Raw genomic sequence first — 144,179 nt, 5'->3', positions numbered from 1 at the left:
TTGAGTATAGCATTTTATTTTTTCTAAGTAATTTAAATACCAATATCTTTCAATAAGCATGGGAAAGAAAATCACTAAAGTCCTTGTGAATAATTGTAATACTACCTATAGAGAAGAGATGTCAACTATAAGTCCGCCAACCCTGAGAAATGGTTGCTGCCACTGAAGAGATCAAGTTGACTGATACTGCCATCTAGAGTTCAAAATCAAAACTACCACTTCTTATCTGTATATGCAGATGAAATTACTCCTAATTTATAGATAAAGCTGCACTAGTTCACATAGGTTAACAAGTTAACATGCGGTTTAGATAGGTCAGCTTTTTTGGTTTGTTTTAGGGTTTTGTTTTTAAATTTTTATTTAAATTCCAGTTAGTTAGCATACAGTGTAGTATTAGTTTCAGGAGTACTATATACTGATTCAGCACTTCCATTCAGCACCCAGGGCTCATCACAGCAAGTGCTCGCCTTAATTCCCATCACCTATTTAACCCAGACTCTCCTCCCCTCTGGTGACCATCATTTTTTTTTTTAAGATTTTATTTATTTATTTGACATAGATCACAAGTAGGTGGAGAGGCAGGCAAAGAGAGAGGAGGAAACAGGCTCCCTGCTGAGCAGAGAGCCCCATGTGGGGCTCGATCCCAGGACTCTGGGATCATGACCTGAGCTGAAGGTAGAGGCTTTAACCCACTGAACCACCAGGCGCTCCTAGTGACCATCATTTTATTCTCTAAGAGGCTGGAATCTGTTTCTTGGTTTGACTCTCTCGTTCTCTCTCTCCTTCCCTTTGCTTGTTTTGTTTCTTAAATTCCATATATAAGTGAAGTCATATGGTATTTGTCTTTTTCTTGACAATTTCACTTAGCATAATTCTTCATTCTCTGCTTAATTTCACTCAGCATAATACTCTCTAGTTCCATCCAGGTTGTGCAGATGTCAAAATTTCATTCTTATGGCTGAGTAATACTGCTCTGTGTGTGTGTGTGTGTGTGTGTGTGTATGCACACCTTCCTTATCCATTTGTCCATCAGTGAACACTTGGGCTCTTCCATAATTTGGCTATTGGTGATAATGCTGCTATAAACGGTGAGGTGATGTATCCCTTTGCATTAGTATCCTTTGGATAAATACCTAGTAGTACAATTGGTGCTCCATTTTTTAACTTTTTAAGGAACCTCCATACTGTTTTGCAGAGTGGTTGTACTAGTTTACTTTCCCACCAAGGGTGGGAATCCTCACCACAACACCTTGTGTGTTGTCTTATTAATTTAATTTAATTTTTTAAAAGATTTTATTTATTTATTTGACAGACAGAGATCACAAGTAGGCAGAGAGGCAGGCAGGGAGAGAGAAAGGGAAGAAAACTTCCCGCTGAGCAGAGAGCCTGATGCGGGGCTCAATGCCAGGACGCTGGGATCATGACCTAAGCTAAAGGCAGAGGCTTTAACCCACTGAGCCACCCAGGTGCCCTGTCTTGTTAATTTTAGCCGTTCTGACACTAGGTCAGTTTTTTTTCCTACTGACTTACACCGGCTATCCTAATTGTCTTGGCCATTTGTGAAGAACCAGAGAGCTAGACATGTGGTGGACATGTGAGAGCATCATGACTAAACACTAGATTCTGCAAGCCTGTGAGGCTGAGAGCTGGGTATAAAGCTTAGAGTTCTCTTAACTCTCTTGCTACCTCTAAGGAGATTCTAGAACTCTGGAGTACACACTGGAGCTGGATGATGAAGCACTCAGAGCAAGAGACAAGGTGAAGAGATACAGAGACATGGAATCATTAGGACAAGTTGAGTCCTTGTTTTCTTTTTAAGGTTTTATTTTTAAGTAATCTCTACACCCAGTATGGGGCTCAAACTCACTACCATGCCAGCCAGGTGCCCTGACATTAAGTCCTCGTTGACAGCAATTCCTGAAATCAGCCATACTGGTGGACGTTTTAGATCTGTGACTGTCAGAAGAGGCTCAGTTACACTATGGGTGTAATAACACCTCCCCAAAGCTTAGGAACTTAAAACAACAAAGACTGGTCTCTCACTTACACTACATAAATTAGCTACACCTCCACTATGCTGTTGGTTCTAATCTGGGTCCCAGGATGATGGAACAATCGCTTATCTGGAAAATCACCAATTGTTGTAACAGAAGAAAAAGAAAGGAGGAAAAATAAGTATTGGCCCTTAAACCATCTGCCCAGAAGACACTCCCTGCTTGCATGTCATTGGCCAAAACAAAATCACATGCTCAAGCTTGATGCCATAGGGCACGGAGGCAAATCAAATATTTTTAATGATAATAATAATGCAATCTACAGTAAATTTCCCTTCTGCTTAAATGAACTTCGGTCATGTTTTATGTCACTTGTAATCAAAACACTCTTAAGTGAGGAAAGAACAAAATTGGACATTTTTTAAAAAGATTTATTTATTTATTTGAGAGAGAGAGCATTTGCAAAAGAGTTGGGGCGATAGGGGTGCCTGGGTGGCTCAGTGGGTTAACACTTCTGCCTTCAGCTCAGGTCATGATCCCAGAGTTTTTAGCAGGGAACCTGCTTCCTCCTCCCTCTCGCTCTGCCTGCCTTTTTGCCTACTTGTGATCTCTGTCTGTCAAATAAATAAATACAATCTTAAAAAAAAAAAAAAAAAAAGCTGGGGGGAGGGACAGAGGCAGAGAATCTGCAAGCAACTCCCCACTGAGTAGGGAGCCCGATATGAGGCTCAATCCCACAACTCATAAGATCATGACCCTGGCAGAAACCAAGAGTCTGTCACTTAACTGACTGAGCTACCCAGGAACCCCTAAATTAGATATTTTATATAAAATAGCCAACACATGATAAACAGTCAATAAATGGAGCTACCCTTTCCAAATGCATGAACACAGATGAATTGAGAATTATATTTTTCTCAAACAATAAAAGTATGATCGACTTCTTTAATTTGCATTTTATTCACTCATCTCACATTCATTGAGTTTTTTTTTTTAATTTTTAAAATATTTATTCTAGAGAGAGAGCATGTGCAAGCAGGGAGAGGGACAGAGGGAGAGAGAAAATCCTGAAGCAGACCCCCACTGAGTACAGAGCTCAACAGATGGCTCAATTCCAGGACCCGGAGACCATGAGCCTAGCCAAAATCAAGAGTCAGCTGCCCAACCAGCTGAGCCAGCCAGTTCTTTTATGAGTTCTTTTTATGGATCAGACACTATACTAGGTGGTGGGGACACCATACATTTATATGTTAGCTCTCCAGTTGCTTTGTTTTAAAGAAATATTTAATATGGGGCTCTTGGGTGGCTCACTGGGTTAAGCATCTGACTTGTGATTTGGGCTCAGGTAATGATTTCATCAGTCATGGGATAGAGCTCCATTTCAGGCTCTGTGCTCAGCAGGGAGTCTTGGGATTCTCTCTCTCCCTCCCTCTTCCTCGGCCCTACCCCCCATCCACATGTGTGTGTGCTCTCTCTCTCAAATAAATAAATGAATAAATCTTTCAAAAAGGAGAAAAAAAGATTCTTTCTGTCTCTGTTGCCCCTCCTCCCCCTCTCTTAAAAAAAAAAAAAGGAAGAAAGAAAGATAGACTTAATATGAGGGCTTAGTGTCTTATGCTGATGGTCCCAAACTCTTATCATTTGTGCATGAGGGAAATAAATATTGAGGAAATTACTATTCAGAAAAAGGTTATATAGAGTACATACTGAAATAGAACCTGAAGTCTGAATGCTATTCGTTTACTTGCCACTCATAAACCCTTTTGTCCAATACATATTTGTTAGCATCTGTCATGTGCCAGGCACTCTTGCAACAACAATCACAAAAGAACATTTATCCCTGTCTATAGAGAACTTAAAATGTAGTAGTAAGAAGAGTGGAGCGGAGAGTACATGAATGGATGTGCTAAATAATAAAAATAAAACAGTAGTGCCAATGATGGCTAACATTGTCATAGTCCCCAGTGACCTATTTTTGCCAAACCTAAAGACTAACACTCAATCTAGATCTTGCCCAACAAGCAGTTGACAGAGGTGATCATTTCCTTTTCCTTCACCTGCTTAGTACACACCACCCTTCCTGGTTTTCCTCCCCGGATTAAGTCCTCTGTTTTGTGCTAGTCACATTCACCCCGCACGGAGTGATCTCATTGAGCCATCTGATGACTGATTTCTCATTTCTACACTGAGGACTCCCAATTTTAGGACTCTCCCTTGACTTCCCTGCACAGCTCCAAAGTGGTTGGTCTTATTGCCTCCTTATATAAACAAGCATTTTACAGTTATTACCAGACTGGACTCCTGATCCACCAGCCCCAACCTGGAGGCTCCCTCAGGGTTCCCCATCCCAGGAAAGGGAACCACCATTCACCCAGTTGCTCAGGCCAACCTTGGAATAATCCTAATCCCTTTCTTTCTTTCTGCCTACTTCCAACCTGTCAGCAAACCTGTGGACTCCTTCAAAACATCTGAATGTGATTATTTGTTCTCTCCTCCCTTCCAGGGTGTTGCCTTAGTCCCAAGGTCAACCTTCAGACCTGGCCTCTTACAGCAGCTTCTCCTAACTGGCTTTTCTGCTTCCATTTTCTACTATGTTACCATAACTAGAATAAGTCTTTTAAAACTGAAGTCCAGGGCGCCTGGGTGGCTCAGTGGGTTAAAGCCTCTGCCTTCGGCTCGGGTCGTGATCCCGGTCTCCTGGGATCAAGCCCCACGGCGGGCTCTCTGCTCAGCAGGGAGCTGCTTCCCTTCCTCTCTCTCTGTCTGCCTCTCTGCATGCTTGTGATCTTGACCGTCAAATATATAAAATCTTAAAAATAAATAAATAAATAAAACGGAAGTCCGATCAAGTCACTTCTCCGTTCAAAAGCTTCCAACTGCTCTCCTTCACCTTCAGCCTTTAGATATGAGCGTGACACATACCATCCTTTTCCATGTCCCCTGGACTCTGCTCAAATATCAGTTCATCTGAGAAGTGTTCCCTGAAATCTTATTAAAAACAAAACAAACAAGTTCCTGGGGCACCTGGGTGGTTCAGTCTGTTAAGTCTCCATCTTCTGCTCAAGTCATGATCCTGGGGTCCTGGAATCAAGTCCAAACTGGGGCTCCTTACTCAATAGGGAGCCTGCTTCTCCCTCTCCCTCTGCCCTTGTCTCCTGATTTTGTTCTCTCTCTCTCTCAAATAAATAAATGAAATCTTTTTTTTAATAAGTAAAATCTTTTTTAAAACCCCAAAGTTCCTTTTGCCCCCACCCTCTATTACTTTACTGTAATGTTGCCACTTGACATTATACTAAGTATTTACCCCTTTATAAATAGGACAGTGTTAGTCCCAAGAGGGTTTTGCTTTAGGACTGCCCAAAACAGCCTAGGAAAAAAGGGTAGGCACTCAGATGCTTTTGAGCACTCCAAGCATTATTCTAGCATTATGCATTACCTGTTGAATTACCCTAAGGGTAGATTTACTGTCCACGTGTCATCGATGTGGTGGCTGAGGCACAGCTTCGTTAGGTAACTGGCCCAAAGTCACACAGCTCGTGAGCTGCTTAGCTAGTATGTAAGTGAACGCAGGAGTCTTCCTCTGGAATCCCTCAGCGCTCCTCAGCACTGGGTGCTCACGTTTGAGCTCCAAAAGCCATTGGCCGGACGTCAGGATGACTAAGAGTGCCAGGGCGGGGGCGTTGTGGTGGGGAGTTGGCCTCTAGGTTAAGTCCGGCCGGTCCACTTGGCTTTCCGGTTTCCGCAAAGCAGCACTCAGCTGTCACTGGCCTCTGAGAGCGCGTAGGCGTAGGCGCGGCGCACGGGAGCGCGATGTACCTCTGCTGGGACACCAACCGCCCAGGACCTCTGCGCCGGAGGCCGGCTGGCCGTGGCGGTGCGGAGCTGCGACAGGCGGCCTCCGGGGAGCGCCACTCCCTGCTGCTGCTGAGCAACGGCGAAGTGCACTCGTACGGGGACAACAGCCACGGCCAGCTGGGGCAGAGGGCCGTGCAGCGCCAGGAGCAGCCAAGTGAGTGCGGGACAAAGGTGCGGGGCGGGGGGCCAGGTAGTGGGGTGCTGGGAGCCCCGTGTCTCTGGGCCCCACGAGACGACCAAACGATGCTCTACGCTGCCTGCGCCCAACTTCGTTAGTTTCGTTTTCCAGAACCGCAGTTTGTTTCGGTTTCCAGTTCATCTTAAAAGCGTAACTGAGAGCGGAACCTAACGGGACAGCGTGGTCCCTCCCACGGAGCCTTTCTAGACCAATCCGTGCCAGTGCGAGTCTCTCCGGACTGGAGGGACCTTCCAAACGTGGTTTCTGGGTGGAACATCCCTAACTCTCTCAGAAATACCCCAGGGCATCTTTTAATAAAATTTAAAAAAAAAAGTATAATAGCATTTTTACCATTACTAATTATTATAGAAACGCAGGGGGGAAAATTGCCTATAATTCCACTACCCAAAGACAACTATAATATTTTTTTTAAAAGATTTTATTTATTTATTTGACAGAGAGAGATCACAAGTAGGCAGAGAGGCAGGCAGAGAGAGAGAGAGAGAGAGAGGAAAGCAGGCTCTCCGCTCAGCGGAGAGCCCGATGCGGGGCTCGATCCCAGGACTCTGGGATCATGACCTGAGCCGAAGGCAGCGGCTTAACCCACTGAGCCACCCAGGCGCCCCGACAACTATAATATTTTGATGTATTTGCTTTTTTGCTCTATTCTCTATTTACTTTTATAAAAGCATGTCATTATATAGTTTGTATACGCGGTACCTATACTGCTCTATAAACTGCGCTCTTACGAAACATGATATCATGAACATATTGCTTTTTTATTATGTATGTTTTGAAAACACTTAAGTTGTTGCAAAACATCCAGGCTTTGACAATACAAGTTAATTCTTCTTCTTTGATAGACATTAGGTTTTCTCCTCATTAGGGACTGCTATAAATAATGCTGTGATTGCCATTATTTGACCAAATTTATGACTACTTACTCAAAATAAATACCAAGAGTTGTGTCTGGGAGGAAAAACTTCTCCTCTACCCTGTTCTTTTTCTGAAGGCCTGCAAACTAAGTAGACAAAGATTAAGGAAAAATATATACAATTGTATTAATATTTTATGTGCACAGGAGCTCACAGAAAAAAAAGGAAACTCAAAAGTGGTTAAAGTCAAGGACTTATATTGCATTTTAGCAAAGAAAAGGGAGTTTGAGCTTCAAAAGATAATTAGTTGTGGGGAAATGACTGGAAATATATGGGGGAGACTGGTGCCAGCTCCGGTGGTAAGAGTTCCTCTTCTCTTTCTGGTGTAGGAAAGGAAGGATACCTTTACAAGGGAAATTTATGCCCTCCTTTTAGGTGTCTAGAGGGAGGGCAGAGAACTCTTCCTGCATCTGTTGATTTTCAGTTGCCTTCAGCACAAAATCATCATTCTGTCAAAGAGGTATATTTCGGGGTGGCATAACCTGATCCTTTAGGTGGAGATGAGAGGCAACATGATACCGATGCCTAATTGTTCCCCAGGAATGTGGTACTAGTCTCTACCTTCATGAGTGTGTGAATCTTTGGGATATTTCTTTTTTTTTTTTTTTTCCTTTGGGATATTTCTTATTATCCCATAGTTTGAAAATAAATCATTGAAAAGGATAGGATCACAAAGTTTTTAAAAAAAAGAAAACTGAAGTATTAGCAAAAACTTTTCTAGTAGTGATATATTTAACTCAAAACCTCTTATAATTCAGAGACAAACACTTTGGGAAAGCAGTTTAGATTAGCAGAATCATAAATCATTGAAAAGGATAGGATCACAAAGTTTTTAAAAAAAGAAAACTGAAGTATTAGCAAAAACTTTTCTAGTAGTGATATATTTAACTCAAAACCTCTTATAATTCAGAGACAAACACTTTGGGAAAGCAGTTTAGATTAGCAGAATCATGCTGTAATGACCAGGTTTTCATTTGTGGGCACCTTTGACCCATTAAGGGCATATTACTGCATTCCTCTTTGTGAGAGGATCTGGCTTCTGCCTCTCACATTCATGGGGAAGGCTCCCTGCTCACTTCTTCCTGAGAAGGGACTCACTATTCTCACTGTTCAAGGCTGGGAAGTTGGAAGAGACATCTGTTCTCTGTCTCCCTTTGTTTTACTACCATCATCATAGAGAAATCTTAGGCCAAGCCTCATAATCCCTACAAGTTCCCCTCCTCCATGAAACTCATCCTTTTGAATGGCAACCATATTCCCACACAGACAGTGTAACATACATTGAGCTTTTTTCCTTCACACCTTAAGTGTGATTATCAGGCCTTGATTTAAAAGTCCATTGGAAAGGATGAGAAATCTGAGTGACCCTTCTTTTTGAAGAAAGTAAACTTGTTGTCTTAAACTTCTTGTTAAATTAATAATCTTCTGAGGTGTTTTGTTTTGTTTTTGTTCCTGAAGAACGATTACGGGCATTGGAAACTCTACGTGTTGATCTCGTGAGCTGTGGAAAGGAACACTCTCTTGCTGTCTGTTACAAAGGAAGGGTCTTTGCATGGGGGGCTGGTTCTGAAGGGCAGCTGGGAATTGGAGAATTTAAGGAAATAAATCTTATACCTAGGTAAGTATTTCCATTCAGTCATTCATTCATCTGTTATTTTTCAGTTTCATGGGCGAGGCACTATGCAAGATGTCAGGGTACAAAGATGACTATGACAAACACAGTCCCTAGCCTCAATGATTATAGTATAGTGAGAGAAAGAGGCAGGAAAAAACCTCCAACACCAACTCTTGCTTAATTAGAGTCCTATGAAGGAGGAGGACAGGGCATTTGAAATGAGAACCTGTGACGCTTTGATCTACATCTTATGTATTGGAAATAACTGTGGGGACCCTCCCAGTAAATAAATAAATAAATAAATAAATAAATAAAATATATGAAGTAAACATAAAATATCAATAAAATAAAATAAGTATTATTTTAAAGTAAAAGCATTACACAGAAGATACAGAAAGAAACCTCATCTGAACTTCCTTTCTGACTAAAGCAGGATCTCCTTGAAAAAAAAGCTGCCATTAATAGCTTGTAGTGAGTTTCTTTTGAATTCAGTTGCTGTGAAGACAGATTGCCCAATCAAGATTAAAAAAACCTATGGGACCTTCCATACTCTCCTACTGAAGTCCTAAATCCCTTCCTTTGGCTGTTGATATATTTTAAGTGATTCCACAGATTTTCCATTACTGGGAGCTCCCCTGTGTACATGTAAATAAGCCTTGTTTTTTTTCTCCTGTTAATCTGTCTATTGTCAGTTAATGTGCATGTCCCCATTTTCTTTCCACTGGATCCAACCTGGAAGAGGAAGAGTTTTCCTCCCAACATGACCTTTTTGTTCTGTCTTAAGCCACTGGATCCTAATATTTTATGTAGTAATATGGGGGGAGAATCATTTCCTCACAAACACCTTTCTAGGACAAATGATACAACAAGCAGTCTGAATTGTGTGTTCATGGAATTATATGTTTAAGAATTTTTTTTTTTTTTGGTGAAAAATCGTATTTATTTATTTGACAGACATAGATCACAAGTAGGCAGAGAGGCAGGCAGAGATAGAGGGGGAAGCAGGCTCCCTGCTGAGCAGAGAGCCTGATGCGGGGCTCAATCCCAGGACCCTGAGATCATGACCTGACTGAAGGCAGAGCTTAACCCACTGAGCCACCCAGGCGCCCTGTTTAAGAATTTTTAAAAGTATAATTTTTAATACTTGGAAGTTACGTTTTGTTACTTCTCTTGTTTTTAACTGCATAAGACAGTGTGTGGCTTTGGGGGACAAGCATTGAACTTGGAATGAAAAGATGAAGGTTTGAGTCTAGTTCTACAACATGGTATTTATAACGTGATTCCCTAGACCAAACCAGAGCTCTGAGTTCTGTTAGGTTCAACCATATGAAATTGCGGATAGTTATGTTTTTGATCCACAAAAATGGCAGTTTAGTAGGATTCAACCTAATGATTTCTTTATTGCATAGGGCTTAAATCAGGTGATATAAATAACAGTGTTCTATAAATTCTAAAGCCCTGTGTCATATGTGCATGAAGAAACTTTTCTTTTAAGTCAATAAGTACAGAATAAAAGTTAGTACATTATATACTGCATTTAAAATCTAATAAATATCACTTCTGTATTACAACTGTTTGGATTCTGCTTGTACCTTTTTCCCCCCAAGATTTTATTTATTTATTTATTTGAGAGAGAGAGTGAGAGAGAGAGAGAGAGAGAGAGAATGAGAAGGGGGAGGGTCAGAGGGAGAAGCAGACTCCCTGTCAAGTAGGGAACCCAATGCAGGGCTCGATGTGGGACTCTATCCCAGGACTCCAGGATCATGACCTAAGCCGAAGGCAGTCACTTAACCAGCTGAGACACTCAGAAGTCCCTGCTCTGTACCTTTATATGTGCTGATGTCTTGTTTAAAATAGTTTGAGGATTTTGGAATAAGGGTACAACAGAAAAAATAAGAAAATAAAGTTATTTCTGGGGAAAATATGCCCAGGTTACCAAAAATCCTGAAAATGATTGATGTGTAAATGCAAACTTGCCAGTGTGACAGCTGTTTCAGACAAATAACTCCTTACAATTATTGACGATTACATGCCAATCAGGAAAACTGCCATTACTGTGGTGTTTTTGAATACTGCCGAGTTTGGAATTACATATCTGCCGTCATCCAGAGACCCATTTATCCTATTGTAAAAAAAACATTAAAATAGCCCAGTTTAAAAAGAAAAGAAAGGAAGAGAAAGTTATTTCCCTAAACCAAATATCTTACCTGGGATTGTTTTAATATCTGTAGTTCATTTGGTGAGCCACTCTAAAGAAAGATTAATAAATTTTGTATCATTTTTATTACAGGAAGATAAAAACTCTGACTGATATAAAAATTATACAAGTTTCCTGTGGACACCACCACTCCCTGGCATTATCAGAAGGTAAAAAAAAAAAAAGGGTTTTTGGATCTTCTAAGTGTCATTGCAAAGTAATTTTTTTTAAAGATTTTATTTATTTGACAGAGAGAGACACAGTGAGAGAGGGAACACAAGTAGGGGGAGTGGGAGGGGGAGAAGCAGGCTTCCTGCCCAGCAGGGAGCCTGATGCGAGTCTGGATTCCAGGACTCTGGGATCATGACCTGAGCCAAAGGCAGAAGCTTAATGCTTAATGACTGAGCCACCCAGATGCCCCACAAAGTAATTTTTTTGAATATGAATGATGCCTGTTGATTTTTAATGTACTGGGGCTCATTTTAATGCATTTAGAAGTTTGTTGGTTTTTTGGGTTTGTTTGTTTGTTTGTTTTTAAAGATTTTATTTATTTATTTGTCATAGAGAGAGAAGCGAGAGCAAGCACAGGCAGACAGAGTGGCAGGCAGAGGCAGAGGGAGAAGCAGGCTCCCTGCCAAGCAAGGAGCCCGATGCGGGACTCGATCCCAGGACGCTGGGATCATGACCTGAGCCGAAGGCAGCCGCTTAACCAACTGAGCCACCCAGGCGTCCCTTGGGTTTTTTTTAAAAGATTTTATTTATTTATTTGACAGAGATCACAAGTAGGCAGAGAGAAAGGCAGCGACAGAGGGGGAAGCAGGTTCCCTGCTGAGCAGAGAGCCCGATGTGGGGCTCGATCCCAGGACCCTGAGACTATGACCCGACTGGAACGCAGTGACTTAACCCACTGAGCTACCCAGGCACCCCTAGAAGTTTTATTAACTCTTTGGATTTCATAAGCTGTATTGTTCTTCATTTTTTCCCCTATTCTCTTTGTTCATGCTATACTCTAAGTAGTGCCTAATTCATATAAATGCCATAAAGGGTCATCTCGGTTCACATGACCTGATCTGACTGTCACAGAATTTAGTAGTAGTTTTAGCTGGAACTTTGCCCTGTATGCTGAATGGTTGTATACACCAGCAAACTCAGGTAGACTAAGGTCTATTTGTCTTTTTTACTTAGATCAAAGAAAGAAAAGTCAAGATATTAAAATTATGACTTCAGATGTTTTTCTACTAATAGCCCCATCCTTTGTCCAGCGTCAGTTAAAAGGTTCCAATAGAGAGTATTGCAGAAGAAAAACTTTTCTCCTATTCTTTTTTTTTTTTCTTAAAGAAGATTATTTATTTATTTATTTGTTTATTTGGCAGCACAAGTAGGTAGAGAGGCAGGCAGAGAGAGAGAGGAGGAAGCAGGCCCCCCACTGAACAGAGAGCCCAATGTGGGGCTCCATCCCATGACCCTGGGATCATGACCTGAGCCGAAGGCAGAGGCTTTAACCCACTGAGTCACCCAGGTGCCCTCTCCTATCCTCTTTGGTTCAGTACCTGGGAGTCTGCACATTTAAGTGACAAAAGATAGATGGACAAGAGAAAAGACATACCAGCTTTATTATTTTAGTGCACGGAAGTTTACAGAAAAGAAGTGAAACTCAAGAAGTGTTTAGACTTAGGGGCTTATGAACCATTTTAATGAGGGAAGGACTTGGGCTTTGCAGGATGACCGATTGTAGGGAAATACATGGGAGGTGGAAATACATGGGAGAAACTAATAGAAGATAAGAGTTATTTTATTTAGGGTTATTTGTGAGGACTTATGTTAAGGCAGACTGTCCATCTCTGGTGATGGGTCCCTGCCCCATCCTGGGTGCAGGAGAAGAGGACACCTTCAAATGGGAAATATATACCTTGCACTTGGGGTGGATAAGAGGAGGGTAGAGAACTTTTCCCACATTTGTGGATTCTTAGTTGCCTTCAGCTCAAAATAACCCTTATGTCAGAATGCCGTATTTTGGGGTGGCATATCGTGAGTGTCTTCCAGAGACATGTAACATTTGCATATCCCCCAGGAGATGTCGTATGCATAATGGCAGCTGCACCACAGGGGCTCCGGACATTGCCTGGTTGCCTTCTGTGCGCCAGCTACTATGGGAGATGCTTTATGTCTGGAATCTCATGAAATCACTTAACAAACACAGATGCTGCGCATCATTAGTACCCTCATTGTAGAAATGGGAAATTGGGCTCAGAGACTTTTTGTGATTTGCCTCAGGTCACACACTAAGAAATAGGAGTGGAATTTGAACCTGAATCTGTTTACTTCTCAACCCTAAGCAATTAACCATGGTACCATGAAGGCCATGAGACCACAGCATAATCCTGTGGCTCTCGGAGAATTCCTTCCTACCATTTCCAGAGGTTTGATCTAGGGCAAGTTGTTTAACCTGACGATTTTCTCATCTGTAGGAGAACTGATGCCTATCATATGGGGCGTTTAGAAGATTCAGTGAAAGAAGAACACAATATATCCTGTACCACCAATGGCAGATAGCAGGGGTACAAGAAGGATTAGTCTTTCTTCCTTCCTTCCTTTCCTTTGTCTTCATTATTGAAACAGCTTGAAGTGTTTCCCCAGGGTATTGATTTGCCTTTATACTGCTCTGGACTGAGGGTTGTGTGGAACCCACGTACCCAGTACATTTGCTGTGGTGAACTGTGAGTTCTCATAGACCTTCATATGAGTTTGACATTGTGCAGTGGGCCCTCAGAAATACTTTTTTTCTTTCTTTCTTTTTTAAGATTTTATTTATTTGATGGGTAAGAGAGCACAAGCAAGGGAGCAGTAGGAGAGGGAGAAGCAGGCTCCCCGCCGAGCAGGGGGCCTGACACAGAGCCTGATACGGGGCCTGACACGGGGCCTGACACGGGGCTTGGGATTCCAAGACCCTGGGATCATGACCTGAGCCAAAGGCAGACGCTTAACCCTCTGAACCACCAAGTGCCCCAGAAATGCTTTTCGTGGTAGAAATAACTTTAGAAGAGTTAAAAAAGAAAAATTAGATATAATAATATAAAAATCTGAGCTTTATTAGCATTTTTCCGGGTAAACAATGAAGCATTAGAAGATCTTGATTTTTTTTTTTTTACCTCATGTAAGTTATCCATCTTTGGTCAAATTGAACGTAAAATATTGATGGTCTTTTTCTTCCATAGAGTCATTCCATAAGTATTTTTTAAGTGCCTATGTCTCCAGCAAAGAGGATACAGCTGTGAACACACCTAAGACTGTGCTTTCATGGAGCTTATATTCTGGACGGTGTATAGGGGAAGTGAACCTTACATATATAGACAAATAATTATGTCATATAACAGCGATAAGGGTAGGAAGGAAAGTGAGGCGAGGTAAGGAGTTGGGAGAAGGTACTGGAGTGGAGGGAAGGAATCTTTCTCTTTTATAAATGATGTTAGGGAGACTATCACTTACACCATGACCAGAGACCAAAAGAAGGGACGGAGGAAGACGTGATCCTAAGGCCATGATCCAGAGGTATGATCTAGATGCAAAGGCAATGAGGTAGCAACAGACTCAGCAGTATGTTCAGAACAGCAGGGTCTCTGGAAAGGTTTGTGCAAGGGAGAGATAAAGGTCTGAGATGTGTCCTGGGGAACACTGGTGACCCGGGGCTTGTGAGCTGTGGTGAGAATTAGCCTTTTATTGAGCAAGATAGCAAATTCCTAAAGGGTTCTATCTTTTTTTTTTTTTTTTTTTAAGAGCACTCTGGCTGCTTTGGAAAACAGACAAATATGGACACGGGGAGCCTAGTGAGGGGCTGTTGTAAACTTCCGGGAGAAATGTAACAGAGGCTTGGTGGCTAACGTAGTTAACCGTGGAGAGGTGAGAAGTGGTCAGTTTCGACACACTTTAAAGGTAGAGACTTTAGGATTTGCTATGGTGAAGGGTGTAAAAGAAAGAAGGGAGTCGAGGATGATTTCAAAATTTCTGGTCTGAGCAGCTGAAGGAACAGAGTTGTTCTCAACTGGAGGGAGAAGAGGAGTGGATATTGTTGGAAGGGGCTTTTGAAGGTGTTCTTGACCATCCTCCTTGCTCTTAGTGAGAATACTCTAACCTCCTTTAACCCTGTTGTAGTTATTAAAGACTTGTAGAATAAGGGTGGCAGTTTCTACTTGAATTTGGTATTCCAGTGTGTTGGCAGTTCTCAATTTCTCTGCTTTCTCTTTGTAGATGGCCGGCTGTTTGCCTGGGGAAGTAACAGCCACGGGCAGCTGGGCCTGGGGAAGGAGTGCCCCTCCCAAGCCAGCCCGCAGAGGGTGCGGTCCCTGGACGGCATCCCCCTCACTCAGGTGGCTGCAGGTGGGGCGCACAGCTTCGCCCTGTCTCTCTCGGGGGATTCGTTTGGCTGGGGAAGCAACAGGGAAGGGCAGCTGGCCCTGCTGCGTAAGAAGAACGTCCCAGGTAACGAGGTAGTCTTCCTGTGGTAAATCAGTCTTTCTTTCCAGTTGTAGAACCAGCTCCACAAAGGGGACTCTCTAGGATGAGAGCAGTGATTCCCCAACTTTGTGATACATGAGAATCCCCTGGGGAGCCATCTTGATTTGTGATGGCCACTGTAATATATTACCACAAACTTGTGGTTTCAAACAACACAAATGTATTATCTTACAGTTCTGGTGGTCAGAAGTTTGATTCAGGTCTCACAGGGCTAAAATCAAGGTGTCAGCAGGGCTGAGTTCCTTTCTGGAGGCTTCGGGACAGCCGGGTAGGGGATGCGTAGGGGTGTTGCACCATTTTTCCGTCTTTTCCTCCTTCTAGCACCCACCTCCATTCCTTGACTCATAGGCCCGCTTTTTCAAAGCCAGCAATGGCTGGTGAAATCTTCCTCGGGTCACATTACTCTCACGGTGATTTTTCTGCATTCCCTCTTCTTCAGATAAAGGACCCTGGTGATTACATTGGGCCCACCCAGATAATCCAGACTAACCTCCTTATTTTAAAGTCAATAGATTACAACTTTAATTTCATTTTCATTAGCTCCTCTTTGTCGTGTAATCTAACATAGCCACAACCTCTGGGAAAGGACACGGACATCTTTGAAGACCTTATTTTGTCTACCGTAAGAGCATTTAAAAAATCCCAGCACCCAACTTAGATGCCATACCAAGTAAATCAGAAGGTCTGGGGATGGAAGTCAGGCATTGGTCATTATTAAAGCGTCTGCAAGTTATGCCAATGTGCAGTCAAGCTTGTGAACCACTGGATTAGAAGATGCTGGCAGGACAAACAACCAACAGCCCTTAAACAAACTCACGGCGAAGTCTTCCCCACAAACCCTGTTCCTCTGTTCAGTTCTTTATATTCAGTTAATGTATACTCAGCCAGGACTTAATCTCATTTCGTTTGACTCTGTCAACATGAAGTAAGTCCTCTTCTATTCTTAATTATTATTGCATATTTGCAGAACACCTACTAGGTGACAGAAACAAATATAACATAATGGCAATATTATTGGGAATGAAGGTCTTAAAACTTAGCTTTCTAGGAGAATAGGCTGAGGCATTCCAGAAGATTACATCGTTTTCGGAAATAGATGCTGAAGGGGTGTTTTTCTTTCTTTTCCAACTCAGGGCCTTCCCTCTGTTCTATAATACTCCTGAGTGCTCATTTAAAAGATTATGTTAATGAATTATAAGATGATGAAAATATTAATAGATGTGACAGCTTATGAAATCTGAGTCTTAGCCTCTAGAGATTCTGCTTTCTTTCAGTGGTGCAAAGCTCCAAGCCTCGTTCAGTTGGTGCGCTGAAGAATCTAGGTGTGGTTTACATCAGCTGTGGTTATGAACACACTGCGGTGCTTACCCAGGTACTAAAATGTTTTGCTATTTTTTTTTTAATTCCTGAGAAATGTTACTCCAAGGTACATGTCCTGTTATTGAAAGCTATCTGTGTATCAATATCTCAACGTAACCATTCAATGCACAAATATCTAAAAAGGTAAAATTAATCAAATGTAAACCATGACATTTTCAAGATCGTATAACAGAAGCTAATTTCAGCTTTAGGAAATATTTTTAGATACCCACTAAATTACATTAATGGGGTGCCTGAGTGGTTCAATTGGTAGAGCATGCAACTCTTGATCTTGGGGCTGTAAATTCGATCCCCACATTGGGTGTAGAAAATGCTTAAAAATAAAATCTTAAAAAAATTTTTTTTAAATGATTAATATAAGAGCTAATCCTTTTAGCAGTTATTCATTCATTTTATAGTTCTACAGATGGAATTATTGCAGAGGCGACAAACTAGTTTTTACAGCTTTCAAGAACCCAGATTACAGACTAGAACCTACTTTGTTCCATTTCTTGCTTGGCACGATTACCAGCCTGCTTTGTAAATTTTGCCTCCTCTTCTTGTACTGGCCAAATAGTATATTCCAATGGGGTGGATTCTCTCTATAGCCACAAGGAATAGACAAATAGAAAACTATTTGTGTGATTGAAATGTTTATTTAAAAACTAAATGAATAGGGGCAGCTGGGTGCCTCAGTTGTTCAGCGACTGAGGCCACGATCCCAGGGTCCTGGGATGGAGACCCGCATCGGGCTCCCTGCTCACTGGGGAGTCTGCTTCTCCCTCTGCTGTTCTCTCTGCTTGTGCTCCCCCTCTCTCTGTCAAATGAATAAATAAAACCTTTTTTAAAAAAATAAATAAATAAAAATAAAAAATAAATGAAGCACTGACCTCTACCTCTGAAACCTCTGGCCCCAAAGCTGGAGCAACTTATATTTACTATTAGAAATAATAAATAGAAGACCCCTCCCCTTTATTATAGAGCTTATATTTCACATGGTGCTCTCATACAATTCTTTGATAATACTTAATCTCCAAGTTTTTAGTTACTTTTTAAAATCTGAAATTAGGGGCACCTGGGTGGCTCAGTGGGTTCAAGCCTCTGCCTTCAGCTCAGGTCATGATCCCAGAGCCCTGGGATTGCGCCCCGCATCGGGCTCTCTGCTTGGCAGGGAGCCTGCTTCCACCTCTCTCTCTCTCTCTGCCTGCCTCTCTGCCTACTTGTGATCTCTGTCTGTCAAATAAATAAATAATATCTTTAAAAATAAATAAATAAAATCTGAAATTAGTCTGATTCCTTCTTTTTCAAACAGACTGGGAAAGTGTTCACATTTGGAGGCAATAGCTATGGACAGCTGGGATACAGCCCTACTGCTGAGAAGGAAGGGCCACAGCTCGTGGAAGGAATTGATGGCCTAGTTTCACAGATAGATTGTGGAAGGTAATGGACTAGTTTTTGTTTGTTTGTTTTTAGCCTGAGTAGAAAGTGTTACATTTTGTTACTTAGAAGTGATTCCTCAGGGTACCCCTCTCGGGTCCCCTCCCTCTATGGTTCAGTAAGTTTTGCTACTCATCCAAAAAAATGACTCCCCAGCCATGTTATCAAACCTTAAAACCCAAAATATGTGACTACTCTTTTTATAGATCATTTTCCTTTCTGAAAATTTATTTTTTTCAAATACAGTTTGAGTTTTCTATTTTTGTCTAATTTATTTTAGGAATTTCATTTGTTTAATAAGAATTTATTGCAAGTCTTCTGTGTATAGACCACCTTACTAGGTGCTGGGGGTTGGGAAGAAAGTTAAAAGTAAAAATAGTGGTGGGGTGCCTGGGTGGCTCAGTTGTTAACCTTCTGCCTTCGGCTCAGGTCATGATCCCGGTGTCCTGCGATCTCCTGAGCCTGGGATATATTGTCCTGGGATATATTGATCCCTATATCGGGCTCCCTGACTCAGCAGGGACTTGTGCTCTCTCTCACTCGGACAAATAAGAAACAAAAAAACAGAAATGGTAGAAGCTATAGTAAAGACCCATCAACAATATTCTTCTTTTTTTTTTAATTTGTCAGAGAGAGAGAGAGAGAGAGCAAGCACAGGCAGACAGAGTGGCAGGCAGAGGCAGAGGGAGAAGCAGGCTCCCGGCCGAGCAAGGAGCCCGATGTGGGATTCAGTCCCAGGGCACTGGGATCATGACCTGAGCCGAAGGAGCCGCTTAAGCAACTGAGCCACCCAGGCATCCCAATAATATTCTATCTTTAAGGTTAGTAATAAGTTAATATTCACCTACCATTTGTTTAGTCACATCATTTGATACCCTCTCACCTTGACATTATGATAAGGTTATCCGGGTACTCTATAAGATAAATCTGTCACTTTGTGTTAGGAGACATCATCTTTCTCAAAAAGTGTGAGTCCCTTGGTCTTCATTATATTCTGTCTCTTGCAGTTACCATACTCTTGCATATGTCTACACCACTGGAAAGGTAGTGTCTTTTGGTCGTGGACCATGTTGCAAAAGCAGCCCAATTCATCCAGAGGCTCCGACAGAAAACTTTACCTGCCTGATTTCTGCTGATGGTACGAGTGGTCCTACTAATTTATGATTTTGTTTTAATTGATGCCACTGGAGGAGAAAAATTATTTATCTTCTTTTCACAGAAGTACATAGATCTGTGGTTCTTTTTGTACTGTTACTTTTAATCCGTACAATATGCATCTTTTCTTATGCAGTGATTCCTGGAGTATTTAGTAATTTTTTTCTAAAGATCAGGGTAATACAAAAAGATCCCAAGTCAATGGATTATCAGAAACACTTTTATATATTTAATCGAACCTCTTCTAGGTGTACCTGGGCTGGCTCAGTGGGTAGAGCATGTGACTCTTGATCTCAGGGTTGTGAGTTTGAGCCCCATACTGGGTGTAGAGACTGCTTAAAATCAAATCAAATACAAACAAACAAACAAAAAAGCCCCCATCTAAAGCACATCACCCTGATTTCATTATGCAAGTGCCTGAAAAATTACATTTTAAGAATATACAACATAGAACCTGATCAAAATTAATCTTTTTATGGTGCTTATAGTCCAAATTCATCTAGAAGAATATAAATTGTCAATAAATAAGTAAATTTAGATTAGTAATATATCATATTTTGTTTTAAGGATTTTATTCATTTTAGAGAGAGAGAGAGAGAGCATGCACAAGAACACGGGGCTGGGGGTCGGGGGGAAGCAGAGGGAGAGGGACAAGCAGACTCCATGCTAAGCACAGAGCCCACTGTGGAGCTTAGTCCCATGACCCTGAGAACATGACCTGAGTTAAAATTAAGAGTCAGATGCTTAACTGACTGAGCCACCCAGGCACCCCAATATATTGGTTTTTTTTAAAGAGTATCTTTTAAGAAATGAAATCTTGCCATTTGCAATGATATGAATGGAACTAGAGGGTATTATGCTAAGCAAAATAAGTCAACAGAGAGGGACAGTTATCATATGATCTCACTGATTTGAGGAATGTGAGAAACAAGACAGAGGATCATAGGGGAAGGAAAAATGAAACAAGATGAAACTAGAGGAGACAAACCTTAAGAGACTCTTCATCTCAGGAAACAAACTGAGGGTTGCTGGAGGGGCAGGGGAAGGAGGGATGAGGTGGCAAGGTGATGGACATTGGGGAGGGTATGTGCTATGGTGAGCGCTGTGAATTGTGTAAGACTGATGATTCACAGACCTGTACCCCTGAAACAAATAGTACATTGCATGTTAATAAAAAAAAATTTTTAAGACTTTTTTTAGAGCAGTTTTAAGATTGTAACAAAAGATTTATTTTTCTACTTCTAAAAACAATAAACATGAATCTGCATTTTCTTCTAGACCTTGTGGATTTTGAAGTCAAACATATTTTTGCTGGAACACATGCCAATTTTGTGACAACTTGTCAGGTATTTATTATACTTTCTGTTTCTTTTTAAAATATATATTTTTAAAGATTTTTATTTATTTGTTTTTCAGAGGTGGGGTAGGGAGTGCGCAAGCCAGGGGGCAGCAGGCAGAGAGGCAGGCTCCCTGTTGAGCAAGAAGCCCATATAGTACTTGATCCCAGGGCCCTGGGATCTTGACTTGAGCCGAAAGCAGATGCTTAACTAACTGAGCCACCCAGGCGCCCCTTTTAAAAATATTCTTAAAGGAGCACCTGGGTGGCTCAGTGTGTTAGGCCCCTGCCTTCGGCTCAGGTCATGATCTGGGATTGAGCCCTGTGTGGGGCTCTCTGCTCAGCAGGGATCCTGCTTCCCCCTCTCTCTCTGCCTGCTTTTCTGCCTACTTGTGATCTCTGTCTGTCAAATAAATAAATGTAATCTTTAAAAAAAAATTCTTAAAAACAATAAACAATAACAAAAATAAAAATCATTTCTTTCCATCTAGATTTCTTTTTTTTTTTTTTCAAAGATTATTTATTTATTTATTTGTCATAGAGAGAGAAGCAAGAGCAAGCACAGGCAAACTGAGTGGCAGGCAGAGGCAGAGGGAGAAGCAGGCTCCCCGCCAAGCAAGGAGCCCCATGCGGGACTCGATCCCAGGACGGTGGGATCATGACCTGAGCCGAAGGCAGCCGCCTAACCAACTGAGCCACCCAGGCGTCCCTAGATTTCTTTTTTTATTTTTTTATTTTTTTTAAATTAGGGTTAATGGTAGACCATTTTTTTAAATTTTATTTTTTTTTAAAGATTTTATTTATTTATTTGACAGAGAGAGATCACAAGTAGGCGGAGAGGCAGGCAGAGAGAGAGGAAGGGAAGCAGGACCCCTGCCGAGCAGGGACCCCGATGCGGGACTCGATCCCAGGACCCTGAGATCATGACCTGAGCCGAAGGCAGCGGCTTAACCCACTGAGCCACCCAGGCGCCCTAGATTTCTTTTTTTAAAAGAGCACACAAATGATGAGAACGCCAAACAGCCTTATTGCTGATACAGAGAAAGTTTTAGTGATCTGGATAGAAGATCAAATATTCCCTTAAAACCAAAGTCTGATCCAGGCAAGACCCTAATTCTCTTTAGTTCTATGAAGGGGTACCTGGATGGCTCAGCCAGTTGAGCATCTGCCTTTGGCTCAGATCATGATCCCGGGGGTCCTGGGATTGGGCCCCACGTTGAGCTCCCTGCTCAGTGGGGAGCCTACTTCTCCCTTTCCTTCTGCCTGCAGCTGCCCCTGCTTGTATGCTCTATCTCTCTCTGTCAAATAAATAAATAAAATCTTAAAAAAAAAAATTCAGTGATGTCTGAAAGAGGTAACGAAGCTGCAGAAGAGAAGTTGGAAGCTAGCAGAGCTTGGTTCATGAGGTTAAGGAAGGAAGCCATCTCCATAATATCAAAGTGCAAGGTGAGGCAGCAAGTGCTGATGGAGAAGCTGCAGCGAGTTATCCACAGGGTCTAGCTAAGATGGGGGCACCTGGGTGGCTCAGTCAGGTGAGCATCCAACTCTTGATTTCAGCCCCGGTCATGATCTCAGGGTTGTGAGATTGAGCTCAGCTTTGAGTCTGCTTGAGATTCTCTCTCCCTTTGCCCCTTCCCCTACTCGCATGACTTCCCTTTCTCTCTCCCTTTCTCTCTGTCTCTCTCATAAATAAAAACCTCAGAAATACATTTTTTAAAGATTTTATTTATTTTATTTGACAGAGAGAGTTACAGTGAGAGGGAGAACACAAGCAGGGGGAGTGGGAGCAGAGAGGGAGAAGCAGAGAGGGAGAAGCAGACTTCCCGTTGAGCAGGGAGCCAGATGTGGGGCTCAATCCCAGGACTCTGGGATCATGACCTGAGCCAAAGGCAGATGCTTTAACAACTGAGTCACCCAGGTGACCTACTAAATAAAATCTTAAAAACAGCAAAAAAATGTAGCTAAGATTATTAATGAAGGTGGATACCCTAAACAAGAACTTTTTTTTTTTTTTAAAGATTTTATTCATTTACTTGACAGGCAGAGATCGCAAGCAGGCAGAGAGGCAGGCAGATAAAGAGAGAGGTGGAAGCAAGCTCCCTGCCAAGCAGAGAGCCCGATGCGGGGCTCGATCCAAGGACCTTGGGATCATGACCTGAGCCGATGGCAGAGGCTTTAACCCACTGAGCCACCCAGGAGCCCTTTAAACAAGAACCTTTTAATGTAGATGAAACAGCCTTCTTTTGAAAGAAGATGCCATCTAGGACTTTCATAGCTAGCAAGGAGAAGTCAGGGTGTGGCTTCAGTGTTTCAATAGACAGTCTCACTATCTTGTTAGGGGCTAAAGCAGCTGAGGACTTTAAGCTGAAGCCGGTGTCCACTTACCATCCTGAAAATCCTAGGGTCCTTAAGAATTATGCTAAATCTGCTCTGCTTGTGCTCTGTAAATGTAAAAAGAAACCTGGATGACAGCACCTGTTTATAACATGGTTTACAGAATATTTTAAGCCCCCTGCTGAGATCTGCTTAAAAAAAAAAGTTTCCATTCAAAATGTTATTGTTCGTTGACCGTGCAGCTGGTCACCCAAGAGCTCTGATGGAGATGTATAACGAAATGAGTGTTGTTTTCATGCCTGTTAGTGCAATGTCCATTCTGCAGCCCATTGATCAAGGAGTCATTTTGACTTGCAAGTTTTAGTATTTAAGAAATACATTTCCTAAGGCTATAGCTTCCATAAATAATCATTCCTCTAACGGCTCTGGGCTAAGTCAGTTGAAAATCTTCTGGGAAGGATTCACCATTCTAGATGCCATTAAGAACATCTGTGACCCATGGGAAGAGGTTAAAGTGTCAACATGAACAGGAGTTTGGAAAAGTGGATTCCAGCCTTCGTAGATGATTTTGAGGAGTTCAAGACCTCCATGGGGGAAATAACTGCAGATGTGGCAGAAATTTTAAGAGAACTAGAATGAGACGTGGAGCCTGAAGATGTGACTGGATTCCTGCAATCTCATGATAAAAGTTGAATGGATGAGGAGTTGCTTCTTATGGGTGAACAAAGAAAGTACCTTCTTGAGATGGAATCTACCTGTGAAGGTGCTATGAAGACTGTTGAAATGACAATAAAGAACCTAGAATATTGTATAAACTTTGTTTACAGAGCAGCAGCAGAGTTGGAGAGCACTGACTCCAGTTTTGAAAGAAGTTCAGCTGTGGGTAAAGTACTTTCGAACAGCATTGCATGGTACAGAGAGATTGTGAAAGGAAGTGCCCATTTATGTGGCAAATTTTGATGTTGTCTTATTTTAAGAAATTGCCACAGCCACCCCAGCCTTCAGCAACCTTAACCCTGAGCAGCATCCTCAAGACAAGATTACAATTGTCATCAGCAGAAACACTCAGACTCTCGGACTCACTGAGAGCTTAGACTAGCAGTTTTTAGCAATAAAGTATTTTTTTAAAGATTTTATTTATTTATTTGACAGACAGAGATCACAAGTAGGCAGAGAGACAGGCAGAGATAGAGAGGGAAGCAGGCTCCCTGCCGAGCAAAGAGCCCGACATGGGGCTCGATCCCAGAACTCTGGGATCATGACCCAAGCCGAAGGCAGAGGCTTTAACCCACTGAGCCACCCAGGTGCCCCAGCAATAAAGTATTTTTAGAATCAAGATACACACATTGTTTACAGATGATGCTATTGCACACTTGATAGACTATGGTATTGTGTAAATATGACTTATATGCACCAGGAAACCAAAAAATTTATTTGACTTACTTTATTGCAATACTCACTTTATTGTGGTGGTTTGGAACCAGACCCTCAATATCTCTGAGGTCTGCCAGTACATAGTTAACTTCCTAATTTGTAATTTTCTTTCTTTCTTCCCCGCTTTCCCTCCTTCCCTCCCACTCTTCCCCTCCCTTTCTCCCTCCCTCCCTCCCTTCCTTCCTGTCTTCCTTCTTTCCTTTCTTAGAGAGATAGAGTGCACATGAGTTGGGGAGGGAGGCAGAAAGAGAGGGAGAGAGAAAATCTCAAGCAGACTCCGCACTGAGCATGGAAGCTGAGGCAGGGCTCCATCTCAGGACTCTGAGATCATGACCTGAGCCGAAATCAGGAGTCAGATGCTGAACTGACTGAGCCACCCAGGTGCCCCGAATTTATACTTTTTTCTATTTTCAGGAATGTTTTAAACTTGACATCCATATAGACTCTTGCCATATTCTCTAGGACAGAAAGTAATCAGAGGCAAAGGTTTCTGTGCTGCTGGGGAGAGTGAGGAGATTGTACTTGGTTGCTCTGTCACAGCTGTCTAGTTGGCAGTTGCCTCCTGTGTCTCAGGCTCTGCTCTTGGTGCTGGGGATAAAAGTGAGTAGTACAGAAAAGGCTGGTCTCATTCTTGGCATTTGGATTCTACAGGAAAGGTGATAAATATGTAAATGCAAAATAACAAGATTGTATTAAAGAGCGATCAGTTTTCTGAAGCAAACAAAGTGAACCGTGGGAGACTGATGGAGTGGACTTCTTTAGAAATGTCAGTCAGGAGGCACCCGAGTAGTTCAGTCGGTTAAGCATCTGACTCGTGGTTTTGGCTCAGGTCATGATCTCGTGGGTCATGGGATCAAACCCCATGTTGGGCTCCCCTCTCAGCATGGAATCGCTTGAAGATACTCTCCCTCTGTCTCTCGCCCCACTCACATGCACTCTCCTTCTCTAAGATAACTGAATATGGTTTTTTTTTTTTAAAAAAAGAAAAGAAATGTCAGTCAGGGAAGACATCGCAGAGGCTGGGAAGTAAGGTCTCAGAGACCTCAGCCATGCTTAGATCAAAGAAAGAATATTCCAGGGGCGCCTAGGTGGCTCAGTTGTTTGAGCATCTGACTGTTGATTTTGCTTCAGGTCATGATCTCAGGGTTGTGAGATTGAGCCCTTCCATAAGCTCTACACTCAGTGGGGAGTCTGCTTCTCTGCTCTCTCTCCCTCCGCCCTTCCCCTGCTCATACTCTCTCTCTAAAATAAGTAAGCAAAACTTGAAAAAAAAAAAAAAAGAGTGTTCAGGTAAGCACACATAGAGAGGCCCTGTGGCAAGGATAAGTTTAGCATGTGTGAGGGACTGAGAGAGGGCCAGAAGGGCAGAACATAGTAGGAAAGGGTGAAGAGTTGTATGAGATGGAGGCAAGTAGGTGAGATGGGATCAGTGTGAGGATCCTTGGGGAGGGGATCTGGGGCCTTAGCTGCATGTCCAAATCTAGAGCTCAGGGAGGATGTCAGCACTGGAACATAGACATGGTAGGCATCCAAGTACAGACAGTATTTAAAGCCAGGGTCTGGATGAAAGGTCACCTTGAGAGAGAGAGTAAAAATAAGTGGAGAAGGAGGACAGAATCCAGTCCTGAAAGACTTCCCCATTTAGAAGCCCAGCAGTGAAGAGGCGCTGGAAGAGAAATTGAGAAGGGCCAGTTTCTGAGGTAGGGGAAAAGAGGGAGGCTCATCAAGATAAGAGAAGAATGTATTTCCAGAAGGAGGAAGTGGCTAATCCTGTCACACACTGCTGAGAGGTCAAGTAAAATGAGATGATTTTGGGGAAAGATCCTGTTCAGGGGGAGAAAATGATGGTACATGAGAAAGAATGAATATTTGCAGAAGCAATGTCCCACAATAGGAGAGGAGAGGAGAGGAGAAGGAGAGGGAGAGAGAGAATCTCAAGCAGACTCTGCACTGAGCATGGAAGCTGAGGCAGGATTGCATCTGTGTAGAATGGAGGGGCTTGAGCAGAAATATTTATTTTGCTCTAATAAGGAACAGTGGAAATGAGTGTGAGGTGATGTTGGAAAGGTGCCTGATGGCTTCGGTTTTCACAGTGACAAAGAGGGCAAGGCCCTCATCTGGGAGTGAGTGAGACAGGAGAAGTGTTAACAGGTTTGGGAATAAAAGGAAGGTGTACAGTAGTTGTCTCAGAGAGTGAGAAGCAAATGTTGTGGGAAATCACTAAATAGTGTTGGGTGCCCATTTATGATAGTAGGACTGCAAGTCAAATCAATCAGCACCATTGGGGGAATCTCTCCAGTGAATGGATTAGATTCAGTTTTGCTTGGGTTCAAATTTGGAGTATTCCAGACTTGCTTTTAACCACAGATGGAATTTTGTTAGGTAAGTTCAATAGGACAGTGAGAGAGTAGGAAGTATTTTCAAGGGACTTATTATAGTGCTGACCATGGACTCTAAGCTGGGTAAGAATGAGGAGGTGATGAGTAATGAACAAACAATAGGGTCACTGGATTGGCGGTCCTAACGGCCTTGAAGAATGTTGGAGTGGGTTCTGCTCTAAAGTAAGTGTCTTAGTCTGCTCTGCCTGCTAACAAAACACTATAGACTCGGAGGCTTTTGAACAGCAGAGATGTATTTCTCACAGTGCTGGAGTCTGGGAAGTCCAGGATGGAGAGGCCAGCATAGTCAGTGTTTGGTCAGGACATGCTTCCTTACTTACAGATGGCTGTCTTCTTGCTGTGTCTTCACATAGCAGAAGGGGCAAGAGAGCTCTCTGGGGTCTCTTATAAGGGCACTAATCCCATTCATGAGACCTAGTCACCTCCCGAAGGCCCCACCTCTTTATACCGTCGCACTGGGGATTAGAATTTCAACATATGAATTTGGGGGAGAACACATTCAGTCCATAACATTCTCCCCCCCAAAATATTCATGTCCTTCTTGCATACAAAATACATTCATTTTGTTCCAAACAGTCCCCGAAAGTCTTAATTCATTCCAGCACTAAAGAATGTTAGATTGGGAGTTTTACCTTAAGGGAATCAGAAAAGGTGTCTCATAACCAAAGAAAGGAATGTTTCTTTTCTTTTTTAAAGATTTTATTTATTTATTTGGTGGGGGGGAGGTGAGAAAGAGTATGAGTGGGGGTGGGAGAGGGCAAAGCAGACTCCCTGCTGAGAAGGGACCTCCCCCGCCAACCACAACCCACCAATGCCAGGCTCGATCCCAGGACCCTGAGATCATGGCCTGAGCTGAAGGCCACCCAAGCACCCCTGAGAATGTTTCTAATAGAAATTTTAGAAGGTGAAACAGTTAATGATGATTATAAAGCATGGGGTATTAACTAGATCTAGGGCAATGGTTTTCAACTAGGAATGGTTTTGCCCGAGAAACATTGGGCAACTCCTGGAGATGTTTTAGGTTGAAGTAACTGGAAAAGGGCAGGTGTGTTGAGGTGGCTGCCACCAGCATCTGGTGGACAGAGGCCACAACAGCTGCTAAACATCCTACAATGCACAAGACCCCCACAGCAAATAATTATCTGACCCCAAATGTCAATAACATCCATCTTGAAACCCTGGTCCAGGACACAGATAGTTGAGGTGGAGCAGAGGAGAAGTATGGAGATGAGATCAAGACTTGAGCGATCTGGTGGGAAATAAATCATGTTTATTAGTTCTGTAGTTGCTAAGAATTACAGGAAGAATGACAACAAGCATGGCAGTGCCAAGGGAGACAGCAAGGTACTAAAATTTTCAGTGTTGAAGGGTAGTGACAAGGACATTGGGAGATGATTACTTCAGAGAAGCTGGGATTTTGAAGAGTAGGAGAAATGGTGTATAAGTGCCAATAGGGAGCACCTCATTGTCCTAAGTTTCCAGCCATGTGGGGAGAATAAAAGCTTTCTTGTGATTGAGCTAGAGGGAACACGAGGGCTCAGATCAGGAAGCTGAAGGGAACTTCAGAAGTCACGGTTACACATCTTTTTCCGGATTTTATTTTAGCATTAAATAAAAACGGTAGAGAGTTTTATGACTCATGGAATGGCCGGCTAGCTCAGTTTGTAGAGTATGTGACTTGATCTCAAGGTCTTGAGTTCAAGCCCCATGCTGGGCATAGATAGAAATTACTTAAAAAAAAAAAAAATTCCTGGGACGCCTGGGTGGCTCAGTTGGTTAAGCAGCTGCCTTGGGCTCAGGTCATGATCCCAGCGTCCTGGGATCGAGTCCCACATCGGGCTCCTTGCTCAGCAGGGAGCCTGCTTCTCCCTCTGCCTCTGCCTGCCACTCTGTCTGCCTGTGCTCGCTCTCTCTCCCTCTGACAAATAAATAAATAAAATCTAAAAAAAAAAAAAAATTCCTGATTTATTATAGGTTCATTGGAGGTAGAGGTATAACATGGAGCAGAGCACTAATGCCTTTGGAAGACTATATTAAGACACGGGTTTTTCTTTCCATATAGTGATTTCGGATACCTCTCACCAAGCCATTTCCATTCAAGTATTGTATAGAACCATGGTTCTCAAAGTGTGGGCCCTACACCAGAGCAGCAGCATCATGTGGAATTTGCTAGATGTAAATTCTTTTGTTTTTTAAGATTAATTAATTAATTTATTTGCCAGAGAGAGAAAGCATAAGCAGGGGGAGCAGCAGGCAGAAGTAAAGGAAGATACCGGCTCCTGCCAAGCAGGGAGCCCAACATGGGGCTCGATCCCAGGATCCTGAGACCATGACCTGAGCTGAAGGCAGCCACTTAACTGAATGAGACACCCAGGCGCCCCAGATGCAAATTCTTGAGCTCCACCCCTAAATGAGAAACTGTGGGGTTGGGCTCAGCAGACTATGCTTTAGCAAAATTACCAGGTAATTCTGTTGCATGCCAAAGTTTGAAAACCACTGATTTAAAAGTAAAAATCTATGGGTGATTAGAGGGGAGAAAGAAACCAGTGTTTACTGAACACCAACTATAGGGGCACCCCGGTGGCTCAGTTGGTTAAGTGTCTGCCTTTGGCTGAGGTCATGATCCTGGAGTCCCTGCTCATTGGGGAGTCTGCTTCTCCCTTTCCCTCTGCTCCACCCCCTTCCCCCACCCCTTCACCCCCCCCACCTCCGCTCATGCCCACTCTCTCTCTCAAATAAATGTTTTTTTTAAAAGATTTTATTTATTTATTTGACAGAGAGAGATCACAAGCAGGCAGAGAGGCAGGCAGAGAGAGAGAGAAGGAAGCAGGCTCCCCGCTGAGCAGAGAGCCCGATGCGGGCCTCGATCCCAGGACCCTGAGATCATGACCTGAGCCGAAGGCAGCGGCTTAACCCACTGAGCCACCCAGGCGCCCAAATAAATAAAATCTTTAAAAAAAAATGAATACCAACTATAATCCAAAGGTTTTGGATACCTAATATCATTTAATCTTAACAGGAGCCCAGAGAGGTAGGTATTATTATCTAATTTTTTTTAAATTATGGTTAATCTATATAAATACTTTTAACCACAATAAAATATATATAGTATACTTAATAAAATATATTGTATACTTAAGAATAGTTAAAATAGAAGATTTTATGATATATATATATATATATATACACACACACACATACAATTTTGTGGCATTAATTGCATTCACAATATTGTGCAGGCATCACCATTATCCATCTCCAAAACTTTTTTTTTTATCACCCCAAACAGGAACTCTGTAACCATTAAATTATAAGTCTCTATTTATGACCATGACTCCCCCCAACTGCCCCAAGCCCTGGGTAATCTCTAATCTACTTTCTATGAAGTTGCCAATTTCATATAAGTGGCATCATACACTATTTGTCCTTTTTTTTTTTTTTAAGATTTTATTTATTTATTTGACAGAGATCACAAGTAGGCAGAGAGAGATAGAGGGGGAAGCAGGCTCCCTGCTGAGCAGAGAGCCCGATGCGGGACTGGATCCCAGGACCCTGAGATCATGACCTGAGCTGAAGGCAGAAGTTCTAACCCACTGAGCCACCCAGGCTCCCCCTATTTGTCCTTTTGTATCTGGCTTATTTCACTTAGCATAATGTCATCAAAGTTCATCCATGTTTCAGCATGTATCAGACTCTCTTTTTATGGTGTTAGGGTCCGTGATCAAAGGAGCGAGACTGATGCAAAGTGAAGGTCAAGCAAAGCTTTATTTCATGCCAGTATCGAGAATCAAACCGACCAGCCGGGGCGGCCTCTTACAGAGAGAGCAAACCTTCCCAGCCTCATAGACTAACTTTTATAGAGCAAAGACCATGTGGTTGAGCCTGGCCACACGCAGGTGGCCAATGAGATTGCAACACACAGAGAAAGTTGCATAGTCATGCTAAGTCACACATGGGTGGCCAATTGAATTACAGTTCACCCTATAGTAGCTATTTGAACTAGCCTATCATCTTGGTCAGAATTGGCGCCCCAAAGGTGGGGCCCACATTCTTTGGTAGTTAGGGAGATAGTATATGCGCTTTACTGATTGGATGTCTCCACCTGGCCTGACTTGTCCTTTTATTCTGGGCTCTGTTATCAGGGACTGGTCGACCATATTTTACTGCATAAACAACAAAATGGCTGTTTAATCCGAGATGGAATCACTCTGGCTAAGTAGGCCCTTAACAATGGCTGAATATTCCCCTGTGTCTATGCACCATGTTTATCCGTTGTGCTGTCATTGGACACCAGCTGTTTCTACCTTTTTGGCTTTTGTGAATAATGCTGCAGTGAATATGGGGTTAAGTCCCTGTTTTCAGTTATTTTGTGTCATTCCATTTTTAAATGATAAAGCTAGGGGCGCCTGGGTGGCTCAGTGGGTTAAGCCACTGCCTTCGGCTCAGGTCATGATCTCAGGGTCCTGGGATCGAGTCCCGCATTGGGCTCTCTGCTCAGCAGGGAGCCTGCTTCCCTCTCTCTCTCTCTGCCTGCCTTGCCTCTCCATCTACTTGTGATTTCTCTCTGTCAAATAAATAAATAAAATCTTTAAAAAATAAAATAAAATAAATGATAAAGCTAAGGCTCAGATCAAGCAAAGTGGCCAAGGCTAGGACTGGAATAGCCCAGCCAGTCTGAGAACCCAATCCTTCTGACTACACCTCCTCCCCCGACACACCCCGTCAGAGAGGGTGGGGGCCTATCTACTGCCTGCGCCACAAGCCTTGCCGTGTTATTTATTCCTCAGCATGTGGGTGTTTTTCCTGATCTTTTTTTTTTTTTTTTCCCATGAAGGATACCAGTTCTACAGATGTTCCCAGGAAAATCCTGCCAGAAATAAGACAAATTAGCCAGTCCCTGATAGAAAAATGGATAGCATCAGCAGCAAGAAGCCCTGAACGCGAAGTGGCTAAGAGGTAGCTCTGTCTGATAACTTATAAATCACTGGTATTTGGTTTCAAAGCCATGGGGTCATTTTATCCTAAACATAAGACAGGGTTTGGCTTTGCTGGGAAAGCACGTGCATTTTAACCATATTCTCTTCCACCACCTCGAAGTTTGCAGACGTCACTGATGATCTCACCTCATTTACTTAACTATATTGAGGACATTCCGTTCCCAGGCACCTTGACAGGCGTGAGAGAGGCAGGGGAGAATCAAAAACATGTTGTGTCTCACTAAGCCTTCATTGAATTAGACTCTTGTGTATCTTCACAGTTTATACTCCGGGGCGCTATAAATTTCTATTTCCAGAAGGATGGATTTTATCTAAATCCGTGACTTGGTAAAATGAACTATGAAGGGTTTTGGTGAGATTTATCAGCACAAAATATATCCAGAATTTGGAAGACTCGTCATGAGAGTAATTTTTCTTGATGATTTCATGTCATCAGTTGTATAATTGGACAAAAGAGGAGTCATACTCCATAGTACAGTACGACTTAACACTTTTGTTACTTTTACAGCGAAATTGCGATGATATTTTCATCTCCTGCTTGTCTGACTGCAAGTTTTTTAAAGAAAAGGTAAATTTTTACATGAGCTTTACCTTCATTTAAAACACTGGGGAGGGATGCCTGGGTGGCTCAGTTGGTTAAGCAGCTGCCTTCGGCTCAGGTCATGATCCCAGCGTCCTGGGATCGAGTCCTGCATCGGGCTCCTTGCTCGGCGGGGAGCCTGCTTCTCCCTCTGCCTCTGCCTGCCTCTTTGTCTGCCTGTGTTCGCTCGCTCTCTCTCCCTCTCTCTCTGGCAAATAAATAAATAAAATCTTTAAAAAAATAAATAAATAAATAAAACACTGGGGAAAGAAAAACACATTGAGAAATACTTAAAATGAAATGCTTTAAGTCAGTCATTTTAATTTGTGATTTACGTTATCTTCGAACATAAAGTTCAACATAGAAAACTCTAAAGGTTGTTACACAGAATTCTCCCATTTTGTAAAGTAAAGACAACTGCAAGTTGTAATTCCCAATTCACATTGTTCACCTTCTCTGCCCTGTCCTCTTCTGTGACCTGACAAAAAGGAATGATGTTCTTTTCAGGATCTTCATGTCCATGAGGGATCATTCTGAAGTCGCTATAGTACTTAGAGGCCAAGGCAGCACTCTGCAGTTCTTTTTGTGGTGGGATCAATAGGGGAATCCAGCAACAGGGAAAATAAATTCCATTTATTTTATCTTGAACTAGGTTCACTAATACAGAGGAAAATCTAATTTCTCTATTTTGTGTCTGATCCAGTCCTATAAACAGCTCTCTTGCGAAGCACTCAACATTTGGTCTGGTATTTCTATCCTTCCCTTTATGCTTTATAACACTGTGCCTGGGAACTGTTAAGAGACAAACTGGGGCATATTAAACATTTCAAGATTTATTTAAGCAAATACTGATTCAAACTGGGCAGCACCAAGCTGAAATGGTTAGGAGCACTCCACCAACAGGAGCTAGAGGAAAGACATGTGTAGAGAAGGTGCAGAAGCAAAGCAAAGCAATTAATTGATCGGCTATAGCTCAAAGCGTGAAGGGCTGTTTGTGACTGGCTGTCCTTAGGTTTCGATATCATTACTGAGGTGTTTATAGGCTCAGATTATAGGCTCAGCTGTACAGAGGCCCCACAGTGATAGAGCCCCCTCAGTGTAATGGCCTCCATGTTTAATTTAACAGTATTTAAGGGTGAAGGTGGATAGTAGCATGAAGGGGTCCTTAGGCTGCTCTCTGCCTTCTCTGGAGGCTGATGCCCTGCTGGCGTGTCCGCAGCAGATATCACTCAGTCCAGTCCTCCCCACTAGGTCAGGTCTCATCCCTCCCCGTTGAATAGGCCCCAAGCTGCTTCACAGATTCTGAAGATAGTTATACACATCTTTGCCTCCTCCTGGCCAGGGAGGGCCAGTAGGTGGCACTCATGTAACCGGTGTTGCAGGCATTCTTTGGCTCTGTTCAACCCCCAGTTGTCCCATTGGTTTTTAAGCCAACTGCACTCTCAGTCACTCCTTAAGGGGACTGGAGGAACTGTTGAGTCCAACAACCTCACCTCAGGGCCAGAGAAACCCAGGGAAGCTGAATGCCATGGCTTCCCACTGGCAGCCCATAAACAGTGTCTTTCTAGAGTTCTAAAGAGCGTCCCGATTCATCTCCACACATCCCGGTCAAGGGAGAGGAGAAAGATCAGACACTGCTTGCCTCTGCCTTCTTCCTCTCCCATTGGCTTTCTTCTTCTTCTTGCCTTCCTTCCAGGGGAGAAGTGAGGGACAGGGACTCTGCCGTACAGTGTTTCCTCTTTCTTCCCTACTCTAGCCTCAGGCTAATCCTTACTGCATATAGAATGTTTTCCAAGTGAAGAATATCATCTTTGTAAAGTGGAAAAGTATCCTCCCAGGAGTGATGAAACTCAAGGTTTGGTTTTAAGATGTCAAAGACTGCAAAGGACAATATATTTTAAAGGGAGAATTACAATACTTTGAGTACTTGCATAAATATTTTAGCCCTGGTATTACTATTGATCCATTAATTCAGCAATTATAACATTCTTGATAGAATGTTATAAAAATAAGTTGTTTGACAGATGCAGTCTCTTCAGATATCCCCAACAAAACACCAAGACAAAGCTTTGATAGTGTTACTAAGGGGAAGGCCGGGCAGGCATTTCTCAAGAATTGGCAGTTTTGTTTGGGGTAGGCCTTTCAGTTTGGGGGATGGGGGGGTGGGACTGCTGGGGGCTTGATTAGGACTGGGAAAAGATTCAATGATCCAGGATGGTTGGAAGCAAGAGAGTCTAAGAATTTTAGGGCATAAATTAATGCTTTCCATTGAGGAGTTAATGGGTCTTTTCAGGAAGTTCCTATAATGCACAATCAAACCACTTGCCTGGGCTTAGGCTCACTTGGAATAGTGAAGTCATGCTAATGAAACAGAGCAATCCTAAGTAATGGAGATGTAGATGGCAAAGTATGGGCGGGGTGTTGGGTAGTTTCAGTTCTCAGTGTACCGGCTGAGTGTGAGGGTAAATAGTGTCAGTTCTCAGATGCAGCACATAAAATCTCGCTATTATCGCACCCCACACTTGTAGCCACTTTAGAGATAATAATTTGTTACCTACTCTCTCTTAGGAGAATATAAATTTTATATAACTTTTTTGTGCCAAGTAAATTATTTTGAAAGGAGGCAAGCTGTAAGAAAGAAGTTTGTATCTGCTACCTAATAAAACAATAAATATGTATGAAGTTTAGAAATACTATTTTCCATCTGTTCATGTGTGTTTTGTTTTTTGTTTGTAAATTTCTTTTATCCAAAGAGAATCTGTAGAAACGATTTCCATTGATGTGGACTTACAAAAGGCAAGAGATACCTTCGAGAAGTTAACCAAAACAGAATGGATTTCTCTCATGGTAATGGCCAATATTTACTTGAGAAATAGAACAATGGTATTTCTTTACAGGAACCAGTAGATTGCAGTTTAATTTTGTTGGGAGCTGAGTCAGAGGGATGGTGTGTGATCGGGGAGGGGTGACTGTTCATGAGGTTACCATATTCCAGACACTGTATGAGATGCCAGCACTTTTTTTAAAAATTTATAAATCATATATTCGGCAAATGACTTGCATCCAAAATATAGAAATGATTTTTGTAACTCAGTAAGAAAGGGAATGACCTAAATTTTAAAAAAGATCAAAAGATTTGAATGGATATTTATGGATAAGCATAGAGAAAAATGCTTAGTACAATTAATCGTTAGGGACATGCAAATTAAAACCACAATGAGATATCACTTCACATCCACAATGATGATGATCATCATAAAGAAAGACAATAACAAGTATTGGTGAGGATACAGAGAACCCGAAAGCCTCATTTATGGCTGGCAGACGTGTATTTCTTTAGAAAACAATTTGGCAGCTTCTCAAAAAAGTTAAACATAGATTTACCATATGACCAGCACTTCTACTTCTGGATGCTTTTCCAACCCAAATGAAAACACATGTCCACACAAAAGCTCCTATGTAAATGATCATAGCAGCATGTTCATGATTGTCAAAATGTGGAAACAACCCAAATATTTATCAACCAGGATGTGGATAAATAAAATGCGGTGGATTCATACAACAGAATACTACTCAGCAATAAAAAAGAGAGGTGTTATAGCATAGGTGACCCTCAAAACATTATGTAATTGAAAGCAGACAAACACAAAAATCACATATTGTTTGGTTCCATTTACATGAAATGTTCAGAGACAGCGAATCCATAAAAATAGAAAATAGATTAATGGTTGCATGGAGTGTATAACAGGAAATGTGGTGGTTGAATAATGGCCTCCCAAGATGTCCATGTCTCAATACTCAAAGTCTGTGAATGTGTTACCTTACATGGCAAAAGGAATTTTGCATAGGTCATCAAGTTACCAATCTTGAGATGAGGAGATTATTCTGGATTATCTTGAGGGGCCCAGTGAAATCACAGGAGTATCTGTAAGCGGAAGCAGGAATGTCAGAGTTCGGGAGATTTGAAGATGTGTGTTTCTGGATTTGAGAATGAAGAAAGGCCAATAGCAAAGGAATGCTGAAATGCTGACAGTCTCTAGAAACTAGAGAAATGAAAGAGATGGGATTATCCCTATAAGAAACCACTAGCCAGGGAATAGATTCTCCCTTTGAGCTTCCAGAAGGGATGCAACCTTGTCAATGTCTTGATTTTAGTCCTGCAAGACCCATTTGGACTTCTTCTTCTTCTTTTTTTTTTTTTTTTTTTTAAGATTTTAGTTTATTTATTTGAGAGAGAGAGCATAAGCAGACAGAGGGCAGAGGAAGAGGGAGAAACAGACTCACTGCTAATCAGGGAACCCAATGTGGGCCTTGATCCCAGGACCCTGGGATCATGACTTGAGTTGAAGGCAGATTCTGAACCAACTGAGCCACCCAGGTGCCCCTCATTTTGGACTTCTGACCTCTAGAACTACAAGATAACAAATTTGTGTTTCTTTAAACCACTAAATTTGTGGTTATAGTACCTGTTAGTATGGTTAGTTAGTATAGTACTAATATATAGTATAGTGATTGTTATAGTAATAATTGAAAATAGAGCTAGAGACTCTACGGAAAATCTATTTCTTTGACTTTTTTTTTTTTTTAAGATTTTATTTCTTAATAAAGAGAAAGAAAGAGAGAGAGCACAAGCAGGTAGAGTAGAAGAGGGAGAAGCAAGCTCCCCACTGAGCAGGGAGCCCAATGTGGGACTTGATCCCATGACCCTGAGATCATGAGCTGAGCTAAAGGTAGTTGCTTAACCAATTGAGACACCCAGGCGCCCCTCTTTGACCTTTCTTGATTTAGAGGCTGCCTGCATTCTTTGATTCGTGGTCCCATATCACTGACTTCTGCTTCTGTGGTCACAACCTCTTCTCTGACTTCTACTCCTTCTTTTAGATACTGGCACTTTTTTAAGCACATGTTTAAATGTATAGTAAATACAGTATTTTTATTTTCAATACGAAAAGAACAAAGTTTGAGAGGTAAATAATCATTAGCAGATACATGAAAATAGCACTAGTTTGGGAAGCAAGAGAAGCTTTACCTGTACTGGGGGAATGGAAAGCCGATTCTCTTGCGATCATTGATTGTCAAATCTAGTTGAGCCGAATTGGCTACTGATTCAGCACTTATGCTGTTGGGTCTTTCCTTTTTTTATTGGGCTCATTATTTACGGAGTTCCTCTTTAAGATCTATTCTAGTTTAGTATTTTTTTTTTTTAAAGATTTTATTTATTTATTTGACAGAGAGAAATCACAAGTAAACGGAGAGGCAGGCAGAGAGAGAGAGAGGGATATAGTTTAGTATTTTGTGATTCTGGGCTGTGTTGGAAAATTTTCCCTCTTCCAACTCAGGTTCATGTGTTTGGGGGCCTGTGAACTGACAATAGACTGATTAACAGAAGAAAGCGAGTTTTATTCCATGCTTCTGGGTATCATTCAGATGAAGAAACTCCCCAAAGAGCTAACAATGAGAGCTTATCTACCAATTAATAGGGAAAAGGGAATTAGAGAGAAGAGGCTTCTATGAGAAAACAAATGGAGTTTTCAGGGAGAAAAATGGGCTTTAAGGGAGTCGAATGGAAGATAGGACAGCTTGTGATAATGTTTGTTTATGCAATTTCTTATCCAAGTGCAAGTGGCCAGTCTTTCCCTGGCAGTGAAGCTTGCCTTCCAAGGACATCCACGGCTGCCTCACTCTGGGAAGGCCCTGCCTTTAGTCAGATAAGGGAAATCTGAAGACTTCCTTCTGCATCAGCGATATCACACATGCTTTTGGGTTAAAGTCATCTTTATACTGGGTCCCTACATTTGGCAGGGAAAGGGGGGGAGTGTTCTTTAATATGGGGTAGATACGATATTTTTATTTTCAAGACGAAGAAGTAAGAATAGTAGATATTATTGAATGTATTTAAAAATAAATACATCTAGGTTAAATGGGAGATAACTTGGGGTGCTCTTCCAATGTGAATTCCAAGGAACACTGGTTTCACAGAATGCTCCCTGAAAACGGGTTCTAATATTTGTATTTGATTGGCAGATAAGGAAAGAGAGTATGGGAGGTCCCATGAGGAGCTTCAGGGGTCATGCCTGGAAGTGATATACATCACCTTCACTCGTATCTTGTTAGCCAGAACTCAATCATTTGGCCCCACATAACTGCAGGGAGGCTGGAAATGCTATCTTCCTGTGAGCCCAGGAGGAAAATGAAACAGGATTGGTGAGGTGAACAATATGGCATTATCTTTGCCATGTTAGATTTAAGTCAGATAGATCTGGGTATGGATCCTTGATCTGTCAATCTCTAATTGAGTGACCTCCATGATTCACACAGTATGTACATGTGATTTCACTTTATTTCCCTCACACAACCCAATATAAAACAGAGGATGACTCTCACATAACACTTTTGGGGAATTTGGGCTGCAAGGAACGATAGAGTTTGAACAGTAGGTTTGAGGAAAACTAAATTATTTTTCCACTGGAAAATGGTGGAACAAAACCCCTAGTCCCACAGCTTGTTTTCATTATAATCTGTACCTAATGGATGCTGGGCCCTTCCTGTTCTTTCAATTACAGATAACTACATGTCTCAGGGATAATCTGCTGAGAGCTCTCCCATGTTGTTCTTCTCACCAAGAAGCATTACTAGTTTTCCTTCTGCTCCTAGAATGTCCTGTGATGCATGATTCTAGGAACTGGTGGAGTCTGGTGGTTCCATTTGCCAAAGCTGTTTGTAAGATACGAAAATCACAAGTTCTGAGTAAGTTTGATTACTTTTGTCCCTTTATATGTACTCTCAGTAGAGAATCACTGAACTAAAAGTTGGAGCAAATTTTGGATACAAGATTTAAAAATACACACATGTTTGGGTATATGGTATGTGAATATTTGAAAAGATTAAGTTAATATTACAATCATCATTATTATACAAAGCATGTGCAACTCTTAGGTTTGGTATGGCTTTGACATCAGAATTTAATAACTATAGAGGATCTAGTAAAGATATATCCATACTTTAAAACTTTGTTCATGTTTTAAAACTTGAGACATTTTCACCTGCATGGGAGCAAAATTTGCCATCCCAAAATGTGTCTCTCTAGCATGTGGATTATTCTAGACTATTTTTAAGAAATAGAAGGCTCAGGAGGAACCATTGACCTTCCCCCTAACTGCCTAAAAGATGTAAAAGATAAGGCCTGCTCCAGGAAGGGAGCTATCTCCATAGGTAACTATAGTATAATATGAATTAGGTGTGGTAGACAAATTTAGCAAAGTCTGTTAAAATTCCCCTCTGTATTCCTTTGTTTCCAAATGGCACAGCAAACATTTGTTTACCAAACATTTACTCTTTTTCATCTTCCAGTGATTGTCTTCCTTCCTTTTGAAGACTCAGACTCCTACCCTCTTCTCCTTAACTCTGCACAGCATATAAGCCTTAACTGTCTGACTGCCTCTGGGCCTCATATTCTTATAGAGCCCTTATACATACAAAATTAAATTTGATTTTCTATTAATCTGTCTCATTAATTTAATTCTTAGACCAGCCAAAAGAAACTTGAAGGGAAGAGGAGAGTTTTTCCTTCCCAACAGATCAGTGATGAAAAATAAATGTTAAACTTTGTGTTCTTATGTATTGTATTAGTGCTATGAAATTTCCTTTTACAATTTTAAGCTAATGTTCAAGGTCCAAAGCTTTAAAGGTACAAAGGATATATATGATGAAATATAAGCCACCCAGTTCCCCCCCAGAAAGCAGTTGTAGAGTATAGTTTTTTTGTGTAAACTTTAAAAGATATGTATTTTTAAAAAATAGAGACATAGATTCTTTCATTTTCTTTCTTTTCTTTTCTTTTTTTAAATTTATTTTATTTTATTTATTTATTTGACAAAGAGAGAGATACAACCAGAGAGGGAACACAGCAGGGGGAGTGGGAAAGGGAGAAGCAATCTCCCCCGCTGATCAGGGAGCGAGATGTGGGGCCTGATCCCAGGACTCTGGGATCATGACCTGAGCCGAGGCAGACTCTTTTTTTTTTTTTTTTCTCTTCAATTTATTTATTTTTTTTAGAAAAACAGTATTCATTATTTTTTCACCACACCCAGTGCTCCATGCAATCCGTGCCCTCTATAATACCCACCACCTGGTACCCCAACCTCCCACCCCGCCGCCACTTCAAACCCCTCAGATTGTTTTTCAGAGTCCATAGTCTCTCGTGGTTCACCTCCCCTTCCAATTTACCCCAACTCCCTTCTCCTCTCTAACACCCCTTGTCCTCCATGCTATTTGTTATGCTCCACAAATAAGTGAAACCATATGATAATTGACTCTCTCTGCTTGACTTATTTCACTCAGCATAATCTCAGACTCTTAACCCACTGAGCCACCCAGGCACTTCTCTTTTTTTAATTTTTTTAATGGTAGCACATCATTCACATTTTTTGGCAACTTGCCTTTTCCCATCAACATTATATTGTAAGAATATGTTTGTTCTGTTACAGGAACTGCCTGGTTCTATTTAAAGGCTTATTAGTATTCTATTGGGAGGATATACTATAAATAACTTTTTCTAAGCTTTTGCTATTATAATAGTGCTAACATGTATTTCTTTATATGTATATACATTTACACAGATGGGGAAAATTCCAGAAGGAAAATTACTGGATCAAATTTTATGTGCATTTAAAATTTTGAGAGATTTTGCCAAATGACCCTGCACAGAACTTTAAGTGGTCAAAATTCATATTGTAGTCTATGTAAATTGCATGTAAAAGTGCAACATGACAGCCTTGACAGAGGATATACAAATTTATACTTCATCAACAAATACAACAGCATCAGCCCACGCATTTTTCTACAGTATTATCAAACTTTGGTATTTGCCTTTCTGAAGAATCTCTTATTTTGAATTTTGATTTCCTTTTTTTTATTCTTTAAAATATTTTATTTATTTATTTATTTGACGGATAGAAAGAGAGAGAGACTGTGCACAAGCAGGAGGAGTGGGAAAGGGAGAAGCAGGCTCCCCATTGAGCAGGGAACCCAACACAATGAGGGGCTTAATCCCAGGACCCTGAGATCATGACCTGAGCCAAAAGCAGTCACTTAACCAACTAAGCCACCCAGGCACCCAGAATTTTTATTTTCTCATTATGAATGAGATACAGTGCTGGTTTTCCTATATCTCAAATCCATTCTCTGGGAACTATCAGTTCTTCCCTCTTAACTGATTTTTCCATGTGTTGTTGTTAGTGTTTTTCTTTTTATTTAGGAGCTCTTTTTAAAAAATTTTTGTTATTTGGCAGAGATCACAAGTAGGCAGAGAGGCAGGCAGAGAGAGAGAGAGGGAGAAGCAGGCTCCCTGCTGAGCAGAGTGCCCGATGCAGGGCTCCATCCCAGGACCTTGGGATTATGACCTGAGCTGAAGGCAGAGGCTTAACACACTGAGTCCCCCAGGTGCCCCTATTTAGGAGCTCTTAAATGATTAAGGCAATTAATACTTAATCAATAATATGAATTACAAATCTTTTTTCTTTGGGTTATTATTATTTTTTTTACTTTGTGGTACTTTTGAATGCATAATTATTCTATATTTTTATGAAGGGGTGCATTGGTGGCTCCGTTAGTTGAGGATCCAACTCTTGGTTTCAGCTTGGGTTGTGATCTCAGGGTAGTAGGATCAGAACACCCCCCACCCCCACCTCTGCACTCAGTGCTCAGCAGGGAGTCGTCTTGGGATTCTTTCCCTCTTCCTCTGCCCATTCCCCTGCTCTCACTTGCTCTCTCTCTCTCAAATAAATAAATCTTAAAAAGAAAACAAAAAGCAAACAACCACAACAAAAATGTTTGTTACTTTAAAACATTTTTATGAAGTCTAGTATATGAACATTTTCTTTTATGATTTCTGAGTTTAGATCATACTTCAGAAAGCCTACCTCACTCTGAAATTTAAAAAAAATCCCCAGGCACCTGGGTGGCTCAGTTAGTTGAGCATCTGCCTTTGGCTCAGGTCATGATTCCAGGGTCCTAGATTGAGTCCCGTATGGAGCTCCCTGCTCTGTGGGGAGCCTTCTTCTCCACTTGTCCCTTCTTCCACTCATTCTCTCAATCTCTCTCTCTCACTCTCTCTCAAATAAATAAAATCTTTTTAAAAAGATTCCCATGCTCCTATTAGAATTTTTTAAGGTTTCATTTATTTAAGTAATCTCTATATTCAAAATGGGTCTTGAATCCATGACCCTGAAATCATGAGTCACACACTCCTCCAACTGAGCCAGCCATGTGTCCCCCTTTTCTTTTTTGAAGTGGGCTCCATGCCCAACATGGGGCTTGAACTCATGACCCTGAGATCAAGAGTAACATGCTCTACTGAATGAGCCAGCCAGGCAGGTGACCCTCTCCTCCTAGAATTCTTATTGTTTCATTTTTATGTTTAAATCTTTGATCCATATGGAGTTTATCTTGATTAAACTTTATTTTTTCTGAGTCAGTTTTCAATTGTCCCCACACATTTATTGAATGATGTGTTTCATTCCCACTAATGTGCAATGCCACTTTTATCATATGCTAAAATGTCATGCATATTTGAGTCTATTTATGGAATCTCTATAAATCTGCCTTTCATGCATCTGCATCATATTATATTACTTGTATTAGCTATTTTAACATTTGATAGGTTCGTTTTCTGAGAATTATCCTTTAAAGATACAAAAATCCAAGCTGGAACCAAGTAATATTTCCATATTGTTATTGAGTTAGTTTAAAAAATATACCCATATATACCAGGTATTCATAGAGTCTGAAAATGTAGATACTATTTTTTTCAGATTGAAAGTGTTCTTTTTTTTTTTTTTTAAAGATTTTCTTTATTTATTTGACAGACAGAGATCACAAGTAGGCAGAGAGACAGGCAGAGAGAGGAGAAAGCAGGCTCCCTTGCTGAGCAGAAAGCCTGATTCAGGCTTGATCCCAGGACCCTGGGATCATGACCTGAGCTGAAGGCAGAGACCTTAACCAACTGAGCCACCCAGGTGCCCCAAGATTGAAAGTGTCCTTGATGAAGGGTACCTTGGTGGTTCAGTCATGATCCTGGGGTCCTGGGATGGAGCCCTGCATTGGGCTCAGCTAGGTGCCTGCTTCTGCAGCTCCCTCTGTTGTCTCCCCTGCTTCTGCTCTCTGGTGCTCTCTCACTCTCTGTCAAATAAATAAATAAAATCTTAAAAAAAGAAAAGAAAAGATAATGTCCTTGGTGACATGATATACATGTATGTGTGTGTTTGTGTGTGTTCTTACGTATGTTTTCAGACTTTTAGATACTGTATGGAATTTTCAGTTTGAAAACCATGCATCCAGTCAAGTAGTCAGGTATTCACAGGAGCTATGAGCAAGTTTCTTCAGAATCCTAAATTCGAGTTTTAAGTCCAATGATACTAAATTCACAAGTATGAGAAATAAATGTCCAGGATGATATCCTGATACAAGATACTTTCTAGACTTTGTCATCAGAAATGGAAACCATTACCTATTTCATACATTAAAGAACCCAGTAGAAACGGGGATTTTTTTTTTTTGGAGGCTGCATATTTATCATGGCTGATTTTATACCCCTCAGAGCAGTGTTTGGCATCTTTGCAAGAATCTTCTTTCAACAAAATGATCCAGATGCTTAAAACTGCCATTATCTCCCAGCTGTATCAGTGGACTGAAACCAGTCAGAGTTACTGCAGTCTTAAAGCTTTTCTAGGAATGATGAAAGAAGTACATAAGGTAAGTGTTCCTCTGAGGGAATGTATATACCATTTTACTCAAAATCCCTCTGGTCTTGGCCAACTGGAGTCCTCTTTTGTTTTATTTCTAAATCAGAAAGAAAATGTTTTATTCTGTCCTCAGTAATTCAGAATTTTGCTCGTTTTGCTGACTGGCTAGACCCTAGCCATAGACTACATATTTTATGTATATAACATATTTTATCTAATATATATTAGATGCACAAATACTCAAAAAATGAGAATGACTCAGCATTTTCAGTAGAGTACACAACATAATCCAGAAGTTATTTATTTATTTATTTATTTTAAAAAGATTTTTATTTATTTATTTGACAGAGAGAGATCACAAGTAGGCAGAGAGGCAGGCAGAGAGAGAGGAAGGGAAGCAGGCTCCCTGCTGAGCAGAGAGCCCGATGTGGGACTCGATCCCAGGACCCTGAGATCATGACCTGAGCTGAAGGCAGCAGCTTAACCCACTGAGCCACCCAGGCGCCCTAATCTAGAAGTAATTTAAACTTAGGGTACTAATAAACCTAATGATTGTTGAGGGAGAAGGAGGAGCCAGAGCATTTTTTTTTTTAAAGATTTTATTTATTTGACAGAGAGAGAGAAATCACAAGTAGGCAGACAGGCAGGCAGAGAGAGAGAGGGGAGGAAGCAGGCTCCCTGTGGAGCAGAGAGCCCGACATAGGTCCTGGGATCATGACCTGAGCCAAAGGCAGAGGCTTTAACCCACTGAGCCACCCAGGCACCCTGAGTCAGAGCATTTTAAATAAAAGAGCAGAATGAAATTAGTATTGTTCAACTAAAAATAATTAGCTAATGGGGTAAAAATCCTTATATCAATTCAATTAGATTTTAAGCCAAAGACTATAATAAGAGATGAGGAAGGACACTATATCATACTCAAAGGGTCTGTCCAACAAGAAGATCTAACAACTTTAAATATCTATGCCCCTAACATGGGAGCAGCCAACTATATAAACCAATTAATAACAAAATCAAAGAAGTACATCGACAATAATACAATAATAGTAGGGGACTTTAACACTCCCCTCACTGAAATGGACAGAGCATCCAAGCAAAAGATCAACAAGGAAATAAAGGCCTTAAATGACACACTGGACCAGATGAACATCACAGATATATTCAGAACATTCCATCTCAAAGCAACAGAATACACATTCTTCTCTAGTGCACATGGAACATTCTCCAGAATAGATCACATCCTGGGTCATAAATCAGGTCTCAACCGGTATCAAAAGATTGGGATCATTCCCTGCATATTTTCAGACCGATATGCTCTGAAGATAGAACTCAATCACAAGAGGAACATTGGAAAGAACCCAAATACATGGAGACTAAACAGCATCCTTCTAAAGAATGAATGGGTTGGGGCGCCTGGGTGGCTCAGTGGATTAAGCCTCTGCCTTCGGCTCAGGTCATGATCCCAGGGTCCTGGGATCGAGCCCCGCATCGGACTTTCTGCTCTGTAGGGAGCCTGCTTCCTCCTCTCTCTCTGCCTACCTCTCTGCCTACTTGTGATCTCTGTCAGATAAATAAAGAAAAAATCTTTAAAAAAAAAAAAAGAATGAATGGGTCAACCAAGAAATTAAAGAAGGATTGAAAAAATTCATGGAAAGAAATGATAATGAAAAAACAACAGTTCAAAATCTGTGGGACACAGTAAAGGCAGTCCTGAGAGGAAAATATATAGTGATACAAGCCTTTCTCAAGAAACAAGGAAGGTCTCAAATACACAACCTAACTCTACACCTAAAGGAGCTGGAGAAAGAACAACAAAGAAAGCCTAAACCCAGCAGGAGAAGAGAAATCATAAAGATCAGAACAGAAATCAATGAAATAGAAGCCAAAAAACAATAGAACAAATCAATGAAACTAGGAGCTGGTTCTTTGAAAGAATTAATAAGATTGATAAACCCCTGGCCAGACTTATCAAAAAGAAAAGAGAAAGGACCCAAATATAGAAAATCATGAATAAAAGAGGAGAGATCACAACCAACACCAAGGAAATGCAAACAATTATAAGAACATACTATGAGCAACTCTACACCGACAAATTTGACAATCTGGAAGAAATGGATGCATTCCTAGAGACATATAAACTATGACAACTGAACCAGGAAGAAACAGAAAACCCAAACAGACCCATAACCAGTAAGGAGATTGAAACAGCCGTCAAAAATCTCCAAACAGGGGTGCCTGGGTGGCTCAGTGGGTTAAGCCACTGCCTTCGGCTCGGGTCATGATCTCAGGGTCCTGGGATCGAGTCCCGCATCAGGCTCTCTGCTCAGCAGGGAGCCTGCTTCCTCCTCTCTCTCTCTGCCTGCCTCTCTGCCTACTTGTGATCCCTCTCTGTCAAGTAAATAAATAAAATCTTTAAAAAAAAAGAAAAAATCTCCAAACAAACAAAAGCCAAGGGCCAGACGGCTCCCAAGGGGAATTCTACCAAACATTTTTTTTTAAGATTTTATTTATTTATTTGATAGGCAGAGATCACAAGTAGGCAGAAAGGCAGGCAGAGAGAGAGGAGGAAGCAGGCTCCCTGCTGAGCAGAGAGCCCGATGTGGGGCTCAATCCCAAAACCCTGGGATCATGACCTGAGCCGAAGGCAGAGGCTTTAACGCACTCAGCCACCCAGGTGCCCCTCTACCAAACATTTAAAGAAGAATTAATTCCTATTCTCCTGAAACTGTTCCAAAAAATAGAAATGGAAGAAAAACTTCCAAACTCATTTTATGAGGCCAGCATCACCTTGATCCCAAAAGCAGACAAGGATCCCATCAAAAAAGAGAATTACAGACCAATATCCTTGATGAACACAGATGCAAAAATTCTCACCAAAATACTAGCCAATAGGATCCGAAGTACATTAAAAGGATTATTCACCATGACCAAGGAGGATTTTTTCCAGGGCTGCAAGGTTGGTTCAACATCTGCAAATCAGTCAATGTGATACAATACATTAATAAAAGAAAGAACAAGAACCATATTATACTCTAAATAGATGCTGAAAAAGCATTGGACAAAGTACAGCATCCCTTCCTGATCAAAACTCTTCAAAGTGTAGGGATAGAGGGCACATACCTCAATATTATCAAAGCCATCTATGAAAAACCCACCGCAAATATCATTCTCAATGGAGAAAAGCTGAAAGCTTTTCCGCTAAGGTCAGGAACATGGCAGGGATGTCCATTATCACCATTGCTATTCAACATAGTACTGGAAGTCCTCGCCTCAGCAATCAGACAACAAAAATAAATTAAAGGCACCCAAATTGGCAAAGAAGAAGTCAAACTATCACTCTTTGCAGATGATATGATACTTTATGTGGAAAACCCAAAAGACTCCACTCCAAAACTGCTAGAACTCATACAGGAATTCAGTAAAGTGTCAGGATATAAAATCAATGCATAGAAGTCAGTTGCATTTCTTTACACCAACAACAAGACAGAAGAAAGAGAAATTAAGGAGTCAATCCCATTTACAATTGCACCCCAAACCATAAGATACCTAGGAATAAACCTAACCAAAGAGGCAAAGAATCTATACTCAGAAAACTATAAAGTACTCATGAAAGAAATTGAGGAAGACACAAAGAAATGGAAAAATATTCCAAGCTCATGGATTGGAAGAACAAATATTGTGAAAATGTCTATGCTACCTAAAGCAATCTACACATTTAATGCAATCCCTACCAAAATCCCATCCATTTTTTTCAAAGAAGTGGATTTCCCCCAGCTCCAGGGAGAGCTGCTCCCCCACTATAGCCCCTACCTCCCCCCAGGCTCTCCCACTCCGTACAACCCTCCCCTGTCGGGGTCCCCCCTGCCTCTGACCCACCTCTAACCCCGGTGGACATGGACCTCCCAGGAAGGGCCCCTTCCTCCCCCTCCTCCTCTGTCTTCACCCAGAACCTCCCACCCACACCCCAAGTTGCAAACCCTCCTTTAGAACTCTATTGGACCCCAGTTCAGAGGAGGCCTATGCTATGGTTCCATATAAAATTTATTTGGAACCAGAAAAGACCTCGAATAGCCAAAGGAATATTGAAAAAGAAAACCAAAGTTGGTGACATGACAATTCTGAACTTCAAGCTCTATTACAAAGCTGTCATCATCAAGACAGTATGGTACTGGCACAAAAACAGACATGTAGATCAATGGAACAGAATAGAGAGCCCAGATATAGACCCTCAAGTCTATGGTCAACTAATCTTTGACAAAGCAGGAAAGAATGTCCAATGGAAAAAAGACAGCCTCTTCAACAAATGGTGTTAGGAAAATTGGACAGCCACATGCAGAAAAATGAAATTGGACCATTTCCTTACACCACACATGAAACTAGACTCAAAATGGATGAAGGACCGCAATGTGAGAAAGGAATCCTTCAAAATCCTTGAGGAGAACACAGGCAGCAACCTCTTTGACCTCAACCATAGCAACTTCTTCCTAGGAACATCGCCAAAGACAACAGAAGCAAGGGCAAAAATGAACTATTGGGATTTCATCAAGATCTAAAGCTTATGCACAGCAAAGGAAACAGTTAACAAAACCAAAAGACAACTGACAGAATGGGAGAAGATATTTGCAAATGACATATCAGATAAAGGTCTAGTATCCAAAATCTATAAAGAGATTATCAAACTCAACACCCAAAGAACAAATAATCCAATCAAGAAATGGGCAGAGGACATGAACAGACATTTCTGCAAAGAAGACTTCCAGATGGCCAACAGACACATGAACAAGTGCTCCACATCACTCGGCATCAGGGAAATACAAATCAAAACCACAATGAGATACCACCTCACACCAGTCAGAATGGCTAAAATTAACACGTCAGGAAATGACAGATGCTGGTGAGGATGCAGAGAAAGGGGAACCCTTCTACACTGTTGGTGGGAATGTAAGCTGGTGCAGCCACTCTGGAAAACAGCGTGAAGTTTTCTCAAAAAGTTGAAAATAGAGCTACCCTATGACCCAGTAGTTGCACTACTGGGTATTTACCCTAAAGATACAAATGTAGTGATCCGAAGGGGCACATGCACCTGAACGTTTATAGCAGCAATGTCCACAATAGCCAAACTATGGAAAGAACCTAGATGTCCATCAACAGAGGAATGGATAAAGAAGATGTGATATATATAGTTAGATAGGTATCTATATATATACACACATACACAATGGAATACTATGCAGCCATTAAAAGAAATGAAACCTTGCCATTTGCGATGACATGGATGGAACTAGAGGGTATTATGCTTAGCGAAATAAGTCAATCGGAGAAAGACAACTATCATATGATCTCCCTGATATGAGAAGTGGAGATGCAATGTGGGGGGGTGTGGGGGGTAGGAAAAGAATAAATGAAACAAGATGGGATCGGGAGGGAGACAAACCAAAAAAATCTCTTAATCTCACAAAACAAACTGAGGGTTGCTGGGGGTGGGGGGAAGGGAGAGAATGGTGGACATTGGGGAGGGTTTGTGCTATGGTGAGTGCTGTGAAGTGTGTAAACCTGGCGATTTACAGACCTGTACCCCGGGGCTAATAATACATTATATGTTTATAAAAAATAAATAAAAAATAAAAAAATAATTAGCTAAGATAAGATGATTTTATAAATATAAATTGCCAAATACAATCAAAATCAATTTTTCCACACAATATCAATCCCAATAGGAGAAAATATTATGTATAAAATTAGTGCTGAAGTGTTAATGCACTGATTATTTCTAAAGTAGTATATTTCCTTTTATCTAGCTTTATTGAGATATAATTATATAACATTGTGTGAGTTTAAGGTGTGCAATATATAGCTTTGATACACTTATACTTATTTGGTATACTGATTCATTTTATAACTGGAAGTTTGTACCCTTTGACCAATAGTCCCCGATTTCCCCCATCCCGTTGCCCCTGACAGCCACCATTCTACTTTGTGTTTCTGAGTTTGGCTCATACATATGTATTTTTCTTTCTCTAAGTTATTTCACTTAAAATAATGTCCTGCAAGTCCACTCCACCCATGTTGTCTTAAAGGCAGGATTTCCTTCTGTGTCATGGCCAGATAATATTTAGGGTATATATACATCTTCTTTATCCATTCATCCATCCAGGATGCTTGTTTCCGTGTCTTGGCTTTTGTAAAAAATGCTGCATTGAACATGGGGGGTACACGTATCTCTTTGAGACACTGATTTCATATTCTTTGAAATGAATATACTTATTCAGATGAATGTTTTTTTAATATACCCAGAGGTGGGATTGCTGGATCATATGGTGGTTCTATTTTTAATTTCTTGAGGAACCTCCATACTGTTTTCCACAGGGGTTGCACCAATTAACAGCCCTACATGCAATATTCAAGGGTTCCCTTTTCTCTGTATCCTTGCCAACACTTACCTCTTATCTTTCTTGTCTTTCTGATGACAGCCATTCTCATTGTGTAGCTTTGGGTTGCATTTCTCTGATGATTAGTGATGTTGAACATCTTTTCCTGTACCTGTCGGAGATCTGTAGGTCTTCTTTGGAAAAACAGCTATTCAGTTTCTCATTTTAAAATCATATGTTTTTGTTTTGTTTGCTCAGTGGCATGTGTTCTGTATATATTTTAGATATTAATTCCTTCTCAAGTATGTAATTTGCAAATATTTCCCCCCATTTCATAGGTTGTGTTTTCATTTTACTTTCTTAATTTATATTCTTAGATTCTATTTTCCTGCCTTGCATCTTTTGGATTAGTTTGATTTGATAGAGGCTTATTTAGATCATTGATTTTCCAGAATTGCTTCTTCTGGGAAACCTTCTTGAACTCCTCAAGAAGGGGTTCAGAAACTGTGTCCTCCATACCAGATTACTTCTCTAATCAGAAACTGTGTCCTCCATACCAGATTACTTATTTTTACCTATCAGGCCCTGGGTCATGGGTTGGTAATCTACACATATGGGCAGCCTCATGTTTTTGTTATTAAAATTTTATTGGAACACATCCACACTCACTTGTTTACATATTCTCTAAGGCTATTTTCTTCTTTAGAGTGTCAGGGTTGAATAGTTGCACCAGAGACTCTATGGTCCCAAGCACAAATATTTACTGTTTGGATTTAAGAAAGAGTTTGCTGACTACTATACTAGACAGTAACCTGTGTGTCAGCAAGGAGAATTTTTAGTTTATGTTTTGTTCCACACCTGGCAAATAGTGTGTGCTAAAATAATATTCATTAATTAATGGAGAAAAGACTAATTTTCTCAAAAGTACTTGGATTTTATTCCCAAGATCTCAAAATTGTTTCCAGTATATCGGTGCCCCAAGAACTGGTTTACTAATCTCCATTGTCAACATCTATTATCTTTTATAGTATTTATGAAAATTGGATAAATTATAGATCAAAAATTAGAAGTTTTATAGAATTCTATTTTATCAATGCCAAATGCATTGGGTTTATAGAGCTCTATTCTAATTATCTATATGATAACCATAAATATAATAGATTAAATAATATATTAATAGAAAATGAAATTCACAAGTCATGTGTTCTCTAAGGTAAACACAGCTAACTGTCGACTACCAGAAAATACTTTCATCATAGATGAATTCCCCAGTGCGGTGATCTTTCATGAAAGTACAAGAAGACTGTTCTTTCGGGATAACAACCTGGTAAGACTAAAATTTTTTTTTTTTTAGATTTTTTTTTTTTTTAATTTGACAGACAGAGATCACAAGTAGGCAGAGAGGCAGGCAGAGACAGAGAGAGTGGGAAGCCAACTCCCCGCTGAGCAGAGAGCCCGATGTGTGGCTCGATCCCAGGACCCTGGGATCATGACCTGAGCCGAAGGCAGAGGCTTTAACCCATTGAGCCACCCAGGCGCCGCAAGACTAAAATTTTTATTTCTGAAAATTTTCATCCTTTATAGGACACATTAGTAGCTGGGTATCTTGTTGATAAATCAAGATTTAAACATTTCTTCATTGCAATGCTGAATTGCTAAATTAGATGATCACTGAAAACCTAAACACCTTTAACTCACAAAACAGATGCATTTTCTTAGAAAGTTTTCTAGCTACTTTGAATTTTAAAAACTAGATTGCCAAAAGAATAGAGGGAAACAATTTAAAATGATGAGGTGGGGCGCCTGGGTGGCTCAGTGGGTTGAGCCTCTTCCTTCCTCTCAGGTCATGATCTCAGGGTTCTGGGATCAAGGGTTCTGGGATCGAGCCCCGCATCGAGCTGTCTGCTCAGCAGGGAGCTGGCTTCTCTCTCTGCCTGCCTCTGCCTACTTGTGATCTCTGTCTGTTAAATAAATAAAAAAATCTTAAAAAAAAAAAAAAAGATGAGGTAAAGGAATGAAAATTTTTCCCTTTGAATTATTAAAGCTATTATCTCTTGTTATTTTTTAGATACCTGCAGAAAACCTCAGCCCCATTATTTTCAGTGATTTTCCATTTATTTTTAATTTGCCATGCAAGATTCAATTATTACGAGCTGAGTCCCATTTGAAAATGCTGGTATGTATGCTCTACCTTTTTTTTATTATGCAAAATTACAAACATATACAAAATAGAGATAATGGTGTAATGAACCCCATCACAAAGTTCCAGTCATCATCAACATTTTGCCCATCAATGATTTCCCCATGGATCACCTTTGTTGGTTTTGTGGTTGTTACTATTTCAGCTGAAGTATTTTAAAGCAAATCCCAGACCCAATTTCCTTTCACCTTTCTATACTTCAGTGCATTGTTTCTTGTTGTTTCACTCTTATTCATGCTGAGATTTGTCAGTGGCTTCGGGTGGTGACCACATGATTCTTCTCTCATAATGCTTCCCCCTAACGCTTAAACGCGTTGTTTAATAATTCTCTCTGTTGTTTTTGTTGAGGTTTGCCAAACAGCATTATTTCTAATCATATCATTCCTTCCAAAGTTACTAATTGAATTCTGTAAAGATCTTTTCCTCATCAACCTGGGCCATTTGGCTACATTCATATAGGAAAGTAGAATGAAGCTTAAGTCTTTTTCTTTAATTATTAAATGTTGCCAAATCACTGTACAGAGAGGTTGTACTAATTTGTTACTACCAGTAACATACACACTATAATCAATGCAGAGTGTTATCAAGCTTTGTGCTATTTTTCAACTGAACAGGTTAATCATGATTATTTTGGATAATTTTAATTGGTTTTCTCATTATTATATAATGTCTGAGTCCTCACTTTATTTTTTTTTTTAAAGATTTTATTTATTTATTTGACAGAGAGAGATCACAAGCAGGCAGAGAGGCAGGCAGAGAGAGAGGAGGAAGCAGGCTCCCTGCTGAGCAGAGAGCCCGATGCGGGCCTGGATCCCAGGACCCTGAGATCATGACCTGAGCTGAAGGCAGCGGCTTAACCCACTGAGCCACCCAGGTGCCCCTGAGTCCTCACTTTAGATAATATCCATTGTTTTCCTTCTGTGAGCAAATACTGAAATGATCTAGTAATTGCTCTTCCTCTCTCACGTTCCTCTCCTCCTCTATCCAGTTTTTTTTTTTTTTAAGATTTTATTTATTTATTTATTTGACAGATAACAAGTAGGCAGAGAAAGAGAGAGAGAGAGTGGGGGGAAGCAGTTTCCCTGCTGAGCAGAGAGCCTGATGCAGGGCTCGATCCCAGGACCCTGGGATCATGACCTGAGCCGTAGGCAGAGGCTTTAACACACTGAGCCACCCAGGTGTCCCATCTTCTAGCCAGTTTTAGTTACTACTGTGATCTTAGTGTTTGGATTTCATATCTGCTTAAGAGCTTGGAGCTCGATATATAGCTCCGTCTGATATTTTTTAATTCCCAAATAACGGCTATGAGTCAATCAGTGGGTTTATTCTGTTTCCCATTTACTCTCTTCCTTCTGCTTCTTTTCGAGTCGTTGAATTATTCCCACAGAATATTTACATACTATTTCATCTCTCTTAACCACCGTTAGCGTTCATTCTCAGTTAAGTATTTGAGTGCTCACCGTACTCCCAGACATTATGCTAAAGATTTTCCAAACATGTTTTGATTGCTGAGGTCTGTCTAGGTTATTCCTCAGAAAAGGTTCCTATTTATACTTTAAAAACTCATGGGAATCAGGGGCGTCTGGGTGGCTCAGTTGGTTAATCGACTACCTTCGGCTCAGGTCATGATCTTGGAGCCTTGGGATCGAGTCTCACATCTGGCTCCCTGCTCTGCGGGGAGTCTGCTTCTCCCGCTGATCTCTCCTCTCATGCTCTCTCTCTCTCAAGTAAATAAATAAAATCTTAAAAAAAAAAAAAAAAACTCACGGGAATCAGAAGTCATACCCATTCCTTTTATTAATAATTTAAAGGATACAGGCCATCTACATGAAACATGGAGAAGTCTGGGACATCATATACAGAAAAGGAGCCACTTCAATTATAAAACATTTCTTTGATACTCTTAATTATGCAGCTTGTGTGACATTTCCCAATGATCCATGCCCCATAAATCCATAAATTCCAGCTTTATTTATGTTAAACAACCTAGGTGGGCAAGATACATCCTGCTAAAAGCATTCCATAGGTAAAGACTCTCCCTCTTGTTACTATTTATTATTAGTGTCTGTCATCGGCAGTTTACAAGATTTCTTTTGTTTCCCAGCCACCTCTTTTTACATTTGCCTAACATCCCTGGTAATGGGAGAAATTATGTTTCCTTTAAACTGGTCCTTCCCTTGCGGTATTTTCTTCTACGGCAGTATTCAATGTAGCAGGTCTACTGGTAGTGAGGGGTTAGTGAGGGCTGTGTTTATAGAGGAACCAGGCAGCTTGGATATGATGAAGGATCGGGAAAGGTCTGAGTACAAGAAAACGCTCAGTTGTAGTTGTCATGGGTGAAAGTAGAAAGGAGACTCCACAATCCTGACCTCCAAAGGAGAGAGGATGGGCATATTCCAAACTGTAAACTCCAAACTATATTATCAATTCACATGCATAAATGTGGAAAGAGGAAACCAATACATGGGAAACTGGAGTAGAACAACTGGAAAATAAGAAAAAATGCATGTTTTCTGCCTAATTCTCGGTTAGGTGAAAGAAAGTTGGGGCTACAGCAGGCCACATATACCTCTCCCTGCTATAGTGAGTGGAGGATGCTGCTGGCCACTCCCTGTCACTCAGCCATCAGTCGTGGTGCTCAGCATTCAGTATTGCTGAAGTATCCCAGAGCCGCAGACTCCTGGGCCACCAGAATAGGTGACCTGTAATCAGGAAGGACCAGAAATGCTACCTGTTTCATCTCCCTACAAACCTGGAACTTTTTAAAAATGAACATATTCAGGAAAAACCAGAAGAATTTAGTGGAATCATGTACAATTTCTCAAGTTATAGTAGTGGCAGAGATCTGGGACGGGCTTTCCCAAGCCCAGAGTCACACACACGCTTCTCTGAGATGCTTGTAAGAATGCTGTTAAGGGTAACCACACCCAGCCTGGAAATCTGGAATAGGATAGCTATTATCAACCTGTCTTGTTGTCACTGTTCACGGGACAGGTCCCAAAGACAGCTACAATGGTTTACGAGTCCTAATACTACTTTTTGTCCTTAGGTTATAGCAGAAGCCCTAGAGAAGTGTTAAAGCTCAAAGCAAGGCTAGTAAGTCCAATACTAGATTTCTAATCTGAGGGGGTTCAGCAGAAATAAGATATTGACTAGAGTATAAGGAAATGTTGAAAATTCAGAAAAGCTAAATGGAAGTACTATGTAGAGTGACTGAGAGCAGGTAAAAAGTGAGGCCACTGGTGGCACATTTTTAGAGGGCTCCCCTATGAATCAGGTGGGTGGATCACAGTTATTTGAACAAGAGTGGATCTTCTCTGAGCAAGTCTTTCCTCTGATCTTTTTCCTACTTTAACATCATCCTTGAGCTCCTATGCTACCCTTATATTCTTGGGGATTATGGTGCTAAAACTCTGCTTTTTAAGACATGGTGGATGAATGTTTCAGCGTATCGAATACCGCTATTGCCTTTAAGGATCAGGTCTACTATGAATGAGATCGCTTGTAATTACTTAGCTGTACCTCCATGGTGACTAATCCCATGAATATAATTCCTAGATGCCATGGTTTCACAGATCCTGGGATCTCCTTATCTTCCATAGTATAGTGTAGATATGATGGCCTTTTTTTCCTAAATAATTACAATCTGAGTATATAGCAATAGTAGGCATGAGCGGATGCCATGCAGACTACATTTATTTGAAATAGTAAACACTTCGTAGTGTTCTATGAGATTCCTAAAATATTTCTTTCTTTATTATTTGTTTTTTTGTTTTTTGTTTTTTTTAGGACTTAAAACAGAGAGAATACCTGGATCAGGGGCAAGGAATTCTTCAGTTCAATCAACCCCTTCCATTTAAAGTCAGACGAAGTCACCTAGTTGAAGATGCTCTGCGTCAGTTAAACCAAGTTGAAGACACCAACCTCTGTAAAGGATTAGTGGTAAATTAAAAGTCTCTTTGGACATTTTTACTAATGTGAAGGGGAAACATTTGTATAATACAGCAAAGGAAGAGCCTGCTTTTGCACCTATAGTTATCAGCTGTAGGTTTCCAGAATTCTGGGGTGCCAGGCTGTCTCAGTTGGTAGAGTATGTGATCTTGATCTTAAGGTTGAGAGACCGAGCCTCACATTGGGCAAAGAGATTACCTAATAAATAAAAAATAGTAATTCCTTGCTTACCCTTTAGAGAAAAGCTATGGGATGTTTAATTGAATGTTGGGATTCTGTGTAAACTATTAATTGCCTATAGGTACAAAACTGCTGCATAATGAACCATCCTAAAGTTTAATGACGTAAAAAGACAATAATTTATTATAGAGATCTGAAATTCAGCTAAGGATCGCCTAATTTAGGTTGAATTCACTTGGGTCGATTTGTAGATTTTTGTCTGCACTTATTCACGTGTTTGGGAATTAGGCAGGAACTGGCTGATCTAGGCTAGATTAAGCTTGGCTGGGGCAGTGTCGCTGTTTCCTGTGCTTTTCATCTTCCTGGGACCAGCATGCATGTTCTTCTCCCTTCTGTGCCAAAGGTATAGGATAGCAAATCCAATCACACAACTAACATGGTTTAGTCAAAGCAAGTTACGTGGCTGAACCCAAGTCAAGGGCTGATGAAATATATTCAGCCTCTTTGGAGGAAGGAATTGCAAAGTCACACACCACAGACATGGATCAAGTAGGGTAAAACATATTGATGCAATCAACAAGCAGCAGGTAGAGATACTTTTCCTACATTTTGGCTCTTGTTTTAGTCATAGAGTATCCAGTATATTGGTTCTAATTCTAGTCATCTTTCACTTTGTCCTTTGTGGGTACCTGTAGGGTGTGTATTGTGTTTATCTCAGATCATCTGCCCTATTGAGGCCATAAAATAATGAGTAACTCTTTAGGTAAAAGCTGGACTCTGTCCAATGGGAGTGATTTTCCTGGTATAAGCCATAAGAAGGAGACTTAGGTTCTCAGAAAAGAAACCAGAACCTAGAGGTTGGGCTCAGCCAAGAGAGGGATATATCCCAACCTGGGACTGAATGTCAAACAAACTATTTTATAAGCCAGACTATGTAGTTGTATATTTCATTATGTACCCACTTTCTTTTAAATCTTTTTTATGAGGAAATCAATTGAGAATTACTCCATCCACAAGAGATACAGAGAGGTAGGAAGGTGAACTTCAAGGTAGATCCAATCAACATGTAGACTCTTAAACAAGGCAAGATTGTCAAAGCCAGTTATGTGTGGGTCCTGACCACAGTGAAGGCAGACTTGTTGGTTTAAGTGAGGAGAAATTGGAAAAGTGGAAGTAAGCTTCATTTGTTATTGGGATATCCAGGTAGAACGTAAGGTGGGCACTTAGAGATGAGATGGTAGTGTATGGCCAGGGAGTCAGGTGAGGGGTGGCAGAGATATAATCTTAAGGCAAAGAAAGGAGAAAGAGAATGCCTAGTGGGGCTTAGTGATGCTTATATTACAGAAAAAAAAAAAAGCTAATTAAGTGTCCAGCTCTTCATTTTGGCTCAGGTTGTGATCTCAGGGTTATGGGAATGAGCCGTGCTTCAGGCTCCACACTCAGCGTGCTTCAGACTCTCCCTCTCCCTCTGCCCCTCCCTCCCTGTGAGAGTACATGCTCTCTCTCTGTCAAAAATAATAAATATTAAATAATTAAATAAATAATAAAGAAAAATAAAATCTTTAAAAAAACAAAAAACAAATAAGAGACAAAGAAGTTGGCCAGGAAAGGAAGCAGAAAAGTAGTTAGAGTGGTAACAGGAAAACTGGGACAATATTGGCCATAAAGGTAGATTTTACAAAAGGACATTTCCTACAGCATAACTTTTAACAAAGCTAGAACAGTTTTGGCTTCTCAGACTTCATACTTGGGTAGGTTAAGCTGCCATACATGTTCAGTGTGAATAGTGATAAGTTGAAGTATTATTAAAAAATGAATTTTTTCAAAAATATTTAAAATAATAAATAAGGGGCTCCTGGCTGGCTCAGCCAGTTGGTGGAGCATGCAACTCTTAATCTCAGGGTTGTGAGTTTGAGCCCCTTGTTGGGTGTACAGATTCCTTAAAACTAAAATCTTCAAAAAAGTAAAGTAAAAAGGAAATAATAGTAGAACTGAAGAAAGGAAAATAAAAGGATAGTTCATACATGAGAGCTATGGGCCATCTGGTCTGATGGTTCTTTCAAAGGTGCTAAAGCCAGGGGGACTGGGAGGGTAATTTGTCAGAAGTTCTAATGAGGGAAGAGGCAGGAGAAAAAGCTAGTGACTGGAGCCAAAGTTGTGAAATCTGAATGATGAGATGAAGATAGACAGTAAGACGGAAGAACCAAGGACCTGAAGCACATCAAAATGTTGTTTGAGACTCTGGTCAAAATAATTGGTGAATGCTTAGTCTTGCGAGAATCCCTCTTTACTTGGTTCATGTGGCGGTGTAGAGGATGCACACACACACACTGTCTGTGACTAGGTTCACGGCATCTGCTGCTCAGCAGGAAATTGAGGGAGAACAGATTGCGGTGAGGTGTGGGTTTGAAGGGATATGGGATTCCAGGAATTCTGATGATGGCAGGAGTTTTGGGAAACTCTTTCACGAAGATCAAGGCATCCTATTTTAAATCTAAGCCTGTGAATGTGTTCTCTTTCCTCAGATTGAATTTACTAAAGAAATACGTTCTCCAGGGTACGGGGTGATAGCTGAGTTCTTCTACTATATATTTGAAGAGATGACCAAGACAGAATATGGAATGTTCATATATCCTGAAGAAGGTTCTTACATGTGGTTTCCTGTCAGTGTAAGTCTTTTATTTTCTTACAGTTTTCCAGGACAGAAAAAGTATACCATATACTGCAACATGAAAACCATAATAATAATAATGTAAATTACTTAGGGGCTATTAGAAAAGCAGAATCTCAGGTCCCACCCCAGATCAGAGCATGTATTCTATAAGATCCCCAGGTGCTTCTATGCATGTTAAATTTTTTTAAAAGATTTTATTTATTTATTTGGCACAGAGAGAGAGAGAGATCACAAGTAGGCAGAGAGGCAGGCAGAGAGAGAGAGGGGGAAGCAGGCTCCCTGCTGAGCAAAGAACTTGATGTGGGGCTTGATCCCAGGACCCTGAGATCATGACCTGAGCCAAAGGCAGAGACTCTAACCCACTGAGCCATCCAGGGGCACCAGCATGTTAAATTTTTTTTTTTTTGCATGTTAAATTTTTAAATAGCTTTTATGAAGTATATTTGAGATACAATAACCTACACGTCATATGTTCAGTTTGGCTAAGTTTTTTTTTTTTTAAGATTTTATTTATTTATTTGACAGATAGAGATCACAAGTAGGCTGAGAGGCAGGCAGAGAGAGAGAGAGGAGGAAGCAGGCTCCCTGCTGAGCAGACAGCCCGATGTGGGGCTCGATCCCAGGACCTTGGGATCATGACCAGAGCCGAAGGCAGAGGCTTTAACCCACTGAGCCACCCTGGTGCCCCAATTTGGCTAAGTTTTGATTACAAATATATCCATGAAACTATCACCACAATCAAAATAATGAACATATTCATCATTCCCCCAAATTTCCTCATACACCTTTCTAATTCTACCCTCCACACACTTCCTGCCCCATGCCCACACAGCCACTGATCTAATTTTTGTCATTCTGGAGTACTTTGAATTTCCTAGAATTTTATATAAATTCTAAGATTTCTATTTCAGGGCCAGCTTTGCCGTTAGCAGGCGAATGATATTGGGCTACTCATGTAATACCCTCAATCTACATGCTCTATTTACTTCTTACAGCTATTATAAGCATAAAAGTTAAAAATGCATTTAGAGGGATGCATGGGTGGCTTAATCGGTTAAGCATCTGCCTTAGGCTCAGGTCATGATCCCAGGATCCTGGGATCAAATCCCGTGTTGTCCCCTCCTCAGTAGGGAGTCTGCTTCTCCTTCTGCCTGCCGAGCTCCCCCTGCTTGTGCTCTCTCTCTGATAAGTAAATAAATAAGTAAATAAAATATTTTTTAAAAATGCATTTGGGATTTTCAGGCTAGTTGTCTCTTGGCTGTACTCTAGTGATGGTCCCGCAAGAGGTGGCCAGTGTTTTCCCTCATCTGGGACTACAAAGTGCAAAGAGTAAAGCCGTTTCATCAGGACTCTTTCCTTCTTTCCACCCACCTTCACTGTCAATAGCATCAGTCACCTTTCCTGACCCATATGCTTGTCCCTGTCAGCACACCTAGGCTGAGGGCAGTGTCACCGAAGGGGACACACTTGTCTGATGCACATGACATGCCTGATGCACAATGAAAGTGCAGATAAAGAGTACTCTTCCTTCTGCTGTGTCTTTTTTCTACATGAATTTGAAGGCAAAGATGATAACATTAAATAATGACAACCTTGGCTTATAAGGCTATCTGAGCGTATTTTTTTTTAATATTCCAGCTATACTTTCAGTAACAAAAAGTAGATTCATTTATTTAATATTCTGAACTATTAGTTTATATTTTATCTTATGGAAGATATTTAAATTGTATTAAAGTCTGTGTAAGAAGCCCAAACTTTCTTTTCCTGAAACCCACTTTGTTCCTAATTTGTGGCTTTTAGAAAAGGAAACCAAAACCAATTTTTACTAATCTAATTATCCCTTTGCATTATTGATTATTTCTAATACTTTAGGGATTTTTTTTTCTTCTCCTTTTCCAGCCTGTATTTGAAAAGAAGAGGTATTTCCTTTTTGGGATCCTGTGTGGACTCTCCCTAAACAACTCAAATGTTGCCAACCTTCCTTTTCCACTGGCTCTGTTTAAGAAACTTCTGGGCCAAAAGCCATCATTGCAAGATTTAAAAGAACTCAGTCCTCTTCTGGGAAAGTAAGTAGTATTTTTCCAGAACTATGTTAAGTCTCAGTTATTCAGGAACAAATGATGTTAATCACGCATACACACAGAGACAAGGTCTTCAGTTTCTATAAATGTATACTCTTTTGATGAATTTGAATCTTAGCCTGACTTATAATAAAGTATGCCTTCAAGAATAAGGAAAAGCTAAGTGCTCTTCTAATTATCAACCTACAACAGAGCCTAGTATCTTAAATTTATCTAGATGGAATCTTTTTTTGAAAGATTTTATTCATTTAGAGAAAGACAGGAAGGGTGGAGGGACAGAGAGAGAGAGGGAGAAAGAGAATTTCAAGCAGACTCCACACTGAGCCCAGAGCCCAGTGAGGCTCAATCCTATGACCCTGAGGTCATTAAGAGTAGGATGCTTAACCAATGAGCCACCCAGGTGCCCTGGAAATAATATTTTTAATGAGAACCATGCATGCTATGTTTATTTTCATAAATCATGTTTAGTCATTTAATTAATTAAGCAATTAATTTTTTAAAGATTTTATTTATTTATCTGATGGAGAGAGAGAGCACAACCAGGGGGAGAAGCAGGCAGAGGGAGAGGGAGAAGCAGCCCCCCCCCCCCCGCAGATCAGGGAGTCAGATGTGGGGCTTGAATCCCAGGATCAAGCCCCGAGTCGAGGGTAGATGCTTAACCAATGGAGTGACACAAGCACTGTCATTTAATTTATTTAAATTCATCAGCATGTCATCAACTTTTTAAGTATTGAAAAATACTTGGTCTAAGTTAAAAGGTAAACTATATCCTGTGAGGAAAATACTAGCAACATAGATGATAGACAAAAGATTAGTATTGCCGATATATAAATATAAATATATATGTGTGTGTGTCATCACAGATAAATATGGCTGAGGGTATGTGTGTGTACACACACACACGCACACACACACGTATATGGCTAATCAAAAAATGAAAATATGCTCAATCTTCTTAGTACTTAAGGAAATATAAATGAAAATGAGAAGTCCTTTTTGTGCTTACAGACTGACAAATGTTAAAAAGTTTTTCATAAAATACACAGTTGGCAACAGATTGAAAAGGATTTTCTTCTGAAGTACTATTTGTGTAAGAGTAAACTGCCTGTATTTACACTATATGCCGTGACACTCTAGAGAACAGGGTTTCTCAGCCTTGGCAACACCTGAGATTTGGGGCTAGATAATTCTTTGTTGTGGAAGGCTGATCTGGGTGTCGTAGGATATTTAACAGCTAAGGGGGCTGCTACCCACTAGATGCCAGTAGTGACCTTCCCCCTAATTGTAACAACCAAAGATATCTCCAGATTTTGCCAAATGTCCTCTAGGGGTCAAAATCTCCCCTAATAGGGAATCACTGGTCTAGAGGAAGGGGCTCCTTTCTGTAATTTCCATCAAGACACAGCAGTGTCTATATATTAGCAGTGGCCCAACAAAACTGTAAAACAAGGTTAACTCTAAGAAAAAGGAGCGGGAAGGTAAGGACATTTACGTGGCATTTTATACATTTCTTTATTGTTCAAGAGTTTTTCTACTGAATATTTGTTATTTTTGAAATTTGAGAAGATCGAGAATATAATTTTTATTTTTTAATTAAATATTACTTTTCAAATGAAAATTTTCATTAGGAATTTGCAAGTTCTAAATAATGAAGCTGATGACATTGGAAAAGAACTTTACATATACTTTTCTGTGAGTACCAATGTAGTTTAGCTTTCATCTGATTTTTAGAATAATTTTTATTATATTACCTTATATATGGGATTTCTTTTTTAAAAAATTTTCTACCCTGCCCCCTTGGGATTCCTTTTTTGAGCATATTTCAACTTCTGTATTATATGACTTTCCGTCCACCTGCTCCTCCTTTGATACCTCATGTTGATATATTATATAGTCTCAAAGAAAGTGAAAATGCAGCAATTATGCAATCAGTGTGAACAACGTAAACCACTAAATGCTTAAGACTATATACAGCATATACAGGATAGACTTTTTAATTTTTATATGTATTTAAAAGGCTGAACTACATAATTATTTAGTTCCCAGTTATTTATAGTTATAGGGAAGAATGTCCTGGCAATAATGGTTTTGTCGTTGTATTGGGAAGGAAGAATTTATTGTTTCAAAGTCCTTCTAGTTGGACTAAGAATCAAATTGACATGACAAAGATTAAAGGAGAATATCAGGGCACCTGGGTGGCTCAGTGGGTTAAAGCTGCTGCCTTGGGCTCAGGTCATGATCCCAGGGTCCTGGGATCGAGCCCCACATCGGGCTCTCTGCTCAGCAGGGAGCCTGCTTCTTCCTCTCTTTCTGCCTGCCTCTCTGCCTACTTGTGATCTCTGCCTGTCAAATAAATAAATAAAATCATTAAAAAAAAAAAAAGGAGAATATCAGATTTAATTTTGTATGTGCAAAGAATCCATCCAGACGTGGGAATTCCAAAGACAGGCAAAATGACGTATATATGTCATTCTGAACTAAGGAAAAGTAGGGGCCTAGGACTTCAGAGAGAAGAAATGCAATTTACAGGAAGATGAAAAAGAGCAAATGTTTGGTAAACAAATGTTTGTTGGGCAGCTCAGAAACAATGCGACATAGAGGGCTTTTTTTTTTTTTTAAGATTTTATTTATTTATTCGACAGAGAGACTGCAAGAAAGGGAACACAAGCAGGGGGAGTGGGAGAGGGAGAAGCAGGCTTCCTGCCAAACAGGGAGCCCAGTGCGGTATTCAATCCCAGGACCCTGGGATCATGACCTGAGCCCAAGGCAGACGCTTAACAGCTGAGCCACCTAGGTGCCCCAACAGAGGACTTCGATCAAATGGGCCTTGCTAGGTTCCTCTCTATCCACCATGCCTAGTTCAGAGTCTATGTAGTTGTCTGTGGTAGTAGCTCTCTTCCTGGAGCAGGTCCTCTTTCTAAATTATTTTTAGACAGTTGTGGGGGGAGGTGAAGAGCTTTTCCTGAATCTGTTGGAGGTTTTAAAAATTTTGTTATTTTTTTCTGATTCTGCTGGGTTTTGATTGCTTTTAACTCAGAAATAATCTTTATGCTAAAGTGGCCCCTCAGTGGGATGACCTGCCCGTGCCCCCTGCCGTTGAATTATTCAGTTTCTTTCATATTTGGTACTGAATATATTTTGGTTACAGATACACTGGGACAAAAAGGATGTTGATTTAATTCCAAATGGGATCTCTGTACCTGTGGACCAAAGCAACAAGTAAGTTTTGAGACTTAGAACATCTGCTAGGAGTACACATCACGTGTTTGTTATCACTGTAATTTATACATGTATTTTAGCTTTTCAGGTGATCATTTTAGCTCCTCATCTCTGAGAAAGATAAAAAGTTTACAGGTTAAGGGAACAGGGAAAAGGAGTCAGGATTAAATATTCCCTTTGCAGAACTTTTCACTAGTTATTCACTTAACAATTATTTTTGAGCCCTTCCTCTGTACCAGGTCCTATTCTGGGTGTCAGAGAGACAGCTGTGAAACAGACAAAACCTGGAGCTTCCATTCCAGTGGGGCAGAAAGACCATATATAAATGAATTATTATCAGTAAGGATGAGCATCGTGATGAAAGTTAAGAGATTTATAGTAGTGTCATGCTGGAACTAGCTGGCATCTGCTTGTGAGAGCTGATGTGCATTTTTCAAAAATGTTGAGAGTTTATTATTGAGGTATTAGTAGCATGAAATCAGCCATGGTGGGAATATTTACACCACAAAACTGGCAAATGCTGCAAATAAGGGTTCCTTACCATTTTCTTCTCTCTAGAGAACTGGTTTTTAACCATTTACCAGCACACTACTGGTTCCAGGGGATGGCAGAAGGCAGTCAGATAGGACACTCCGCTAGGGCAGTCCCTGAAGCTGCTCAAAGGGTGGGAGACTTCCATGTTTCTGGTCGCTGTCAGGTGGACATACCTTCTTCCTGCCGTCAGGAAATTCATCAGGCCGGGGCAGGAGGTTGGAGACAAACTTTTTTTTTTTTTTTTTTAAGATTTTATTTATTTATTTGACAGAGAGAAAGATCACAGGTAGGCAGAGAGCCAGGCAGAGAGAGGGGGAAGCAGGCTCCCTGCTGAGCAGAGAGCCCGATGTGGGGCTCGATCCCAGGACCCTGAGATCATGACCCAAGCCAAAAGCAGAGGCTTAACCCACTGAGCCACCCAGGCGCCCAGGGAGACAGACTTTTGCAGAAATGATTTCCACACGGTGACACATGATGTGAGAGAGGAAAGAGAGAGGAACAGTGGACCAACCCTGAGAACTAGTCCTGTTGCTATGGACCTCTCTGATGGTTGACAGAAGTCAGCATGTAAGGAGGGAGCAGTGCATGCTGTGGCCCCAACTCTAAGAAAGACGGGAGCCCCCCACACTGCAACTATCAAAGGTCAAAGATTCAGATGCCAAGTGGGAAGAGGCTGCTGTGTCATGCAGTAGTCAGATCCAAAAGTTTGGAATTTACTCTAAGGGCAATGGAAAGAAAGCCTTTGAAAGATTTTAAGCCAGAGAATGACATGTACAGATGACTGTTTTATTTTATTTATTTTATTTTTATTTATTTCTTTTTAAAAGATTTTATTTATTTATTTGACAGAGAGAGATCACAAGTAAATGGAGTGGGAGGCAGATAGAGAGAGAGAGAGAGAGGGAAGCAGGCTCCCTGCTGAGCAGAGACCCGACGCGGGACTCGATCCCAGGACCCTGAGATCATGACCTGAGCCGAAGGCAGCAGCTTAACCCACTGAGCCACCCAGGCGCCCCAGATGACCGTTTTAAAAGTATATCTCTCTCGGAGGGAAAGAGCAGCAAAACAAAGTCTTTGTCCTTCTGCTACACACTTCAGGGTGTCTTCCTTCAGCTGACCACAGGATTTTACTTCCCTCTGAATAATTTACTTTTCTTTCTTAATAGAAATTGTTAAAAGGGCAAAATAGAGAATATTTCAGTGGTGAAATATGTTATTGGCTTTTTTTTTTCTTCCCTCAAGGAAAGAATATGTTTCTGCATGCATTGATTACATTTTTGACATCTCTGTAGAGGCAGTTTATGAGGAATTTCAGAGAGGATTTTATAAAGTCTGTGACAAGGAAATACTTGTTAAACTTTTCCAGCCTGAAGAACTGATGGCAGCAGTGGTTGGAAATACTGATTATGACTGGAAGCAGTTTGAAGAGGTTGGTGATAACCAAAGTCCCCCCACTTCTTCCAAACAACTTCTATATATTCCCCCTAAAATCCATTTTTCTCCCTCTTTTTCTCAAGAATTCACAATATGATCAAGAATACCACAAATCACATCCAACTATACTGATGTTTTGGAAAGCTTTCCACAAATTAACTCTGGAGGAAAAGAGAAAATTCCTCTGTAAGTATTACTAATAGATGGATTTATAATTATATATCTTTTTAAAAGATGAATATTTGCCATGAAGTCATTATTAAATGTTTTATTTAATTAAATAATTTATTTAAGTAATCTCCACACCCAACATAAGGCTTAAACTTATCACCCCGAGGGCGCCTGTGTGGCTCAGTGGGTTAAAGCCTCTGCCTTGGGCTCAGGTCATGATCTCAGGGTCCTGGAATCGAGCCCCGCATCAGGCTCTTGGCTCGCTGGGGAGCCTGCTTCCTCCTCTCTCTCGGCCTGCCTCTCTGCCTACTTGTGATCTCTGTCTGTCAAATAAAAAAATAAAATATTTTTAAAAAAAAAACAAAACTTATCACCCCGAGATCAAGACTAGCATGCTCTTCCGACTGAGCCAGTCAGGCACCCCACCACGAAGTCCTTATTTTTTTTTTTTTAAGTCATTTTTTTTTTTAAGATTTTATTTATTTATTTGAGAGAGATCAAAGTAGGCAGAGAGGCAGGCAGAGAGAGTTGGGAAGAAGTAGGTTCCCTGCTGAGTAGAGAGCCTGACATGGTGCTTGATCCCAGGACCCTGGGATTATGACCTGAGCCAAAGGCAGAGACTTAACCAACTGAGCCACTCAGGTGGCCCCATGAAGTCATTCTTAATTGTGGGTCACACGTGTTTATAGCAAAGCCAGGCTTCCTAAATCAATGTTCTTTCTCTTATATAAGCCTCGTTTCCCATTGAAAAATATAAGAATAAATATTACTAGTTGCCTTCTAATCAAGCCTTCACTCTCACATTCTTATCTTTATTTATCAAAGTCCTATGGAATTAGGACTATGTATATTTTTCTAATACTATTTTAGAAATAATGCTAGTAGCAATTCCACTGATGATAATACCAATGCCTTTATTGTGTGCTTAACTCTGTGTCAAGCATTGTACTGACCACTTCCTATCTGTTACCTCCCTTTATCCTCATAGCCATGTTTTGAGGTACGGTACTTATTTTTTTCCTCATTTCAGATCTGAGGAAAAGAGGCTTGATGCGTTTGGTAGTTTGCCTATATTCAGACAGCCGGCAAGTGTGAGAAACACACTCTGAATCCACTAGGCTGATCCAAAGCCAAGGCTCTGAACCAATAAACTGTGGCTTGTGATACGAGAACTTCTCTTGGTGGGAACCCTAAGGTTTCCCTTGGACAGATTTAATGACTTATTCTCTCACCTCCCTTCCAATTTTTTTTTTTTAAAGATTTTATTTATTTATTTGAGAGAGAGATACAGTGAGAGAGAGCATGAGCGAGGAGAAGGTCAGAGAGCGAAGCAGACTCCCCGTGGAGCTGGGAGCCTGATGTGGGACTCGATCCCGGGACTCCAGGATCACGCCCTGAGCCGGAGGCAGTCGTCCAACCAACTGCGCCACCCAGGCGTCCCTCCCTTCCAATTTTTCAGTCATTCTGTAGATATATATCTTTTTGCTATTTTTGTTGCTCTTGAGGACATTGGAGGACAATTCCAACTTCACAAACCTAAACTACTTCTCCACAATCCCTGTCTAATCTCTCTTAATGAGAGGGAAACTTGCTTCAGCCCATTGATTCCACTGTCTGTGCATTCAGTGCGTTTACTTACATCTTCATACTTCTGACTTTTTCTTGGGCTTTCTCCTTCTGCCTTTCCTGGAGAACTAACTAGCCAGATGTGACCCCTGTAGTCTCCCTGCTCACCCAGCTGGGTACTGCCCGTCGGTCTTAGTGCCTCTTCACCTCAGCCTTCCTAGCTGAGCTAAATTAAACTTCCATGTATCTTGCTCTTCTCATGTATGCGATTTTCCCTAATTAGACCATGAACTCACTGAGGACAAAGACCAGATGTCATAATTTTTCTATGTTCTACATGGCCCTATGTGGCTCTCTCTACACAAGGGTACTCAGTGGTATCTATTGAATGAAGTGATTAATTTCTTCCCTTTCATTTTACGTTTTGCTCTTTCTATGAAATATCTTAACCAAAATTTATTCCTTTCTAGTTTTTCTTAGGGGAAATGACAGACTGCCTCTAAGAGGCAAACAGCAAATGGGAATCACATTTCGCTGTCCTGAAACTTTCCGTGAAACAGATTACCCAAGAGCGCTGACCTGTCACAATATTCTGGACTTTCCTAAATATTCTACAATGGAAAAAGTGGAGGAAGCCCTTCAAGTAGCCATCAACAGCAACAGAGGATTTGCCTCTGTCCAAGTCACAGAGCAACAGTGATCCTTCGAGTTTCAGTGAGGCCTCAGAGCCTTAAGCCCTCATCCTTCGACTCTTTTGTTCTTCCTTAGGTCTAAGTAGCACAAAGTGTTGACAAGTTTTAGGTAGAATTAGTTGACAAATGTTGGGATAAACAATAAAATGATGAATCAAGAGGGATTAAAAAAAGTGATTTTTAAAAATGAATCAACATTTCTTGATCCCTAAATTTGTTATCAGAATGTTTGTTTTTTTACCAAATTATTCCTGAACAATAATTAATATTAAAAGCTAATAGATTTTTTAAAACATATTTTATTTATTTATCTGACAGACAGAGCTCACAAGTAGGCAGAGTCAGGCAGAGAGGTGGGGTGGAGGGAAGCAGGCTCCCTGCTCAGCAAAGAGTTGGATGCGGGGCTCGATCCCAGGACCCTGAGATCATGACCTGAGCCGAAGGCAGAAACTTAACCCATTGAGTCACCCAGGTGCCCTGCTAACAAATTTTTAAAAATATTGTAAATCTAATAAACACATTGTCTGTAAATATGAAAGATATGCTTAAGTTTGAAAAAGTAATAATTCAACATGTTTTTGAGGCATGTAAATGTATATTTTATATTCTAGCATGTCTCCAGAATTTTTATTTTAGCCAACTGCTGAGTAATTTATTTGAAAAATCTAAATGTTAAAGGATTCATTAATTCATTGAAGAATTACTTATGCTCAATACTGTGTTCCAAGAATATTCTAAATGCATATATCATTATTTTGGCTAAACTCTAACCCCAACCAGGAACTCCTATCTATTGGTAGTTGGAGAGAATGAAGGACATGAAATATGTCTTAGCAATATGGCTATGGAATGAATTAAAGGAGAAAGAGAAATATGGCTGTAAATGGCCAATGAATTTTGTACACTAGTTCTATCTTATATTACATTTTAAACTGTAATCTGTTCTATAAATGCATGTTGTAATGGCAAACCATACAGAGATGATGTCATATATCAATGGCACTTTTGGAAAGGAAACACCATGGGGTATAGTCCATGTCGGGGTGGTGATGTGGAAAGAGGGGAGGATCGCCAGAGGATAGATAGAACAGAAAGAATTTACTAAGGACACTAGTATGTGGGGTGGTCCTTAGAAACACAAGCCCCAGTGAATCTTCAGATTTATTTTGGACATGTCTGGTTCTCTAATAAATGGAATGGGGGCCCAGATGTATTCTCTTTGAATTTTAAGGGAAAAGGTAACCTCTAAATCTCAGGGATCCCTAGGCACTTGACTTTTAGGTTGTATTTTTCAGGACTTTCAACTCCAACATAAATTTTTCTAATGCAAATGGATGAACTATACTAAATATTTAGGGAAGACAGCGCTGCAATTCTTTTCTTCTTTTAAAGATTTTATATATTTACTTGAGAGAGACAATGAGAGAGTGAGAGAATGAGTGGGGAGAGTGGCTGAGGGAGAGGGAGAAGCAGAGTCCTCGCTGAGCAGGGAGCCTATGCAGGCTAGATTCCAGGATGCTGGGATCATGACCTGAGCAGAAGACAGACGCTGGCAGATTGAACCACCCAGGTGCCCCTACTATAGCAGTTCTTCACATACTCTTTCAGAAAACAGAGGAAGAGGAGTGCAGGAGAGCATGCAACTCTTGATCTGGAAGTTAAGAGTTTGAGCCCCAAGTTGGGAATAGAGATGACTTAAAAATAAGATCTTTTTAGAAAGAAAAAAGAAAACAGAGGAAGAGGAAACACCGCCCAATTAAGTACAATGTTGGTATTACTCTCCTGTCAAAATCTCTCATGTAATGTCAGACAAAGACATTACGGCAAAAGAAAACTACAAATATCTCTCATGAACAGAAACACAAAAAAAACTTTCTAAGATTTTCACATATCAAACATATCCAACAAAATATAAAAAGGATAATACTTTGCGGCCACGTGGAGTTTAGTCCAGAAAGGCACTTAAAAATCTATTAGATCTCACTGTAATAAGAAAAAGAAAAACCATATAATTACCTCAATAAAGGCAGAAAATTTTTTTGACCAATTGCAATAGCCACTTATGTATGATATTCTTAGCAAATTGGAACCAGAAGGAAACTTTCTCAACCTGATAGAACCTGCAAAGAGCTAACCTTACATTCAATAGTAAGAGACTAAATGCCTTCCAAAACTATTAACAAGGAAAGGGAGCTTCTCATCACTTCTTATACAATATTGTACTAGAGGTATATTCCATGTAAGAGGGCCAAGAAAAAAAGAAAAGTCATAATGATTGGAAAGGAAAAAGTAATACTATCTTATTTATAGACTACATCGTTATCTGCAGAAGGTCCTAACAGATCTAATACCAAACCAAACCAAACCAAAACCTATTAAAACTGTTAAGTAAATATAGAAAAGTCTCAGGATTCAAGGTCAATATATAAAAATTAAGTACTTACATATATTAACAACAATCATAAATTGAAATTTTAAGAACTATTTATAATATAAAAAGATAAATACTTAAGGATAAATTTAACAAAACATGTTACACTATACAGTAAAACCCAGAAAATATTGCTGAAAGACATTAAAAACAGCTTTAAATTAACGGGGAAGGGCACCTAGTGCTGCAGTGGGTTAAGCCTCAGACTCTTGTTTTGGCTCTGGTTGTGACCTCCAGAGCCGGCCTGAGACTCTCAATGCCAGCCAGCGCCACATATGTGGGCACACAGTTCTCTCTCTCTCAAATAAATAAACCAATCTTAAAAAAGAAATTGATGGGGAGAGATATGCTCATGGACCCAAGAGTCAATATTATCAGTGTGTCAAACTGATGAAAATCAGTTCCCAAACTGATTTAATTTAGTGCAATCTCAAGGTCCCTGCAGTCCATTTTGTAGATATCGATGAACTTATCCTGAAATATATATGAAAATGGGAAGGACCTAAAATAGCCAAAACAAACAAATATAACACCCAAAACAACACTGAAGAAAGGACAATGGTGGGCATTTAAATGAAGTGATTTTGAGACTTAATTATAATCTACAGTAATCAAGGCAGTGTGGTCTTCGAGTATAAACAAAAAAATAGATCAAGGGGACACAGTAAATTTAGTCCAGAGATAAACTCAATTGCGCATAGCCAACAGAGTTTTGACAAAGATGCTAAGGCAATTCATTTGGGAAAAGCCAAGTAGAACAATGGGAAATCAGGACAAAAATGAACCTCTATCCTTTCCTCATGCCATAAAGAATAATTCATTTGAAATGTAACAAAGACCTAAAACTGTAAAACTTGTAGACGAGGGACGCCTGGGTGGCGCAGTTGGTTGGACGACTGCCTTCGGCTCAGGGCGTGATCCTGGAGTCCCGGGATCGAGTCCCACATCGGGCTCCCAGCTCCATGGGGAGTCTGCTTTGCTCTCTGACCTTCTCCTCGCTCATGCTCTCTCTCACTGTCTCTCTCTCTCTCTCAAATAAATAAATAAAATCTTTAAAAAAAAAAAAAAACTTGTAGACGATAACATATAAGAAAATCTCTGTAACCTCGGGTTAAGCCAAGATTTCCTAAGACAAAAGAAGAAAAAAAAAAAAGAAAGGCATTAACTATGTAAAAGAAAAAAATGGATAAATTACATTAAAATTAAAACTTTCAGCTCTTCAAAAGACACTTCATAACATTTAAAACAAGCCACAGATTGGTAGAAAGTATTTGAAAAACATATCTAATGAAGGACGAGATATAACACAAGGTATTGTAATAAATGAAAAGAACTTTGAGATAATAAGCAAATTAATAAATGGCAAAAGATGTGAATAGACGCTTCACCAAGGAAAAGACAGAGGTTAGCCCTAATAAGCATATGAAAAGATGCTTCAACATCATTAAGCATTAGGGAAATGGAAATGAAAACCATAGTAAGATACACAGATAGAGGGGCATCTGGGTGGCTCAGTCATTCCGCGTCCGCCTTTGGCTCAGGTCATGATCCCAGGGTCCGTTGAGCCCCATATCGGGTTCCCTGCTCAAGGGGGTGCCTGCTTCTCTTTCACCCACTACCCCTGCTTGTGTTCATTCTCTCGCTGAATCTGTCTTTCAAATAAATATAAAATCCTTAAAAAAAAAAACAAACCCAAAAGATACTCGTATAGAAGACTGCAACTGCTATAATTAAAAAGACTGAAAATACCAAATGTCGAGGATATAGAGGGACTGGCACTCCCATAAATTGCCGGAGGGAATGCAAAACGGCAGAGCAGTTTGCAAAGGTTTGGTAGTTTCTTGTATCATATGCATGCATGCATTTCCCATACGATACAGCAGTTCCATTTTTAGGTATTTACTTCCAAGAAAAGAAAACAGATATCCGCCCCAAGACGTGCTCACAGTCATAGCCCTTCTATTCACTGGAAAGAACTGAAATGTCCGTGGATCGGTGAATGGATAAACTGCTACCCCTCTGCCGTACTACCAACCAACAATCACTACTGACTGACCAAATACTGACGAAACACGGGATTAACCTCAACAGCATTAAGCTCAGCGGAGGAAAAAACCAAAGACCGCACAGGGCTGAGTCCCTGTGTAAGAGATTCTCGAAAAGGCAAACGGTGCTGACAGAAAGCGCCTCCGCGGTTGCCAGGCACCGCGGTGCGGGCGGAGGTACCCACCGCGCGGCTCTCGACTTCAGTCTCCTCGCGGCCGACTGGCTGAGCCCCAGACCGAACGCTGAGCGGAGCCGCTTTCCTCGCCACAGGGGTTCCTGGAAATTCGGCAGGTCCGCCGTGTCAGTGCTCCTCCTAGCGGAACTGCAGTGTTTCTTCCAAGGCTACCGGGTCCAGGCGTTCTGGGGGCCCCTGCGAGCCCGGGGACGTCCGCTCAGCCCTGCCCACCCATCCCGTCGTCCGCCAGCACCCTGCGTCCTCTGGCAGCCTTCCAAGCCCTTCGTGACCCGTCCGAGTTTCCCTTACTTTTCCTTCTCTATCCCGCCCCCGAACCAGAGCGACGGTTTCGTTTCTTCCCGGCGCTGCGGGCTCCGCCCCCAAACAGCAAGTTTCGAGTCCGGCGTCTGAGCGGGGGCGGAGCAGGCGAGGCTGCGGTTGCTCGACGCCACTGCGCTGTCCGCTAGCTTCGGCTGCGCACCGCAACGCCGCGGACGGTTTTCTCGCCGGCTCCGTCTCCTCCGAGACCCGGAGAGCAGACGCGCGCCGTGGAGCCCGGGAAAGCCGCGATGGAGCAGAGGCCGCGAAGGAGGGCTCGCGGCGGCGTGCGCCCCGTTCCCGGGCCGGACCCGCCGTCGCGACCCCCAGCGCCGCGGCGCTCCTCCGAGCCGCCGGGTACTCAGCTCTGGCTCTTCCCCAGCGCCGCCGGCCTCCGCAGAGCGCTGCCCCAAAGGACCGAGGCGACGCGACAGATGTGCTGCACGCGCGGGCGCCTCGTGGTGTTGGAGCGCGGAGGGGCCGGCGTCGAGGTTCACCAGCTGGCGGCGGGGAGCGACGGCGCCAAGAAGCCGAGTGAGTGGGCGGGCCGGTGCCCCCAGGGCCCTTCTGTCTCGGGCTGGGTGTGTGAGGGTGGGCGGCCGGGGGGCCCCCGGAGCAGCGCTGGCGGAGCTGCCCGAGGGTGGGTGTGGCGGGCCTTCTCTAAACGCGAAGGGAAACCCCGAAGGGGACCCGACGCTGCGCGGTCACCGGTGGCCTCAGAAACGCGCCGGGCCGGGTGACTTTTGAATTTCGCGCGTGCGAGTGTCTTATCCGCTTTCCCGTTTGGCGCCGAGTTTGCAGGACGGTGGCGAGGGCGGGGTCGCGCGGGCGGGGTCGCGCGCTCTGCAAGTCGCCCGCGCGGACGGAGAGCGCGTGCACGCTGCATCTTCGCGGCCAGTCCTCCACTAACCTTGGTTTCTGTCGAAGTTTGCTTTTCGCTCGCTCCTGTGGAGAACACAGCGGCTCCGATTTTGTGAGCCTTTGGAGAAGATAGTTTTATTGTTCTCAATGACAATATCATATATATGCAGACGATTTAAAGAACGCCTACAGTTGCCCTTGGCCGAGGTGGTAGTAATCTCCGTCGATGAGATCAGGAACTGTGGTTCCGTTTTTAATGGTGGAGGAAAGCGAAGGGCCACATTCTTAATCTTGGAAATTTCGCCCGTCCGTTGAGTGAAGAAAGTCGAGCATCTCTTCCTTTTTCTGTTGATCATTTGCATTCCTTTTTTGGTGAACTGCTTGTTCATATCTTAAACTGGCTTTTAAAAAATTGGAGTTGTTAATCTTTTTATTTGTTTGAAGCGTTATTTGAATATTGAGTATGAATAGCATAGACGTTGTGATGTTTTAGTTGCTGTTATTTTATAGTCTTCCTTCATCGATCTTTTCTGTTAAGACTTAAGGATTTTGTGTTACACAGCTATCCATACTCAGGTTTGTTGTTGTTTTTTTAATGTACCCATTTTTATAGCAATTTTAAGCTTTTACCTTTTTTTTTCCTAAAGATTTTATTTATTTATTTGACAGAGAGAAATCACAAGTAGATGGAGAGTCAGGCAGAGAGAGAGAGAGGGAAGCAGGCTCCCTGCTGAGCAGAGAGCCCGATGCGGGACTCGATCCCAGGACCCTGAGATCATGACCTGAGCCGAAGGCAGCGGCTTAACCCACTGAGCCACCCAGGCGCCCCCCCCTTTTTTTTTTTTAAGATTTTGTTTATTTATTTGACCGAGAGAGATCACAAGTAGGCAGAGAGGCAGGCAGAGAGAGAGGGGGAAGCAGGCTCCCCGCTGAGCAGAGAACCTGATTCGGGGCTCTATTAGAGGACCCTGAGATCATGATCTGAGCCAAGGCAGAAGCTTAACCCACTGAGACACCCAGGCACCCCAGCTTTTACTTATTTTTTGAAGTAGGCTCGGTGGAGCCCAACGGGAGGCTTGAACTCATAACCCTGAGATCAAGACCTGAGTTGAAATCAAGGGGTCTGTGTGGGGTTTAACCAACTGAGCCACCCAGGCTCTCCTTAACGCTTTTATTTATTTTATTTATTTTTCATTTTTTTAAAAGATTTTATTTATTTATTTGACAGAGATCACAAGTAGGCAGAGAAGCAGGCAGATAGAGAGAGGAGGAAGCAGGCTCCCTGCTAAGCAGAGAGCCCAATGCGGGTCTGGATCCCGGGGCCCTGGGATCATGACCTGAGCCCAAGGCAGAGGCTTTAACCCACTGAGCCACCCAGGCGCCCCTAACGCTTTAATTTTTAAAGTTAAAATTTGAGATGCACTTGAAAATCATTTTGATTTTAGGATGTAGGGGAATTTAGATTTATTTGTTTCTCCAAATGGTTAGTCTGATGTCTCTTTACCTTTTCTGAGTAACCTTTTCCTCCCTGGTCCTTGAGTAACTTTTTTTTTCAACTGATTGGAAATGCTGATCTCTGAAAAATATTAGCCTTTTCAACCATTTCTTCTTTATTACCATACTGTTTTGTTCTCATAGCATTTCTAATAAGAAGGTTTGTGCTTTGAGATTTTTACATGAATAAGTCCAGTTTGGTTAGAACTGAAAAGTAAAACAAATCCCCACATCCAATTTTTGTGAACAAATTAAATGAGATAAGAGTAAATGGTAACTGCAGACACTTTTAAAATCTCTTAACTTTTAGGAAGGGCTAAATATGCAGTAATACCTAAAACTTCTTTTAACAGCATGTCTCCTTAAAAATTAGTCCTCAGGGGCACGTGGGTAACTCAGTGGTTAAGCGTCTGCCTTCAGCTCAAGTCTTGATCTGGGATGGAGGCCAGCATCAAGTTCCCTGTTCAGCGCGAAGCCTGCGAAGCCTGCATCTTCCTCTGGCACTCCCTCTGCTGGTGATCCCTCTCTCGCTGTGTCTTTCTCTGTCAAATAAATAAAATCTTTAAAAAAAAATTAGTCCTCAACCACAGTTCTTCCTTTTAAAATTATAGAACTTGGGGGTGCTTGGGTGACTCTGATGGTTGAGCGTCTGCCTTTGGCTCAGGTCCTGGGATCCATCCAGAGTCTGCAGGTCCTGGGATCCATCCAGCCCCACATCAGGCTCCTGGCTGGCTCAGTACGTAGCCTGCTTCTCCCTCTCCCCGTGCCTCCCCAGTGGTTTCTCTCTCTCAAATGAATAAATAAAAAAAAATATTAAAAAACAAAGCAAAATATAGAACTTGGCTCCTATATGGAGCAATTAGGAGAATTTTATTATTTGTTTTGTATTTGGAAAGAGTTTATCTCAAAATACACAATATATTTTCTTCTAAAACAAGTTAGTGCCATCCAGATACTGTTATATTTTCTTATAGACTTTTTCATTTCTGTCTCTTCAAATTTAATTTCTCTATCTCAAACTATTAAACAGGAATCTAAAAGCAAATATTTTAACTGGTTATTTAAAAACTATATTGAATTTTTAAAAAATTTTTTATATGAAGGAGAGACAGGAGTAAAGGGAAAGAAGGAAATGTAATCAGGCTCCATGCTCCTCCATCTCACAACCATGAGATCATGTATGACCTGAGCTGAACTCAAGAGAGATGCTTAGCTGACTGAGCCACCCTGCTGCCTCAAAACTATATTCAATTTAAAACAAAGAATAAATCAGTGCCTTCCCAATTTGGAAAAAAAAAAATCCATGGTTAAAACAATAGTCATTCCTAATTTGTCTGGTTTTGTTCTTGAATTTTTCTTTAAGGAGAAAAAGCCAAAGGTTGTCTAGTTGAAATTTTTTTTCAAGTGTTTTAAGCGTATTTTAATGAAATAAATAATAATAGGTGGTAATAACCTGACTGGTGATGGTTCCTGATTGGGTTTGCTCTGCAGAATGCATTAAGTTAGGGAAAAAAATGAAGATACATTCTGTGGACCAAGGAGCAGAGCATATGCTGATTCTATCCTCAGATGGAAAACCATTTGAATACAACTATAGCATAGAACATGCAAGGTAAGGGAACTTTTTTCTTTTATTAAAAATTACTTAAAATTTGTTCAAATGGCAATCAATTTTTGTAGGAAAACATTACTTTATATGAACCTTGTCTCCTGCTTTTACATAGTGGCTCTTAAGTAAACAATTCTGAAATGATCAGTGAATTCCATCAGTGAGATACAACCAAGTTATGTCCATAGACATCGTATGTTGCTTTGACATTTAAAAGAAATGATTGTTGGTCTGCCTCACCCCAAATTGGACTTGCACATTCGTTGATTCATTTATCCCTCATAATAGTCCTATGAGTTAGATTATCAGAAATAAAAGTTTTCAGTGCAGGAGAAAAATACATTATCATGGAATGATTTGTGAGACTTTTTCTTAGTAGATCTTGTGACTTAGAACTTATTTTCATTTTGTATTATTCCTGTGTCTTACAATTATTGTTTGTAAGAGAGACTTGGGATCATTCTAATTATAATTATATAGTGCACATTATTTACCTTTTAAACCACCGACTAAAACACATGTAGTATTTTTTATAATTTTAGATGTACTAATGTAAAGTAATAAATTTAAATTTTTCCTTGAGCTTCGGTCCCTATGAAATACAGTTAATTATAACACTGATGTTGTGACTTCCATTACAGTGATTGACCTAAAATATATTTTCTCTCATCAGGTTTCAATGCATTTTACAAGAAAAAAGTATAATTCAGATCACATGTGGAGATTATCATTCTCTTGCACTTTCAAAAGGTACTTTCTGGACTGTTCTTTTTTAGAGGGAATAAATGCGTGTGTATGTAGAATGAGTAGAATGTATATGCTTCACTTTGTAACAGACAAGAATAATGGTTTTGAATTTGGTATAGTTCAGGGCACTTCTTTATTTTTTGTTTTTTTTTAAAGTAAGCTCTAGGCCCAACATGGGACTTGAACTCACAACCCTGAGATAGAGTCAATGAAGAGTCACATGCTCTACCAGCTGAGCCAGCCAGGCACTTGTTAGAAAGTAAGAGAATTTTTGGATGTGTAAAATCTTCAGGTTTCCATATTTACTGTTCCTACATTGTACTCTTCAAATGACAAAACTAAAACAATTTAGTAAGGAATTTGATACCCTTTGTTATTCAAGGACAACAGTTGATGGACTGGGAGTACAATGTATCACAAACAATGGAGCACTCGCCTGGGAGGATTTCCAGCAAGAATGAGAATTTTTATAGAGCCTTAGAAGTCACAGTGCAATATTAGGGCATGATTGGTTGGGGTTGTGTATGTAACCTTATTTGGAAAGAACAGGGAATGAGGAAATAAGTATACAGCCCAGAGTTGGCCTGGTGTTTGAGGATTGGCTTACTGGTTGGATATATGGTATTTCTGGCCAAGCAGAACATTTAGAGGGACATGTAAGTCAGTTTGCTGACATGGCACCCTGGATAGGAATGGCTCCATCTTGACCCTGGAGATTTATTTCAACAGTTCCGTGTTTTTATTTTTCAAATAGGAAACAATGAAAATATTTTGAATAATCAAAATCGTTCTGGAAACAGCACCAGGCTTGGGCTACCCTTTTCTAGAACCTTCCTACCTTTTCCAAGAACTTCTTCATCTCCCATGACAGGAACTTAGAATCTCTTGGGTCTGCTCTTGTGGCCAGTTTGCAGGCCTCTGATGTGCTCCCACATTACCATTTGAATTCAGGGATTCTCCCAGCCTTTAATATTTCTTACTTCTTATCAGACACCATAATGGTGGGAAGTTGAAACAGTGAATATAGATTACTTCCTAAAGAAACTTGACCCTGGAGGAATGATTATAACAGGATGGTGATAGATAGGAATTCAGGGTCAAGGAAAAAAAAAATTTAAATACCTAAGACAGATAAAAACAAACTAAAGGGAAGTAAATAATTCAGCTTTTGACCTGTGTTGAGGGCCCTGTTGAAGTTTGAGAGTATGAACTTGCATTGGAAAAAATTGGCCTGATTATTTGACTATCCTTTCATGAACACATTTTGTTTTGAGTATCTACCCGAGTTTGCTTCGGGTTTTTCTCTCAGACCTGGGAAGTTGAATGTAAGATACTGATAGTATAGTATGGATAACATACATAATGCCCGAAGTTAATGTCTCCTGTACTTCAAACTTAATAAGGCAGCATTTTGTTTCTTTATGTCAAGGTGGTGAGCTCTTTGCATGGGGACAGAATTTACATGGCCAGCTTGGAATTGGAAGACTATTTGCCTCAATCCCCACACCACAGGTTGTGGAGCACCTTTCAGGAGTCCCCTTGGTTCAGATTTCTGCTGGAAAAGCCCACAGCATGGCCTTATCCATGTCTGGAAACATTTACTCATGGGGAAGAAATGATTTGGGGCAACTAGGCCTGGGCCACACTGACGGTATGGAACTGTATTTTCAAGTTCATATTATCAAATATATTTCTTAGATGAGAGATGAATTTAACACAAGCCTCCCTGTCAAAAATGGTTCACATCTTCACTGTCATTGGTGCTTTTCTTCCTGGTTATCTCTGTCTTCAGGGCAGAAGCAATCTAGGAGACATGCGTAGTGGAAGTTGTTGCTGTGATTGAGATGTCTGTCAGGGTTGTGTAGGCTAAGTGAAAGAGCACTGCACTGATCAGAATACCTGGTCTCTGCTTCCCACTTTGCAGTTAACTAATGGCAGGGCCTGGATGAGTCAGTTAACTTTTTTCTAGGCCTCATTTTCTTTTTCTATAAAGTGATGCATTTGGATGAAATGACCTCCGAAGTGCCTTTGCACATAAATGTCTGTTACTACTCCATTTTAGAACAAAAGAATACCAATAATCTCTTTAGCAACTCACAGATTCTAATCTTAGTCTGTAAGGTATTAATTATATCTGTATATGCAGATAAGGGGAAAAAACCTGCTATTCCTGTTATTGAACAACATCCACAAAGCAGATGGCAAACTTTCTTATGATCCCGAATACGGTCTTGGAGTTTTCAGGTGTGGCAGACTGCTGCTTTATCAGTTGTTGTAATGCACCTGTTTTCCCCTGGGTTAGTGGTCATACATTGCATCTTTCCCTGATACGGCCCTCAGGAGAAACCATAGTCAGTGATGGAAAAATATTCAAAGGAGGGAAAGGAATAAAGAGCAGTTAAAACTGTTTTTGCTGAACCTCTAAGTGCTTTCACAGGGAACTTGTGAAAAGAAAGGAGAGGTAGTATAGGGCAGGAACACTGTAGTAGAGAATTTAAAAGAAAAAAAGAGAATCTTTATGTTCATTAAATTTTAGATGGAAATTGGAAATGCCAGATATGCTGCAATTGAAGTTAATCAAGTTAGGCTGACAGGAAGAGTGGGCTCTGGGAAGTGGCTTGACACTTTCACATACGGGTTCTCCTGTGTGTGGCCCTTTGACCACTGCCTCACCCCCAGTTTTAGGCCAGAATAAGTGTACCAACACTGTTGGCTTTCTTGTCAGAAGGTGTTAGGAACTGTGACCACCAGCTGAAAGACAGTGCAGGTATGTTCCTAGTAGCACGGAACTCCAGGGTGCAAATCCGCGTTCTCTTTTGATCACTTCAGCTTCTTTTTCTCGCATAGGTGAAGAATTTCCTTCCCTCGTTGAAGCACTGGACAGTCAGAAAGTTGAATTTCTTGCTTGTGGTGGCTCTCACACTGCCCTGCTCACAGAGGTGCGTGTATCCCTGTCTCTCCGATGGTAATTCTGGAAGAACTTTGTAGTGGGGAAAGCACAAAACACCGGGATTTGGGCACTTAGTATTTCCCTAGGAAGAAGGGTCACTTCTCACATGTAGGATTGTCCTCCTGATAATTTGGGGCTTTGCTTTGATGGTCTTATTTTTTTTTTTTTTGAAAGATTTCCTTAATTATTTTAGAGAGAGTGCACATGAGCAGGGTGGGGAGGGGCAGAGAGAGGGAGAAAAGCAGACTCCTGAGTGTAGGGCTCAGTGTAGGGCTAGATACCATGACCCTGAGCTGAAATCAAGAGTCAGATGCTGGGACACCTGGGTGGCTCAGTTGGTTAAGCAGCTGCCTTCGGCTCAGGTCATGATCCCAGCGTCCTGGGATCGAGTCCCACATCGGGCTCCTTGCTCTGCAGGGAGCCTGCTTCTCCCTCTGCCTCTGCCTGCCACTCTGTCTGCCTGTGCTTGCTCTCCCTCTCTCTCTCTCTCTCTCTGACAAATAAATAAAATCTTTAAAAAAAAAAAAAAAAAAAGAGTCAGATGCTTAACCGACTGAGCTACCCAGGCTCCCCTGAGTGAGGCATCAGTGAGGTATCAGTGAATAACCCTTTTGTTAATTATGCAGTGAATTCAGTAATATTTTATTATTAAGTAATATTACTGTTGTATTTTTCTAGAATCTGATACTTTTTTTTCTTTAGGATGGGCAGGTATTTACTTTTGGTGCTGGAAAACATGGGCAACTCGGTCACAATTCCACACAGAATGAGTTAAGACCCCGTTTGGTGACTGAGCTCACTGGAATTAGAGTGACCCAGGTAGCATGTGGAAGGTAAGTTGTCAAGTGTCTGTGAAGATTGGTGAGATCATTATGATAAATTTAGATAGGTAGTTTAATAAAACTTCGTCAGTTTTTTTTATTGAGACAAACATATCAAATATTTTCACATGGGTGAAGATGCTTAATTTATGTTATTAGATAATAATCTTTATTTAGCATATATATTTGTTTTCATTGTCTTTTTTTTTTTTTAGTATTTAAATAATCTCTAAACCCAATGTGGGGCTAGAACTCACGACTCTGAGATCAAGAGTTGCATACTTCTCAGACTGAGCCAGCCGGGCATGTCCTGCATTAATTTTTATTAATGAGAAAATTATTCACTTTCTGTTGCCCCTTTAGTGAAATATCTTTGTAACTGCTCAGACAGACTTTCACCTTTAAGAAGAATATGTCATTTACTTGGGAGTAAATAAACATGAATCACAAAGGATTATTCATTGATGTCTTTCTCACAACCCTTTAGAGGCCAGCCTACTAAGTTATTGTTATTCTTTCAGAGTGATCACAGTAGAGGATAAGACAAAGTCAGTGGTAGTTTGAGTAGAATATTCTGATAAGTTTGATTTTTCCAGCTTTTTTTGTTGTTGTTAATAAAAGTAGAAAAATTTGCTCAAACTTCTTGGCTTATTTAGTTATTCCTTGAAGATCATTCACTTCTAACCAGTGGGATTTGGGGTTTGTGGTAAGGTTAAGAAGTCTTTTCAGTCAGATACTCTTCTTTTGGGCAAGTCTTTCCTTACTAAACACAAGCAAATTCAGGCTGTATCTGAATTTTGGGTTCATGTGTTTGTTTATCAAAAAACTTGTGTAAGTACCTTTCAGCACATAGACCTATTCTTTTATGATCCTGGAGTAAAATTACATAAATGGATATTATTAAAGTAGACCAGATTATTGGGATGGTGTGATTCTGTGCATTCAAGGGGACATTTTCACCACTTTGGATTTTTCAAAACACTCATTTCTTTAGGTAGCATGTGTTAGAAGAGGAGTCTCATGTTAGAGATATCTTAGTACACACGGGGCGGGGGCAGTTCCCCTGCTAACATGAGAGAATTCACTGGAAAGATGCTCAGAACTTACTGAAAGTTATTAAAGCCATATTCACATTTATTATAAGAAATGGATACAAATTAGAACCAGTCAAAGGAAGGGATGTCTAGAACAGAGTCCAGGAGGAGTCTTCCACTCTCCAGTCATCATAGAATCATGGACAGAATGATATTACCTTCTCCCAGCCCAATACATGATGATGTGTATAGTATTGTCATCCAGGGAAGCTCAACCCAAGTCCAGAGTTGTTACTGTGGCTTCAATGCTTAGTCTGGGTTGATTGAATCATTGCAGGCTCAAATGAGGCTGCAGTGAGCTCAAATATCGACCTCTCCCTCGGTGTAGGTTGGGCTTCAGAGAAGCCAGAGGGGCCCTTCTGGAGCCACCTGGGTAGGCTGTTAGGTGTGATCTCAGGATCTTCCCATGAATAACAAAGAGGCTCCTATCACTTGGGAAATTCTAAGGGCTTAGAGGTTCTTACCTCCCAGGAACTGAGACAAAGGCCAAATTCTTTACTTAACACATTCTAGAGTGGGAGAGGCCTAGGAGCATATCAGTAAGGGAGTCATTATTAAGGTAAAGGTCTTTGGGAAATGGAGCTTAGAAAGGTTCGCCTAATTCCATCTTCTAGGATGGGGAAAGGGGGCACTCAAAGATGGCTTCCAAGAGATGGTGACTCTCAAGTCAAGGTTTGAAAAAGGAGTAGCAAGCAAGGGCGGTTGCTTGTTCCTGTCCAGGGAGTGACTTTTTCCAAGGCCCAGCATTGTGGCCTTGAGTGGACATAGGGATTCCAAAATCATCTGAGCCACACATTAATGCTATTTTACTTTCCATATTGCTAATTTCATCCATTGGAAGTTGGTTCACTAGTTTCACTCACTGGGTGACCTAATTTCAGCAGTTTACATGTTGCTGTGTACTCTCTTCATTGTAGATAATTGAGAATTGACCATCTATGCTTTTATTTAATAGGCGGCACACACTTGCCTATGTTTCTGATTTGGGGAAGGTCTTTTCTTTTGGTTCTGGAAAAGAAGGACAACTGGGAAACGGTGGAACACATAATCAGCTGATACCACTTCCCATGAAATTGCCATCAAATGAAGAACTCAAATTTGGTAAATTTTGTAGGAACACAGGATTTGGCTTAAATACCGCTCTCAAGAAACTGACTTTTCTGTGTGTAATGTGACAAGGAAAAAAATGTATGACTATGAAGGAAGTTTCTCTAAACATTGGTTTCATTTTTTTACTTGTAAAGAGCTTAAAATATTCAGTGTAATTAATGTCTCTTATTCCTTCAGATTAATAAGATTAATGTGGACCTAAAATGATAGAACATAAAATAGATTATATGGATTCAGAGGCATATGTTGTAGACCTATTAATTCCGTGGTGGTTGGTTTTCTTACCTGGTGACTGACTCAATCATGTAAAGCCCCAAGAATCATGAATGAGCAGCTGTCATATGCCAGGCACTGTAACTGTGCTTACCCCTTATGTGTGTTATCTCACCTGTCCTCTAACAGTTCTGGGAGATGTGTGCTCTCAGGCTCCTCTTACTGGAGGATACAGAGCCTTGGAGTTTAAAGGGTTAGCCGGTTCTTACAGCCAGTCAGTGCTTTGGCTGGATTTGAACCATGGCCTGAGCCACACAGAGCTCAAAACACTCTGCTATAGAAACTGCATCAGACTACTTTGGTTACTTAATTCTGAAACCTTAGTGGTTATCCAAGGTATCAGAATTCTCTTAAGTTCTTTTGGGAAAATAAACAGTAGGATGTTTTCTTTGAGTAGTTCGTATACTTGATTTCCTCTTCTTCTTCTTCTTCTTTTTTTTTTTTTTTAGATTTTATTTATTAATTTGACAGACAGAGATCACAAATAGGCAGAGAGGGAGGGGAAAGCAGGCTCCCTGCTGAGCAGAGAGCCGGATACAGGGCTCGATTCCAGGACCCTGGGATCATGACCTGAGCTGAAGGCAGAGGCTTTAACCCACTGAGCCACCGCCCCTCATATATTTGATTCCTTATAACCGCTTAGACTTTTGAAGTACTTAATTTATATTCTTTACAGCCAGTAATTACTGGTTAAGTCTTGATTTGTAGAAAATAGCTTTTGGTAAGGAGGGCCGAATTTAACCAAGGATCAGCTAACTAATCAAATACTGCTTCAACTATTTTATATATAAGCATTTACATTAATTATATATGTCAAACTGATGTCATCTGTCAGCCTTGCAGATCATTTGTTTTTGCCAACTAGCCTTACTCTGAAGGAAATGTATATTTCTGCTTCATGGGTGAGAAATGTGCTAAGGCCTTATGTCACAAAGAGAAAAGGACCAAATTTAAGAGGAATCTGAAATGATTTAAATTGAGCGTGCATGTTCGTGCCAGTCACTTTTTGCATTCTTACTTTCTGTGTCTCCCTTTCAGAAAGCCGAACTTCAGAAAAGGAGTTAATAATGATTGCTGGAGGGAATCAAAGCATTTTGCTCTGGATGGGAAAAAAGGTAAAAATAGATCTCTAGATGTTTTATATAACTTGGTATATTAAGCAAACTGAAGGGTTTCAGTATCCAGGTATGGTGAATTCAAAATCATCTAGTTTCTAAGCTGACCTTTAGGGAATAGCTAAACATTATGGATCCTTTATTGTCAAAACTATGTAAGTATTGACTCACAGGAATCAGGAGATTTGTCTCTGGTAAAAGTCAAATCAGATTTCCTTAGATCTTTCCTTGGCCCTGCCAGCGGCTTGGTCAGTATCCTAGCAAAGCCATCACATTGACGTTCTAACATTTTGCTGGCCTGGAGTAAAAAAGACCCAAGGTTCACGGCCTGTGAATCCTGAGTTGATAACTGCCTCACACTGCTTTGCTGAGGCCAACCAAGTTCCTCCCACTCCTACACAAAAGATCTTCCCCTCAAGGCTGTGTGGTGTTCATTTTAATCTGATTATACCTGGAAGTGCTGAGTGTTGGAGCACTCAGAGAAATTTACCTGGGATTTAGTAAGCCCCTTGGGCAAGAAGTTGACAATTAGGCAAACAAATGATCGATTACTTCTTGGTAAAATCTTACTTAAGGATTTCTCACAGCTATATCCTCCGTATTTAAAAATCAGTATTACCCCGTATCCTTGAATGTGCCTAAAAGTTGGATACCTATTTTTGTGGTGTCTAAATTTCTGTGTTTTACTTGTTTGTTTACAGAATCCCTATGTTAATCTGAGAAGGAAAATTCCTACGTTGAATGAAGGGACCATAAAGAGGTGGATTGCTGATGTGGGGACTAAACAGTGGCAAAATACAAAAAGGTACCGCCCCTGTGTTTCTCTGCTCATAGAGTTCTGTAAAGTAGCCATTCCCCCCCGGTAACTGGTTCTGGACAGTTCAGAGATGCGAGGTTTTGTGGTCCACGATGTCCATCAGCCAGAGGAAGAAGGAATAGATTTTGTGTGCGTGTTGAGTGTGTGTGTATAGAGACAGGGATTTATTTTTAAGGAGTCGGCTTGTACGCAGTTGTTGGAACTAAGTGCAAAATAGGCAGTGCAGGCCAGCCAGCTGGAGACCCAGGGAGGAGTTAGTACTGCAGCTTGGGTCTGGAGGCAGAATTCTCCATGCCTGGGAACCGTTTTCTCTTCAGGCCTTCGATGTAGGATGAGGCACACCCACTTTATGGAGGGTTATCTGCTTTACTCAGAGTCTGTTGATTTGAATGTGAATCTCTAAAAAGTATCTTCACGGCAACATCTGGATTGGTGTTTAGCCAGGTATTTGGGTACTATAGCCTAACCAAGTTGACACATTAAGATTAAAAACCACAGCTAATGTGTAAGCTCTGTGAGAGCAGCTTTTTTGACTGGAGGACTCTCTGGGTCTCTGGTATGTTTGCCTATATTGTGACTGTTCTTTTTTTTAAGATTTTTATTTATTTATTTGACAGACAGATCACAAGTAGGCAGAGAGACAGGCAGAGAGAGAGAGAGGAGGAAGCAGGCTTCCCACTGAGCAGAGAGCCCAACGCGGGGCTTGATCCTAGGACCCTGGGATCATGACCTGAGCCGAAGGCAGAGGCTTTAACCCACTGAGCCACCGAGGTGCCCTATTGTAACTGTTCTTAGTAGGAGATACCCCTAAGCCATTTCCCAGCCCACTTTGACCTTAGAACCACTTGTCTGTCGACCTCTTCACTGCTGGACAGTATGGGCAGTCTTGCTCAAAGCCATACAACTCCTACCATTTCTCAAGATTATATTTACTTCTATAAGCGTTTCCTTTTAGAGGTATTTTTAGGTATGGTTTCCTAATTTTGTAAAGTAGTTGTATGAAATAGCTTCACTGTAGTCTGCATAGATGATCAAGAACTGTGCTGGTGACTGCACTCACCTTGCTGAGCGCTGAGTGATGGAATTGTTGAAACACTGTTGTACTCCTGAAACTGAGGTGACATTCTATGTCAGCTGTACTTAAATAATTTTTTTAAAAACCTACTTGTGCTATTACTTCCAAGATGGAACTGAGCCTACCCTCCTCACCCCCATCCTCCCATTTAATTCCTGGTAATTTTTTTTCTGTTACACTTAAGTGTAGCAGAAATAAATAGGGTTTCGAGAGCTGGGTGGGATGGGGATGTCTTACTTATTCAAGGAATTAACCCTAGGTCAGTCCTTTTCCTATTTCCCTGTGGCTTCTATGACTACATACCTTTTTATTACATTTGTCATGAAGTTTTGACATTGGGAAAATGAATAGACTTTTAGATGTCCAAGGCAACATGCAAACAAATCAGAGACGGAGAAGTCTGAAGGATGGTTAGGAGATGTGTTATTTATCATGTCTTATGCTATAAGGAGACATACAGTTTGATGTGTTTTAACCACCATCTTATTCCTCATATAGGGAAATCAGAGAGATATTTTCATCTCCTGCTTGTCTGATTGGAAGTTTTTTAAGGGAAAGGTAATATATTTAATATATTTATAAAGCTTAAGATCCTGTTAAAAGTACTGCGTATAGCATGGTGACTTAGTGAATAATGTATATTTGAAAGTTTGAAAGATTGTATATTTGAAAGTTGCTGAGATAGTAGCTCTTGAACATACTCGTTATTAAAAAAAAGAGGTTGGGGGGCATCTGGGTGGTTCAGTTGGTTAAGAATCTGCTTTTGGCTCAGGTCATGATCTTGGGGTCCTGGGATCAAGCCTCTCATCAGGCCCTCTGCTTAGTGGGGAATCTGCTTCTCTGTCCCCATGCTCTTATGGTCTTTCTCTCTCTCTCTTCTCCCTCTCAAATAAATAAATAAAATCTTTATAAAAAGGGAAAATTGTAACTATATGTGATGATGGATGTTAACTAGACTTAAGTGGTCATTATTTTGCAATATATACATACATCAATTCATAATGTTGTGCACACCTGAAACTAATATAATGTGAGTCAATTGTCTTTCAATAAAAAAATGAAAGATTATAAGATGGCATGAGGTTAAAATAATTCACTCTGTGTTTATCTCTTTAAAGATTCTAAAAAAAATCTTTATTTCTATTTATGACAGAGAGACAACATACACAAACACGTGTGTAGGGGAGGAGGCAAGAGGGAGAGGGAAGGAGAATCTCAAGCAGGCTCCCCACTGACCATGGAGCAAGACATGGGGCTTGATCTCACAACCCTGAAATAATGACCTGAGCAGAAATCAAGAGTTGGATGCCTAACTGACTGAGCCAACCAGGCACCCCTAAAAATTACTGTTTTTAATGAAAGCAAATAAATGCACACTGTAGAAAATGTAAAAAATAAAGACCCGTGACTGAGAAAAATGAAAATACCCGTAATCCACTACTTAAGAGGACTAGCTTTTGTGCATATATCTTTTTTTATGCAAATTTATTTTTTTACTAAAAATGTGATTATGTTCTTTTATATATTACTTTATACTTAATGTATTTGTCCATTTTTTATTTTATTCAGTTCATATTATTCAGTAGTTTTCTTTGATGTCATTGTAATGGCTGCATGGTATTCCATGGGAAGGACATACTTTATTTATTTATTTATTTAACCATTAATTTATTTAACTATTTCCCATTAGAAGGTGTTAAGATTTCTTTGAAATTTTAAATGAAAGAACGACTTAGCACCTCTTTTCCTAAATATTTATATGATGTTTATCTTAAGAATATTTTCTATTTTGAGACATGAAATACTTGTATTATTTTACAAAGAATGTGTCTAAGACATTGAACATATAAACATATAAAGAATAAATATAATTCACAAGTTGAGTTTTTTTTTTAAAGATTTTATTTATTTGAGAGAGAGAGAGAAGGCATGAACAGGGAGAGAGGGAGAAGCAGGCTCCCTGCATGTGCCTGATCCCAGGATTCTAGGATCATGACCTGAGCCAAAGGCAGACGCTTAACTGACTGAGCCACCCAGGCGTCCCTTACTAGTAATTTTCTTTTGCAACACTAAGAATTTACTGCTTTTGAACCCCCCCATCTTTCAAAAAGATGTATTTATTTATTTATTTGAGAGAGAGAGAGAGAGTGAGTTCTAGTTGGGGGGTGGGCAAGGGAGCCAGAGAATCTTTTTTTTTTTTTTTTTTTTTTGAGCCAGAGAATCTTACGTAGCTCCATGCTGAGTGTGGAGCCCAAGGTGGGGCTCAATCATGTATGACTTGAGTCGAAACTGAGTCAGATGCTTAACCAACTATGTCATCCAGGCATCCCTGAAGCCCCTTTTTTTGATCCAGACTTTCAGTTCAGGTAAGTGGGAGACATGGTTATTTTTTTCAGAAATGGGCAGAAAAACCTCTACTTTTTGTGTGTGTAGTGTGGCTTTTTAAAAAAGATAAATGTTTAATGTGGTGACTCAGTGAGTTAAGCCTCTGCTTTCTGCTCATGTAATGATCTCAGGGTCCTGGGTTAGAGCCCTGCATCAGGCTCTCTGCTCAGCAGGGATCCTGCTTCCCCCTCTCTCTCTGCCTGCCTTTCTGCCTACTTGTGATCGCTGTCAAATAAAATCTTTAAGATAAATAAATAAATATTTAATATAAGATAGTATCAGAATTAAACTTGGATAGTATGTATATTGTTAATGTGGGCTTTATTTTTTTTTATCTTTTAGAAATAATCATAAGTGGTCAGTGACATTCTCAACTGAATTTGTGTTTAGCCTTATTATTTTCTTTATTGTAAAGTTGAGGGAAAAAGTAATTTTGTTGAAATGAAATAAGATTTAGAAGAAGCGCTTCATCTGGATAAATAGTCTGATGAAATCTATAGTTTTGAAGTGTCCTATTCCATTTACTATCCATGTACTTTTAAATTTTATCTTTCTTCTATAGAAAATCTGCAGAAACGATGCTTATTCACTTGGACTTAAATAAAGCAAGAAGTGCCTTTAAAGAATTAACCCAGAAGGACTGGATTGCTAATACGGTGGTATTCTTTAGATTGTTATTTAGAAAAAGAAAATACATTAAAACATTTTTTTTTTTGACAATTCAAAATTTGAGAAGAAATACTTAGTTTCAGGAGAGTCTCAGACCCTGTAGCATATCCAGATCTGCAGAAAGTCAGACTGCATTCAGGAGTTGGTCCCTTTGGGGCAAATTGGTTGCTCTGGTAATCCCATGGATGAAAAGTAGTCTCAGGGTTTCGTCTGTACCCACAAACAGCATACACACACACACACACACACACACACACATCTGTACATAGATGCACACACTCTCTGGAGGGAATTTTGTCAACTCAGGCTATAAGGAAGATGATTGAAGAATTTGTTGAGGTTGTAAACTAGAACACAAAGACGTGTTATCTATAATTATTTTAAACATAGGTTTAGATATGAGAACACTTTTTTTGTTATGAACATCCCCCTTACCCGGGACTATCTGGATTCTTTTTCTCTGTGTTTCGTTCTATTGCACTTCCTTTCTATAGGTTCTAGAATGTTCTTTGGGGGATTGTTGCTCTTTGTTTCAGTACTGTTATTATTGTCCTTACGTTTCCCACTTTGCCAAATGCTCCAGATATGTTTCCTTCATTAGTTTAGCCTTTCTTGATGTAGTCTCTATTTATTTCTTTGTTCTCTTAATATTGGTTGATCCAGGGGTAGTACTTTCTATGTTCTCTCAATCTGTTACTTTCCTGGTGTCACTCTGGTTCCTTTTCTCTCTCCCTGGGCCCCTCTTCTGTCTCCCTTCCCTCCCCCCTCTTTTTTCTTTGCTCCTCCCCTCTGCTCCCTTCCCCTCCATTCCACTGTGCTTTCTTTTCCTCTCCTCACCTCTCTCCTCCCCTTCTTTCTTCCTCCTTGTCCCCCATTTCCCCTCTTTCCATTCTTTTCTCCTCCCTCTCCCCCTCTCCTTCTCATTTGCTCTTGGCCTCTGTTTCTGTACCTCTCATTATCTCTCAGTCTCCCTATCATCTCTTCCTCCTTCCTTTCCTGCCTCACCTGTTCTGCTCTATCCTCTAAAACCAGCATTCTCTATCTGAGCTTCAGGGTCTCTTTACACACACTCCTTTCTCTTGAGGGAAGATGAAAGTTTAATTCTGTTAACCTTGGCAGGACCATGGCTCTGTTAGGGGTTAAGGTAAAATGGATCCCTAATTGTGTACCTTTGTCAGAACTCTGCAGCATTTAGTAGGAAGATACCACTTCTGCATCTGTGGAGGGAAGAATTTGGGCCAGTTCCTCACTAAAGCTAATTGTACCTCGGTTGTGCCAGAACAATATTGTATGATATGCAGTCAGCATAATCATAGAGCAGTCTTCCCGTTATTTAGACCAGATAGTTGGCTAAGAAAACCTGTAATGTTTCTTTCTATTTTGAGATTTCCGGGACACAGATTCACAGACTTTTGCAGTTCATTCCTTCATTCAGTAGACTCTTGGATGCTTGCTCTGTGTAGGGCACTGTGGTGTGGACTCCTGGTGAAAATGAGAGACATGCTCCCAGTCTTTAAAACGCTTAGTTAGGGACAAACACGAACACGCAGGCATTAGTGGGAAGACTGGGTGTGTTTTACGCTCCGCTATTTTCCCTGATGCCACACTTAGAATCTAGTTAGTGTATAATTAATATTTGTGGATGAATTCAGTCATCACTAGGGCAATGAATGGTCATCTCTACTTAGAGCAATCAAATCAAGGTCCCTAGAGGAAGTACGAGTTTACCATGTGCCTGCCTCAGGAGGGGCATTCCTGGCAGGCAGGAAAGCACACTAAGACACAAGTGTGTGGAACAAGATGGCTGAAGTGAGAGGATCACAATAGTTCTGCAGGTATAAGGGGAAGGCTGGGAGATTGGGTGATATGGCAGCTGATGAGCGCTGAGGTAGGAGGGGTGTGTGTTACGGGGAGGTGTTAGAGTAATCAGATATGTTCACTCCAAAGACTGAACCATGTAGTAGAGCCTGCCATAGTGTTTTGATACAGAAATCGATAATTACAAGAATTAGTCCATTTAGAGACATCATTTAGTTCATATCATAATTTAATGATTTAGAGATTGGGTTTTGGAGTCAGAAAGATCCAGAAGAGATTCCCACTTAGCTCTGTGACTTTGAGCAGATACAGAGTTCCTGTCTCTAAAATGGGGTTAAAATACCATCTATGTTCCCGAAGAACTATAACCTGATTAACATATGTAAAGCACTTAGCATAATCCTTGACAAATGAGTACTCCTAAATAAGTATAACCTCTCAGTGGATTTTGAAACAAATTATTTCTTTTATCTGGGCACATCTAACATAAACATTCAGAATTGCATTTGAATTTTTCTTGGAATGCTTGTGTTCTGATTTGGGGAATGGTAAATGGAGATTGGAAGGACTAAAAGATTGAGTTTGTAGTGGAGAGATGGTGATGAGGCAGGTGGTCCTGTGAGGAAACCATGCTATTTTTGTTGCTGGGGTTATTGCTTTTTGTTCCTATGGGGTTATTTCATGTTGCTTTTGGGGGTTCTTATGCATTCTTTTACTTTAAAGATCATTTGAGGTAGGATAGTGGAATGAGGGGGTAGGATGTAGTATTTGTTATTGGGAGGGCTGCCTATTTTGATTTCCTTGTTCATCTAGTATAACTTTAAGATGATTTCTTCTCTACCTCCTTCGTGCTTCTCAGTAATTAAATGGGATGACGCTTGTCACGTATCTATAGCTCGAGTAGTTGGGAAGCTATGTGAGATTGGATGTAAACATGGGTTTTAGGACTGAATGATTATTCCGGTTCTTCGGTGGAATGAAACTCCAGGTTCTAGATTTTATTTTATTACAAATTGCATCTAGTTCTTGCTGTGTTTTGAGTGTCTTTTCCCTGATCTTTTTGACCACAGATAACCACATGTCTCAGGGATAATCTGCTCAAAAATCTTCCATTTCATTCTCCACACCAAGAAGCTTTAGAAATTTTCTTCCTTCTCCCTGAGTGTCCCATGATGCATGATTATAACAACTGGGAGAGCCTGGTGGTTCCATTTGCAGAGGCTATTTGTGCCATGAATGACCAATCTTTACGGGTTCTAGGTAAGACTGATGATTTACATTTTGAAAATACTTTAACCATCCCCTCAGTGGAAATGCACACCTGGTAAAGTTATAGCAAAACTTAGATAATTGTTAACTATGTTGCTGTTTTTTAGTTCATATTCTTAGTATATTGTAAAGATGCTGTAGTAAATATTGTAGTCATCCAAAATAGGTTGTTTGGCTACCTTTTTAGAGTTCTTGTAATGGTACATATGTGGTTTGGTCATGAAGTCCTTTGTCCCCAACTTTTCATTATGAAAAATTCCATAGAAGTTGGAGGAATAGTACATGAATATCCATATATCCTCTGCCTTAGAGTCAATGACAGTTAACCTCTTGCCATGTGTGCTTCGTTCTTTATGAGCAGCTTACATTTTATGTTTGCTGAAATACTTGAAAGTAAGTTGGACACATCATGACATTTCACCCATAATTATTTCAGCATGCATCTCTTTTTTTTTTTTTTTTTTTTTAAGATTTTATTTATTTATTTGACACAGAGAGATCACAAGTAGGCAGAGAGGCAGGCAGAGAGAGAGAGGAGGAAGCAGGCTCTCTGCTGAGCAGAGAGCCCGATGCGGGACTTGATCCCAGGACCCTGAGATCATGACCTGAGCCAAAGGCAGCGGCCCAACCCACTGAGCCACCCAGGCACCCCAGCATGCATCTCTTAAGAGCCTGTGTTAAACAAGTCACTATCACACCTAATAAAATTAGTCATAATTCCATAATATCTAGGCCATACTCAAATTTCTGTACTTGCCATAAAAGTATTTTACAGCCTTTTTTTTTTTAAGAGTCTAGGTCAGTTGTCCTGTAGAACGCCCTACATGTAAATTTGCCTGATTATTTCCAGCCTTCTCTACTTCAAGTGCATTGGAAGTTAGGTCTAGGGGCTTGATTAGATTTTTTTTTTTTAAAGATTTTATTTATTTGTTTGTCAGAGAGAGAGGGAGAGAGATCGAGCACAGGCAGACAGAGAGGCAGGCAGAGGCAGAGGGAGAAGCAGGCTCCCTGCCGAGCAAGGAGCCCGATGCGGGACTCGATCCCAGGACGCTGGGACCATGACCTGAGCCGAAGGCAGCTGCTTAACCAACTGAGCCACCCAGGCGTCCCGCTTGATTAGATTTTAATGAGGTTTTTATTTTGACAAATAGCATATTCAGCCCAAGGAAGTCCATTCTTTCTTGTGTTTTTTATGAAATCTAGGTAAGTGAGTATTGAAAAACTATTATAAAGCATTTTTTGGTTTTTCACAATGCTGAGACGTGCATGTGTGTGTGTGCTTTCTTTTTAGTAAGCTCTAGGACCAACATGGGGGCTTGAACTCATGACACTGAGATTAAGAGTCACATGCTCTGTTGAGCTAGCCAGATACCCCGGGAGGTTTTTTTTTTGTTTGTTTGTTTGTTTGTTTTGTTTTGTTTTGTTTAAGATTTTATTTATTTATTTGACAGACAGAGGTTACAAGTAGGCAGAGAGGAGGAAGCAGGCTCCCTGCTGAATGTAGGGCTTGAACTCACAACCCCGAGATTAAGAGTCCCATACGCTACTGACTGAGTCAGCCACGTGCCCTGAGAAGTGTTTAAGAGTTCAAAACTCATGCTGAGAGTGAGAAAAAGAAAGTTGTGCAATTGCAATTAATTCTTAACTCTGGTTTTTAAAACAACATGACATTGGATCTGGGCAAAAAAAAAAAAAGTGACTTGTCAGGTTTTTTTTCTCAAAAATTAATGAGATCAGGTTCATGTGTTTGTTATATCAAGGGATTTTTCTCAAGGACATTAAATTCATGAACTTTCTTGATTGCCTTTGTAGTTAACTAAAAACTTTATCACAAATATGTTTTTGTAACTGATAGAATTGACAGTGTTCACTCTGTTTACCTTTAAAAGGTCAAGAGAAATGTTTACCTTTAAAAGGCCAACAATTGTTTATGTTTGTATTCCTCAGAGGAGTACTGGGCGTCCCTGCAGGAACCTGCATTCGTCAGGCTAGTCCAGATGTTTAAAAGAGCCGTCACTGCTCAGTTGCACTACTGGACTGAAAGCTCGGAGAACAACTACCACGTTAAGGCTCTCCTAGAAATACTGAAAAAGCTGCATAGGGTAAGGGTCTTTCAGACACTTACAGATATGATTTTTATTTTGCAGTAAAAAAGGTCCCTTGGTTCCAACTGGCCCAAATATTAAGCAATGTCGGAAAACATGTTTATATTGGTATTTTTAAATTTTTGTTTTCTGTGAGTTAAGTCATGTGTATCAGAGTGTATGTACTTATCTGTGTGCAGTTTGAAGAGAAGTAATGAATACACATTTTACTTTTACTTTTCCATGTCTCACTGGCTAAGCCTTCCTCTATAATGTTGAATAGAAGGGTTGGTGATGGTAGGTTCTTTACTTGTTTGTGATTATATTTATTTATTTATTTATTTTAAATGTTTATTTATTTGACAGAGTAAGAGAGCACGAGCAGGGGGAGCGGCAGATGGAGAGGGAGAGAGGCAAGTTCTCCACTGAGCAGGGAATCTGAATGTGGGGCTTGATTCCAGGAGTATGGGATCATGACCTGAGCCAAAGGCGGCCTCTTAACTGACTGCCACTCACATGCCCCTATTTATTTATTTTGATTTGATTTTATCATGAAGTAATCTCTACACCTAATGTGGGGCTTGAACTCACAACCCCAAGATCAAGAATCACGTGCTGCCAAGACCTAGCCAGCCTTGTTTATGATTTTATTTTTTTTTAAATCTTTATTTTTATTTCAATTCAGTTAACATATAGTATATTATTAGTTTCAGAGGTTGATGTTAGTGATTCAAAAGTCTTACATAACACTTAAGTGTTCATTCTATCACATGCCCTCCTTAATGTCCATCACCCAGTTACCCCATTCCCCCACCCCTCTCCCCTCCAACAGCCCTCACAGCCCTGTTTGTGATTTTATTTTATTTTATTTTTTAAGATTTCATTTTTTTATTTGACAGAGATCACAAGTAGGCAGAGAGGCAGGCAGAGAGAGAGGAGGAAACAGGCTCCCTGCTGAGCAGAGAGCCCAATGCGGGGCTTGATCCCAAGACCCTGTGATCATGACCTGAGCTGAAGGCAGAGGCTTTAACCCACTAAGCCACCCAGGTGCCCCTGTTTGTGATTTTAAAGGAAGAATTTGAATGTCACTATTAAATGGGATGTTTACTGTAGAGTTTTTGAAAATAACCCTTAATAGGTAAAGGTTGTTCCTAAATATTAAACATTTTAAATTCATACAAATACTGACTCCCTCTTTTCCTGCTGAAATTCGAGTTATTTATATGTTTGACTTTCTCATTCTTATCTTTCATGTCTCTTATCCATCTCTCCGTGTGAGTGCATCCCATTCTGAATGACTTATTTAGCTATATTTTTCTGTCCATGAAATCTCTTTTTAGTGATTTTTGTCTGTTAATAAAACTGCCCTTTGGGTTTTCATTCCAAATATTATGTTTTCCACTTCCAGAAGTTCTGTTTCTTTGAAAAATTTTTTTGTTGGTCAGTATTATGGTATCTTAGTCTTTTATTTTCAAGCTTTCCTTCTGCTTATTTAAATCCATATGCATTATACCTCTGGTATCTGAAGTCATTACAGGTCAGCTTTATCCTCTTACTTCTGCTGAATCTTCCTCTTGTGCTTTCATTTTTGTTTAGTGATTGTGTGTGTGTGTGTGAGAGAGAGAGACACACACACACATTTTCCTTGGAACATTATCTTTTGGAATTCTTTGAGGGTTGTGTTTCTCCAGGAAGATTTTTTTTTTTAAGATTTTTATTTATTTATTTGATAGACAGAGAGAGATCACAAGTAGGCAGAGAGGCAGGCAGAGAGAGAGAGGGGGAAGCAGGCTCCCCGCTGAGCAGAGAGCCTGATGTGGGGTTCGATCCCAGGACCCTGAGATCATGACCTGAGCTGAAGGCAGAGGCTTAAACCACTGAGCCACCCAGGCGCCCCCAGGAAGATTTTCTTGTACCAGGTTCCTAGAGACACCACATCTGTTAGGTACTACGTTAAATTAAATTCTTGGCTTGAAGCTCTTCAGATCTCCAGGTGTGGTCTGAATATGGTATGTGAATTTTCAGGAAAGTGCTTCTGTGATTGCAAATTCTGTAGGTGACTTTTTTTTCTGCAACTTGGCACCATTTTAACTAGCTGCGGTCTGCTTCCTGGAGTTGGTGTTGAGGTATGGTGGTGGACTGTTCATTTCTAGCTTACCCTCACTCTGATGGTTTAGCCCTTTTGGGTACCTGATTTATGAGATGGTTTTCTATCATTGGCCCCATAATTTGAACAGAATCTGCGTTTTGTCTCCATTCCCCAAAGCCCCAAGCATTGCAAACTGAAGTTAAGTTCCCCAGGTTTGGCAAATACTCTGAAGGCAAATGCCACTTTCACCTCATTTTTGACCTGGTTATTTCGTATCTATTTATAGTATTGGTGTTGCATTAAAAATATCTGTTTACACTTCATCCTGTATTTCTGATTGTTTTCAACAAATCAAGATACCTAATCTGCCGAACTGCTTTAAAAAAAGAGAATTCTGGGCGCCTGGGTGGCTCAGTGGGTTAAGCCGCTGCCTTCGGCTCAGGTCATGATCTCAGGGTCCTGGGATCGAGGCCCGCATCGGGCTCTCTGCTCGGCAGGGAGCCTGCTTCCTCCTCTCTCTCTGCCTGCCTCTCTGCCTGCTTGTGATCTCTCTCTGTCAAATAAATAAATAAAATCTTAAAAAAAAAAAAAAAAGGAGAATTCTGCCATACTGCTGAAATCTGTGGCCATCTCTGGCTACTCTTAAAGGTTTTGTACAAAAGAGAAAGATTAATAAAAAAAAAATTTTTGAGTTTTGAAAAATTGAGAAATTTACCAAAAAGTACAGGAAAGTATATTCTAATGAGCTGTTTCCACTTGCAAAAAAGGAATCCTGAGAAATACTGAAGCAGTAACAAGAATCCTCAAGAAATCCTGCTTTATCCTTTGACTCTTAATGGTGACATTAGATTATTTGTCAGGCTCCCTCCCCAACCTCAGGAGGGAGACCACAGGAAGCCACAGGGATAAAACACCCACTTTTTCCGCAACTGGGGATGTGCAAGGTGGAGATCAGCAGGTTCCGGTGGACCATATCATGGAGTTGAAACAGTTTCATGATGCTCTGGGTCGTGGTGTCATCTAAGGTCTAGGTCAGGGTTAATACAATATTCCAGGTGAATGGAAGCCAAGAGGAGCTTTTAGAGGACGTCTTGAGAGTGGTCTTTTAGGTGGGGACTGTGCCCATTTATGTCAAGTACCTACTGTCACTCAGGTCCAAAGCATGTAATGTCATTATCAGTGTCTTCACTGACTGATGATTAGTGCTCTTATAGGGTGTCCATGTGATACCCCTGGTCATCAGGTGATGAAGGCTGGAAGACGCTCCCCCAGTTTAGGAGGGGTATGTTCCACACGTGCCCTATCAGTGGGAGACGTCTGTAAATGGTATATTGTTAAGCTCTGAAGAACAGGACATGATATATTGGGCCCCAGAGTACTTTGGGTTTAGGCTGTGATTTTAGGCTGTGTTTTTCCTTGGACCTAAAATTCTTTAAAGCTTTCCTATGAATTAAAAGTAAGTACGAGTAAGTTTATCATCATATCAATTTCTGCTATTAAATTGTAGGTATTCTTTATGTTCCTGAAAATTTGGGCCTTGGCCAGTGGAGGAATTGGATAGAACTTTATTCTGGTCATTGAAAAAGAGTGTTTAATTGCTGTTTATGCTGACAGTCTAATCAATAGCCATAAAGCAGAATTGTCTTTATATATATAAAACTTTCTCATGGGCCATATTTTATTAAAGGTAAACCAAGCTGTGTGTCAACTACCTGAAACTATTTTCAAAGTAAACGAGCTTACGCACTGGCTTGATTTTTATGGGGATGCATACAGAAGGTCTGCTTGGAAAATTAACTCTGTAAGTATAGCATGTTTATTATTTATTTAGTAAAGATTCTATTTTTTAAAACTAATCTGTACCCCCAGTGTGAGGGGTCAGACTCAAAACCCATGAGATAAAGAGTTGCGTGCTCTACCAACTAAAGCAGCCAGTCACCCCATTAGGGTATGATCAGAGGGGGAAGTAGGTGTTTGTGCTATAACTCTTATGCATGGGTTTCCAATCCTTGTACCCTGCAAAATTGCTCAGAAGAAATAACAGGGCTTACAGGAAAAGCGAGATAGTCCCCTCAAAACCAATGCAGTTTTGTAGCCAGAGCCCTCATAGAAAAGTGCTTACTACCTTAGATCACTTGGATCAACCAGGTGAGCAGCTCTTGGAGAGCGCCACAAGAATATGAAAATGCACCAAACAAAACGGTAGAAATGTACTCACACTGTAATGAGAGAATTGGTGGTACTGAGATGGCGCACATGGGAGTGGAGCTTTCTTAGGTGGGCGTACAAGGCAGCATGACTCACCAGGAGCCAGCAAGCAGAATGGGGCTGCAGCTTTGGTGGTGGCTCTGGGTGTGTCCTTTTTTAATTTTATGAAATTGAAGCTGAAGGGCCATTGCTGCCAGTTCAGCAGCTGACCTGAGCTTTTTTCCTTCTCTCTGAATGTTGGAATTCTGCCCCTAGCACATTGACCGTTAACTGGCAGAAGTCAAGTACAAGCTCAGCACCTATATCCACATTATATCATTCACCTATTTTCCTCAGTGCATCTGAACTAATTTGCATTTTGAAAGTGCACATTGTCGCAGAACAAACTCTTGGGGAAAGTGTCTAGGGTTTACAATTGATTGCTAAGTTAAATGAGCACTGAAAAATACTAGCTCAATTTTTATTTATTTATTTTTAAGTACTAGGTTTACATATCTCTCATTGATACACACAAAACATTTTTTTAGAATTTTAGGTATCTAAGTACTATTGACCAGCAATTTGGATTGCTTCTGCTAGAAGAACTGGACCTTAAACTAAGTATCAGGGATTTTAGGCTGTGAGTTAAGGTGTTAAGATTTCTCTGTTCTTTCATTTGTCAGAATTCTTGCCATTTCCATTTTTAGGACACTTCAGTAGACACTCAGTATCCTGTCATATTCAGTCACTTTCCATTTATCTTTAATATTCTGTCGAAAATCAAACTACTGTATGCAGATTCACTTTTAAAAATACAGGTATGTATGCCTATTTCTTTGTCTTCATTAACAAATCAGATGATAAATGCCTTCTTAAGTGTACAATATTTTGGGGGTTGATAACATTGAAAACAATGGTTATAACATTCATGGAGCTTAGACTACCGAAGGTGTCAAGAAAGACTGTTGTAATTTGGATTGGCCTGGCTTTGGGGCACATTAGGGCCTCAGCAGTGGAAGCGAGAGCAGCATGGACAGCTCCCCTAGCTTGTGGGGCTTTTGCCTTGAGGTTAGGCCCTGTATACAGGTCTTCTGTACAGCATCAAAAGAGGCATAGTAGACTTGGGCTTGGTTGGAATTAGCAAACCCATATTTAAGGAGCCCAGTCTAATTAAAAAACAAAGCAGTGGGAATAGTGGGGACAGAGGACTCTTGAAATGCGGACACACATAGATGGCTGGTAGTCTAATGGTGCCATGATCAAGGTTTGTAAAAAGTGTCCTCTTTTCAGTGAACTGTCATCGGGTGAGTTGGTTCTATTTGTCAACATATCCAAAAAGTGATTATGAACTTTAAACTATTGAAAATGCCTCCGGAAATGAAAGCGCCAAAGAGTGTCTGCTCTTGTTATTGCTTTTATATATGCATCTGGATATGTATATGTGCGAATCATATTCAAATATAGGTCATAACATTGGATACTTTTTTTTTTTTAAAGATTTTATTTATTTATTTGAGAGAGAGACAGTGAGAGAGAACATGAGCGAGGAGAAGGTCAGAGAGAGAAGCAGACTCCCCGTGGAGCTGGGAGTCCGATGCGGGACTCGATCCCGAGACTCCGGGATCATGACCCGAGCCGAAGGCAGTCGTCCAACCAACTGAGCCACCCAGGCGTCCCAACATTGGATACTTTTATATAATGCAGTTAACCTCTATAAAACAAAATGGGAAATTGATTTATAAATATGACTATTGATGAAATATTTAACAAAGGAAAAATGAAAGGAAAAAAGATACAAGAATTTTATTTTCCTTCAACAAGAATTTTATTTTCCTTCAACACTTACAACTCCTCTCTTAATTTTTAGCAGGCCTCCAGTGATAATTTTATGGACCTAGTATTTGTTCATTGTGCTGAGAACCTTAGACTTGAATTGCCGTTTGATCAGATAGACTGTGTGCGTGCGCATGCGCATCTGTCTTTCTGTCTCATATATAACTTTTTAGATTATCTGTGCCCTAAAATCTCTCATTGGGTTTTTCTCCCAGCATAGGATATCTTTAGAGGGGTCTCATTCCTGAAGTTTCCTGCAGCATGCTTTCTTTCTGAACTTCTTTTCCAAATGAGGAGGTTATGTTCAGCACACTGCTTCAGTGCTTGCTAATCATTCTCTTAACCTAATGATGGCAGTTAGCTCTGGTAGCTGAAGTATTAATAATTGTTGCCAGATAAAGTGGACCAGTGGAAGCCACACCTGGTCACTTTCCTGCTTACGCTGGTTGGCTCCACAAAATTTTTCATCCTCCAGGTGTTTTTTCGGCTCATAGAGGGTGAATGCTGAATGTATGGCTTCTCTCCAGTGGCTTATGTAAATAAAACTCTATTCATGAATGTTTGTAACAAGCACTCATAATAAATTGACCAAATTCCCACTTAGAGCAAATGGTGAAATGAGTGAAACATTTCTGTTTTCCTAGGAGAAGAAATTTAGAGCATGTATGCGGTTGGCTGGAATTGTGGAACAAGGAGGGTCCGAATTAGCTTTGCTGCCCACTTTGAATCTAACAGTCAGGAGGAGTCACTTGATTGAAGATGTTTTGAGTCACCTAAATCAGTTTGAAAATGAAGATCTGAGGAGAGAGTTAATGGTAAAGTGTAATTCTCTATATTTTTGCTGCTGAGAGAAGGAAAACATAGAAGGATGGACAGTGGGTCTTGCAGAGAAGAAAGAATCTCCCTTTGCCGTGCAGTGTTGCCCTGATACCCCATGTAGCTATGATTTGCTGGGAATAGCTGTGGGCACTTAGTTGCCCTCAGGCTGAGGAGCAGCGGTTGAAAGAGTTGTCCTCCCCCAGACTGGGCAGCTAAAAAGTCCAGAACTACCCTTAAGAGGTCCAGTCCCTCCTGAGACCTGACCCAGCCTAGCTAGTCACCCCCTGGGGAGGGTTCCAGTGAGATGAGGTTGACACAGAGATTTGAAGATTAGTTTCTGCTCTCATACATGTACCCAAATTGCTTTGTGGAAAAGAGAACTTCCTCTTTATTAACTGTAGTTTTTTGAGGGTATTATTGTAGAAAGCCCCATGTTCTGAACAAAAATGATCTCTGGTTTAGTTATTCTATAAGTTGTCTTACTAGTAGATATTGGACACAGGATAATAATAATATCTAGTGAATCTGGTGAACATTCTCCTTGTGCCAAGAACACTGTGAATGCTTCACAAATATTTATGTAACCCTTTCAGTGACACTGCATGGAAGGTTCTGTTTTTCCTTTGTTTTGCTGATGTGGAAACTGAGGTACAGAACAATTAGGTGACTTACCCAAGGGCAGTCCAGCTGAGAAGTATCAGAGCTAGGATTTGGGCCCAACAGTTAGGCTCCAGACTTTCCATTTAATCACGACAAAGATTTGCCTGATGATATTTATTAGAATGTTTTGATAGACCTTATCACTTATAAGTTTATCACTTATCCTACTCAGATTAAAGAATGACTTGACTCAAGTTCAAGACACTATTTGAAAAGTATGTTGCACTGGGATTTGTGGTTAGAGGTAGCATTGCCACATATTTTTGCATATAGGTAGTTTTTAAAAATCTAACAAACTCATTATGTGAATCTTAACCTGTGATGTCAAGCCGGCCCACTGAGTTATTTTAGTTCCATTTTTATAGTTCATTCATCCCTTTTAAACATTTAGGTAACATTTGATGAGCAGCCACCATTTTCCAGACTGTGAGAGGTGTTTTGCATATGTTTTTCTGTTTAATCTTTCTGATAATCTCGTGAGAAAACTGAGGCTCTGTGAGATGAAGAACCTTGCCCATAGGAAGGGACAGAGTAAGGATTTGACAACTTAGATTTTACTTATTTATTTTTTTTAGAGAGATGGGACAAAGGGGAAGGGAAAGGGAGAGACTCCCAAACAGACTCCACACTGAGGAGGGAGCCCAAAACAGGGCTTGATCCGAGGACCCTGAGATCATGCCTGAGCTGAAACCAAGAGTTGGACACTTAACTGACTGAGCTACCCAGGTGCTCCAATACCTCGTCTCCTAAAGATTTTGAATAATTTACTGAGGTTTGAAACTTGGATCTCTAGAAAATAGTAAAGGCATCCATCCATTTAAAGCAGTAAAAGGAGATTTTGGGGAAGTGCCATGGAACATCCTGAAGGCAACGTTGAGCAGGCCTTTGAACAGGAGTGTGCATCAGTCAGAGAGAAGGTAGAGTGGAGAGGAAGGTTAAATGGTGGTAACCATTGTGAAGGTGGTAAGTGAAGTTTAAAGAGAAATCGAGCATCCAGGGAAAGCGGAAAGGTGGAACTAGCGCAGAACTGCAAGAATTTCTGGTATTAAAGCAGCAGGAAAAAGAAGAGAGAAATAAAAAACCTAGTTAATGCTTCATAAAAGAAAGTAAGGGAGAAAACAGCGTGAAGAAAGAAGAGGGGATCGGAAGTATAAAATGAGCTCATGAAATCAGGGAGAGGAGACATGCGAATGGTCCTCGGAATTCAGGGGTTCACATGTTCTTGGTCCTCTTGAAGAGAGCACTTAAGTAGGGAAATAGCTTTGGAAGTTGGGGTACCTGATTCTCCAGAATTTGGTGACCTAGAGTAGAAGCCAGTATTACCTGTATGAGACAATGGTGTTGAGATTTTCTTCTTTAAAGAGTAAGGAAGACCTCAACACATTTGTACACTGAAGTGAGGGATTCTAAGAAGGAAGGGCAGGAATGAGTGAGTATTTGAAGGAGCAAAGATGGGTTATGGTAGAATCATCCTAGGTAGAGATTGGTGTCCCTGGGTGCCTTCTCAAGGAGTAAACAACGAAGCCAGTAGGTAACTTATGTATGCTCTGGTTTTTCAGCCTTTGAAAATCCAACTATTATTTATTTCTTTATGTTTATTTTCATTTACCTTAATGTTCCTTATTACATAATACCAATTGAGGTCAGCTTAGTAGCTGAAGTTATCAGGCTTTGAGACTTGACAGATACAGGATTAAATCTAGGCTGCACCCCTTAGCTGTGTGTGACCTTGGGAAGTTAATATTTAAGTTCTTTTTTCTTTTGAAGATTTTATTCTTTGACAGGCAAAGATCACAAGTAGGCAGAGAGGCAGACAGAGAGAGAGGAAGGGAAGCAATCTTCCTGCTGAGCAGAGAGCCCGGCATGGGGCTCGATCCCAGGACCCTGGGATCATGACCTGAGCCGAAGGCAGAGGCTTTAACCCACTGAGCCACCCAGGCGCCCCAATAAGTGAGTCTTAATACAGAGCAATACTGAGCCCTGGAAGTGATATATTATTTGCTGTGTTTCTTCAGGTTTCATTTAGTGGAGAAATTGGACATGACTCTGGAGGAGTCAAGGTAGAGTTTTTCCACTGTCTGTTTGAGGAGATGACCCGGCCAGAATATGGGATGTTCATGTATCCTGAGGAGGCTTCCTACATGTGGTTTCCTGTCAGGGTGAGTCCTCTCCTTTTTGCTTACAGTTATCAACACAGAAAAGGCACGTCATACACTATTGGAAATTAGGTTGTCTAGACATTTTCATTTTAGGAGCGGAGTTATTGATACATATAATTATGGAAATAGCCTTCAGTTTTAATAAGGTGATTATTTTCTTTAAAATGGAGTCCCCTTTCCCTGTGTTCCCAATTCTGCCCACACAGGAAAACTTAAACAGTGTATGTTTTTGACCATTTATAGAATGTTTGGGTAAAAAGGAACCCTTCCTTTCCCAGGTGCCCATTTTTTTTTTTTTCCTTGTGAATTGAAAATTTCTTTTCAAATTTTCTTTTGAAAGCATTAAAAGAAAGTGAAAACTTTAGTTTATGAGGGTTTGCTGAGCCTAATGTGGTTCTATTAGTGTCCCTGTGGCAGAGATTTAACTTGACTTAATGAGTACACATAAACCCTAAATATTCTTATCGCAAGCTTTACTTTTTTTTAAGATTTTGTTTATTGAGAGAGAATGTGTGAGCCAGTGGGGGGAGGGGCAGAGGGAGAGGGAAACCGAGAATCTCAAGTAGACTTCCCACTGAGAGTGGAACCTGATGAGAGGCTCCATCTCACAACCCTGAGATCATGACCTGAGCAAAATCAAGAATCAGAGGCTTAACTGACTGACCACCCTGGGGCCCCGCAACCTTTTTGATTTTAATTTGTGATTTGACTTTGTGAAAGGGAGAAAAGGTTTAGGTAATATGAATATTCCATTTTACTTGTAAAAATTAAAAGACATCAAATTTTTTTTCTCTTTTCAGCCTAAATTTGAGAAGAAGAGATATTTCTTCTTTGGGGTTCTTTGTGGACTTTCCCTATTCAATTTCAATGTTGCCAACATCCCTTTCCCACTGGCCCTGTTTAAGAAACTTTTGAACCAAACACCATCATTGGAAGACTTAAAAGAACTGAGTCCTGTTTTGGGAAAGTAAGTAACATAATTCTTTTTCTAGAACTCTACATAATACATATTTAGATATAGGTATACCTCGTTTCATTACCTTGTGCTTCATAAATAGTATGTGCTTCATAGATAGTAGTGTTTTTTACAGAGGCGCCTGGGTGGCTTAGTGGGTTAGGCCTCTGCCTTCAGTTCAGGTCATGATCTCAGGGTCCTAGGATCGAGTCCCGCATTGGGCTCTCTGCTCAGTGGGGGACCTACTTCCCCTTGCCTCTCTGCCTACTTGTGATCTCTCTCTCCCTGTCAAATAAAAAAAATAGTTTTTTTTTTTTATAGATCGAAGGTATGTGGCAACCCTGTGTTAAGTAAGCCATTTTTCCAATAGCATTTGCTCACTTAGGGTCTCTCTGTCACATTTATGGTAATTGTCACGGTATTCCAAATGTTTCCATTACTATTCTATTTGTTTTGTTGATCTATGATCAGTGATTACAACTTGCTGAGAGCTCAGAGGATGGTGAGCATTGAAGTAATTTTATTTTTATTATTTTTATTATTTTTTTAAATTATGGTAGTCACCATACAGTACATCATTAGTTTTTGATGTAGTATTCCAAGATTCATTGTTTATGTATAACACCCAGTGCTCCATGCAGTATGTGCCCTCCTTAATATCTACCACCAGGCTTACACTTCCCCCAAAACCCTCAGTCTGTTTCTCGGAGTCCACAGTCTCTCATGGTTCGTATCTCCCTTTGACTTCCCCCTCCTTCATTTTTCCTTTCCTTCTCCTTATGTCCTCTGTGCTATTCCTTATGTTCCACAAGTAAGTGAAACTATTTGATGATTGAACATTAAAGTATTTTTAAATTAATGCATGCACATTTTTAAGACATAATGCTGTTACACACTTTGGGTGTGAACATAACTTTTAAATGCACTGGGAAACCAAGTAATTCTTTTTGACTTGTGTCTGCTTGGATAATTGCTTTATTGCAGTGTCTGGAATCAGACCTGCAGTAACTTCAAGGTATGCCTGTAAATAAACACACCTCCCCACCCAAAAAGCATTTTCATGTTCAGCAGCAACATTCTAGGTACCTTAGGTCAAGTATTATTTTGGGAAGAACTGTTAGATAATTTAACTTTTCAAATTAAGAGAAGTTGATTTCCCCCATGATTGATCCTTAATGCTTATATTAATCTTTGAACCTTGTGTAGAAACAGTCATGGGCAGAGCACAAGTTATACCCTGTGAATTTGCAAGTGACATTTGTTTTAAATCTTGTTTCTTATCCTCACCTTTAAAGTGAAAGCTTACTTCTAAGTTAAAAAGCCAAGCCACCACCTCACAAAAAATACTGGTAATAGAAAGGGGTGGTATTCCTGCTGTGTAAGTGTTCCTCAACATGCATAAGAAAAATGGACAAATATAAAGGAAGTTAACCCACAAAGGAGTAACAGAATGGCTTCAACTCCCCAGTGCTCATGGAATGCAGATGAAAGTCAGAGGCCAATCTGCTGCCCATTTACAGTGGTTGGAAATAACTGATGCTATATAGTGTTTGCCAGGGTTTGGGAAAAGGTTTGCTCTAATTTCAGGGGTTGGTAGTGGACGTATGAGTTGGTGATTCCTTTTCAGAGAACAGTGTAATCGTACTTACCTGAATCAAAAATGTATTTGCCACTTTAGCCTAGCAGTTTTGTCTCTAGACATTTAATTTCAGAAATTAGACAATCATGCAAGGTTGTTTCCATACTAATGTATATTGCATTACATAGTTCATAATCTGCGGAATACCTACATGTTCTTTAATAAGGGAATTACTTATTTTTGGTATATTTATGCAGTGAAATCCTATGTAGATTTTTAAAAGAATGAGAATGGTGGTATGGTCTTTTTTTTTTTTTTTTTAAACTGCGCAGGCCAGTGGGAGAGAGGGAGAATCTCAAAGCAAGCTCCTGCAGGGCTCAGTCTCATGACCCTGAGATCATGACCTAAGCTAAAACCAAGAGTCAGATACTTAACAGACTGAGCCATCTAGGTGCCCTGATCCTATTATTATTATCCCCACTTCACAGGTGAGGAAACAAACACAGACAGTTTGGGTAGCTTGTCTGAGACCCCATAGTGACAGAACCATGAATTGAACACAGTCAGGCTCCAGCGTCCAACTGTTAATCATTATTACTAATTATACTAATAAGATAAGGCAAAACCTCAGAAGCACAAGATTGGGCAAGGAGGAGATAAATTTATTGTTTTTTACTGAAACAGTGAAAATGACCTAAATAATGCTATGCCTAAGAAGACTTAATACACATCAACTTAATAAATGTAAAGATCATTAAATCTGTATCAGTGTTCCTCATGCTTTTAGGTCTTCAGAATCTTTAGAAAGCTGTATTAATTGAGGACAGTATAGTGTGGGTTCAGGTTTTCAATGGAAGAAAAGTGAGAGTTCAGACACTGATCTAGGCGCATGTGGAACTTGCTGGAGGTAGTATACTGAATTAATGGGAACAGGACTGTCAGTTCATGCATATGGGAAAAAATGATCATTGATGCCTTATGGTATATGCAGAAATCAGGTTCATGTGGGTGAAGGACTTAAATAGTAAAGCAAAAATGTTGAAAGTATGGACAAATATCTTCCTTGCTTTTGCAGTTTTTTTTTTTTTTTAAAGATTTTACTTATTTATTTGACAGAGATCACAAGTAGGCAGAGAGGCAGGCAGAGAGAGAAAGGGAAGCAGGTTCCCCGCTGAGCAGAAGGCCCGATGCGGGGCTCGATCCCAGGACCCTGAGAACATGACCTGAGCCGAAGGCAGAGGCTTTAATCCACTGAGCAGTATTAAGAAAGACAGCAAAATTACCAATATTGAAGGAAAGACAATAAATTTAACTGCAGTAAGATTAAAGAATTTATCTGTTCTTCATGAGCTACCTTAACAAAAGGGGACAACACTCTCTTTTTTAATTAAACATTTAACAATTAAACATATGACAACTGTTACTTGTGACATATTTTGGGGGTGGTAGAAAAATGGGATAGGGGAGGTATACAGGTAGGTGTAAGATACTAGCAATGTTTGAAGAGGCAGGCTCCTAAGTATTCTTTGTAAAAACAGCCCTAAATTAGCACATAAGCCATATGCATGGACAGATAATGACAAGAGTATCATGAACAAGTTCCCATCACTCCCTCTCCTCACTGCCCCCCTGCCAAAACCTATAATGAATAACACATGGTCTGTTTTTCACAATTGTGTAATAAAAAATCCAGGGGGAGGGGATAGTCAGCTTGGACTCCACCTTCCAGAGGCCTTCCCCGGTGACACATCCCTTTAACAAGAGTTAACCAAGGCTGTATGTGGACACTTAACAGAGTTTCTGCACACAGCTCACTGTACTATAGGGAGGCTTCCATCTGCATAGCTTACCTACGAGTCTCAGTGTATTGACAGTAATGTCTCAGCTTTCATCCCTTATTGCTGCCTCATTGGGTGCTTGATAGATGTTTGTGGAATGACTACATGAGAGAATGAGCAAACACAATGAGACATAGGACTTTATAATTTTTTTTTAAGATTTTATTTATTTGACAGATCACAAGTAGGCAGAGAGGCAGGCAGAGAGAGAAGAGGAAGCAGGCTCCCCACTGAGTGGAGAGCCCGATGCAGGGCTCCATCCTAGGACCCTGGGATCACGACCTGAGCTGAAGGCAGAGGCTTTAACCCACTGAACCACCCAGGCGCCCCAGGACTTTATAAATGAAGTACCATAGGACAACAGAGGGTGGAGATATAAAAACACTGGCTGCTTTCCATGTTGGTGTAACCTGCATTCTCATAAATGTCTTGAAACAGTTAAGGTAGTTGATTGTCACATCTGTCTTAAGCTTGATGATATTGGGGCAGTAGATACAGAGAAGGTGCTCTGATTCACCTTCCTTGAATTTCCTAAGTGATACCTGACATTTAAAAGATTATTGTTCGTAGGTACAGTTCAAAAGCTTAAATAAAGGTAATGCTGATTTGAATGAGTTTCAATATCAGATAGGTTATCAGTCCTTTTCTGTAGAAACCTATAATCATTGAGTAAAGGAAGGTAGGATAAAGGGAAGAGAGCTTGCAGAATTGCAATACTCAGAAACTTCATGCCTGTCAATGAGGTCTGGCTATCAGTACACAGAGAAATGGGCATTGTTAACTAGTGACCGGACCTCCCACCTTCAGAATAGTCCTGCATTTACATTTATTTAGATGATGTGTCCAGTGATCATAGTTACTGACTTTTAAAAAATAAAAGTATTTATTCTTTAGGAGTTTGCAGACCCTTCTGGATGATGAAGGTGATGACTTTGGAGAAGTATTTTATATCTATTTTAATGTGAGTAATGATAATAACCAGATTACAGATCAGTTTTAATCATATTAATCCTTTACATGTTCAGATTCTAGACATACCACTTAAATAAAAGGACAAACTTCTGAATTAATGCAAAAGTTTTTTTTTTCTTCATTTTTTATGAGCTGGGCCTATCAGATTTTTCTACGAAACACCACCTAAACATAGTGGCTTAAACACAATTCATTGAGTTTCTGGCCTGAATCGACTTGCCTGGGCTGAATGGTTTACACCTGCCTTGCTCGTATACCCAGTTGTTGGCTGGGTTATGGAATATGGACTGAAACAGCTTTTCTGTTCTAGGGGGTCTCTTGTGTTCCAGTAGTCCTGTCTTTATAGAACTGTCATAGGATTACAAAGAGTGGGAAGAGATGGCAAGCCTCACCATACAAGCTTCTTTTTAAGCTTTTACTTACAGCATATCCTATTGACAGGAGTAGCTTACATGGCCACAGCCATATGCAAGGCTGAAGAACCAACGTACTCCTCTTGATGGGGGGTTGGGGATGCTGGGGGGTTGCACAGCTATTGCAAAGTCACACTGCACAGGGGCTTGAATACCAGGCTGGGAAGAAGTTGTGACCGTTTTTGCAAATCTGCCATACTATGTCTAACTATATAAAGTGGCTATTGAAATGTGGCATTTGCCCAATTTTTTCAGTATGATAAATCAAGTTTTATAAAAATTAATTTTTCATTCTGCATGATAAGATAGTAATTTTTTACATGCACATTTTGTTTGCATGACAGAAATGCGTACTTTTATAAGATCTTGAGAAAAAAGGTATGCTTTAAGGTTTTTTTTTTTGATAATTGCTTCGGATTGTTTTGGAGACACTATCTGAGTTTATTTGTGGTTACAGGTGCATTGGGACAAAAATGATACAGACCTAATTCCTAATGGAAGTTGTGTCATTGTTGACCAGACTAACAAGTACGTACAGAGAAGTGAAATATGTTTTGTTTATACACTGTTTATTTCACTGGGCTCTAAAAATGTATTAGAGTTCTTAGCAGTTAATCACTTTTTAATAAGACAGCGAGGTGGTGTATATTGTGTGTACATATGTGTCTCCTGGAGTTTATATTCTGGTAGGAAAGGAAATAGCTTTCGCAGAGGCCTTCCCTTATCGTCCTGTCTAGGTTTATACCACTAACTTCTGTCTCTGTTTCCTTACCTGTTTCTCTTTTTCTTTTCATATCACCCATTACATACCTTTAGGATTACTGCTTGCCTGTATTTCCCCAATAATAAATAAGCTACTGCAAAATAAGCTACTGCAGTAAGCTGCGTGATGGCAAGGACTAGTCATGTTCATCATGGTGCATCTAGTACCTAGAAGAGCCACTGGTCTGTGGCAGGCACTTAGTATTTATAATGTTACTACATGGTACTGTGGTGTCTTGAGTTCTCAGCCCCTTAACAGGATTCTGTTTTAAAGCCACAGTGTGGGATGAGAGAACATTCCACCAGTAGTTGGTTAGAGTGGCAGAGAGATACCACCAGATGCGCATTCTGGTGTAAGCCAGCCAGCTATTTTTCTTCCATCTTTTCATCTTTATTTTTAAAAAAGAACTTCGAAGTCTGACATACAGAAAAGTATACATGTAAGTATACAGATCAAGAAATAGAACATTTCCAGTTCTGTAGTATATTTTATGAATATTCTAATTCACCTATATTATCACTGATAGACATGCTGAGGTTCTCTGCCTCTTCACAACTACTTTTAGCCTAGTCGCTTTCCCTGAATCAGCAAATGGCCCAGAGGGAAAAACTGCAAGTAAAATGCCGGGCTCACTTTGCAGGGCTTCCCCTCTCTCTTAGTAGTTCAGAGGCCTCTTGCATCTTAGGTTTGGAAGCCTAGAGCTAGATGTGTTTTTGTATATTCTCTGGCTTTTTCTAGTTCTTCTCGTTGGGAGTATTTGGGTGTGCTATCCCATCATAGCTAGATGTAGAAATCCCTTCTCTATTTGTGCTTAACCACAAATACTAACATTAACTACTGTCATACATTCAGAGAGTATGGAAGACCATAAAATAAAATGGGAAAATTTTCCCATCTCCCAAGCCTCTTTTCCAGAGCACTGTCAGCAGGTCAGGTTTTACACTTCCACACTTTCTCTGTTCTAATCTGTGTCCTTTCTTTTAACTGTGTGACCTTGAGTTATTATATAACTTCACCAAGAAACTTCTTTTCATTAATAAAATGTCCTAAGAATCTGCCCTGAGAGTTGTATGACAGTTAAGTTAGAGATATGAAAAATGGCCAGGTGTATATGGCTATTTTTTGGCACTTAATTGTTCGGTGTTTTAGTTCTCATTTTATTTTTGGCTTTCTGCCCATCTTCCCTGCCCCCTGCTAGTTTTGTTCAGGGAACTGCAGTAAACTGAAATAATTTTTTGTTTCATTAAAGGAGAGAATATGTTTCTAAATATGTCAATTACATCTTCAACATCTCTGTGAAGGCACTTTATGAAGAATTTCAAAGAGGATTTTACAGAGTGTGTGACAAGGATATTATTGAGTTTTTCCATCCGGAAGAACTAAAGGATGTGATTATTGGAAATACAGATTATGACTGGGAAACCTTTGAGAAGGTATATCGTAAAGGCCTAGAAGTTTGAATTTGAATTTCCTGTTTATTATTTTCTGAATATGTTTTTTTGTGTGTATTTTTTTTTCTAGAATGCACATTATGAAGAGGGATATGATAATTCACATCCCACCATAGTGATGTTTTGGAAGGCTTTACACAAATTGACTTTGGAAGAAAAGAAAAAGTTCCTTGGTAGGTATTCTATCAGGAGTGATCTAGAATCTTCGGTCTCTTTTATGGGATACCTAAACCTTGTTTATTGTAGACACCATTCGCCACAGATCCTTGTGTAAGAGCCACTCCACGTCCAGTTGGATGTTCTCTCTGCCAGGCTGCGTGAACATAAAAAAATGTTAATATAGGTCATCTTTCTTGTGACTTCAGCCCTGCCTCTTGCTTTCAGATGTCCCCTCAGTTCTCCATCCAAGTTAGATATTTAGTCTGCTTTCTGTATTTGTGACTCCCATTATTCAGGCCTTATGGGATTAGCCATATTTTACAACGTCATTGCCTCCAGCCCTTTGTATCTCCCCTACCACATTTTGATCTCTGTTTCATGCTTACTTGGTTGTATACCTGCATCTTTGCTCAATGACTTTCTCATATTCTTCCAAAATTTCCATACTTATTTTTGAGAAACACTTTTCTTGTTCTTCTTTTTGTGGATAACAAATGTTGGAAGATAATCAGGCTTCTCCAGAAGCCCAGCCTGACTTTCCAATCTTTGCTTTATAGGAAATCATTATTTCAGCCAAACAGCTCCATCATCTCTACATTCTTGAGCTCACTTTGTGCCCTCCCACCTCCAGGCTTTCTCTGAAGTTCCTTGTCCTGCCTCGAACCCTCACCCACCTCCTTGTTGCTGCTCTAAACCTTCCCCTTCTTAAAGATCCAGCTTAATTCTGAGCTCTCCAAAGTCTCCCTGGTCATCCCAGCCTGATTCTTTCTCCCTGCTCTGAACCACACTCAGCATTTTCACTCAGGAAGCACTTAATTCCATGATGCCTCACCCTTTTGTTTTTCCCTTGCTATTTCTCTTTTTCTGCACAAGAATATAATATTTCCAACTAGACTGTAAGCTGCTTGAGGGACAGTGTGTCAGTGCCCGATGCAGGCTGAAGTGGGACTCTGCACGTGGTCCCTTCGTAAATGTTTTGAATAAGCAGATGTTTTTTCCCCTCTATAAAAGTCTTGGTCTCTGGGAAACAGATCACTCAGTTTTATTCTTCTTCTCAGTGTTTCTTACAGGAACTGACAGAATTCAAGTAAAAGGTTTAAAGAACATGAAAATAACATTTTGCTGTCCTGAAAACGTGAATGAAAAAGATCCCATAAGAGCTCAGACGTGTATTAGTGTCCTCTACCTTCCCAAATATTCTACAATGGAAAGGGTGGAAGAAGCACTTCAAGTAGCCATCAACAACAGCAGAGGATTTGGCTGACTCGGCCTCACGTTCTTTACCCCTTTATGGAAATATTTTCAAAAATAAAATTAAGAACTCAAGAATTAATGTGAAAGTCCCACTATTCATTGTGTTCACCTGCTCTTTCAGTACTGTGTTTTTGCATATGAGATATTTTGATAATGTTCTAGACTAGGCTGTTAGAACAAGGTGACCCCAAAACATAGTGCATAAAAGACCGAATTTTGTTTTTCTCTCATAAGCATCTTGGCTGAGGTGGTGCTTCTCCTACTCCCACTGCTCAAATAAAAGTCAAGTGACTTTCTCATTGAAAATGTCCATGGAAACTGCCCATTTCTGAATTAAATCTTCTATATGGCATTTGAAACTGTTGACTTCTTTCTCCTCAGAACTGTTGTGAACTGGTAGACTGTGGCTTGCTTTTTCTTGGCTTTTTTCCCATTTCCTTTGCTTGTATTTCTTACACTCCCCTGACCTCCAGTGCTAGTGTAGTCCTCTGTTCTCACTCTGCACACACCCCCATCAGCTCCATGGTTTCTGCTCTGTCTTCATGTGATGGTGCCCAGATCTCTCCATGACCTACAGGACCTGGTTGATTCCAGCCACAGCCATTTTTTTGTCTGTTAGTCTGTATCTCCCTGTGTGATCCATGGCTCATTAATCTCAGCATGTCTAAGAAAATTACTGTGTTTCCTGTAGTCCATGGCTCAATGGTATCACCAGGATTTCTAGGCAGAAACCTGCAATCCTCATCCCTCCTCTTTATCCACACATTCAATAAATCTGGTCCTAACAATTCTTGTTCTTGTATCTAGATACACACCACCCCACAGAACTCTCTGAGGCTGGAAACTGCCCCCCCACCAATATCTGCAGTTCAGTAAGGTAGCCTTATGCTATAGTAAGGTTTAGTGTTCGAAGAATTTTGAAGAGAGAAAACATCAGTGGTGGGAGAAAGAATCTGGAGCTGTGCTGCCCAGTATGTGGCTATTCAGTTAAATAAGGGGGCCTGAGTGGCTCAGTGGGTTAAGCATCTGACTTCATCTCAGGTCATGATTTCAGGGTCCTGGGATTGAGCCCTGAGTTGGGCACCCCACTCAGCTGGGAGTTGGCTTCTCCCTCTGGCCCTCCCCACTTGGTGTGCTCTGTCTCTCAAAATCTTAAATAGAATTAAATAAAATTTAAAAGTTCTCAGTCACACTACCCAGATTTCAAGGGCTCAATGTCTCCATGTGATGGGTGGCTAATGTGTAAGTGCAAATACACACACTTACCACTGACAGGGCCCAAACCTACGAACCCCTGTAGTTTTGCATGTGCTTTTTTTCTTGGAAGAAGAGCCACGGTGTGATAAAGCTGCACAAATCAAGATGATTTGAAAATCAGGCAGTAAAGTCATAGTTCATTGTTATCAAACACCCCAGATCCTTTCAGGCATGCCCCCTGTGCACCTCCAGCCTGCTTTCCCACCAGTGCTCTGTATACACAGCATACTTCACTCTAGGCATCTATAACTATCTCAAGTTCCTGAACAGGCCACAGTCTCTCCTGTGTTGTGTTTTTTAAGATTTTTATTCATTTATTTGTTTGACAGAGAGATCACAAGTAGGCAGAGAGGCAGGCAGAGAGAGAGGGGGAAGCAGGCTCCCTGCTGAGCAGAGTCCGATGCGAGTCTCGATCCCAGGACCCTGGGATCATGACCTGAGTCAAAGGCAGAGGCTTAATCTACTGAGCCAACCAGGCCCCCACTCTCCTGTGCTTTTACTCATGCATTTTCTTATTCCTGGAAACTTCTAATCCCACCCCAATGCCCTGATTCTTCTTTACCTCCTCTCTTTTCAATTCTGCATCCCAGCTCTGGGTTCTTCCTCTTGTTTCTCAGAATTCACTTAATTTATGGCCACCTAGTAGGTGCCACACCAATAAATACTTGTGGAATATGGCTTCCTAGCTCAGCATTTCACAAATGCTAGCTTTTCTGAGTACAATCCTCATTATGGTTCCTTCCAAGGGCTTAGTTGCCAATGGTTCTTCATATGAGTTAGCCAAAAGTGCCACCTAGTGGCAGATGCGGAAGATAGCAATCACATCCAAATGGAGCCTTTCACTAAGGGACAAAGCTTGGAGGAGACAGGCCTTTCTCCACACAATCTCCCCACAGCTATACTCAGTAGTGAGACTCTTACTGGCTTTTGAGGGTGCTAGGTAATTTCCTATTTTCTACTTCCCTTAAAACAACCACCAAGTCTGGAAGTAGGTATCATTTTTATCTTACAGATCCAGAGTCAATTTTAGAGAACTTCTTAGCCCACTCTACAGGATTGGAAGAAAAGAGAGAGGTCATGGCAAGTCTTTTTTTGTTCTCTTAGAATGGGAAATTCTCATTTTGAAAGCTGAGGGAAGGATCTTATTCACAAGATGGGTAGTAAAGGTGATCCTTGTCAGCGATGCTAAGGACACTAAGGAAAATAATCTCATTAAGAGGCTTTAAGGAGGGGCGCCTGGATGGTTCAGTGGGTTAAGCTGCTGCCTTCGGCTCAGGTCATGATCTCAGGGTCCTGGGATCGAGTCCCACATCGGGCTCTCTGCTCAGCGGGGAGCCTGCTTCCCTCTCTCTCTCTCTGCCTGCCTTTCCTGCCTTTCCATCTACTTGTGATCTCTCTGTGAAATAAATAAATAAAATAAAATAAAATTAAAAAAATAAAATCTGTAAAAAAAAAAAAAAAGAGGCTTTAAGGAAGCAAGAGTTCCCATCATTGTTAGTGAAAGTATAAGATAGTATTTCTTGTGGTGGGCTTACAGCTGGAGGTGGTGGGGTCAATGCCATGGCATCCATACGGGGCATGAACTATGTTATGGGAAGCTAGTGAAGTAGAATCCCCATCATTAGACATTTAGATACTACTTTTTAAAAAATTTGGTAACAGATTTATTGGTATATTATTCACATAGGATAGAATTCAGCTAAGTGAGGTGTGCAGTTGAATGGATTTAGTATATTTGCAGAAGTGTGCAACCACTGCCACAATTTTAGAAACCCCCAAATGTTGTACCCATTAGCTGTTTAACTCCATGATGTTCCAGCCATATATGCATTCTCTAATCAACTTTCTGTTTCCACAGATTTGTCTATTATGGACATTTCATGTAAATGAGATCAAACAATATCCTATTTTTAAAAATTGGCTTCTTTCATTTAGCATGTTTTCAAAGTTCATCCACGTTGTAGAATTTATCAGTACTTTATTCCATATTTATTGCTGAGTAATATTTCATTATATTTATACCACATTTTACTTATCTATTCATCAGCGGAGGGATAGTTGTGTTATTTTCCATGTTTTGGCTTTATGAATGACGCTGCTATGAATATTTGTGTGAAACATTTGTATGAAATGATGCTGTATTGGTAAAATCTGTGTTTAACATTTTGAGGGACTGCAACTGTTTTCCAAAGAAGCTGAATCATTTTTATATTCTCAGCAGCAGCATATGAGAGCTTGAGAAATATTTAAAATCTGCAGATTTCCTTTTTTTTTTTTTTTTTGCTACTGTGTTTTTTAATTGAAATATAATTGTCTTAACAGATCTGTTCTTAAAGAGTGCTAGTGAGGGCCGCTAGTGGGTGGCTCAGACAGTTAAGCGTCTGGTTCTTGATTTCGGCTCAGGTCATGATCTCAGGATAATGGGATTGAGCCCCACATCAGGCTCCCGAGCTCAGTGGGGAGTCTGCTTGAGGATTTCTCTCTCTCTCCTCTTCCCCGTGCTTGCACGTGTACATCTCTCACTCTCAAATATTTTTTTTTTTTTTTTTTTTTTAAAGATTTCATTTATTTACTTGTCAGAGAGAGAGAGAGGGCACATGCAGGGCGAATGGCAGGCAGGAGAAGTAGCCTCCTCTCCAAGCAAGGAGCCTGATGTGGGACTTGATCCCAGGACCCTGGGATCATGACCTGAATCAAAGGCAGATGCTTAACCAACTGAGCCACCCAGGCATCCCTCTCTCTCAAGTAAGTCTTAAAAAAAAAAAAGAGTGCTAGTGAAATACAGAAACATTACATTTAGGTAGCTCTTTTCCTTTTTGTGCTATTATTGCCTTGTGTATTATGTCTATATGTTACAATCTCAACAATACTTGGTTATAATTAATAGTTTGTATAATTTAATGCCTCTTCAAGGAACAGAGAAGGAGAACAGGGATGTATTTGTAGTATTATTTCTATTAACTTTGTTTACCTTTTCTAGTTCTTTTCATTAGTTCCTGTGAATTCAGGTTACCATCTGATATCATTTCTTCACTCCAGTTCAGCTTTGCTCCCATCTACTTCCTTTGTGCTACTAATGGCAATATGGTAGAGACCCCAAAATACAATTTATATATATTGTTTTCTACAAGTTGCTCTACAGATCAGTTAAGTAGAGAGGAAATATACATTTACAATGTCTTTTATAATTACATAATTACCTTTACTCTGCTGGTGGCCTGCCCCTCCTGGGAAGATGCCATAAAGCTCTCCTAGACTAGGAGTTGAGGGAGGAGAGCTCCGGGTCTTGGCGGCACCCTCCTGGAGTGAAACGCTTTGAGCTGAGAGGACAAAGAAAGATGTGGGTGATGGTTCAGATGGCACAAACTTCAATGTGCAGCATTTACTGAGATTTAGATTTTCTTGTATGTTTCCTCATTTGGCTGTATGCCTTTGGGACAATTTCCAGAGACTCTGAATGGTTGTTTTGTTCACCAGTTAGGGTTGTTTGACAAAGGGCTTTCAGTGTCAAATTTAGCTTGTCCTCACAATTTTAGGAAATAAGCAGGAAGGATTTCTAAACCTACAGATGAAGCTCAGAGACAAGTAACTTGCCTAAAGTTCTAAACCTTGTTAGAACCATGCTTTCAGGCTCTCAGGAAGTATGTGCCTGCTCCGTGCTAAGCATTAAATTAAAAATGTTGAACAGTTTACTGTCTAGACAGGAGACAGAAAGCAGGCAATTACAGTACAAGTTCAAGTTCTAAAATAGAGATAAAATATATGGTGCTTTAGGAAACAAGAAAAAAGGCATCAGACTTGAGCAGGAATTTGAATCCAACCATTTTGATTCCTAATTTTGCTTTTCTTATAAATAGAAAGGATGAGTCTTCTTAAAATAAGGAGGTACTCTGCAGTATGGTTAGGAAGGCAGACTGAACCCATGGCTGCTGACAGTTTAAGCCTTGGTATGGTTCTTGCTGTTGCCCTGAGTAAATCATTTCAATCTCTCTGTACTTCAGCTTCTACCATCTATAAAATGCTGCCAGTATTGCCCACCTGACCTCTTAGGTTATAGAAGATTATATGAAATATGCTTAGCACTGGAGTTAGTGTACCATTTGCACACTACAAGTGATTATCAAATAAATTCTATTAGTGAAAGGATGGCATTAATGCTGAACTCCCCCAGAGTATCCTTATCAGTTTCCTCAAAAATGATAAAATGCTTAGCTTGCAAAAGTCGAAATTGACTTTTTATAGTGCTTGTTTTATCAGCAAAATCATTTAATTTACACTGACCACAGTGAGATTTAGGGTAAGTTAAAAAGAACAAGGGGCATCTCGCTGGCTCAGTTGGTGGAGCATGTGACTCCTGATCTCAGGGTTGTGAGTTCGAGTCCCACATTGGGTGTATAGATAACTTAAAAAACTAAAAGCTTTAGGGGCCACCTGGGTGGGTCAGTTTGTTGAGTGTTGAGTGTCCGACTTTTGGTTTTGGCTCAGGTCACAACTTCAGGGTGAGATGGAGCCTGATTTCATCATTGGACTCTGTACTCAGCAGGTAATCTGCTTGAGATTCTCTCTGTCCCTCCCCCTGAACACCCCTTCTCTATATAAAATAAATAAATCTTAAAATAAAAAAGCAATAACTCCCTTTCAGGAAATGATAGTAACTTCTATAATTGTCCAGATTATTTGTATTTTGCCAAGCAGTGATTTTTTTTTAAGTATAGTTGGCACACAATGTTACATTGATTTCAGATGTACACAGTGATTAGACAACTCTACACCGTGCTAAGCTCACCACAAATCTAGCTATCAACTGTCACTTTAAATGTTGATTATGATACCATTGGCTACATTCCCTATGTACCTTTTATTTCAATGACTTTATTCTGTAACTGGAAGCCTGTACTTCCCATTTCCCTTCAACTTTTTGCCCATTCCCCCTACCCTTCCCTTCTGGGCAACTATCAGTTTTCTATATTTGCATCTATTTCTTTTTGGTTTTTAGATTCCACATGTAAGTGAAATTATATGGTATTTGTCTGATGTATTTTACTCAGCATTAATACCCTCAAGGTCAACCCATGTTGTCACAAATGTCAAGATCTCATTCTTTTTTTTTTTTTACATAGGAGTAACATACCATTGTATATATGATGCTGGACAGGCTGAGGCCCCAAGGCCTCAGGTCCCTCTCCAAGAGGGTTTTTGGCTTTGTACAAGGAAGAATTCAAGAGCAAGCCATTTAGAGAAAGGGGAAAAGATTAAGTATACAAGAAAGGAGCTACTTCATAGACAAAGTAGCTGTCTTCCCTAGGAGAGGAAGAGGATTCTCCCTTGCCTCTAGTGGTTTTTATAAATTGTTTTAGGATTTTATTTGTGAGAGGGAGAGAGCAGGGGGAAGGGCAGAGGGAAAGGGAGAGGGAGACATAGCATCCTCAAGCAGACTCCCTGCTGAGCAAGAAGCCCAAGGCAGGACTCAGTGGCCAGCTCCTGAGATCATGACCTGAGCTGAAATCAAGAGCAGGCTGCTCAACTGACTGAGCCACCTAGGCCCCCCTATATATTTTCCTTAAATTAGGTAATCATATGGGGAGGGGCTTACACTTTAACTTTGGGTTTCTCATTCACATTAGGCAATTAGTTTTTCCATTGTTTTAGGATTGTGGGATTACCCACAGGGAACAATTTTAAGAATGTCCAGACTGTCACTTTCCCTGCTGAGTTTTAGGGTATGGGTCAACCTAAAACCAAAATGGCTTTACCTTTGATCACCTTGTCTCCCAAGCCCTCTTCCCTCCAGCCTTATATGCCACATCTTCTCCATCCATTGATCCATTGAACTTAGATTGCTTCCGTATCTTGGTATTGTAAATAATGCTGCAATAAACATAGAGGTGCGTGTATTTTTTAAGATTAGTATTTGTTTTCTTTGGGTAAATAGTCGGTACTTGAATTACTGAATAATTTAGTATTTCTGATTTTTTGAGGTTCCTCTATACTGTCCCACAGTGGCTATACCGATCTACATCAACAGTGCACAAGGGTTCCTTTTTCTACACATCCTTGCCAACACTATTTCTCATTTATTTTAGCCATTCTGACAGGTATTACATGGTATCTCGTTATGGTTTTGATTTTCATTTCCTTGATGATTAGTGATGCTGAGCATCTTTTCATGTGTCTTGTTGGCTACCTATAGGTCTTCTTTGGAAAAATGTCTGTTCAGGTCCTGTTTTTTTGGTGTTGAGTATCAGAGTGATTTTAAAAACATGATTTGTACTACAGAATACACTGAAACAATGCACTGCCAAACAGGTCTCCTAAGGCAGGAAAAAGTTCAACTGAAATGTGATTTAAAACACAGCTCTTAGCTCAATAGGACACAAAAGCTCTTTTACAAGTCTTCCAACCCTACCTCTATCCTCAAATATATGTATTTTCCTGGGAAAGTATTCTATGTAAGGTATTAAGTGCCTGTTTAAACATTGCCTACATTTTAAACTTTAGAATATTTTTTACATTTCCCCTCTTTTGAAACCACACATTGTGTGGGGCACCTGGGTGGCTCAGTGGGTTAAGCCGCTGCCTTCAGCTCAGGTCATGATCTCAGGGTCCTGGGATCGAGTCCCACATCAGGGTCTCTGCTCAGCAGGGAGCCTGCTTCCTCCTCTCTCTCTCTCTGCCTGCCTCTCTGCCTACTTGTGATCTCTCTCTGTCAAATAAATAAATAAAATCTTAAAAAAAAAAAAAAAAAAAGAAAGAAACCACACATTGTGACCATACAAAAACAATACACTTTTTTTTTTAATGGAATAGTGTCATCTCATTTTATTATTACTAATGTAAGGATTTGATGCCAAAGAAACGAAGGTAATTTTACAAACTCAGAATGTTCACAAGTACACAAAATTCCCATTTTATTGTATTCTAGCATACTAGCTCAAATATATTTCTCTACAACTGCTCCAACACAACTCCTCTGGAATTATTTCAGTCATCCTTAACATGTGACTCTGCCAAATACTTTGAATCTAAAATAAATATATAAAATTTTAATTATTTTTAGATGAATGGGGTAAGAAAGTCATCAGGTGATGGTTAGGACTATTAATTTCCAAAAAACTGTGTTGAAGTGTTTCTTCTGGTACAGCAGTTATACATTAGAATTTTCAAAAAACAAGGGCAGAACAAAAGTATAAAAGAAACTCCTGCAGCTTAAGCCTCCCATAGTCCTAAAGCTCTGAGAGAAGCAAGGCAAAGCACCTTTCCTGCAATTTAAGTGGGTTTCCAGTATTTCCATGTAGCTGAACTTTCAGAGATAGACACTCACGACATATCATGAATATATGTATCATCTTGGCTCTGGTTGTATTAATTATGCCTGAAGAGTTTAATACCCATCCAAGTCCAAAGGTGGAAGAACACATAAACAGGTATGGTAATGGGCAGGAGCAGACTGTAAAAGCACAGGCTGGTTGTGCTAGTGCAGCCCTGTGGGAAGTTTTCTTCCACGGAGGCTGAGTAGAACAGTCCCGCTAGAGAGACCAATGGTATAAGGACAGTCAACGTAGGAAGAGACAGAAACATTCTTCTCTCCCACTTACTACCTGCCACTCTGACTTTTAAAAAGGTAAGTGGTATTAAGAAAGTTTAGCTGTGTTCCTTTTTAAAAAATTATGATCTAGTGCTGCTCCATTTCTTCTTGCTTCTTACTTTGGTGTGTCATCCTAGCTGCCTGCGGTATCATATTAGGGATCCCATCAATAACTGGATAGGCTATTCCCAACTCTTCATTAATCAGTTCGTTCGTTGATGCTTCGTATCTGAGGGGAGAAAAGGAAAACAAAATGAACTGTGAAAATGTTTGGAAGAGCTTGGTGTTCAATAAACACCACCATTCATCTAATTCTTGACAGACTGTTAATTACAAAAAGAATTAAACTGCTTCTAATTCTAAAAGCAGTATCACCCAATTGAAACATTTCTCTTAGAAAATGAATCTATAATTGTTCCCATTTTACTCAGTTTCTCTCATATTTTCTTTTCCACTTTATTCTCAAGCTATACTTTAGTATGTATTTTTAAAATCCAGTCAGAAAAAAATCTCCCCTTTCCATCCAAATATTCCTTTCTTAATCTGGGCAACCTCAAAACCATCCCAGTTAATTTACTACTGAAACAGCCAATGGAGAAAAACTCAACCTCTTTGCTTTAGAATACGTGTTTAATAGAGCAACACTAAGCCATCAGAAGGAAACCACTGAAAAATCGAGATACAGAAAATAAAATTTGAGGAAGATGAGACAGAAATGAGGAAACTTTAGAAAACAACAGGCCTGCAGTGAGCTAGTTACACAATTAACTGAGAGGCAGATCAAATAATCATTTCAAGGTGTAAGAAAACTGAGCGAGTGTATTCATTACAGAAAATAATCTAAGAGAAATGCAAAAATACTGAAAATAAAAAATGACTAGCAATCCACCACCCAAAAATAACCACTGATAGATACCATGTTGTCAGCCTTCAGTTTTAGTAGCCTGGAAATGTATAGAGCTTTTTAAAAAAATTTAAATTCAATTAATTAACGTTATTACGTATTATCAGTTTCAGAGGTAGAGTTCAGTGATTCATCAGTTGCATATAACACCCAGGGCTCATTACATCATGTGCCCTTCTTAATGCCCGTCACCCAGTTACCCCATCCCCCGCTCAGGTCCCCAAGCAACTCTTTGTTTCCTACGATTAAGAGTCTCTTATGTTTGTCTCCCTCTCTGATTTTCTCTCGTTTCATTTTCCCCTCCTAGAGCTGTTTTCCCGGCTCTTGGTTCAAGGAAGCCTTTACAAAACCCAGCTAGTCCAAAACTAAGGGCCAAAAGGGGCAGCACCCAGAACGTAAACGTTTAAGGTCGTCAGGCATCAGCGGTACATTTTCACACGCCTTGGACCAACAGTTCATAAACCCGGCGGTACAACCGACCGCTGCGGGGCCTTCTAAAAAACTCCTTGCTCTAGTCCCGCCCCCAGATCGGCGGACGGGGTCGCCCGGGGGTGGTGCCCGGGAATCGGCATTTTAAAAAAAGTTCCCTGGGGATTCCACGGCGCTGCCAGTGGTGAACCTGTAAACGCCCCGACCCATCCCTGCGGGTGGGCCGCTTGATGCGGGAGGCCCGGGGCTCGCCTCCCCTCCGGTCTCCTCCCGCTCCTCCCGCCCCTCCCGCCGCAGTTGGAGCTGCGTGGCGGCTGGTCCGCCCGGAGCCGGAAAATGGCAGCGGAAAACACTCGGCCCGACCGAAGGGCTGCCGCGCGGCCCCCCCGCCCCGGCCCGGCCCCCGGAGGGCGCGTACGCAAACCCGCAGCCGGCCAATCTCACCTGAGCGGCTTCTTGGAGAGCGGGCACACCAGGAACTCGAGCAGCGCCGGGTCGAAGGCGCGGGGCGGGTCCCCGGACCTCTCGCTCTTGTCCGCGGACGGCCGTGACCCCGCCGCGTGAAGGCACCTACGGGCGACCGCGAACGGCGGCACGCGTGGACGCCGCAGCGCTAAGGCGAGACAGCCGCACGCTCCGCTCAGCATGGTCCAGTAGGCCGCTGTCGCCACACTGCACCGTACGGCGCCCTCCGCCAGCCCGGGCCCCTTCAGCCGGAGCCCGCGCCGCCAGCCCCACCTCCGGCCAGCCCCCGCCCCCGGTGCTGCGCAAACGCAGTCCCCGGGCTGGCAGGAGCTAGCGCTTTGGTTCCGGGGGTGCTCCTGACCGACTGCTTTTCCTGCGGCACCACTCGATAGTTATGGGCGTGGCCTGCGTCCGGAGGACTTTAGCGACTGTGCCATCGCATTTACGAATTACAAACAAAACCGATGCTTAAATTGGGGTATTTTGAGCTTACGCCAGGGCTTCTCGCAGGGGTGCCAGGAAGCCAGTGGCCGGACCTCAAAGTCACAATGATAACCCTGCACCTACGTGGTTATCTCCAAAAGGAGGTTTCAACCACATTGTCACACTGGGTATGTTAAAAGCATTGATTTGTCTTACGTAAATCTTTACCAAAGCTTCTGTAACTTCGTTGGTCTCCCCGCCCCTTTTCTTATTAAATTAAAACTTTAGAACCTGGAAAGAATACCACAGGCCTCTTAAGCTCCACGATGTCCAGATTCTTACCCTGTGGGATTTACTGTGACTTTAACCGCATAATAAAGCTCAACCAGTTCATAAATGACCTTGCAGACAGCAAGTTCTCTAAGTAACTGTGTAATCGGGCAGGTGTCCATTAGTTGAATGGGAAATCCATTTAAAGGATTTTTCGCCCCAAGTTTGCCTCTGGCGCTCTAAGGAAATGATCGCGGGTTTGATCTTTGTTACAGTGTGGTAGATTTGGGCTCTGGAGCTAAGCGACTCCAGCGAATGACTTAACTACTGTTTCTTTACCCGTGTAATAAGATAATGGCATTTACCTCGTGAAATCTCCTCCTTGTGGGGATTAAAACGGGATCATGCATGCAAAGAACATTTAGAAAAATGCTTGGGACAAATTAATGCTCAGTTAATGTTCTCTATTGTTATTTTTATTTCCTCTGTTCTTTCCAGTACAGTATGGTAGCAGATTCTTTGTTAGTCATCAATTTTTTCCCCCTTTGTTTTGCTGAATATGGACTTGAACCTTTTTTGTTTCCTTGGACTTTTATCGTTTTTACAGTTTGGGCTCTTGGGAGATAGGGGTGGGAGTGAGGGACACAGAGATACAGATACAAGATGATATTTGCAGATATTTCATCTACTCAGTAATCTGAAAATAAATTGAGAAATTTTTATAGTTTACTCTATGTTTAAAAGTCCACTACATTATTTGTTGCTCTTTGTTCACTAATGTTCCGAAGACTTCAGCATCAGGCAGTTTTCAGGGATGTAGCCTCAAGATGAACTATTGTAAAGTTCCTATGTTTACTTTCATATTATTTCCTACGAAGGCAGTAGGAGGAATTAATTTTTCAGTTGTAGTTAGTTGATACTTTGGGCCCTACAGGAGTTGATTATAAGAGATAAATTCTAACTATGTTTCAGCGAGCTATAGGGGAGAAGAGTTTGACTTCTGCCAGCACTGAGTGGACCCAGGCCAGGCTGGGCAGGCCTAGTGTCTTAGCCTTTGGGGGATAGAGGCAGACACCTATGCTTGAGACCAGTTTCATCAGCCTTAATTTGGATAGCCTGGCGGACAGATCCCTATCACCTGGGTTTTCTAAACAGTTATAAATAAATTAGTTCCAGGTTGCCTCTACCTAGAAGGTTCAAAGCAGGTCAGTTTACTTTCACTTATGTTAGTATTTGGGGGAAATGGAGAGTAACAGCAAAGCATTGAAAACGTCTTCAAATTTATACAACCAAAGATCAATAACCAATAGTTAGGAACATCTGAGTGTGTGGTATATTAGTCCAAATCATGTAAATATTAAGTTACAAAATGTCCTTAAGTACTCCTTAGTAATGAAGGAATATAACTCATTTCTGCGGTATGCTAAGCTGAATGTAGATGACAGAAATGAACTGTAACATCATTAGTCCTTTTTTGCTATTGGCATGACCATGAGCTATTCCATCGCAGAGCCCTGTGCACATTATAATCATGTGATGGGCTCAGGTACAGCTGTGTGATGTTGGAGAAGGTACTTAAACTTTCTGCCCCAATCTTGTCATCTGTAAGATATCACAATAATAGTACCTACCTTACAAAAGTTTTTGAAAGGATTAAATAAAATAATACAAGGGAAGCAGTTAGCACAGGGGGCTGGCATAGATTACATGTTGAAAAATGCTAGCAGCTGCAAAATGACTTATTGTGGTGAAGTTGGTGAAAATTCTGGTTAGAAAATAGGGGCACCTGGGTGGCTCAGTGGGTTAAAGCCTCTGCCTTCAGCTCAGGTCATGATCCCAGGGTCCTGGGATTGAGCCCAGCATCAAACTCTCTGCTAAGTGGGGAGCCAGCTTCCCCCCACCCCTCCCTGCCTCTCTGCCTATTTGTGATCTCTGTCTGTCAAATAAATAGATAAAATCTATTTAAAAATTTAAAAAAAAAGAAAGTGAATGCACAGTGTACCACTGGGCCTTAATTTTAACCAGCATGGAATTTTTATGGTGTGCATAATACTAACACAATGTGCATAATACTAACACAATGCTCTTTAGCTATCATACACATTAGAGTTAGAGATCCCGGGGCAGATTAGAGGCTAGAATATACATTTTAATGAAGTTCCATAAATACCAAATTTGGGGCCTTGAAATTTGGGTATCTCTGATTCAGAAAAAGAAGTTAAAATTAATTTTCCACTAGATGGCATTATTCAGTATTTGAACTAATACTCCTGCTTGTACTTTTCTTTCCGCAATTACAAAGATTTATTTTGCCAGTGGTTGCCTTTATTTGATGACATCTATTTTAGGAACAAAAATCACAAAAATTTTATGAACTCATTACAATTATAAGAGTTCATTGAGATAAAGGGTCTAATAAGTAAATGAAAAAAATATGAAATTCATAAAGAAGAAAATGCAACTGGTTAACCAACACACAAAATAACAATAGTAAAGTAATGCAAGTTTCAAACATCAAAGCAATTTCCATTTTTCACTTATAAAAATAGAAAATATTTTAAAAATGTAATTTAAAAAAAAGATTTTATTTATTTATTTGAGAGAAAAAGCATAAGCAGGGGGTAGAGGCAGTGTTGGGGGTGGGGAGAAGCAGACTGCTTGCTGGATCCCAGGACTCTAAGATATGACCCAAACAGAAGGCAGACACTTGACCAACTCAGCCACTCAGGTGCCCCAAAATAATTTATCAAAGGTCCACTATGTGGCAGGTACTGTCTGAATTAGCTGGGATTCTCCGGTTCTCCAGAGACAGATATATCTATATCTATATCTATCTATCTATCTATATATACATACATACATACACACACACACATACATATATACATATATATATGTGAATATCTGGGTTGAGTCTCAACCCATTCATATATATATACATATATATGAATATAATGAGGATCAGCACATATGGGTATGGAGGCTGAGAAGTCCCACTATTTACCATCCCATTGGTGTTCTGTGGGATGGGACAAATGTGTAATGACATGTATCCACCATTATGGTATCATACAGAATAGTTTCACTGCGCTAGAAATCCCCTGTGCTTTACTTGCTCATCCCTTCCTCTCACCTAACCCTTGGAAACCACAGAAATTTTTACTAGTTTTGCCCTAGTTTCGCCCTAGTTTTCCCTTTTCCTGAATGTCATATAGTTGGAATCATACAGTATGTAACCTTCTCGGATTGGCTTCTTTAACTTAGCCATATGCATTTAAGGTTTCTCTGTATCTTTTCATGATTTGATAGCTCATTTCTTTTTACTGTCGAATAATATTTTATTTTCTGGATATACCGTAATTTATTTATCCATTTACCTATTGAGTGACATCTTGGTTGCTTCCAAGTTTTGGTAACTATGAAAAAAGCTGCTACAAACATTCATACGCAGGTTTTTATGTGGACATACATTTTTAATTCATTTGGGTAAATACCAAGGAATGTGATTGCAGATCATATGGTAAGAGTGTATTTCGTTTTATAAGAAACTGTCAAACTGTCTTACAAAGTGACTGTACCATTTTGTGTTTCCAACAGTGATGAATAATTCCTGTTGCTCTACATCCTTGCCAACATTTGGTGTTGTCTGTCTCTTGGATTTTCACCATTCTAGTAGGCGCTGTCGTTATCCCCTTATTTTAACTTGCAAGTTCCTAATGGTGTATGAAGTTGAGCATTTTTTTGTATGTTTATTTGCTACCTGTATATTATCTTTGGTGAGGTGTCAGTTCAGATCTTTTGCACATTTTTAAAGTTGGATTGTTCATTTTCTTACTGTTGAGCTTTAAGACTTTGAACATTTTGAATAACTGTCCTTTATCAGATATGTCTTTTGAAATAGTTTTCCCAGTTCGTGGCTTATCTTTTCATTCTCTTTATATGTCTTTATTATACCAGAGTAAATTGAAGTTCAGGATGCTGAGACAGAATAAATCAGAAATATTTTTTCCCTGAGGCTCCTTTATTTTTACTCAAGATAATCTCAAGTAACCAACATCTATTTCCTCCACATTCTTTAAGCTTCTGATTGAAAGGTTTCTCTTTGCTGTTGAACTCTTTTAAAAATGGGAGCACAGATTTTTGACCCCATGTAACCCTAATATACAAGAGGCAAACAAAAAAGAGGTGCATTCACCGCCAAGCACTGTGGTCCTAATTGAGCCACTATTTCTCTCCCTGCAGTGACTGCAAAGACAATTGACAGTGATAACATTCATTGACAGCTTGACCTTTCTCATTTGATGCATTGAAAGTCAAGTCTCCTCCAATCTCATACAGCAATATAACAAAGTAGAAAGATGTGAGTATTTCTCATGTCATACTGTAAGATATAAAAATGGTAGAACATTCCATTCTCTGTTTTGTCCCGTTGTTATAATTAACACAAACCATCTTGTGGGAATGGAGTGACCTACTTCGATGTATCTTGCTTTGTGTGTGATCGTTTAACAAGTTAGATATTCATAGACACAGACAAACGGCCAAGAACTCTCAACCCCACTTCCACTGGATTATGCAAAGGTTCTTGGCACAACAGCTTACAAGGCCCTCAAAAAACTAACCTCTGCCTCTCCAGCATCTTCTCACTATGCCACTTCCCATCTTGTATTCAGCCGTTCGGAATTATTTGCTGTCCCACTAATACTCTAGGCTGTTTTGTAGCTCCATGTCCTTTGCTCATGCCATGACACCCTCCCCAAATATCCTTTTCTCCATTTGTGCAGCTAAAGCACTTACTCACCGTTAAGACCAAGTTTCAACAGTCCTTCTTATGAAGATTCTTGTAACTCCCTCCTTTTCCCTGTACCCTGGGTATTAGCCAATTCATCCATCATGTACAATGATATGACACACACACACACACACACACACACATACACCCCTATACTAATCTGTAAGATCCTTTAGGTCACATAACCATGTTTGTTTTATTTCTTTATCCCAGCATCTAGCACAGTGACTGGCACATAGGAGGGTTTTTTTTTTTTTAAAGATTTTATTTACTTGAGAGAGAGAAAGAGAGAAGGAGAGAGCACAAGCAGAGGGAAAAGGAGGAGCAGATTCCCGGCTGAGCCGAGTCCCCAATGCAGGGCTCCATCCCAGAACCCCAGGATCGTGACCTGAGCTGAAGGCAGATGCTTAACCAACTGAGCCACCCAGGCACCCCCAGAGTAGGGTTTTTTTTTTTTAAGATTTTATTTATTTATTTGACAGAGAGATCACAAGCAGACAGAGGCAGGCAGAGAGAAAGGGGAAGCAGGCTCCCCATGGAGCAGAGAGCCCGATGCAGGGCTTGATCCCAGTACCCCAAGATTATGACCTGAGTGAAAGGCAGAGGCTTTATCCACTGAACCACACAGGCACCCTTCCCCCAGAGTAGATTTTAAAAAAAAAAAAAGCCTATAAAATAAATATAATAGGTCAGCGTAGTTTTCAAATGTTTAGTTGTTCCTCTTGTCAACAGAAAAAAATTATTATGCAGTTATACAACATGCCAGGAATATACCAGTGAAAAGATTAGCTCAACATACTTTTCTTTTTCAATTTAGAGAAATTTTAACATAAACTCTCTTCCAGCCTGGTTATAATTTTGAACAACATAAATTACAGTAGAGGGGTGCCTGGATGGCTCAGTTGTGTTAGCATTTTGGTTCAGGTCATGATCCTCAATCCCAGGATGGAGCCAGCTTTGGGCTCCCTGCTCAGTGGAAAAAGTCTGCTTCTCCCTCCGCCTCTCCAACGCTCATTCATTCTCTCTCTCACTCTCTCTCAAATAAATAAATAAAATCTTGAAAAAAAATAGAGTAGAGGTACTAGAAGGAGTACTATATTAGATCTGTCTTCTAATTTTTTTTTGTTTGAGGTTATCTATTTTTACAATTTACATAAAAGTTACAAAGAATTCTTATATACTTTCATTGCGATTTCCTAAATTAACAACTCTCCAGCTTGCTTTTAAAAAGGTGTTTGAGAGTAACTTGCAGACATGAGGCTTAACCACTTCAAAACAAAACAGAAAGCATTTTCTTATACTACCATGGTACAGTGATCAAAATCAGGAAGTTAATGTTGATACAATGTTCTTATAAAATCTACAGATTAAAATTTCATCAGTTGTCCCATTAGTGTACTTTTTTAAAATTTATTTTTAGCATAACAGTATTCATTATTTTTGCACCACACCCAGTGCTCCATGCAGTCCGTGCCCTCTATAATACCCACCACCTGGCACCCCAACCTCCCACCCCCCGCCCCTTCAAAACCCTCAGATTGTTTTTCAGAGTCCATAGTCTCTCATGGTTGACCTCCCCTTCCAGTTTCCCCCAACTCCCTTCTCCTCTCTAACTCCCCATGTCCTCCATGCTATTTGTTATGCTCCACAAATAAGTGAAACCATATGATAATTGACTCTCTCTGCTTGACTTATTTCACTCAGCATAATCTCTTCCAGTCCTGTCTATGTTGCTACAAAAGTTGGGTATTCGTCCTTTCTGATGGAGGCATAATACTCCATAGTGTATATGGACCACATCTTCCTTATCCATTCGTCTGTTGAAGGGCATCTTGGTTCTTTCCACAGTTTGGCGGCCGTGGCTGCTGCTGCTATAAACATTGGGGTACAGATGGCCCTTCTTTTCACTACATCTGTATCTTTGGGGTAAGCTGTGATCACCAAGACAGCATGGTACTGGCATAAAAACAGACACATAGACCAGTGGAACAGAGTAGAGAGCCCAGATATGGACCCTCAACTCTATGGGCAAATAATCTTCAACAAAACATGAAAAAATATACAGTGGAAAAAAGACTGTCTTTTCAATAAATGGTGCTGGGAAAACTGGACTGCTATATGTAGAAGAATGAAACTCGACCATTCTCTTACACTGTACACAAAGATAAACTCAAAATGGATAAAAGACCTCAATGTGAGATAGGAATCCATCAGAATCCTAGAGGAGAACATAGGCAGTAATCTCTTTGATAGCAGCCACAGCAACTTCTTTCAAGATATGTCTCCAAAGGCAAAGGTAACAAAAGCCAAAATAAACTTTTGGGACTTCATCAAAATCAAAAGCTTCTGCACAGCAAAGGAAACAGTCAAGAAAACAAAGAGGCAACCCACGGAATGGGAGAAGATATTTGCAAATGACAGTACAGACAAAAGGTTGATTTACAGGATCTCTAAAGAACTCCTCAAACTCAACACACACAAACCAGACAATCATATCAAAAAATGGGCAGAAGATATAAATAGAAACTTCTCCAATGAAGACATACAAATGGCTATCAGACACATGAAAAAAATGTTCATCATCACTAGCCATCAGGGAGATTCAAATTAAAACCACATTGAGATATCACCTTACACCAGTTAGAATGGCCAAAATTAGCAAGACAGGATACAACATGTGTTGGAGGGGATGTGGAGAAAGGGGAACCCTCTTACACTGTTGGTGGGAATGCAAGTTGGTGCAGCCTCTTTGGAGAACAGTGTGGAGATTCCTCAAGAAATTAAAAATAGAGCTTCCCTACGACCCTGCCATTAGTGTACTTTTATAGCAAAAGAAAAAAAATATTTCTGGTCCAGGATACAATCCACTATCAAACATTGTATTTAGTTTCTGTGTCTTATTTTTCTCTTATAACATGAAATAGTTAAAAAAAAAGGAAAAGAAAGTTTGTTGCTGGGGTTTTTGTTTGTTTGTTTGTTTGTTTTTGGTCTTTCATGATCTTGACATCTTGAAGCATATAGGCCAGTTACTTCTCAGCAAGTCCATGCCTTGACTTAGATTGTGTGATATTTCTTCACAATTAGATTCAGATTATGCATTTTTGCCAGGAATACCAAAGATTGGTGCTGTGTCCTTTTCAGTTCTTCATACTAAGAAGCATTACTCCTGATGCTAATTCTGCACATTTTATCAAGGTGGTTCCTGCAAATTGTTTCTGCTGTAAATTACTGTTTTTCTCTATGTAATTAAATATTATATGGGGAATTACATAAATATCTTATGGAGATGAGGTTATATTTACAGCTAAGCAAAACAGAGCAAGTTTCCTGAGCGATCTAATGAGAAAGTGTTTAGCTCTGTATTTGACCTTCCTAGAGATTATTTATAAAAATTAGAAGACTGGCAGCACCTGGGTGGCTCAGTTAGTTGAGTGATAGACTCTGGATTTCAGCTCAGGTGGTGACCTTGGAACTGAGCCCTGCCTCGGGCTCTGCCTTCAGTGCAGAGTCTGCTGAAGGCTCTCTCTCTCCCTCTGCCCCTTCCCCTGCTCTCACGCTCTCTCTCCCTCTTAAAAGTAAAAATAAGTAAAATCTTTTAAAAATATTAGAAGACTGTTTAAAATGGAAATCTTCTGATATTTTAGAGGATTTAGCCTCAAAATTATTTCCCAAAACAGGGTGTGTCTCTGTATTCTGTTGAACTGAATTTTAAAACCTTAAGTAAATGGAAGTTTTGCATTCAGCAGCTCCTCGGGAATTACACTTGAAGAGGAATAGCAGTAGAACTCTTGTTTCTATGATGTCTGTGCATTTGGCTCCTCCAAAACCCTCTGACAAGAAGATAATGTCCTATGTTATTAGTCATACTTTATAATAAAAACACCAGGCTTATGTTGGTGTTGATGAATCCTGAGTTCTGGTCTGTTTGTTAACCCACATATTCTTAAAAAGAGAACGATGGGGGTGCCTGGGTGGCTCAGTGGGTTAAAGCCGCTGCCTTTGGCTCAGGTCGTGATCCCAGGGTCCTGGGATCAAGCCCCGCATCGGGCTCTCTGCTTAGCAGGGAGCCTGCTTCTTCCTCTCTCTCTGCCTGCCTCTCTGCCTACTTGTGATCTCTGTCTGTCAAATAAATAAATAAAATCTTAAAAAAAAGAGAGAGAGAGAGAGAACTGTTGAAATTGTGATTTGATGCATGTTTACTTGTTTTCTGGAGTTATATATCTAGCACAATAATAGGATATTTCAAATGCATCTGTGCCATTGTAAAGGAATCATGGAATACTTTTAGATCCCTAATTGTTAATGTTTTTTGCTTTAATGAGGTATGATTTTTGCAAATAAAAATTGAATATATTTAAGGTATATAATGTGATGTTTTGATATACATATACATTGTGAAACAGTTACTACTATCAAGCTAATTAAAGTATCCATCACCTCACATTTTTTGTGTGTGTATAGCGAGAATACTTAAGATGTACTCTCTTACCAAATTTCAAGCATACAATAAAGTATTGTTAACTATAGTCACCATGCTTATACTAGATCTACAAAACTTACTCATCTTGCATAACTGAAACTTTGTACACTTTGATCAACATCTCTCCATTTCTCCTACCCCACTCCCCATCCTAGCCCTGACAATCTCCTCTTTACTCTGTGTTTCCATGAATTATATGGTTTTAGATTCCACATGAGATTATGCAGTATTTGGTTTTCTGTGTCCAACTTATTTCACTTAGCGTAATGTCTTCCACGTTCATTCATGTCACAAATGATGGGATTTCCTTAATTTTTTTAAAGACCAAATAAGATTTCATTTTATATACATATATATACACAATACATATACACATATGTATCGTATGTATGTATATAGCTCACATTCTCTTTATTTATTCACCTCTTGATGGACACTTAGATTGATTCCATATCTTGGCTATTCAGAATTATGCTGCAGTGAACAAGGGAGTGCCGATATTTCTTTGAGATCCTGATTTCATTTCCTTTGGATACATACTTAGAAGTGGGATTGCTGGATCCTATGGTAGTTCTAGTTCTATTTTTTTGAGGGACTTCCATACTGTTTTCCAAAATGGATGCACCAGTTCACATTCCCACAAAAGGTATATGAGGGTTCCCTTCTTTGCATATCCTCACCTATGCTTATTATCTTTTAGCCTTAATACCCATTTCAACATATGTTAGGTGCTATCTCTTGGTTTTGATTTGCATTTCCTTGGTAATTAGTGATGTTGAGGATTTTTTCATAAACCTGTTGGCCATTTGTATGCCTTCTTTTTTAATTTTTATTTTTTTAAAGAATTTATTTATTTGACAGACAGAGATCACAAGTAGGCAGAGAGGCAGGCAGAGAGAGAGGGGAGGAAGCAGGCTCCCTGCCTAGCAGAGAGCCTGATGTGGGGCTCGATCCCAGAACTCTGGGATCATGACCTGAGCCGAAGGCAGAGGCTTTAACCCACTGAGCCACCCAGGTGTCTGTATGCCTTCTTTTGAGTACTGTCTATTCAAGTACTTTGCCCATTTAAAAATTGGATTATTTGCTTTCTTGCTTTGAGTTGTTTGAGTTCCTTCTATATTTTGGATATTAACCCTTTATCAGATGTATAGTTTGCAAGTGTTTTCTCTCATTTCATAGGGTTTTTTAACTTGCTGATTGTTTTCTTTGCTGTGAGAAACTTTTTAGTTTGATGCAATCTCTCTATGTACTTTTGTTTTTGTTGCCAATGCTTTTGGGGTCATATTCAAAAAATCATTTCCCAGACCAAGTCAAGAAATATTTTTCCTCTTTTCTTCTAGTTGTCTTACAGTTTCAGGTGAACATTGAAGTCTTTAATCCATCTTGAGTCAATTTTTGTATTATGTTGTGAGATAGGCTCCAGTTTCATTCTTCTGCATGTGGATACCCAGTTTTCTCAATACTATTTTTGGAAGAGACTACCTTTCCCCGTTGAGTGTTCTTGAAATATTTATGGAATATCAATTGATCATAAATGTGTAGATTATTCTGGGCCCCCTATTCTGTTTCATTATCCTTTATGTCTGTGTTTATACTGGTACCATACTGTGTTGATTACTATAGCTCTGTAATATAGTTTGAAATCAGGATGTGAGGACCTCAGGTTTGTTCCTGTTGCTCAAAAATACTCAGGCTACTTGAGGACTTTTGTCACCTATGAATTTTAGGATTTTTTTTTTAATTTGTGAAAAATAGCCCTGGAATTTGAATAGGAATTACGTTGTGTCTGTAGATCTCTTTGGATATTAGTGGACATTTTAACAATATTAATTCTTCTAATCTATGAACATGGGATGTCTTTCTATTTATTTCTGTCTTCTTTGGTTTCTTTCACCAGCGTTTCATAGTTTTCACTGTACTGATCTTTCATCTGTTTGGTTAAATTTATTCCCAAGTATTTAAATTTTTTTGCATGCTATTGTAAATGGGATTGTTTTGTTAATTTCTTTTTTGAATAGTTTGTTATTAGTGCATAAAAATGCAATTGATTTTTGTATATTGATTTTGTGTCCTGCAGCTTTTCTACATTTTTTATTTATCTGTGCTGATAGTTTTTTGGTGGAGACTTTAGGGTTTCTTTTTTCTTTTTAATATTTTATTTATTTATTTGACAGACAGAAATCACAAGTAGGCAGAGAGGCAGGCAGATAGAGAGGGGGGGAAACAGGCTCCCTGCTAAGCAGGGAGCCCAATGCGGGGCTCGATCCCAGGACCCTGAGATCATGACCTGAACTGAAGGCAGAGGCTTAACCCACTGAGCCACCCAGGTGCCCCTAGGATTTTTTTGTAGATGAGGTCATGTCTCTGACAAACAGAGACCATTTCACTTCTTTCTTTCAGATTCGAATGCCTTTGATTTCTTTTTCTTGCCTATCTGCTCTGGCTAGGACTTCTAGCACCATGTTAAACATAAGTGGTGAGAGTGGACATCCTTTTCTTGTTTCTCATCTTAGAGGAAAAAATTTCAGCTTTTTGCCATTGAGTATGATGTTAGCTATGGGTTTTTCATATATGACCTTTGTTATGCTGAGGTATGTTCCCTCTAAACCCACTTTGTTTAGTTTTTTATCAAATGGTTGTTGTACTTTGTCAAATGCTTTTTTTTTGCATCTATTGAAACAATCATATGATTTTTATCCTTCATTCTGTTAATATCATGTCTCACATTTATTGATTTGCATATGTCGAATCATCCTTGTATCCAAAGGATAAATCCCACTTGATCATGGTGTATGATCCTCTTAATGTGCTCCTGAATTCAGTTTGGTAGTGTTTTGTTGAAGATTTTTGCATCTGTATTCATCAGGGATATCGGCCTGTAATTTTCTTTTTTGTAGTGTCCTTGTTTGGCTTTGATCTCAGGGTAATGGTGGCCTTATTAATTGACTTTTAAGTGTTCCCTTCAATTTTTTGGAAGAGTTTGAGAAGGATTGGCATTAAATTTCTCTAAATACCTGTAGAAGTCACCAGTGAGGCCATTCCGTTCTGTACTTTTTATTAGAGGGGAGTTGATTACTGATTAAACCTCCTTACTTATTATTCTATTCATATTTTTAAAAATTTCTTTATGATTCAATATTGGTAGGTTGCATTTCTAGGAGTTAAGCTTTTTCTTGTAAGTTATCTAATTTGTTGGCATATAATTGTTCATAGTAGTCTCTTATGATCGTTTGTATTTCTTTTTTTTTTAAGATTTTATTTATTTATTTGTCAGAGAGAGAGGGAGAGTGAGAGAGAGCACAAGCGGGGGAGAAGGGGATGCTGCAGAGGCAGAGGGAGAAGCAGTCTCTCCACTGAGCATGGAGCCCAATGTGGGACTTGATCCCAAGACTCTGGGATCATGACCTGAGCTGAAGGCAGAGGCTTAACCGACTGAGCCACCCAGACGTCCTGATCGTTTGTATTTCTATGGTATTAAATGTAATGACTCTTCTTTCATTTACAGTTTTATTTATATGAGTTTTCTTTATTTTTTTATTAATCTAGGTAAAGGTTTCTCAATTTTGTTTATCTTTTCAAAAAACCAACCTAGTTTCATTGATTTTTTGAAAAAATTTTTATTATTCATTAATTTGAGAGAGCATGTGAGTGACCAAGCATGAGGAGGAGCAGAGAGTAAGGGACAAGCAGATTCTGGGCCGATGCGGGGCTCAGTCCCCATGACCCTGAAATCACGACCTGAGTCAAAACCAAAAGCCAGCGGCCAACTGACTGAGCCACCCAGATGCCCCTCATTGATCTTGTCTATTGTATCTCTGTTTCATTATTTCTGCTTTGATCTTTATTATTGTCTTCCTTCTGCTAAGTTTGTACTTTTTCTAGTTCTCTGAAGTGTAAAGTTAGTTGCTTATTCGAGATTTTTATTTTTTATTATATTTTATTTTTTATTTATTTATTTTTTTAAAGTAGGTTCCGTGCTGAGCATGGCGCCCAATATGGGGCTTGAACTCAAGACCCTGAGATTGAGAACTGAGCTGAGATTAAGAGTCAGACACTTAACTAACTGAACCACCTAGAAGCCCCTCTTTTTTTTTTTTTAGTGTAGGCCGTTAGCACTATAAATGTCCCCTTTAGACCTGCTTTTGCTGCATACTGTAAATTTTGGTATGCTTTGTGCTTGTTTTTGTTTGTCTCAAGTACTTTTGATTACCCTTTTGATTTCTTCTTTGACCCATTGGGTATTCAGGAGTGTAATTTCTACATATTTATGAATTTCTAATTTTCCTTTAGTTATAGACTTCTAGTTTCATACCATTGTATTCAGAAAAGATACTTCATATGGTATCTTTTGATACTTAAATTTGTTAAGATTTGTATCATAACCTAATATTTGGTCTGTTTTGGATAATGATGTATGTGTGTTTGAAAAGAATGTGCATACTGCTACAGTTTGATGAAACGTTCCGCATATGGCTCTTGGGTCCTTTGGCTCTACGGTGTTGCTCAAGTTTGCTGTTTCCTTATTAATCATGTCTTGATGATTTATCCACTGATGAAAATGGGATTGAAGTCCCCTACTGTCACTATTTCTTCCTTCAATTCTATTAATATTTGCTTTATAAATATTGGTGTTCCAATGTTAGATGTATCCTCTTGATGAATTGACCCCTTTATTATTACCTTTGTCTCTTGTGACAGTTTTTGACAATTTTGTTTGATAGCCATCTTTCTCCGTGTCTTCACATTGTCTTTCCTGTGTGCGTATCTATTTCCTAGTCTCTGCTTCTTATAACATTAGTCCTGTTGGATTAGGGCCCACCTATATGATCTCATTCTACATTATTTACCCCTTTAAAGACTCCATCTCAAAGTATATAGTCACTTTCTGAGGTACTAGGGGCTGGGATCTCAACATATTAATTTGGAGGGTCACAATTCAACCCCTAACACTGCTCTTCCTCTCTTCCGGTTCCACTAGCTTGGTAAAAAATACTTCAACTGTACAGGATTTAAAAGAAGATGATCAAACATCTTAAAGTCTCTGAATAGACTTTGTAATACATATTTAAATGTGTTTAATTTTTAAAAGGAAGCCATTTACAGAATTCTCAATTATGAGGGAATTATATATGAGAAACATTCATTTTTAAAGTAATGATGGCTCCAAGGAAAATATCTCTTTTCTCTCTTTAAAGATTTATTTGTTTATTTGACAGAGAGAGAAATCACAAGTAGGCAGAGAGGCAGGCAGAGAGAGAGAGGGAAGCAGGCTCCCGCCTGAGCAGAGAGTCTGATACAGGGCTCAATCCTAGGACCCTGAGACCATACCTGAGCTGAAGGCAGAGGCTTAACCCACTATGCCACCCAGGCGCCCCTGTTTTCTCCTTGTATATACTTGAAGGTAACTTGACCATAAAGAACTTTTATAGTCTGAACTTTAAAAAAAACTTAAAAACTTAAAAAAAATCTTTTTTTCAGGAAAAATTCTAAACTAAAGCATAATACAGAGTTCTCCTCATGTAACTATGTAGTCATTCAAGTACTTTCTTTATTTTAAATTTTTTTTTAAAGATTTTATTTTTTTATTTATTTGACAGAGAGAGAGAGATCACAAGTAGGCAGAGAGTCAGGCAGAGAAAGAGAGAGAGAGAGAGAAGGAAGCAGGCTCCCTGCTAAGCAGAGAGCCCAATATGGGACTCAATCCCAGGACGCTGGGATCATGACCTGAGCTGAAGACAGAGGTTTTAACCCACTGAGCCACCCAGGAGCCCCGAGTGACAGCTTTATTGAGATAAATTCATGTATATACAGTTTACACATTTAAAGTGTATAATTCAATGTTTTTTTAGTATATTCACAGAGCTGCACACCCATCACCAAGATCAATTTTGAAACATTTTTATCATTTTGAGAAGGAACCCTGTACCTATTAGGAGTTATTCTTCATTTCCTCACTCCCATCACACCCCTGGCCCTAGGCAACCACTAATACACTTTCTCTCTCTACAGATTTGCTTATTCTGGATATTTCTTATAAATGGAATCATACAATAGATAGTTTTTGTGACTGGTTTCTTCAATTTAGCATAATATTTTCTAGGTCCATCCATGTTGTAGCATGTAAATCAGTACTTCATTCCTTTTTATTGCCAAATAATATCCAATTCTACAGACATACCACATTTATTTATCCATTCACTGGTTGATAGATGTTTGGGTTGTTTCCAAGTTTTGGCTATGAATAATGCTGTTATGAATGTGTGTTAAAATTTTTGTATACCTTTACATGTGTTCTTATTTTATTTGTGTATGTACCTAGAATTAAAATTGTTAGGTCATATGATAACTCTGTATTTGACTTTTAGAGGAACTTGCAGATTGTTTCAAAACAGCTGTCCCATATTACAGTCCTTTTTAAAGTTTTTTTTAAAAAAGTTTACAAAATATCTATACACAACATGGGGCTTGAACTCTCAACCTGGAGATTAAGAGTTGCACACTCTACAGACTGAGCCATCTAGGTGTCCCCACTATTTTAAATTCTTAGCAGTAATGTTTGAGAGTTTCAATTTTCCACATCCTTGCTAGAACTTCTTTTTTTTTTTTTTAAGATTTTATTTATTTATCAGAGAGAGAGGGGGGGGAGAGAGCAAGCACAGGCAGACAGAATGACAGGCAGAGGCAGAGGGAGAAGCAGGCTCCCCGCAGAGCTGAGGAGCCCGGTGCGGAACTCGATCCCAGGATGCTGGGATCACGACCCGAGCCGAAGGCAGCTGCCCAACCAACTGAGCCACCCAGGCGTCCCCTTGCTAGAACTTCTTATAAGTCTTTCTGATGATAGTCATTTTAGTGGGTGTGGGTTTGTTGTTTTTTTTTTTTATGAGGGGAAGGGGGTCTTCTGTCCCGTGCAGAGCCCACTGTGCTTCCTTCTAACCCCCCAAATTTTTGACCTGGAGGAGCCCTCGTTTTTTGCCAGCCTGAGAACAGGTTCAGCGGAGAGCTTCCCTCTCCCGGTCAGGGAAGAATGCTAAAACCAAGATTACGGCACAGCCAGCACTAGCCACCTGCCCCCATCACCCAGAACAGCAGCAGGAAGGAGAGACGAGACAGTAGGCAGAACTTCCTGACAGCAGAACATGAGGGGGCTTAGGAGGGTTGGTTCTTATTTAGAAGAAGGTCATGGGAGTGGGCCCCTGGAACGTGTGAGATCAGTAAGAAAATGAGTTATGGAGTTGTAAGTCTGGCGCACTCAGAAGGTCGTGGCCCACAGCAGTCTCCTGCTGCTTATATTACAAGACCCCTCTCTTCCTCAGTCAAAGCCAGAGATAGATCCTCACTCTATGTCCAAGTGCACTGACCAGACATTTGCTCTACCTCTGGGGAAGGAATTAAAAACAAAGACCCAAACCAAAACTCTAGTTGAAGCAGGAGAAACTGAACTTGGACTGTTGGAAGGACTGTCTTGGGAGTGAGGCTGGGTGTCGTCTCTGATGCAGGAAGGACGTCTGTGGGGGTAGTCTGTAAACCAGAGACCACCTTCTCCCAAGGTAGACTAAGGGAGAGGGAGCTTGGCAGCAGACGCCTCTGGATTTGGGGCTTTGGAGGGGGCTGATGGGTCCCCCAAGGGGAAGTGGTGGCATGAAATCGTAGGTAATCATAGTATTTCCATGTGGTTTTGACTTACATTTTCCTAATAGCTAATGATATTGAGCATCTTTTTGTTTGTTTGTTTGTTTATGGCCATTTATGTGTATGTTTATTGACCATTTGCGCATCTTCTTTGGAGAAATGTCTGATCAGCTCCTTTAGACATTTTTCAATTGTGTTCTTTGTTGTTTTATTATTGAGTTGTAAGAGTTTTATATTCTGGATACAAATCTCCTGTGAAATATATGATTTGCAAATATTTTCTCTCAATCTTTTCATTGTCTTTTCACTTTTTGGTGGTGTCCTTTGAAGCACAAAGTTTTTCTGTTTTTCTTTGTTTGTGGCTTTTCTGTTTTGCTCTGAGAAATTATTGCCTAATCCAGATTCACAGAGATTTATACCTATGTTTTCTTCTATGACTTTCATAATTTTAGATCTTGCCTTTAGGTCTTAGAACAATTTTGTTAAATTTTGTATATGGTGTGAGATAGAGTCTACTTTTAATCA

At 40.4% G+C, this 144,179-nt stretch overlaps 4 protein-coding genes and 1 long non-coding RNA gene across 7 annotated transcripts; 2 read left to right on the top strand and 3 right to left on the bottom strand.

Annotated features, from left to right (window-relative positions):
• The first annotated feature begins 5,717 nt into the window (after nt 1-5,717).
• On the top strand, nt 5,718-69,395 carry HERC6 (HECT and RLD domain containing E3 ubiquitin protein ligase family member 6). Of its 3 annotated transcripts, XM_044224533.1 has the most exons (23): nt 5,719-6,003; nt 8,421-8,580; nt 10,868-10,944; nt 15,020-15,250; nt 16,561-16,658; nt 17,958-18,085; nt 19,090-19,220; nt 20,516-20,583; nt 31,575-31,696; nt 32,246-32,305; nt 35,071-35,164; nt 38,881-39,064; nt 43,914-44,068; nt 51,640-51,753; nt 52,495-52,602; nt 56,416-56,568; nt 59,283-59,426; nt 61,331-61,497; nt 63,141-63,204; nt 64,661-64,731; nt 66,508-66,694; nt 66,783-66,885; nt 68,907-69,395. In XM_044224533.1, the coding sequence occupies exons 1-23, from the start codon at nt 5,805-5,807 to the stop codon at nt 69,134-69,136; spliced, it is 3,048 nt and encodes a 1,015-aa protein (XP_044080468.1). In that variant the 5' UTR covers nt 5,719-5,804; the 3' UTR covers nt 69,137-69,395. The 3 variants fall into 3 exon arrangements, with proteins under 3 accessions (XP_044080469.1, XP_044080470.1, XP_044080468.1); XM_044224534.1 differs by lacking the exons at nt 63,141-63,204; nt 66,783-66,885; nt 68,907-69,395 and having other exon boundaries at nt 5,718-6,003; nt 66,508-66,593; XM_044224535.1 differs by lacking the exons at nt 63,141-63,204; nt 66,508-66,694; nt 66,783-66,885; nt 68,907-69,395 and adding an exon at nt 66,115-66,143 and having other exon boundaries at nt 5,718-6,003.
• A 4,874-nt stretch (nt 69,396-74,269) lies between these two features.
• HERC5 (HECT and RLD domain containing E3 ubiquitin protein ligase 5) lies at nt 74,270-115,499 on the top strand. Its single transcript, XM_044224532.1, has 23 exons — nt 74,270-74,632; nt 77,945-78,065; nt 78,736-78,812; nt 80,239-80,460; nt 81,657-81,748; nt 82,462-82,592; nt 84,630-84,775; nt 86,096-86,172; nt 86,874-86,977; nt 88,563-88,622; nt 91,012-91,105; nt 94,007-94,196; nt 96,153-96,307; nt 100,066-100,179; nt 101,273-101,383; nt 103,043-103,213; nt 105,893-106,036; nt 106,837-107,003; nt 111,303-111,369; nt 112,251-112,321; nt 113,806-113,989; nt 114,078-114,180; nt 115,225-115,499. Exons 1-23 carry the CDS (start codon nt 74,350-74,352, stop codon nt 115,428-115,430), a joined length of 3,090 nt encoding a protein of 1,029 aa, XP_044080467.1. The 5' UTR covers nt 74,270-74,349; the 3' UTR covers nt 115,431-115,499.
• Nucleotides 114,159-122,668, bottom strand: LOC122889422. The gene is made up of 3 exons (XR_006380899.1): nt 122,431-122,668; nt 119,878-119,997; nt 114,159-114,320 (listed from the first exon to the last, which is right to left on the bottom strand). It is a non-coding gene; the product is annotated as an uncharacterized LOC122889422 (long non-coding RNA).
• A 900-nt stretch (nt 122,669-123,568) lies between these two features.
• Nucleotides 123,569-124,347, bottom strand: PIGY (phosphatidylinositol glycan anchor biosynthesis class Y). The gene has a single exon (XM_044224530.1). The coding sequence runs from the start codon at nt 124,253-124,255 to the stop codon at nt 124,040-124,042; it is 216 nt and encodes a 71-aa protein (XP_044080465.1). The 5' UTR covers nt 124,256-124,347; the 3' UTR covers nt 123,569-124,039.
• On the bottom strand, nt 124,261-126,351 carry PYURF (PIGY upstream open reading frame). Its single transcript, XM_044224531.1, has 2 exons — nt 126,040-126,351; nt 124,261-124,491 (listed from the first exon to the last, which is right to left on the bottom strand). The coding sequence occupies exons 1-2, from the start codon at nt 126,240-126,242 to the stop codon at nt 124,350-124,352; spliced, it is 345 nt and encodes a 114-aa protein (XP_044080466.1). The 5' UTR covers nt 126,243-126,351; the 3' UTR covers nt 124,261-124,349.
• Between the last annotated feature and the right edge of the window lie 17,828 nt (nt 126,352-144,179).

This window comes from Neovison vison, chromosome 11 (assembly GCF_020171115.1).
Source record: "Neovison vison isolate M4711 chromosome 11, ASM_NN_V1, whole genome shotgun sequence".
NCBI classification, from domain to species: domain Eukaryota; kingdom Metazoa; phylum Chordata; class Mammalia; order Carnivora; family Mustelidae; genus Neogale; species Neogale vison.
This window is presented reverse-complemented; position numbering and strand designations above follow the sequence as displayed.

Bases quoted from the DNA above. Each gene is read 5' to 3' on its own strand.
- HERC6 (XM_044224533.1), top strand. From the start codon at position 5,805: ATGTACCTCTGCTGGGACACCAACCGCCCAGGACCTCTGCGCCGGAGG. The intron at 35,165-38,880 runs GTAATGGCCAAT...TTTCAATTACAG, and splicing joins CAGAATGGATTTCTCTCATG to ATAACTACATGTCTCAGGGA. The intron at 59,427-61,330 runs GTAAGTCTTTTA...CTCCTTTTCCAG, and splicing joins ACATGTGGTTTCCTGTCAGT to CCTGTATTTGAAAAGAAGAG.
- HERC5 (XM_044224532.1), top strand. From the start codon at position 74,350: ATGGAGCAGAGGCCGCGAAGGAGGGCTCGCGGCGGCGTGCGCCCCGTT. The intron at 82,593-84,629 runs GTAAGTTGTCAA...TTTATTTAATAG, and splicing joins ACCCAGGTAGCATGTGGAAG to GCGGCACACACTTGCCTATG. The intron at 84,776-86,095 runs GTAAATTTTGTA...TCTCCCTTTCAG, and splicing joins AAATGAAGAACTCAAATTTG to AAAGCCGAACTTCAGAAAAG.
- PIGY (XM_044224530.1), bottom strand. From the start codon at position 124,255: ATGTTTCTGTCTCTTCCTACGTTGACTGTCCTTATACCATTGGTCTCT.
- PYURF (XM_044224531.1), bottom strand. From the start codon at position 126,242: ATGCTGAGCGGAGCGTGCGGCTGTCTCGCCTTAGCGCTGCGGCGTCCA. The intron at 124,492-126,039 runs GTGAGATTGGCC...TTCTCCCCTCAG, and splicing joins CTCTCCAAGAAGCCGCTCAG to ATACGAAGCATCAACGAACG.